General features: G+C 53.9%; 8 protein-coding genes and 1 long non-coding RNA gene across 15 annotated transcripts; 8 read left to right on the forward strand and 1 right to left on the reverse strand.

Moving 5' to 3' along the window:
* Positions 1 to 1336: 1336 nt before the first annotated feature.
* KRT18 (keratin 18) lies at positions 1337 to 6238 on the reverse strand. The gene is made up of 7 exons (XM_087771611.1): positions 5729 to 6238; positions 5108 to 5190; positions 3833 to 3989; positions 3590 to 3754; positions 2679 to 2804; positions 2350 to 2573; positions 1337 to 1537 (listed from the first exon to the last, which is right to left on the reverse strand). The coding sequence occupies exons 1-7, from the start codon at positions 6170 to 6172 to the stop codon at positions 1423 to 1425; spliced, it is 1314 nt and encodes a 437-aa protein (XP_087627737.1). The 5' UTR covers positions 6173 to 6238; the 3' UTR covers positions 1337 to 1422.
* A 7591-nt stretch (positions 6239 to 13829) lies between these two features.
* KRT8 (keratin 8) lies at positions 13830 to 22210 on the forward strand. Of its 2 annotated transcripts, none has more exons than XM_087771596.1 (9): positions 13830 to 14668; positions 17652 to 17860; positions 18593 to 18653; positions 18758 to 18853; positions 18944 to 19108; positions 19461 to 19586; positions 20745 to 20965; positions 21717 to 21772; positions 21867 to 22210. In XM_087771596.1, exons 1-9 carry the CDS (start codon positions 14336 to 14338, stop codon positions 22070 to 22072), a joined length of 1473 nt encoding a protein of 490 aa, XP_087627722.1. In that variant the 5' UTR covers positions 13830 to 14335; the 3' UTR covers positions 22073 to 22210. The 2 variants fall into 2 exon arrangements, with proteins under 2 accessions (XP_087627722.1, XP_087627721.1); XM_087771595.1 differs by having other exon boundaries at positions 13835 to 14668; positions 21864 to 22209.
* Positions 22211 to 32594: 10384 nt separating this feature from the next.
* On the forward strand, positions 32595 to 37112 carry LOC104019220 (keratin, type II cytoskeletal 4). Its single transcript, XM_009472447.2, has 9 exons — positions 32595 to 33134; positions 33791 to 34008; positions 35003 to 35063; positions 35265 to 35360; positions 35468 to 35632; positions 35860 to 35985; positions 36198 to 36418; positions 36652 to 36686; positions 36795 to 37112. Exons 1-9 carry the CDS (start codon positions 32595 to 32597, stop codon positions 37076 to 37078), a joined length of 1746 nt encoding a protein of 581 aa, XP_009470722.1. The 3' UTR covers positions 37079 to 37112.
* A 5198-nt stretch (positions 37113 to 42310) lies between these two features.
* LOC104019199 (keratin, type II cytoskeletal 75) lies at positions 42311 to 47207 on the forward strand. 3 transcript variants are annotated; one of them, XM_087771577.1, is made up of 11 exons: positions 42311 to 42724; positions 42845 to 43014; positions 43670 to 43884; positions 44091 to 44151; positions 44383 to 44478; positions 44613 to 44777; positions 45359 to 45484; positions 45692 to 45912; positions 46328 to 46362; positions 46469 to 46537; positions 46610 to 47207. In XM_087771577.1, the coding sequence occupies exons 1-11, from the start codon at positions 42394 to 42396 to the stop codon at positions 46828 to 46830; spliced, it is 1710 nt and encodes a 569-aa protein (XP_087627703.1). In that variant the 5' UTR covers positions 42311 to 42393; the 3' UTR covers positions 46831 to 47207. The 3 variants fall into 3 exon arrangements, with proteins under 3 accessions (XP_087627703.1, XP_087627704.1, XP_087627702.1); XM_087771578.1 differs by having other exon boundaries at positions 46469 to 46507; positions 46589 to 47207; XM_087771576.1 differs by having other exon boundaries at positions 42311 to 43014; positions 46469 to 47207.
* A 4503-nt stretch (positions 47208 to 51710) lies between these two features.
* Positions 51711 to 55685, forward strand: LOC104019219 (keratin, type II cytoskeletal 6A-like). 4 transcript variants are annotated; one of them, XM_087771582.1, is made up of 11 exons: positions 51711 to 52038; positions 52141 to 52331; positions 53114 to 53328; positions 53514 to 53574; positions 53742 to 53837; positions 53972 to 54136; positions 54271 to 54396; positions 54621 to 54841; positions 55141 to 55175; positions 55264 to 55332; positions 55465 to 55685. In XM_087771582.1, the coding sequence occupies exons 1-11, from the start codon at positions 51711 to 51713 to the stop codon at positions 55683 to 55685; spliced, it is 1728 nt and encodes a 575-aa protein (XP_087627708.1). The 4 variants fall into 4 exon arrangements, with proteins under 4 accessions (XP_087627708.1, XP_087627706.1, XP_087627707.1 ...); XM_087771580.1 differs by having other exon boundaries at positions 51711 to 52331; positions 55264 to 55374; positions 55435 to 55685; XM_087771581.1 differs by having other exon boundaries at positions 51711 to 52331; positions 55264 to 55323; positions 55387 to 55685.
* Positions 55686 to 60879: 5194 nt separating this feature from the next.
* Positions 60880 to 64732, forward strand: LOC104019198 (keratin, type II cytoskeletal 6A). Its single transcript, XM_087771585.1, has 9 exons — positions 60880 to 61389; positions 62268 to 62482; positions 62669 to 62729; positions 62897 to 62992; positions 63159 to 63323; positions 63458 to 63583; positions 63808 to 64028; positions 64319 to 64353; positions 64461 to 64732. The coding sequence occupies exons 1-9, from the start codon at positions 60880 to 60882 to the stop codon at positions 64730 to 64732; spliced, it is 1701 nt and encodes a 566-aa protein (XP_087627711.1).
* A 5665-nt stretch (positions 64733 to 70397) lies between these two features.
* On the forward strand, positions 70398 to 74259 carry LOC148053987 (uncharacterized). Its single transcript, XR_015707784.1, has 3 exons — positions 70398 to 70659; positions 70761 to 70839; positions 74076 to 74259. It is a non-coding gene; the product is annotated as an uncharacterized LOC148053987 (long non-coding RNA).
* Positions 74260 to 81228: 6969 nt separating this feature from the next.
* Positions 81229 to 86678, forward strand: LOC104019218 (keratin, type II cytoskeletal 79). Its single transcript, XM_087771853.1, has 7 exons — positions 81229 to 81477; positions 82863 to 83080; positions 83747 to 83807; positions 84444 to 84539; positions 84896 to 85060; positions 85584 to 85804; positions 86669 to 86678. Exons 1-7 carry the CDS (start codon positions 81229 to 81231, stop codon positions 86676 to 86678), a joined length of 1020 nt encoding a protein of 339 aa, XP_087627979.1.
* Positions 86679 to 102334: 15656 nt separating this feature from the next.
* LOC148053988 (keratin, type II cytoskeletal 75-like) lies at positions 102335 to 106609 on the forward strand. The gene is made up of 8 exons (XM_087771854.1): positions 102335 to 102889; positions 103534 to 103730; positions 103944 to 104004; positions 104425 to 104520; positions 104824 to 104988; positions 105390 to 105515; positions 106222 to 106442; positions 106573 to 106609. Exons 1-8 carry the CDS (start codon positions 102335 to 102337, stop codon positions 106607 to 106609), a joined length of 1458 nt encoding a protein of 485 aa, XP_087627980.1.
* Positions 106610 to 108854: the final 2245 nt, after the last annotated feature.

The raw sequence follows: 108854 nt of genomic DNA on the forward strand, positions 1-108854 counted from the left end.
CATGGGGGGTCCACCCCCACCTACCGACTCCTCATCCGTCCATCCACCCGTCCGTCTGTCTGTCCTTCACCCGTCTGTCCATCTGCGTGTCTGTCTGCCCACCCACCCACCCATTCATCCGTCTGTCCGTCCATCCCTCCCTCCCTCCATCCATCTGTCCATCCATCCACCCATCTGTCCATCCGTCTGTCCATCCACCCGCCCACCCATCTGTCCGTCCCTCCCTCCCTCCATCTGTCCATCCAGGCATCCAATCATCTGTCCATCTACCCATGAAACCACCCAGCCACCCATCTGTCCATCTGTCTGTCCACCCACCCATCCATCCACCCATCCATCCCCCCCTTAATCCATCCCCCCAGCCCTGTCCATCTGTCCATCCACCCACCCACCCACCCATTCATCCATCTGTCCATCCATCCATCCGCCCGGCTGTCCATCCACTCACCCACCCACCCACCAGCGTCAAACCACCCATCTGTCCGTCTGTCTGTCCCTCCCTCTCTCCCTCCCTTCCTTCATCCATCCATCCATCCATCCATCCATCCATCCATCCATCCCCTAATCATCCACCCACCTCTGTCCATCTGTCCATCCACCTACCCACAGATGGGTGAATACCCATCTGTCCAACAGTCTGTCCATCCATCCCTCCCTTAATCCCTCCATCCACCCATTCGTCCATCCACCCATTCATCCGTCCATCCATCCATCCATCCATCCATCCATCCATCCATCCATCCACCCATTCGTCCATCAGTCCATCCATCCATCCATCCATCCATCCATCCATCCATCCATCCATCCGTCCATCCATCCATCCATCCATCCATCCATCCATCCACCCATTCGTCCGTCCATCCATCCATCCATCCATCCATCCATCCATCCATCCATCCACCCACCCACCCACCCACCCGACTGTCCACCCGTCTGTTCATCCATCCATCCCTTCATCCCTCCATCCCCCCATTCGTCCATCTGTCCATCCATCCATCCATCCATCCATCCATCCATCCATCCCTTAATCCATCCATCCATCCATCCATCCATCCATCCATCCACCCATCCATCCACCCATTCGTCCGTCCATCCATCCATCCATCCATCCACCCACCCACCTGTCTGTCCATCCATCCATCCACGCATTCGTCCATCTGTCCACCCACCCACCAGCATCAAACCACCCATCTGTCCATCTGTCCTCCCTCCCTCCCTCTGTCCACCCTGACATTCACCCCCAGCTCTCCAGCCTCTCCCCACCCCCGTGCCTCAGTTTCCCCCCCAACACCCCCACCCCTCCCCCCAGCAGAAGGAGCCACCAGGACGGACCATCTCCCGGGGGGAATCGCCATTTTATTGGGGTGGGGGGCTCGGGGGGCCCCCCCGGGGGCTGGGGGGCGGGGGGCCCCCTCGGCCGGCTCAGTACGTCCGCACCTTCACCTCCTTCGTCTCGGTCACCACCTTCCCGTCCACCATCCTCTGGGTGGTCCTCTGGGTGGTGGAGGTGGTCTCCTTCTCCAGGGCGTCCTGCAGGCTGTGGGGCAGGGAGGGGGCGCTGAGGGTGCTGGGGGGCACCCCGGGGTGTCCCCTCCCCTGCCTGGCTCCTGTGTCCCCCCCGTCCCTTCCCAGTGTCACCCCAAGAAACCGAGAGGTGACAGAGCTGGAGCATCCTGGAGGATGGGCTGGGATGTCCCGGCACCTGGGGCACATGGCCGCTATGTGCCACCGCTGTCCCCTTGCTGTCCCCAAAGCATTGTGGCTGATGGGACCTGGGACATCCCAGCACCCTGGGCTCATCCCTGCTGGATGCCACTGCTGTCCCCTCACTGTCCCCAGAGCATCCATCCTCAAGGATAGAGTCGGGACATCCCAGCACCCAGGACTCATCCTGGCTGGATGCCACCGCTGTCCCCTGGAGCATCCTGGAGGATGGGCTGGGATGTCCCAGCACCTGGGGCACATGGCTGCTATGTGCCACTGCTGTCCCCTTGCTGTCCCCAGAGCATCCTCAAGGACAGAGCCGGGACATCCCAGCACCCAGGACTCATCCTGGCTGGATGCCACCGCTGTCCCCTCATTGTGCCCAGAGCATCCTCAAGGACAGAGCTGGGACACCCCATCACCCTGGGCTCATCTCTACTGGGTGCCACCACTGTCCCCTTGCTGTCCCCAGAGCACCCTCAAGGACAGAGCTGGGACATCCCAGCACCCGGGACTCATCCTGGCTGGATGCCACCGCTGTCCCCTCGCCATCCCAAGCCCACCCTTCAGGATGGATCCAGGCCACCCCACCCCTGCTGTCACCCCCCCGCCTGCCCCCACCGCCCCCCACCCCGTCCCCCCTACCTGAACTCCTCTCCTCCCTCCAGCAGCTGCCGGTAGGTCATGATCTCGGCTTCCAGCTTGCCCTTGACATTGAGCAGCGCCTGGTACTCCTCGGCCTGCCGCTGCAGCTCGTTGCGCACCTGCAGCAGCTCCGCCTCGACCCGCAGGATCAGGCTGTTGAAATGCTCCATCTGCATGGCGTAGCGGTTCTCCACCTCCAGCAGGTTGGCCTCCAAGCCAGCTTTCTGCAGAGCAGAAACCCCTTGGGGTTCAGCTCCACCACCGAGGGCGGCCGGGTGGCCCCCGTGGGGCTGGAGGTTGGGGGGCGGGATCTGTGGGATGGGGGGTACCTGGTTGCGGATGGACTCCAGGTCGATCTCCAGGGTCTGGACGGAGCGACGGAGTTCCACCACGGTGCTGCGGGCCGTGTCGACGTCCTTGCTGCTCTGCGTGATCTCGATGGTGCTCTCGGTGATCTGGTGGGGGACACACATGTGGTTTGGGGGGGGGGTCAGCGCCTTGGCCCCGCCCACCATGGCCATCCCAACCCGTGGAGGGGGCGTGGGGGGTGAAACCACCCCAGGAAGAGCCAACCCCAAGGACCGGGGTCCCACATGGGCTAGAGGTCCTCCAGGAATGTCCCCAATGTTGGAGCAGGAACATCTTGGAGAAGGTCCCCACTCCAGGCGTGGGTCCCCGATGGGACAGGGGTCTCCTAGGAGTGTCCCCAGTGTTGGACCAGGACCCCCTAGCAAAATGTCCCCACTGTGGGGTTGGGGTCACGCTGGGATAGGTTTCCCCCGGGGAAGATCCCCGATGTTGGACCAGGACCTCCTTGGAGAAGGTCCCCACTATGGGATCAGGGTCCCCTACGGGATAGAGGCCCCCCCAGGAAGGTCCCTGATGTTGGACCAGGACCCCCTTGGAGAAGGTCCCCATCAGGGCTTGGGGTCCCCTATGGGATAGGGCTCACCCCAAGAACGTCCCCAACGTTGGGCCAGGACCCCATCGGGTCAAGCCCCCCTCATGGGGTGCCTTTGGGGACCACCCCTATGCCAGACTGGGGACCCCCAGGGGAACACCCCCACCAGGTCGGGGTTCCCCCTTGTGTCAGGACCCCCAGTGAGCTGGGGGCTGCCCCCCCTTGGCTCGATGTCCCCCAGGGAAGACACCACCCCCATGGAGCATCACCCCAGTTGCCTGGGGACCACCGGGACCCCTCAGGGTGGAGGTTTGGGGGGGGGGAGGGCTGTGGACCCACCTGCTGCCCCCATTGCTTCTCCAGGTCCTCCAGGTTCTTCTGGGCCAGGGCGTCGTACTGTGCCCGGATCTCCGCCATGATCTTGCCCAGGTCCTGCGACTTGGGCGCGTCCACCTCCACCGTCAACACCGACTTGGAGATCTGGGACTGGAGGCTCTTCACCTCCTGGGGGACAGCAAGGGGCCGGTGTCAGCGTGGGGTCCCCACCGGCCCCGGGTCCCCTCCCCTCGGCTTCATCCCCACCTCCTCGTGGTTCTTCTTCATGAAGACGAGCTCCTCCTTGAGGGACTCGATCTCCCCCTCCAGCTGCAGCCGGGCCATGTTGGTGTCATCGATGACCTTGCGCAGCCCCACGATGTCGCTCTCCACTGAGAGGCGGATGGCCAGCTCTGCCTCGTACCTGGGGACACAGCGTTGAGCGGCTCCAACCCCGGCTACGTCCCCGTCCCTGTCCCCATCCCCGTCCCCATCCCCTTCCCATCCCTGTCCTCATCCTTGGCCCCATCCCCGGCCCCATCCCCATTCCCAACCCCACCCAATCCCATCCCAACCCCATCCCATCCCTGTCCTCGTCCCCATCCTCTCCCCCTCTATGTTCTTATCCCTGTCCTGTGCCTATCACCATCCCCATCCCTGTCCCCGTCCCCATCCCCATCCTCTGTCCCCATTCCCACTCCTGTTTCCATCCTTGTCCTTCTCCCCATCCCCATTTCCATCCCCAATCCATCCCCATCTCCATCCCCAATCCATCCCCATCCTTATCCCTGTCTCCATTCCTGTCCTTTCTCCATCCACAACTTCATCCTTGTCCCCACTCCTATTCCCATTCCCAAACCTATTCCCATTCCCATCCCCATTCCCAACTCTATTCCTATTGCCATCCTCATCTCCATCCCCATCCCCATTTCCAACCCTATTCCCATCCCCATTCCCATCCCCATTCCCATTCTCATCCCCATTCCCACCCACGCCCCTCTTCCCATCCCCATTCCCATCCCTATCTCCACCCCCATTCCCAGCTCTATTCCTATTCCCATCCGCATTCCCATTCCCATTCCCATCCCCATCCCCATTCCCAACCCTTTTCCCATCCCCATTCTCATCCCCATTCCCACCCATGCCCCCCTTCCCATCCCCATCCCCATTCCCAACTCTATTCCTGTTCCCATCCCCATTCCCATTTCCATCCCCATTCCCACCCCCTCCTTCCCATCCCCGTCCCCATCCCCATCCCCATCCCATTCCCACCTCTATTCCCATCCCCATCTCCCTTCCCTTCCCTTCCCTTCCCTTCCCTTCCCTTCCCTTCCCTTCCCTTCCCTTCCCTTCCCTTCCCTTCCCTTCCCTTCCCTTCCCTTCCCTTCCCTTCCCTTCCCTTCCCTTCCCTTCCCTTCCCATCCCCATCCCATTCCCACCCCTATTCCCACCCCTATTCCCATCCCCATCCTGTCCCCATTCCCATTCCCAACCCCATTCCCACCCCATTCCCGCCCCATTCCCGTCCCCTCCGTCCCTCACTTGACCCTGAAGTCGTCGGCCGCCAGCCGGGCGTTGTCGATCTGCAGCACGGTGCGGGCGTTCTCCACCGTCACCGCGAAGATCTTGGCGGGTGGGGGACACGGACGGACACAGGGACAGACGGACACGGCATCGTCACCGCGGCGCGGGGCCCCCCCCGCTGCCACCCGCCCGCGCCGCCCACGTCACCCAGGCGGGTGCCACCCTGGCAGGTGCCCGCGCTCCCGCGGGGGGGAGGACGAGGGGGACCTCGCCCCGGAAAACCGGCAATAAACCAGGGTGGGGGCGAGGGTGGGACCCCCTGGGGGGACCCAGGCCTGCGGGAGGGGCTTGGCTGCGTCCTGGGTGACCTTGAACCTGGCCGAGAACGTGGGTGCTGGGAGCGGGGGCTCGTTTGCCTAACGATGGCTGCGTCGGACCCCCTCCGACACCGCCGTGCCCCGTGCCCTTGGTCACGTCCCTTCGTCCCCCCCCAGCGAAGCCCCCATAGGTGACATCCTTGACCGCGGGGTGCAAAGTTCACCCAGCCCCACCACCCGCCGGGTTAATGCTTAACCCCACGGCGCTGCCGCCTTTGGGGACAGCTCCGCCAGCTCGGCCGCTCCGCCGCGGGGACCCCACCTTCTCCCGCAGCTCCTCGATGACGTCCCAGTGGTGGCCCCAGTCCTGGGCGCTGGGACCTTTCTTGGCCATGAATTCCCGGATCTGGACCTCCAACCGCCGGTTCTCCTGCTCCAAACTCCGGACCTTCTCCAAGTAGGTGGCCAAGCGATCGTTGAGCTCCTGCATCGTCTCCTTCTCGTTGACCACCACGCCAGAACCCGAAAACAACATGCTGCCCCCCAACCCAGCCCCATAGCCGGCCCCATAGCCGGCCCCATAACCACCCCCAGAGCTGCTAAAGCTGTTGGTGCGGGTGATGGAGATGCGGGAACCCGAGCCCCCCGCCCCGGCGTAGACGCTGGCCGCGCTGCTCAGCGGGGCCAAGCGACGGCCGGAGCCGATGCCGGGGGTGACACCGGAGCGGTGGGAGCTGGAGTAGACGCTGCTGCGGGAGTAGCTCATGGTGACGGTGGTGGCACGGGAGCGACGATGGAGCTGGACGGATGGGTGGACAGACGGGTGGACGGACGAGTGTGATTTATAGCTGGGAGCGGCGGGGAGGGCGGCCCCACGGCCCCTCCCCACGGCCCCTGAAGGTGGGGCCGGATCCAGCCCAAGGCTTTTGTTCCTGGGAAGGGATCGGCCCCATAACCCGTGGGGTGCGGGGCGGAGGGAGGGGGCTCAGCCCCATAACCCGTGGGGTGCGGGGCGGAGGGACGGGGCTCAGCCCCATAACCCGTGGGGTGCAGGATGGAGGGAAGGGGCTCAGCCCCATAACCCATGGGGTGCAGACCAGAGGGAAGGGGCTCAGCCCCATAACCCGTGGGGTGCAGGACGGAGGGACGGGGCTCAGCCCCACACATTTTGGGGGACCCCACGGCTCCAGGTCTCCCCACCCATGCACACATCACCCCACATCACCCCCACCCCACAGCCACCCCCACCCCTGGGGACCCCCCCATGCTCCTGGGGTTCGCCAGCGGGGCCGGTGGGGCCGGAGGCCCCGGGGCAGGGGGGGGTCGCCGCGGGTCCCCCGTGGGCAGAGCCCTGCGTGGCTCGGAGGGGCTCGCCCTGCCCAACCGGCTCCAGGAATCCTGCCTGGCTTCTTCCCCCCCCCCCCCCAAATGGGGGTGGGGACCCAGGCATCCCCCCGTCCCCCCCAGCTGCAACCCTCTGGGGCAGCCACCCCCCTCCCCAGCACCCCAAAACAAGGGACACCCCAGGGGCACCCCAAAGACACCCCAGGGGCACCCCACCAGTGGGTGTGTCCCCCCCGGGCTCAGCCCCTCTCCCTGGTGTCCCCCCCGCGGGACCCCCAGCCCCCCCGGCCGGGTCCTTCTCCCCCCCACCCCCCACCCCGGCTGATTTAGGGCGGCTCCGGGGCCGGAGCAGGGCGGGGGGGGGGGGGGGGGTGGGAGTGGGCGCATTCCAGCGTTATCTGCTGGGGGGGGAGGGGTCTGGAGCCCCCAGGGGTGCGGGGCGTGGGGTCGGGCACGTCTCCACTCAACGGGGTCAAAAGGGGCAGCGAGGAACTTTGGGGGGTGGGGGGGTCCTGGGGGGGGGGAGGGGGCCACCCCGCTGCGGGCGGGAGGTCAGGCAGCTTTGCACGAGTGCACGCTTTGCAGGAGCACACGCTTTTGCAGGAGTGCACACACCTTTGCACGAGCATGCACCTTTGCATGAACACGCACCTTGCACGAGCACGCATCTTTGCATGAGAATGCAACCTTTGCACGAGTGCACGCTTTGCCGGAACATGCACTTTTGCACGAGTATGCTCTTTGCAGGAGCATGCACCTTTGCAGAAGCACACACCTTTGCACGAACATGCACCTTTGCATGAGAACGCACCTTGCACGAACGCGCGCTTTGCCAGAACGTGCACCTTTGCACGGCACGCACCCTGGCAGGAACACACGCCATTGCCCGGGCACACACCTTTGCACCAATGCGCACCTTGCACCAGCGCCCACCTTTCCACAACCAAATCCTTTTGCAGAACCCCTCGCCGTGCACCACCGCGCGCCTTCGCACGCGCATTCGCACAGCACCGCGCCTTTGCACGCGCGTTCGCACGGCCGCTGCGGCGGCGGGGGGCACGCGTGCGTGGCGTGGGCTCCCCGCAGCCTCCTGGCCCCTTCCCACCCAGAATTCCTGGCCCTGCCTGTGTTTGCTCTGGCCGGGCCATAAAGGGGTGAGTCAGGGCGGGGGGGGGCTGTTGGGGGGCCCCATCCTGCCATCGCCCCGCTGCTGCCACCCAGCCCAGCGCCTTCAGCCCAAGAAATGTGGGTCGAGAGCGTCCCAGCGCCGGCACCGGCCCCTTCTCCTGTCCCTCCGTCCCCTTGGGCACCCTGCTCTGCCCCAGCCCCAGCCCTGCCCCATTTTGCCCCATTTCGGCCCCATTCTGCCCCATTTCGGCCCCATTCTGCCCCATTCTTGCCCTGTTTTGCCCCATTCCAGCCCCATTCTGCCCCATTCCTGCCCCATTCCAGCCCCATTTTGCCCCATTCCAGCCCCATTTCACCCCATTTTTGCCCCATTCCTGCCCCATTCTGGCCCATTCCTGCCCCATTGCAGGCCCATTCCTGCTCCATTCCAGTCCCATTTCACCCCATTCCTGCCCTGTTCCTGCCCCATTTCAGTCCATTTTGCCCCGTTCCTGCCCCATGTCACCCCATTCTGCCCCATTCCTGCCCCGTTCCTGCCCCATTTCACCCCATTCTGCCCCATTCCTGCCCCTTTCCCACTCCATTTCGCCCCATTTTGCCCCGTTCCCACTCCATTTCGCCCCATTCTGCCCCATTCCTGCCCCGTTCCCACTCCATTTCGCCCCATTTTGCCCCGTTCTTGCCCCATTTCACCCCATTCTGCCCCATTCCTGCCCCGTTCCCACTCCATTTCGCCCCATTTTGCCCTGTTCCTGCCCCATTTCACCCCATTCTGCCCCATTCCTGCCCCATTCCCACCCCATGGCCGGCTCGGCCCCACGCAGCCGCCTGCCGAGGAGTTTGTTCCTCTGCCAAACCCGCGCCATTTCGGCGTCCTTTGAGGGTGCCGGCGGTGGCACCGCGCCGGGAGGAGGAGGAGAGGGGACGAGGAAATGGAGGCCCTGGAGCAGCCATGGCACGGGCTGAGCCAGGGGTCCCCGAGGTGTCTGACCCACCCTGGGGTCACAGGGGGGTCCCACCCTGGGGTCCCCACCCTGGGGTCCCTGTGGGGTCTGGTCACGGGGGGGGGGTGTCTCACCTTGGGGTCCCTGTGGTATCTGACCCTGGGGTTGCAGGGGGGTCCCGCCCTGGGGTCCCCATGGGGTCTGGTCACAAGGGGGGGTCCCACCCTGGGGTCCCCACCCTGGCATCCCCATGGGATCTGGTCACAGGGGGCTCCCCCCCTGGGGTCCCCATGGGGTCTGGTCACAAGGGGGGGTCCCACCCTGGGGTCCCCACCCTGGCATCCCCATGGGATCTGGTCACAAGGGGGGTCCCACCTTGGGGTCCCCATGGTATCTGGATGTGGCCCGGGGTGGGGGGGTGCTCGAGGGGCTCCCCAAGACCCCCCCACCGCTCCACTCCTCTTTGGGGGGCCCCCATGGAGCCAGTGGGACCCCTGACCCCGCTGCTGCCCCTTCCCCACCCCAGCCCCTTATCAGGCGCATTCCTCCCGTGCCGGTGGGTGATGGAGGAGCTGGGAGCAAACACGTCCCGTCCCCCCCAGCGTCTCCCTCCGCGGCCCCCCCGGCCCCCAAGGCCGCCAGAGCTCCCGGCGGGGCCATAAATCCAAGATGAAAGCCCTGTGGCTGATAAGGCTCTGCCCCGGCCCCCCTGCCCCACTCCTCAGGCCCCAGCGCTTTGGGGGACGGAGCCGGGACCCCCCCAAGCCGTGCTCAGCACCCTGAGGGATGCTGGATGCGACCCCAGCCAAGCCCCGAGCCACCTTCCTCCATGGAGGCATCTCCAAGGGGATGAGCTGGACCCTTGGTGGTCCAGGGCCAGCGTTCGCCCCGATGTCCCCAACCAGTGGGGAGACCACGGGGATGCCCCCTTTACCCCCCCCAGTGCTGGGGGGAGCGGGGCTGCCCGACTCCCCAAGGGTTAAGCACCACGGACCGAGGTACTGCTGCATTCCTGAGCGATGAAGCTGCAGCTGGGCCCCACCATCCTCCTCCTCCCTCCCAAACCCAGCTCAGGGGTTGCTGCAAACAGGATCAGGCCCTGGGGGGGCGGCACCCAGCGGGGTCCCGTGTCCCCCCCCCAGCCAAGGGCACCCTTGAGGTCCTGCCTGCATGGGGACAGGGATGTGGCATTTGTCCCCAGCCCCTCGGGGACATCCCCCTGAGCCACCATGTCCCTCCTGTCCCCACGGGGGTCCCGGGCACCCAGGGGGACCCCCGCCCCGCCATGGTGCACCCAGGAGGGGGTCCTGCACCCATGGGTGCACACCCGGGCCAAACGGAGCCCCATGTCCCCTCAAAGGGTCCTGCCTTTGCACGACCCCCGGCGATGGGGAAGGGGGTGCATCCCCCCAGGACCCCCCCCCTCTGGGGACACGCTGCGGGGGGTGGCAGCTGGCAGGGGACACTGGGTGCCACCCATCAGGGCCCCTGTGGCTGTCACCCAGGCCACGGCAAACAAAAGCCCGGGGAGAAGCTTGGCTTCCACCCAAAATGGGGTGCGGGGCCCCCCAGGCTCCTCAGGAGGAGACGCCGAGGGGTGACGCTGGTCCCGGGGGGCTTTAGGGTGGGCTGCAGCACCCTGGGGGGGGGGTCTGTCCCCCCTGGGGTGACGAGGGTGGAGGCGGGTGGGGGATTTATGGCTGAGCATCTCCTGGCGTGGGGCCACCCACCCGTGGGGCTGAGTGGATTCGGGGCTCGCCTGGGGTCGCTACCTGGGGGTCCTGGGGATGTGGCTTTGCCCCCCTCCCCGGCCCGTTTGCCCTCTGTGCCTCAGTTTCCCCAGTAAATGAGGACAAAGCAGAGCGGGGCTTGGCTGGGAGCCACCGAGGGCGGCTGGGAAGTCCCCGCTGCTCCTCTGGTGTCAGGTTGAGCCTCTCCTGCCCGCCCAGAGCAGCGGTGGGGGGGACCTGGGGGGCTTCGCGGGGGCCGGCGGGGGGGATCCCGCACCCTGCCGGGACCTGGCACCCACCCAGGCCCCTGCTCCCACCCCGCCGGCCCTATCTCGGTGGGGAGGGAAGTATTTGCCTGGGTTGCAAATTCCTTCGTGATAAGAGAAGCTGGGCGGGATGGAGAGCTTCTCCAGGGGGGATGGAGAGCTTCTGGCGGGGGGATCGAGAGCTTCTCTGGGGGATGGAGATCTTCCCTGGGGGATGGAGATCTTCTCCAGGGGGATGGAGAGCTTCTCTGGGGGGATGGAGAGCTTCTCTGAGGGACGGAGAGCTTCTCTGGGGGGTAGGAGAGGTTCTCCAGGGGGTGGGAGAGCTTCTTGGGGGGATTGAGAGCTTCTCCAGGGGGTGGGAGAGCTTCTCTGGGGGATGGAGATCTTCTCCAGGGGGATGGAGAGCTTCTCGGGGGGATGGAGAGCTTCTCTGAGGGACAGAGAGCTTCTCTGGGGGATGGGAGAGCTTCTTTGGGGGATGGAGAGCTTCTCTGGGGGGTAGGAGAGGTTCTCCAGGGGGTGGGAGAGCTTCTCTGGGGGGGACGGAGAGCTTCTCTGGGGGATGCGAGAGCTTCGCAGCTCCCCTCCATGGGCCACGGCTGCTTTCAGCCCCTGGGGAGGAAGGGGGAGGCAAATCGTGTCCCCTCTCCCGGTGTCACAGCTTTGGGGGACTTTGAGACCCCCTTGCAAGGGCAGGGGAGCTCAGCCATGCCCCCCCAGTGCAATTCGATAAGGCGGTGGCAATCCAAGGGTTGGACCCAGGAGGTTTCTGGCTCATGGGCTCCGTGCGGGGATTCGGGGGGTGGGTGGGTGGGTGGTTGTGGCTGTGCAGGGACAATTGGATGGACCTATCCAGGGAAGGATGGTTGGGTGGGTCCACAGAGGTGGGACTGTCCAGGGATCAGCAGGTGGGTGAAGGGATGGGTGGAGGGACAGGTATCTAGAAGGATGGGTGGCTGGGTCTGTCCTGGGATGGATGGATGGAGGGATGGATGGATTGAGGAATATCTAGAAGGATGGGTGAGTATCTAGAAGCATGGGTAGATGGCTGGGTCTGGCTGGTGATGGATGGATGGATGGAGGGAGGGAGGGATGGAGGGATGGATGGATATCTAGAAGGAAGGGTGTTTGGGCCTGGCCAAGGAGGGAAGGAGAGGTAGATGGGTATCTAGGAGGGTGCATGGATGGGTGGGTCTGGCTGGAGATGGATGGATAGATGAAGAGATGGATGGATAGGTGTCTAGAAGGATGGGTGGATGGCCAGGTCTGGCCAAGGGTGGAGATAAGTGGATGAATGGACATGGAACAGGATGGGTGGATGGTTGGGTCTGGCCAGGGATGGATGGGTATGTAGGCATCTGCATGGATGGGGTGGCCAGAGCTGGCTGGACGAAGGACAGATGGATCTACCCCCTTGGTGAGGCGTGGATGAGGAAGTGGCTCCATGGGTTCATCCTGCATCGGCCGGATCCCCAGTCGCGCTCCCCAGCTCTGCCCTTTTCCTGCCCGCTCCCCGGCGCTGCCCCAGAGCCGTCCTTCCTGCCGCGCCGAAGACAAAGAAACAAAGACCAAATAAACCCAGCAAACCTCCAAATCCCTGCCTGCAGGTGCCGGGTGCCGCGTGCCGTCTCGGCCCAGTGCCTGCCACTCCCGTGTGGGGCAAGCCCAGTCCTGACCAGTGCCAGGTGGATCCAGAGCGGCAGGTGGAGATGCGGCACGGCAAGGCACAGACTCTGGATGGGTGGCCTGATCCTGATCTGGGGGGGGATCAGGTCCTCGGTCCAGCTGCTCAGGGCGCAGCCTGGGTTTTAGACAGAAACACGCTAAATGTTTCTTTTTTGGTGGGTTTTTCCCCGTTTTGAGGGCAGGGTTTTGTACAGAAGGCAGGAGGTCACAGAGAGCAGGGGCTTGGGGACGTGGGCTTAGGGATGCAGGCTGGTGACATGGGGCTGGGGACACGGGCTTGGGGATGCCGACTTGGGGATGTAGCTTGGGGACATGGGTTGGGGACAAAGGGTGGGTGCACGGGCTTGGGGATGCAGGTTTGGGTTGTAGGTTGGGGTAATGGGGCTGGGGATGCAGGCTTGGGGACACAGGCGTGGGGACACAGGCGTGGGGACACAGGCTTGGGGACACGGGCGTGGGGACACGGGCGTGGGGATGTAGATTGGGGATGTCAGGCTGGGGACATGAGCTGAGGAAGGGTTTGGGGTCGTGGGACAGGACATGAGTGGGGATGTGGGTTTGGGGACATGGGGCTGGGGACAGGGCTTGGGGACGCAGGCTTGGGAACATGGGCGTGGGGACACAGGCTTGGGGATGTAGATTGGGGATGTTGGGCTGGGGACATGAGCTGAGGAAGGGTTTGGGGTCCTAGGACTGGGGACAGGGGCTGGGGACACAGGGTGGGGATGTGGGCTTGGGGACATAGGCTAGGGACATGGGGCTGGGGACAGGGCTTGGGGACGCAGGCTTGGGGACGTAGGCTTGGGGACACAGACTTGGGGACGCAGGCTTGGGGACCCAGGTTGGGGACATGGGGCTGGGGACAGGGGTTGGGGACCCAGGTTGGGGATGCAGGTTGGGGACATAGGGCAGGGGACATAGACTGGGGGACATGGGTTGGGGACATGGGGCTGGGGACATGCCCTGGGGACACGGGTTGGGGACACAAGCTTGGGGATGCAGGTTGGGAACATGGGGCTGGTGACAGGGGTTTGGGGACACAGGTTGGGGACGTGGGGCTGGGGACAGGGATTTGGGGACACGATTTGGGGACACAGGTTGGGGACGTGGGGCTGGGGACAGGGGTTGGGGACGTGGGGCTGGGGACCTGCCCTGGGGACACGCCATGGGGACTCACCCTCTGCCCCATGCCGGAGCGCGAGCCAGGGGGGTTTCACCCCCGGGCCGGGAGCGGGGCTCAGGGTGCTGATGGGGAGGGGGGGCACCGGCCCCAGCCCCCCTTGCACCCCTCGCACCCCTCGCAATCCCTCCAGTGGGCAGGATCTGGCCCCTGGCCCTGCAGCGAGGCCCGCTGGATCCCAGCGGATCCCAGTGGATCCCGGCTGCTCCGAAGGGGTTAAGGAGAAGCAGGTGCTGCTTTCCTGGGGCTGGAGGCCCTCCCATCCCGCTCTCCTCCCCCAGCTCCTGGATATAAACCCGGAGCTGCTCACCCCGCCCTGGATCCGTCCTCCCTCAACCCGTCCTGCCCGTCCTGCCTGTCCTGCAACCAGCCTCCTGCCTGTCTTGCAACCCTGCCCATCTTCCGACCCTCTTGCAACCCTCTTGCAACCCTCTTGCAACCTTCTTGCCCAGCTTGCCACCTTCTTCCAACCCTCTTGCCCACCTTCCAACCTTCTTGCCCACCTTCCAACCTTCTTGCCCACCTTCTGACCCTCTTGCCCACCTTCCAACCTTCTTGCCCACCTTCTGACCCTCTTGCCCACCTTCTGACCCTCTTGCGCACCTTCCAACCCTCTTGCCCACCTTCCGACCCTCCTGCCCGCTCAGCATGTCCACCACCATCACCAGGAAGACTGTGAGAAGCAGCTCGGCCGTACCCGGCCGTTCCTTCAGCTCCCACTCCTACACCGCTGGGCCCGGTGTGAGGATGAGTACGGCTTCAGCCTTCGGTGGCTATGGTGGGAGCCGCTACGGAGCTGGGTTGTACAGGGGTCCGGCCGTCGTGCCTGGGACAGGGGGTGGCATCACGGCCGTGAGTGTCAACCAGAGCCTCCTGACGCCCCTCAACCTGGAGATCGACCCCAGCATCCAGCGGGTGCGGAAGGAGGAGAAGGAGCAGATCAAGACGCTCAACAACAAGTTTGCCTCCTTCATCGACAAGGTGGGCTCGGGCTGGGGGGAGACCCCGCGGGGAGAGGGCTGGGACCCCCCTGGGGACCTCCTGAGACCCTTGGGGATCTCCCGGACCCTTCAGGCACACCCTGAGCTCCTTGGGGACATTGAGACCCCCTCAGGGACCTCCTGAGCCCCTCAGGGACCTCTTGGCCCCTTTGGGTACATCCTGAGCCCCTCAGGGATGTTGAGACCCCCTCAGGGACCTCCTGAGCTCCTCGGGGACCTCCTGGCCCCTTTGGGTACATCCTGAGCCCCTTGGAGATGTTGAGATCCCCTCTGGGACCTCCTGGGCCCCTCGGGAATGTTCTGACCCCTTCAGGCACATCTTGACCCCCTTGGGGACATTGAGACCCCTTTGGGGACCTCCTGAGACCCTCGGGGACCTCCTGGCCCCTTTGGGTACATCCTGAGCCCCTTGGGGACATTGAGACCCCTTTGGGGACCTCCTGACCCCCTCGGGGACCTCCTAAGCCCTGTGGGGACATTGACACCACTTTGGGGACCTCCTGGCCCTTTGGGGACCTCCTGACCCCCTCAGTGACATCCTGGCCCCCATGGGGACACCCAGACCTCCTTGGGGACCTCCTGATCCCTTTGGGCACATTTGCCCCCCCCTTGGGGACATCCAGACACCCCTGGGGACACCCTGACTCCTTTGGTTACATTTTGGACCCCTTGGGGACCTCCTGGCCCCCTTGGGGACATCCATCCCCCCTCAGGGACACCCAGACCCCCTTGGGGACACCCTGAGCCCCCTGGGGACATCCAGACCCTCTTGGGGACACCCGGACCCCTTGAAGCACATTTTGGCCCCCTTGGGGACATCCAGACCCCCTTGGGGACACCTGGACCCCTTGGGACACATTTTGGCCCCCTTGGGGACATCCAGACCCCCTTGGGGACACCCGGACCCCTTGGGGCACATTTTGGCCCCCTTGGGGACATCCAGACCCCCTCGGGGACCCCCTGGGGATGCGCAGCCGGCTGTGGGGACACCCTGGTCCCCTCCCACTGCTGGGGGCCAGGACATGGCGGCCGAGCCGGCGGGCAGGGAGTGTCACCGGGGCAGGAGCTGGGCCGGGCCGGGGTGGGGGCGAGCGTTGTCCCCCTGGGGTGCGATGGGGGAACCCCCCCATGGAGGAAGCAGCCAGTGCTGGGGTGGGTGCCCCACGCCCCAGCGGCACCCAGCACCCTTCCTCCCCAGCACCCGCTTCCGGGTGCTCCGCTGGGGTCGGGCTCCTCGCCCCGTCGTGGGCTGGGGGGCCCAGATGGGAGGGGGGGGGAACGGGGATGGTCCCAGACGGGTGTGGGGGCACCCCAGATTGCAGCCGGCACCCCAGGTTTGCACCCCCGATTCAGCAACCCCAGACTTGCACCCCAGAACCCCAGATTGCACCTGGGACCCCAGATTTGCACCCAGACTTGCACCCCAGCACCTCAGATTTCACTCAGGACCCCAGATTTGCACCCAGACTTACACCCCAGCACCCCAGATTGCACCTGGGACCCCAGATTTGCACCCAGACTTGCACCCCAGCACCCCAGATTGTACCCGGGACCCCAGATTTGCACCCCAGATTGCACCCAGGACCCCAGACTTGCACTCCAGAGCCAGTGACCTCAGGCTTGCACCCCAGACTTGCACCCTGGGACCCCAGGTTGCACCTGAGAACCCAGGCTTGCACCCCAGAACCCCAGGAGTGCCCCAGGACCCCCAGGCTTGCGCCCAGGACCCCAGACTTACTCCCCAGCACCCCAGAAGCACCCCAGATACAGTTTGCACCCCAGGAACCCAGAAGTGCACCCAGGACCCCCAGGCTCGCACCTGGGACCCCAGACTTACACCCCATAACCCCAGGAGCACCCCTGACCCAGTTTGCGCCCCATGATCCCAGAATTGCACCCAAGACCCCATGACTTGCACCTGGGACCCCCAGATTTGCACCCAGGACCCCAGCCTTGCCCCCTGCCACCCTTCTCACCCACCTCACCCTCTGCCCCTTGCAAACCAGCACCCAAGACCCCCCAGGCTTGCACCCAAGACCCCCCAGGCTTGTACACAGGACCCCAGCCTTGCACCCCTGATCTGGCTTGCACCCAGGACCCCAGATTTGCACCCAGGAGCCCAGATCTTCCCCCCCCTCACCACCCCACTCACCCACATCCCTCTCTGCTCCTTGCAAAGCAGCACCCAGCACCCCAGCCTTGCACCCAGGACCCCCCAGCCTTGCACCCCAGATCCGGCTTGCTCCCAGGACCCCAAATTTGCACCCAGGACCCTAGATCTGCCCCCTGCCACCCCACTCACCCTCTGCCCCTTGCAAAGCAGCACCCAGGACCCCAGATTTGCACTCAGGACCCCCAAATTTGCAGTCAGGACCCCAGCCTTGCCCCTACCACCCCTCTCACCCATCTCACCCTCTGCCTCTTGCAAACCAGCACCGAGCCCCTAGGCTTGTACCTAGGACCCCAGCCTTGCACCCCTGATCCAGCTTGCACCCAGGACCCTAGATCTGCCCCCTGCACCCCACTCACCCTCAGCCCCTTGCAAAGCAGCACCCAGGACCCCAGTCTTGCTCCCCAGATTTGCACCCAGGACCCCAGCCTTGCCCCCTGCCACCCCACTCACCCACCTCACCCTCTGCCTCTTGCAAACCAGCACCCAGGACCCCCCAGCCTTGCACCCCAGATCCGGCTTGCTCCCAGGACCCCAAATTTGCACCCAGGACCCTAGATCTGCCCCCTGCCACCCCACTCACCCTCTGCCCCTTGCAAAGCAGCACCCAGGACCCCAGATTTGCACCCAGGACCCCAGCCTTGCCCCCTACCACCCCACTCACCCACCTCACCCTCTCCCCCTTGCAAACCAGCACCGAGCACCCATCCCCACGACCCGCGCGGGGTGCCAGGGTGGGATTCCCGGGGTGGGGGTGATGCTGTGCCCCCCCAACCTCTGTCCCCCGCCCCAGGTGCGTTTCCTGGAGCAGCAGAACAAGATGCTGGAGACCAAGTGGAGCCTCCTGCAGAGCCAGAAGACCACCCGCAGCAACATGAGCGGGCTCTTCGAGGCGTACATCGCCAGCCTGCGCCGCCAGCTCGAGGGCCTGGGCCAGGAGCGCCTGCGCCTGGAAGCCGAGTTGGGCAACATGCAGGGGCTAGTGGAGGAGTTCAAGAACAAGTCAGTCCCGTCCCCGCGTCCAGGATGAGGCCGGGGCTGGCAGGGTTGCACCCCCGCTGCTTGTGTCCCTCCTAGGGTGGTTGGGGATGTGTGGCGGTCCCCCTCGGTGGCGGCTCCGTCTTGGGGCGCAGCGTCCCACCGTGGCCCCGAGGGTGGCTGAGGGTGCCGGGCTGGGGCTGGAGCGGCCCCTCTGGCCGTCACGGGGGTGGCTTTGCCCAGGGAGGGTGGCTCTTCTGCTGCAAGGGGTATCCTGGTGGGTGGGACCCTGTGTCCCTGCATCCCTGTGTCCCCGCATCCCTGTGTCCCCATGTCCCTGTGTCCCCATGTCCCCATGTCCCTGCATCCCTGTGTCCCTGCATCTGTGTCCCCATGTCCCCCATGTCCCTGCATCCCTGTGTCCCCATATCCCTATGTCCCCCATGTCCCTGCATCCCTGTTTCTCCATCTCCCCATGACCCCATGTCCCTGCATCCCTGTGTCCCCGTTATCCCTATATCCCCCATGTCCCTGCATCCCCATGTCCCCAGGATCCTGCATCCCTGTCTCCCCTCTCCCCAAATCCCCATATCCCCATGTCCCCGCATCCCCATGTCCCTGCATCCCTGCAGCCCTGTCCCCCTCTCCCCAAATCCCCATATCCCCATGTCCCTGCATCCCTGCAGCCCTGTCCCCAAATCCCCATATCCCCACGTCCCCCCACCCCCAGCTCCAAGCCCTCCCCTCTTCCCCAAGGTACGAAGAGGAGATCAACCACCGCACCGACAAGGAAAATGAGTTTGTTCTGCTCAAAAAGGTGAGGGGGGGCTCTGGGTCTGGCAGGGGTTGGGCAGGGGGGGCCGACGGGCAGGGGACAGACTGACGGGCAGGGGACTGACGGGCTGCCGGCTCTGCCCGCAGGACGTGGATGAAGCCTACATGAACAAGGTGGAGCTGGAATCGCGCCTGGAGAGCTTGACCGATGAAATCAATTTCTTGCGGCAGCTTTATGACGAGGTAGGGGGTCTCCTCCCTTGGGGGGGCCCACACGTGCACTGAGTTGCCTGTGCTCAGCCCCAGACCCACCCCCCCCCCCATCGTCTCCAGGAGCTCCGGGAGCTGCAGTCTCAGATCTCTGACACCTCCGTCGTCCTCTCCATGGACAACAACCGCAGCCTGGACCTGGACGGGATCATCGCTGAGGTGAAGGCGCAGTACGAGGAAATCGCCAACCGCAGCCGCGCCGAGGCCGAGAGCATGTACCAGATCAAGGTGAGCCGGAGCTCCAGCCCCGGGATGCGGGATGCTCCGGCCTCCCCTCCGGTGGTCCCCGCTGCTCCCCGATCTGGGATGAAGGAAGGACGGGCTCCCTCCTCCTCCTCTCCCCGGCTTTACCCTTCAACCCAGCCGGGCAAACGCCCGCCCTGCCCCGGAGCAGGCGGCTGCTGCGTGGGAGAGATCCCGGCTCCAAATCCAACTGGAGGCGCGACAGCCCAGCCCGCGGCATCGCTCCCGGCACGGGCCCAGCCCGGCTCTTTTCTCCCCAATTTTGGGGTGCTGAGGGAAAGGAGGAGGAGGGGGAAGGGCATCCCCATCTCCATCCTGCCCGCTCCGGTCCCCGCAGTACGAGGAGTTGAAGACGACGGCGGGGAAGCACGGGGACGACCTGCGCAACACCCGCAGCGAGATCAACGAGCTCAACAGGCTGATCCAGAGGATCCAGGCGGAGATCGAAGCGCTCAAGAACCAGGTCTGGGAATCGCGCCCGGGGCGGGAAAGCGGGGAGACGCTGCCCGCTCCTCCCGCTGCCGCCCTCCCACACCAGTGGGGGGGTCATAGCCTGGGGGGCCAGGGATGGTGGGATGTGGGGGCTGCTGGGGGGCAGGGATGCTGGGGGGCACGGGGGGTGCTGGGGGTGAGGGATGGTGGGGCACGGGGGGTGCTGGGGGGCAAGGGATGCTGGGGGCCAGGGATGGTGGGGTGTGGGGGCTGCTGGGGGGCCAGGGATGCTGGGGGGCACGGGGCATGGTGGGGGCGAGGGATGGTGGGACACGGGGGCTGCTGGGGGGGCAGGGATGCTGGGGGGCACAGGGGATGCTGGGGGTGAGGGATGGTGGGATGTGGGGGCTGCTGGGGGGCACGGGGGATGGTGGGGGCGAGGGATATTGGGGGGCACCGGGGGGGCGAGGGATATTGGGACATGGGCGATGCTGGGTGTTGTGGGGGCTGCTGGGATGCAGGGGATGCTGGAGCCCAGAGGATACTGGGGGGCCAGGGATGATGGGACATGGGGGATGCTGGGGGGTGAGGGATGCTGGGGGGCACGGCGGATGGTGGGGGCAAGGGATGGTGGGACACGGGGGCTGCTGGGGGGTGAGGGATTGTGGGACACGAGGGCTGCTGGGACATGGGGGATGCTAGGGGGCATTGGGGGTGCTGGGGGAAGGGATACTGGGACATGGGGGATGCTGGGGGGCACTGGGAATGCTGAGGGGGTGAGGGGTGCTATGGGGTGAGGGCTGCTGGGACATGGGGGATGCTGGGGGGCGTGGGGGCTCCTGGGATGCAGGGGATGCTGGAGTATGGGGGATACTGGGGGGTGAGGGATACTGGCACATGGGATTCTTGGAGGTGAGGGGTGCTGGGAGGCAGGGGATGGTGGGACATGGGGGATTCGGGGGGTGAGGGGTGCTGGGGGGCAAGGGGTGCTGTGGGGTGGGGGATGCTGGGGGGGTGAAGGGTGCTGGGGGCAAGGGATGTGGTGCATGGGAGGTGCTGAGGCATGGGGGGTGCTGAGGCATGGGGGATGCTGAGGCATGGGGGATGCTGGAGCATGGGGGCTGTTGGGGCGTGAGGGACCCCCCAGCCCCTGCTCCAGCTCAGCTGCCCCTCCGCGGGCGCGTTGCAGCGAGCCAGCCTGGAGACGGCCATCGCGGAGGCGGAGGAGCGCGGGGAGCTGGCCCTGAAGGACGCCAAGGGGAAGCTGGCCGAGCTGGAGGCCGCCCTGCAGAAGGCGAAGCAGGACATGGCCCGGCAGCTCCGTGAGTACCAGGAGCTGATGAACGTCAAGCTGGCCCTGGACATCGAGATCGCGACCTACAGGAAGCTGCTGGAGGGCGAGGAGAGCAGGTGGGGCACCCCCACCTTGCTGGCACCCGGGGGGGCGACATGATGGGACCTGCGTCCCGCATCCCACATCCTGTGGGCATCCCACTTTCCGTATCCCATGGGCATCCCATATCCCACGGGCATCCCACATCCTGTATCCCACGGGCATCCCATATCCCACATTCCACGGGCATCCCATATCCTTCATCCCATGGGCATCCTGCATCCCGTGAGCATCCTGTATCCTGTGGGCATCTTGTGGGCATCCTGCATCCCGCAGGCATCCTGCATCCCATGGACATCCCAATTCCCATATCCCATGGGCATCCTGTATCCCACATCCTGTGAGCATCCTGTATCCTGTGGGCATCTTGTGGGCATCCTGCATCCCGTGGGCATCCTGCATCCCATGGACATCCCAATTCCCATATCCCATGGGCATCCTGTACCCCACATCCCACGTCCCACATCCCGCGGGCATCCTGCATCCCATAGACATCCCAATTCCCATATCCCATGAGCATCCCGTATCCCGCATCCCATGGGCATCCCATGGATGTCCCACATCCCATATCCCATGGGCATCCCGTGTCCCGCATCCCATGGGCATCCACATCCTGTATCCCGCCGGCATCCCGCCGCCCCGCCCCGGCTCTCCGTGGCCACGACCGGGAGGGCCCCATGTCCCTCTGCGGCCACCTCCCCGCCTGCCCTCGCCCATGGCCCTTAGCCCCCACCCGCCACTCAGCGTCCCCCCGATGTCCCCTGCCAGGCTGGAGTCGGGCGTGCAAAACCTGAGCATCCACACCAAGACGACGGGGTACTCGGGTAAGGCGGGGGGGCGGTGGCCGGGGACCCCCCCTCCCTTGGGTGCCACCACTGGGTGCCACCGCGCTCATGGCTGCTCCCTCTCCCGCAGCAGCCGGCTTCGGCGGGGGCTTCGGTGGGGGCTTCGGCGGGGGCTTCAGCGGGGGCTTCGGCGGGGGCTTCGCCAGCTCTGGCTACGCTGTGCCCCCCCCCGCCCTGGAGAGCTCGGCCCTCACCAAGTCCCGCGCCATCGTCATCAAGAAGATCGAGACCCGCGATGGCAAGCTGGTGTCCGAGTCCTCCGACGTCCTGGCCAGCTGAGCCCCCCCTCCCTGGGGTGGGGGTCCCTCCATGGGGGCCTTTGGTGGCCGGATCTGGCCCACGGACGAATGGGACCCCCGCCACCCCCTTTGTCCCCCCCCCCCGCCCAGGGCGACCTGAGCCAGCGCCCCCACCCTGCTCCCCACCGAGGGCTCCGACCCCCCCATTGTCCCCGCCACGCCCCGCTCCGTCCGTCCTGGCCCCCCCCGTGTCCCCATGGGAGCTGTGGGGTGGGAAATGGGGGGGCCTGGCTCCCCCCCACCCCAGGGGGGCTCCCACCAGCTCCGCTGCCGGAATAAAGCCTTGGAAATACAGAGTGGTTTTGGTACACGTCGGTGCCAGGAGCTGCTGCCGGCGGGGACGTGGGGGGGCCTGGAGAAGTGTCCACCCCAGGCCAGGGGTGCCAGGATCTGTTCCAGGGTGCTGGGATCCATCCCGGGGTGCCAGGGTCCATCCCAGGGTGCCAGGATCCATCCCAGGGTGCCAGGATCCAGCTGGGCTGCCAGAATCTGGCTTGGGGTATCAGGCCCATCCAGGGTGCCAGGATCCATCCCATGGTGCCAGAGTCAATCCCAGGGTGTCAGGACTGATCCTGCGGTGCCAGGACCCATCCTGCACTGCCAGGATCCATTCCAGCGTGCCAGGATCCGCCCTGGCTTGCTGGGGTCTGTCTCAGGGTGCTGGGATCCATCCTGGGATGCCAGGGTCCATGCAGGGTGCCAGGATCTGTCCCAGGGTGCCAGGATCCATCTTGGGGTACCAGGGTCCATCCCATGGTGACTGGATCTGTCCTGTGGTGCCAGGATGCGTCCCAGTCTGCTGGGGTCTGTCCCTGGGTGCCAGGATCCGTCCGGAGATGCCAGGGTCTGTCTGGGGTGCCAGGATCCATCCCAACCTGCCAGGCTCCCTCCTGGGGTCCCACATGCCAGGATTCACACCCGGGTGCCAGGGCCTATCCTTGGGTGCCAGGATCCATCCCAGGGTACCAGGGCCCATCATCCCTGGGTGCCAGAATCTGTCCTGGGGTGCCAGGATCTGTCCCTGGGTGCCAGGATTTGTCTTGGGGAGCCAGGATCTGTTCCTGGGTGCCAGGATCCATCCCAGGGTGCCAGAATCTGTCCCGGGGTGTCAGGGTCCCTCCTGGGGTGCCTGTGTCCATCCTGGGGTGCCAGGATCCATCCCTGGGTGCCTGTGTCCATCCTTGGGTGCCAGGATCTGTCCCTGGAGTGCCAAGATCCATCCCGGGGTGCCAGGATCCATCCTTGTGGTGCCAGGATCTGTCCCGGGGTGCCAGGATCCATCCCTGGGTGTCAGGATCAGTCCCGGGGTGCCAGGATCCATCCCTGGGTGCCAGGATCTGTCCCAGCCTGCAGATCCCCACTTTGCGGGGTCTTTTAGGCTCCCCGGCACCAGCGCACGCGGGCGTTAATTACGGCCCTCGTTAGCACTGGCCCCGACGAGGCCGCGGGCCGGTGGCGGCCAAAATCCAAGTGGCCAAATCCGGCAGTATTTTCCCCCAAACCAAGATTCCCTCCGGGATCCAAGTGCCAGCTCCCATCACGTCTGGCCTACATCACCCGGATCCGGGAGCTGCCCCAGGCCCAGACCAGCCACCCCGAGGCTCAGCCCCCCGGGATTCTCCGGTGTCTCGTATCAGGGTTGAGCCCCAGGCTGCTGCTCAGAGGAAAATTGTGGGAGTCTTTTATTTTCGGCTGCCTCTGCACCCCGAAAAGTTGTGGGATCGTCCCGCCCGTGGGGTTTGTGGTGCCAAAAGTGGGGCCGGAGGGGCCCCAAGTCACCCAGGGAGGAGGGGGCACCCCGCTGGGTGCCCACCCATATGTCCCCTTTCCCCCCTGACCTGGGGTCGCAGGGAGGGAGCAAAGCAGCCCAGTTTGGGGGTCCCAGCCCCCCATTGAGTCCAGCCCTAGGAGCAGTGGCTGTGTGGAGGTGTTTAATGGGGTTTTCCACCCCGACCCCCTCGGAGGTGACGGGGGACGTGGCCGTGGCCATCGGAGGTGCTGGTGGGAGAGACAGGGGGGGCAGGCAGGACGGGGACCCAGGCTCGGAGCCGTCCCCGGGGTGTCCCCGCGGGGGGGACAGCGGGACGGGGGACCCCAGCTCGGAGCTGGGACGCGGCAGACGGGGACTTTGCCCCTTCGTTAATAATTAACAGCACCGGCTCGTCTGGGCTGGGGACGGATCCTGCTCACACTGGGCCGTGGAGGGGGGATTTGGGGGTTCGGGGGGGCTTTGGGGGGGCCATACAATGTGGTGGGGGGCTTAGCACCTCCCCGGCACCCCCGCTGACCCCTTAGCGGTGGGGGGGCTGCGCTGGGGGGCTGGGGGGGGGAGCAGGGTATTGGGGTGCTGCAAGAGTTGGGGTGCAACCTCGCGCCTCCCATTGCCGGTCCGGAGGTGACACCTGCCGTCTGCACCCTCGCAATCACCGCCGGCAGCTAATTAACACTCCGGGGGGGCCGGGGGGGTCCCCTGCCCCCCCCGACCCCCCCATGCCATGCACCGTGCCCCCAGCCCTGCCGCTTTGCACCCCAGGGGTTTGGGGGAGCCCCCCCCCCCTAATTTTTGCAAAGGGGGGGGAGCATTGGCGGCCACCAGAGGCTCCCCGAGAGCCGCCCCGAGCCCCCCATTCCCGGGGGGGTCCCTGAGCGTTTGGGGGGGCCCTTGGGCCAAAGCGGGGCTGGTGCTGGCTTAGGGTGGGGGGGTGACAGAGCTGAGCCCCCCAAAAAAGGGGGTGGAAGCAGCCGCGGTGCTTCCCCCTTTGCCCGGGGTGGGGGAGATTAAAGTGGGGCCACCGCCCTGCGCCCCCTTTTCTTCTGCGCCCCCCCCAAATTTCAGCACCACGCTGACCCTCAGGGCTTGGCTTTGGGGGGGTCCCGCCCCCCCCCCCCCCCCGGGCGGCACCCAGGTCCCTCAGGGCTCGCCCTGCTTTTTGGGGGGCTTTGGGAAGGGGGGGCTCATCGGGGTGCTTGGGCGGGGGGAGCTGGGGACCCCCCCGATGCTTCGCCCCCAGCCCCAGTGCCCCCCCCGCCCCCCCCGCCCCCCCCGATGGTTTTGGGGTTCCAGGGACGCTGGAGGGCGGCAGAGGAGCGGGGATGGGTTACGGCAGCTGCCCGATCGCGGGGTGCAGGCAGCTGCCTGGCGCCCAGCTGGGGGGGGGGGGGCAGGATGCTGGGGGTCCCCCTTCGGTCCCCAGGGACGGGGTGGGGGGGTGAGGGGAGCCTAGGGGGTCCCCCGGCTCCAACCCCCCCCGAGCATTTGGGGGCTGGGGAGGGGGCTCGATCCGGCCGGGGGCTGGGGGAGGAGCAGCCGGTGGGGCTGAGCCCCTTCCTCAGCCCGGAGGGGGCCCCGAGCCCCCGGACCCCCCCATTGGGGCTCCTGGAGACGTGCCCTTGCGGGGGAAACTGAGGCACGGGGCTGGGGGTGCTTGAGCCCCCCAAGGGTGGCAGCTCGGTGGGACCCCCCCCCCCGGTGCCACCTGCAAGTGTGGGGGGGGCTGGAAGAGACCCCCACCCCCCCCAAATCATCACCCGGGGGGGGGGCACGCAAAAAGCCGGGGTGCCGGGCACCCATGGGTGCTGGCCCAGCCGGATCCCGGCGGGCAGGGCCGGGCAGGGCCGGGCAGGCCCCGGCAGCGCTGGGACAGGCGGGGTGGGGGGGGGTGGTTTTTTTGGCCGACGCTTTTATTGCAGGCAGGGTGCGGTGCCACCCCGGGTTTCAGTGTCACCCCACCCTGCGGGGAGCGGGGACGCGGCGGGGGGACCTCGAGGGTCCCTGGCATCACCCTGCGGCTTTGCGGGACCCAGGGGCACCCAGAGGGTCCCGGGGGGGTGGGGGTTAAACCCACCCATCACCTCCGAAAAAGTTCCCAGGGCTGGAGCTGGGGAGGTGATGCCCTGGGTGGGGAAACTGAGGCACGGATCCAGCTTAGGGCCCCCCCCCCAGGCAGGACCTGGTCCCCGCTGGCAGGATTTGACACTAAAAACCACCCTGGGGGGTCCATCCCTGGGGAGTTGGGGTCCCCCCAGGGCTGGGGGTGGGGGGTGCCAGGGCAGGCTGATGCCTGACTCAGCTCATCTCACAGGTGGAGCCGTGACTCACCGGGACGGACGTGCCGGGGCCCCATGTGCTGCCCATGTGTTTTTCGGGTGTCCCCGGGCTGTGTGGGGTTGGGGGGGTGGTGTCCCTGCTCCTTTTGGGGTGTCCCAGGGTCAGGGGGGAGCTGGGAGGGGGGACCCGAACCTCTTGGGCTGGGGGGGAGCGGGGTGATGGGGTTTGGGGGTCCTGGACCAATGTGGGGGGCGTTAGGGGCTCGTGGTGGCCGCTGGAGGGGACAAGGGGACCCTGCCCGGTGGGGGTCCCCCGGGGTGAGGACCCAGGCATCCGGGGATGGAGCTGAGCCACCAGCTCAGGTGCTTTGTGCCCCCCCAAATTTCCTACCAGCGATGGGACCTGACCCCCCATTTCTGCCCCTGCGTGACCCTCCGAACCCACCCCCCCCCCCAAATCCACCACGGGGATGGGCTCCTTCACCCCAAACCCCACCTTCCCCCTCGCGTGGGGCACCCACGAGTGTTTTGGGGTCCCCTTTGCCGGCGAATGGATGTGAGGGGGAGACGGAAAGGAGCAGCACCCACGGAGGGGGCACCCAAAACGCAGGCGTGCGCCCGTCCTCGCACCCGCGTGGGCACGGGGCGTCGCGCGGGGTCCCTGCCCCGTGGCTGGGGGCTTGTCCCCCCTCCGCCGCCGGCGCCCAGGCGTGGTTCGGGGCAGGGGTGCAGCAGCAAGACCGGGCTTGCCGGCGCGTTTAAGGCCTGTAATTAGCGTCGGGAGCAGGATCCACCCAAAGCTTACCTCTTCATATTTTCACACGCACACCCCTGCGCCCTTCCCGGGTGCTGCCTTCCCCCCTGGGAGCCCCCAAAACCCTCCTGGCCCCCAGCCCCGCCAAGGCCCCTGCCTCCCCCCGCGACTCCTCGGGGGGTGAAGCATCCCCAGACCCAGCACATTTTGGGGAGGCTGTTGCCTGTTTTTTTTTTTTTTTTTTTGGGAAAACACCCCGGGATGAGGCGCTGGGTGTCCCCTGGGCGCCGGCGAATCCCCAGGCGGGGGAAACCGAGGCGAGATGGGATGGTGGGGAGGGATGGACTCATTTTTCGGGAGCTGGGGTGGCTGGTTCGGCTTCCCGGCACGTCTTTGCCCTTTAGAGGGTGCTCTGCATTTACTGTCCCCGCCCGGCGCACCCCAAGGGTTGCGGGATGGTCGGCATGGGATGGATGGATGGACGGACGGACGGATGGACGGATGCAGGGACATCCCACGGGATGCAGCACCCTCCACCTCCATCGCCCTGCATCTGCCTTTCCCCCTGGCTTATCCTGGGAGTGACCCCAGCAATTTGGGGAGGGGGCGATGCTGCAGCAAAGCCCCTTTCCCTCTGCACCGGGACGCTGTCGGGTCCCAAATCCCCCCGATCCCGATTGCTTTAACCCCCCTGGTCCGGCAGCGGCTCCCAAATCCATGCTCAATCCTCCGCCAAGCCTGGGCTCTAATTTTGCTGAAGGGAGAGATGGTCTCCCATCCATTTTGCCTGTTTTCTTCCCCAAAATGCTCCTTTTCTGACTGCTTCATGTAAGAGCCGGAGAGTTTAACAGCCTCCTTTCCACCCCTGCAGCTTAGGAGATACGAGGGGACCTTTGCATGGAGGAAAATCCTCTCCATCCTCCTGCCAAATCCGCAGGCGTTTGGAGAAACCTTTCCCTTTCCGTGAGGCACTGAGGCTTCAAACCCATTTTTCCTCATCCTTTTTCTCACTAGGAATGAATATTCCGGCCCCAAGCGATGCTGTCGGGGTGGGGGAATGGGCTGGGGGAGATGCTCTGCCCTGCAAACGCTCCTCAACCGCCCGAAGCCACTTCAAGGGGGGGTTCCCCATCCTCGGCCCCATCGCAGGTGTATTCAACACGACCCTTTCCCCTCTAAATTCACCCCATTTTGGTGTCCTTCTTTGCTCCCAGCACGGGCAAAGGATGCTCGGTGCTGGGTTTCCTCCACCGTGGGAAGAAACAGGGGGAAAGAGGTGTCCAGTGGGTCTTTATTCCCATGGGATGGGGCTGTCCGGCTCCGTGCTGGCCTCGCTTGGGCTGCTGAGATGCCAAGGGACCTCCCTCACCCCTGGGGGCCAACCCTGCCCCTGCTTGGGGTAAATCCCACACCCCCCCCCCGTATCCCTTGGAGCAGCTCCTCATCCCCCCGGGGGGGCTGCGCTGCTTCCCGCCTGCCGTCCAAGCGGATGCTCCTCCCGGCTACCTCCAAAATTATCCCTAATATTCATTTCATGGGAGACCTGGCTCTGAGGCAGGGCTGGGAAGAGCTTTCCCCTGCGGTGGGGAAAGACGCTCGCTTGACTTCCCAGCAGCATCCCGTGCCGAGCGGGATGGCAGGGGACGGCGGGAGAGGTGACACCCAACGGAGGTGCCAGTGCTGCATCAGGCAAAACCATTTAATGGCATCACCATAATAAGAAGAATTATTGCTGTTATTAATATCACTTACGGAGGGCCGCAGATTCCCAGGAGAAGGGGCTGCCTGTGAGCTATGTGTTAGCAGCATCATTTATTGCAAGCGAGTGCCCGGGGCTCTTTGCTCTCTGCAATTGCAGCTCTGACAGAAGCGGGGGTGCCGCCCGTCTTCTGCAACGCGCCGCTTTGATCTCTCTCGGGACCCACCTTGTTATTTCTGCTTTTATGATTCCCAGCTCATGTCCCAGCCCTGCAATTTGCCTGGTTAGTAATTGCCAGCTGAGCAGCCGGGAGTCTCCTGCTCCTTTACTGTTTGACAAAGCGGGGTTTTCTCGGTTGAACGCAGTCCCAGTGCAGTTTTGGGGTGAAACCGGGTACATTTGGGCTCTCTGGTTTTGCTCTGTTTTCCGCTGGTTGAGGTTACGGGTGCTGCAGCTCAGATGCTGCCCGTGCTTTGAGCCCGTATTAGCGGTCCCCTCTCCCATGGGGGCACAGGGGTACCTGCGGGTACGGATATCCTGGGTATCCAGCTCCGGGCTTGATGCACGGGGTTGTCCAGAGCCTTTTTTAACCCCTCAAGGAGGACACATCCCCTCTTCCCACCCCTCTTTGCTGGGAGAGGAGCCGGCCCGTGGGTGCAGCCGCTGATGCACCATCAAAGAGCTCTGCGGGACTCACCTGCCCGCCCCGGTTTCACTTCTCTCTTTCTTTCCTCTGCTTTGCATGCGAGACCTGGCCTGTGGCGAGCACAAGCAGGGAGACCGGAGAGCCCAGCGTCAGCCTCCGGCGAGGGGCTGCGCTCGCTGCCGCGGGCTTCGATGCCCATCAATGGCTTTGAGAAGCTTCCCTGGCTCTGAAATGCTCCCAGTATTTGCAGCCAAGGGACTGTGCTGCTTCCCGCGTCGTCATCCCTATGATCCTAAGAAGAGGTGCTGAGCACCACCAGCTCCTGGTAGGATAAATCCCAGTTTCTGCCCAGGCACGGTGTCTGGTGTAGGAAAGGGTCGCATCCTGCCATGGTTCATCTCCTGCTAAGGTGGACGGAGCGTGCCTGCTCCTCCGTTGAGCCCGGAGACCCCCGCGTCCCCATGCAGGTATCTGCCAGCAGATGAGGGATGACCCACGGCAGAGGAACCAGCTGCCCCGGTGCCAGCGGGGACTGAGCCCGTGGGTCCCTGCCCCACAGCTGCCACCCTACGGTGGCCACAGATGCTCGGGTTGTGCCTATGCGGATGTGCCTGTGCCCAACTCTCCTGCCGTGGCCTTGCGGAGCCCCGAGCAAGTCTCGGAAGCTCATTAAAGAAATGCAGCGGTACGCATTAGTGAAGCTGCAAAACCTCTTGGGATCAGGTTTCACCTCTGGGCTAGGGTTAGGATGCAAAGAAGTCGGTTATTTATATCTTTCCATGGGAAGAGCCTATTTTCTCTTTCCAGCATCTCATTCAAGCCTGGCCTAGCAAAGCTCTTAGGTGTGTGTGGAAGTCTGGGGGTTTGTCTGCTTCCTTAGGGAGAGGAGAAACCCCTTTGAAGGTGGATGTGTGTGTGGGCATTGCTGGAGAGCAATGGGGATCAATGACTGAGGAGCTCTTGGACACGTTCGGTGGGGCGTCCGGGTCCTTAGTGATGGAGCCGTGTGGATTTAAACCCAGCAGAAACCTGATGCTGAGATTTTATCTGGGTTTCTGGTGTAGGAAAGGAGCCTACGAGCTGGTCTTTAAAAGGAGGACTCATGTCGCCTGCCTTTGGAAATGTCTCATTGCCACTGCACGCTACGTCAGCTTTCCTACCATCACAGCTCTTGCGAGGAGAGAGGAGTTTCTGGAATTTGACCTCTCCTCCCAGCCCGCCATGAGGGAGGCAAGAGAGGAGGTGCCGGCAATTAAAGCGGGGCCGGGTTGTCCCGTGGGCTCTGTCTCCGCTCCCCACCCCATGGCTTTGGGAGGCAGGTCACCTCCATGGTGCGCTTCCCACCCCGGGATGCTCATCCCAAGACTTTGCCGTTGCCACCGGGTGACTCCATCCCAGCACTGGCTGGGTGATGGTGGCCAACGTTGGGTCCCCAGGAGCTTTGCTCCTGGTGCGTTAACCAGCCTGGCAAGCACTGGAGCATCTGAGATGCTCGGCCTTGGGATGTAGGGTGGATTTGGGAGGGAGCCTCGGTGTCCCAGCGAGGTTTTCCCACCCCGCCGTGGTGGGGCAGGACATCATGGGCGTTAGCAGGGTGCTTTGCTGGCCCAACAGCTGGCTTCTTGAGCAAGCGCCTCAGCCGGCGGTGAGCCAGGAGCCGTGCCAGGAGCCGGTGGCGGAGCCACCCTGGGAACTCCCGGCAGCTACGCTCTCCGCCTGGGCTCAAACAGGTTCATTCAGTTTCTCGGCAGATCTGCCGGTTGCGTAAGGTCAGGGAGACGCAGCCGCCGCCTCCTTTCCCCCGTTGAGAGCCGGGTTCAAGCCGCTTCTCTCCTCGCTGCGACCATGTCCCCACCGTGAGCTGGAAAATCGGGGATCCCAAAACCCCGGTGTGGGAGAGGGTTTCCAGGTGGGACTGGGGCGTGCAGGATGCTTGTTGCCAAAGGGGAGCACGAGTTCCCCCGTTCCCTGCAATGCAGATCCCCTTGGGCTGAAAATCCTGCAGTTCAGCGAATGCCCGGTGAGGTTCAGGAGGAGAAGTCCTCCCTTCCTGCAGAGATGCACCCAGACCCAGATTTGCATGACTGCAGAAAAAAAAGCCAGGGGTGAATAGGCTCGGAGCTGAAACTGGTTCCGCAAACCTCTCCCACGAGCGTCTCCAATAAAAGGGATAATTAAAGAGTTGGCTTTTATTGTCACGGCTTCAGCTGCAGCTTGTGGTTTGGGGGGAAGTTTTATGGCTTTTTTTTTTTTTTTTTTCACAGCGGGATAAATGGGGATTCTCAGTTGGAAGGCATCTTCAGACACCTCTGCTCATTACAATATAAATTAAAAGCGGTTAAGCAATTAAGTCGTATTTTTTTTTAAACAATGCGAGCTCGCTAATGGGTTAACGCGGGAGTGGCTTTGCCAAGTGCCACGTGCTGTGGCGGGGGCTCGTGGCCGGAGACCCTGCGAGGATGATCGGGAAATATCCCGGCAACGCCTGGCAGGCTTCCAGGCTAGGAGGGATCGCGCCCTGCCACCAGGGATGTGGGGCACAGCTCCTCAGGCTGCTAATGGCATCTCGACCCCGTTGAGGTATGGCGAAGGGTGTGCAACAGGGAAGTAGCAAGATATTTTGGTCTTTGCAAACCCCTCCGTGTCCCTCCAGGCTCCATACACCAATCAGAGTGATCTAAAATGACTTTAAAACCTTCTTAAAAGTGTTTCTCGGTCTTCTTCATTGACATCAAACTAATTTTATAATCCTGCCAAGGGCTAACGCTCTCTGGTTGTGAAAGAGTTTTGGACAACCCAAGTCAAACCTCCTCTGAGCAGGAGGTTGAACCAGAGGGCATCTGAAGGTGTGATTGGGAAACCACATTTTTGTTGGAATTCAATGAACCAAGCACCCGCTGTCAGGCTCAAAATGAGTGATTTAGCTAAAACAAGGGTCTCCCTCGAAGGTGTCACGTGTCAGTGAATTTGTAGTGCTTTGTCATTGCCATAGGAGGCTCAGAGAGGCCTGCGATGATTTGGCAGTTGCAGCTAAGGGAATTTGGAGTTGTCCTTCCAACACCAACAATAGCTTTGTTTTTCTTAGCTCTCGAGGGAGTGTTTTGAGGCAGGTCATGGTGGTGGCAAAGAAAGGAGGGCATCCTTCCAAGCCCTAAACCAATGAATAGAATAGAAAAAAAAAAAAGACATTTTCACTCCTCTGACACCTGGCCAACTCCCTGAGCACATAAAAAGGGGCACTCAGCCACTGCACCCACAGGACTCACCTCCGCCTGCCTCCGAACCTCCTCCTCTGCACCGCACCACTCCGCTCCGCTCTTCTCTCTTCACGGGTTGACTGTAGGGGACCCATCACCATGTCTCGCCAGTCCTATGGTCTCGGCAAGGGATTCAGCTCCAGCTCTGTTTCCTTCGGAGGGAGGAACAAGGTCACGTTCAGCTCTGTGTCCCAAGGAGGATGGAGGGGACCTGGCAAGGCTGGTGGCTTCAGCAGCAGGAGCCTCTATTGCTTGGGAGGGAGTAAAAGTACCTCTCTGGGAGGATTCGGTGGAGGTGGTGGCGTCTGCAGAGGTTTTGGGGCTGGTGGCCAGGGAGGCTTTGGCTACAGCTGTGGTGCTGGGGCAGGATTTGGTGGTAGCTATGGTGGTGGGGCTGGAGGCGGCTTCGGTGGAGGCCTCGGTGGTGGTTATGGTGGCTTTGGTGGAGGATTTGATGGTGGGATGGGAGGTCAAGGCTTTCCCCCTTGTCCACCGGGCGGCATCAGGGAAGTGACCATCAACCAGAGCCTGCTGGTCCCACTCAACCTTGAAATCGATCCTGAGATCCAGAAGGTGCGAACACAAGAACGGGAGGAGATGAAGAAGCTCAACGACAAATTCGCTACCTTCATTGACAAGGTGAGAGTGGCTTCAACCCGAGGCTGGGAGGTGGAGGTCTGAGCTCACCACGGCTCGTGCTGGTTGCAATTACTGGGAGGTACCCATCCAATAATACCCAGAGAGCCAGGCATTGCCCAGACCACCCCAAAGAACCCCTGCAGACGCAGAGAGGGTGGCTGGAGAAGTGACTTTCCCAAGGTTATGGAGAAACCCAGGAATAGGATCCTTGGTTCTTAAGGCCACAATGCTGGTGCTAAGCTGTGGGACCAGGTACCTACATGCAGATCATCCTCAGACGAGTCTCTGCTGGTGGACTCTGCCCATCCATGGGCTGAAGGACTTTGGGTCCTATTTTTAGGCCAAATTTAGGTCCTATTTTTGGCCTATTTTTAAGGAGAAGATGCCAAAGCTATGAAGTTCACCGTGTTTCTCCTGTTTAAGGACTGTGAGATTGGAGAGGGAAGGTGACCCACCTTTGCCCACTCATCCTAGAGCTGTGGTCCCACCTGTCCAGTGGCACCCTGGAGTCATTGCTTACTGGAGATGAGAATAGACAGGAAGGTTAAACTCATTAAATGGGAAAAAGTTATGGAAAATGTGGGAAAAAAATTAATAAAAAGATGCTTTGGGGAATAGTCTGACTCTTTTTCTACCCACCCCTGCAATCGTATTAGGTTCGGTTCCTAGAGCAGCAGAACCGAGTCCTGGAGACCAAGTGGCAACTCCTGCAGGAGCAGGGTGGCATAGGGACGGGGGGCAGGAGCCTGGACCCCTTTTTTGAAACCTACATCAGCGGGCTGAGGAAGAAGCTGGACTGCCTCTCAAGCGAGAAGCATCAGCTGGAGTCAGAGCTGAAGAACTTCCAAGATATGGTGGAAGACTTCAAGACCAAGTATGTTGTTCTCGGTGTAGTCACGGTTGGGCTGTCTGGTGGTGAAAAAGTAGAGATAAAAACTTACTTTGAACAGTCAGAAAATGGAAAGAATCATAAGAATTGGCAATATGTCACTTGTTTCAATGATTAGAAAATGTAAAAGGATTTGGGGAAGTTTTCATCAACTGAGTTTTGATGATAGGCAGTGATTTTTCAAGGTATTTCTCAATATGTATTGTTGTCTGAGTTATGCTTCTCACTAAAGCGAGATCCTCTACTGTTTGTTTTCCTCACTTAAGAATCCATGCCATTATGATTTAATGAACTAATTATATCAGTTGCTAAATCCGACTATAATTTCCTCATGGATTTCCTCATGGATTCCTTCCCATAATAGCCCTCATGATTTGAAGCTTAGAGCTTTCTTTGGAAGGATGAGGTGGGGTAAAAAAAAAAAAAAAGATTCTTCTTCCGTTATTTATTAGATTAATTTGTCTAGTCAGAAAATCAAGACCAAAGCCTGGAGAAATGCTTTCACTGATGGAGTTAAAAAAAATGGTGGGAAAGCAAGTCTGGGACTCATCAGGATCAACCAGATCCCTTGCTTTACTGAGGCTGCAGGTTGAAAGCTGGCTTTGTTTTGGAGATCATCTCCAGCACTCAATGCTCTGCAGCAGTTACCTGCCCCAACGAGCAGCTGGAAATGGCCCATGTTGAGGACCTGAAGGTCCTTGGGTCTTGTAGAAGGAGTTGGAGTGGCCACAGCCACCAGGACTTGGTTTAGGCAGAGACAGGATTCCGCTTCGCAGGCTTTCTTCAGCAAGGTGTTGGAGACGGCAGGAGCCAGGACTCATCTAGAGAGGCGAAGTGCCATTGCTTGTCCATAAATCTCGCTCATGGCAGGTCTATTTTTGCTGCATTCGTTAGTCTGAGGCCAACCACGTCTAGTTGCCAGAAGCAGCCAGAGCCAAAATAAGCAGACAGATTCAATCTACCTCACTGTAATCAACAGGTATGAAGAGGAAATAAACAAAAGGACAACTGCGGAGAACAATTTTGTGCTCCTAAAAAAGGTAAAGTCCTTTTTTTCTTTTACTACAAAGACACATCTTGGTTCAGAGGATGTCAGCACTGACTTGTTAGCATCAGACATAAACCAGGACCCCCAGATGTATGTGCCATAGGGAAACGGAGCACCAAAGGGCTCGCAGTTAAATGTCAGATACAACGATGTGCGTTGGGCAGAAGGTTTTCACTTCCCATTTCTCCTACAGGACGTGGATGCAGCCTATATGACCAAGGTGGAACTTCAGGCAAAATTAGACTCTCTGGCAGATGAGATTAACTTCTTGAAGTGTCTTTACGAAGCGGTAAGTGGTCCAGCTGCTCCCTGGAGAGGGATGCTGGGATGGAGAAGGGTTGTGACACTGTGAGGAAATTATGGCAGGGCTAAAGCCAGATCTGGTGTGAATTACAGGAGCTATCTCAGATGCAGAAGACTGTTTCCGACACCTCTGTAGTTCTCTCCATGGACAATAACCGAAACCTGGACCTGGACAGCATCATTGCAGAGGTCAAAGCCCAATATGAGGAGATTGCCAAGAAGAGCCAACTGGAGGCTGAGTCTTGGTACCAAGGCAAGGTGAGTGCTTCACACCTTGCTTGTGATCACCGACGGCTGAGGAGGTGGAAGAGTTACTGGTGGTAGCTCAGACCATGCTGAGACCTGGGATGTTGCTGGTACTGAGCTGGCCAGACTGGGGCAAGCATGTGCATGCTCGCCTTGGCTTGCATGGGGTGGTATGGAGAGCCGTTGGGAGGAGCCACTCATGGTGGACCTAACATGCTCCTCTCACCTCTGCTTACCAGTACGAGGAGCTGCAGGTTATCGCAGGCAAACACGGAGACAGCCTTAAGGACACAAAGACCGAAATCTCTGAGCTTAATCGCATGATCCAGAGGATACGGGCTGAGATTGAGAGCGTGAAGAAACAGGTAAGGGTTGCATTTTTTTGAGAAATGGGTGTGAGCTCTTGGTAATACCCTTCAGAGCTTCCCTAAAAGCAAATAGTCTGGTAATAGTCATTGTAAGTGGGAGGGAACCTGCCGTATTTGTGAATAGCTGAGCTCAAGTGATCTGGGACCATGGCTTCATCTCCGACCGGCTGCCCCTCCCCCGCTCATCATGTCCACGTCTTGCCCTCCAGTGTCAAACTCTGCAGAGCTCCATTGCGGATGCCGAGGAACGCGGGGAGCTGGCCCTCAAGGACGCCAGGGCCAAACTGACTGAGCTGGAGTCAGCCCTGCAGAAAGCCAAGGCCGACCTGGCCCGGCAGCTCCGTGAGTACCAGGAGCTGATGAACGTCAAGCTGGCCCTGGACATTGAGATCGCGACCTACAGGAAGCTCCTGGAAGGAGAGGAGTGCAGGTGGGTGAGGATACAGCAAGAGCTTGGTTGCATCCTGCTAAATCAAAGGGAAGAACGTGGCACATCACATCTCCTCTGTTAAAATATCAGTGGTGTTGCCATTAGCTATGGACTACGCTCCTATAGCTGCCGTTATTTATGCCCGTGGTCTGATGGACTGAACCTGGCTTCATGGATCTGGACCAGTCCAGATGCTCTGGCTGGAACTGACGCTCGGTCTCTTTTCCTTGCAGGATGTCGGGAGAGTGTCAGAGCGCCGTGAGCATCTGTAAGTAGCATTCCCTGCCCCCAGGGGAGCACAGTGGGCTGGGACTGATGCTCCAAAACTTCATGGTGGCATCAGAGGTAACCTCGTGCTTTCTGTTCTTCTCTGTAGCTGTGGTGGAAAGCGGCAGCAGCTCTGTGGGAGGTGGATACGGCAGCGGACTGTACCTTGGAGGAGGAGGAGGAGGAGGAATCGGATTCGGCGCTGGAAGTGGGAGAGGCAGCGGTGCTGGCTTCTGCTACAGCCTAGGAGGGGGCGGATTTGGCTCCAGGGGAGGATTTGGCTCCGGAGGGGCAGGATTCTGCTCTCTGGGCGGAGGGTGTAACTCAGTGGTGGTGGGGTCTGGCACCACCCTGAAGAAGAACACCAGCTCTGTGTCTGTCCGGAGGGCCTAGGAAAGCGAGCTATCTCACCCCTCCCCGGCACCCAAAGGAGAAAGGAAGGAAATTTCATGATGACCACCACCACCCCTTCATTGCCAAGGTGATGGCCGTCGATTTCATTTTAAAGCACCACTGCTGGAAAGGCCCAAACACGGCTGGGATAAGGCTACAAAGCAGCGTGGTCCAAGTGCCAGGCATCCTACCCGCGATGGGTAGAGGGGACTGGTCCATGTGGGGCTCAGAGAACTCGTGTCCTCTGAAGCCTGCGGAAAGGCTGGATTTCTTTCAAGATCTTGTGCTGGATCCAGATGTGGTGCAATTTTAATCGGTGCTCCTCATCGGCCAGGACTCGAACTCCAAATCAAGAATTTCCTAATGGTGACTAGTCCCAGCTGGAGAAATTTCTTACCCCACTGCAGTTTGTTTTTTTTTTTTCTAAGCAAGATACCAGCAGTTTCACCCATGTTCTTTAGAAGCTGCTGTAAAATGTTCAGTTTTGCTCAGGGTTTACCTTTTCATTGTGATCATGGGAACACTTGTGCTTGTTTGCTTAAGCCTTTCTCCTTTGGCATGTGGCATACCCTAATAAACACTAGAGGCAGTAAGCTTGTGTGGTTTTCTCTCTGACCAAGGAGTTTCGTGTTGCAACAAGACTCCTCTTTTGCTGAGATCTGAAAGTGTTACCTGACTTTCTCTTGCCCTTTGAAGTCTGCATTTAAAGGAACCAAAGTGAACGTGTAGCCCGGTCTCCCGTCCTTCTTACCTCTCTCCCAGACTCTCAAAAAATTTGGATAGTTTGTAAGTTCAGCAGGAGGGTGGAGGAGGTCTTGCAGGGGTGAGAGGGTTGGGGTGGCGAAATTGCTGGGTCAGGCTCAGTGTGATGGTCTGATCCGGCTGAGTCTGTGAAACACATGGGGTTTTCTTGGATTACATCCATGGGAACGAGCCCGTTCCTGGCGGTATGGCAGGAGAGAAAGAGGCAGCTGGGTTGAACCTGGATGCTCTTCTCCTCTGTCCTTCTGCTGGGTCTCCTGGGGTGACGGAGGTAGTTGGTCCCGTTAGAGCAGAGCAGACTTTCGGACTCAGTTGATGTTAGGAGACCGTTCCCTTCCCCCTCCCCTTCCTAAGCCCTTTCCTTGCTCGTGTTGGCCAGCTTGGGATATTCCCTAGCTCATCCACCTCTGACTGACCACTGCCTCCAAGCGCACCGCTGGCCTCCACCCGTGGTCCCAATGCTGTGGTGCCCACAGCGGGTGCTGTCATGGCAAAGACATTGCGCAGCCCAAAGTGCTTTTGGAGCATCCTATAAGGGACGGTGTGGAAGAGGGAAGGGTGATCATCACCACTCCAGCTAATTCAGAGCTAATTCCTCAGTACCCATGATGCTGGAGCCAGCCCTGCAGCTTTTACTGTTGTCTGGACTGGCCAGGGATCCACGGGTTGCTTTTAAGGTGTCTCCAAAAGGTAACTGAGACCATGGGAAGAGCAAGATCTCACCCCCCTGTCAAGCCCTACCTCTCCACAAAAGTAGAATATTTTTGATGACCTGTAAATTTAGAGCCAAAAACTCCTGGTGTGGTTTGACCTCTTGCTCAGGAGACATTGAATCACATCCCTGGTCAACCGCAGACTCGCTCTGAGATCTGGGTGAGTCATTTCATTTATCCCATGCTCTGTTCCCTGTTTGTAAATGCTTGAGACATCAACATACCAGCCACTGTGGAATGTCCCAACGCTGCCAGCGAAGGCATGTCACTACTTGGATGGGGATATGGTTTGGGCAATGGTCAAATATTCTAGTGAGTTGTGAAGGGACCTGAGATGGCGTTGAATGAAAAGGCATCTACATCCCTCAGAGTCACCCCAATATAGCTGCCTCTGTGTAAACTTGCCTCCAGCAAATGACTCCTGACATCAGGGCAGCGTGATGAAGAGACAAAAGGCTTCTAGATGTGTACGACTGCTGTAGTTAAAACAAACAGAGACCAAAAAGCCCTCGCCTTTTGTTTCTATGATCGCACCCGCAATTAGGGGAAAATTCTCCTGGGCTGGACCGAGATGTGCCATCATTTCTGCCTTTTGTTGGAGGAGCGAAAACATGTGACGTGAAATAAGTTTCATTTAATTTTGTCATGATTTCCCCCCCGTTTTAAAAATCTCTTCTAAAGCATGATGAAAACACTTAGATGTCAAGTGTTTTATGGGAAGTGTGGGAATAAAATGCTTTGCTTTGTTTTTTTCCCAGAAATTCTCCCTTTCTGTGGTTGAAGACTTTTCCTAAGGTCAGTGCACGTCAACTGACGGTGTTGCTGCTGAAATGAGCCTTTTCCTCCAAGTATTCCAGGCTTGAGCAGCTTTTCCCGTACTCCTCCCTGTTTATTTTCACAGAATCAGATTAGTTTGGGTTGGAAGGGACCTTTAAAGGCCATTTTCCTTCATTAGGGCTTTGGGTACAGCGATGTTGTTTGAGATCCTCGCAGCCTAAAGCCGCCTGTTGCATTTGAACCGGGTGATGATGTTGATATCCAAATCCCGGTTTGATTTCCTCAACTTGGCTGGAGACGCAGCCGTGACTCAACGAGCGCGTTATCTAAACACGGGCGCTCGGGACTCGAGCGTTGTGCTGACTTAACGCATCTCCTCCCAGCGCAGCTGGGAATGTGAAAACTTTCTGATCACGTTGCCCTGCCCACAGGAAAAAAAAAAACAAAACAACAAAACCCCCCCAGAAAAACATAACCACCTATTTGGTAATGCAGAGGGAGGCAAGGGAAGGCATTGTTAAATGCGTGTGCGTCTGTGCATGTGCGTATACCTGATTATATCTGGAGCAGCTATAAACCCACGGCACCCTCCTGAACCTTGCGGTGCGGCAGGCGGTGGCAGAATGTATTTGACTGATAAATCAGAAGCAGAGCGTGTTCACAGCTTGGGTCCGCGGAGGCGGCGCTGCCAGGTCTTGCCTGCGATTTGCCTCTCCTCTAGACGGGAAGGGCTGCTGAGAGATGGCTCTTGCCTTCTGGCCTCGAGAGGGGATCAGATGTTTGCCGAGACTTTTGGCTCATGGTTGCGGTGATGTTTGAGCTTGTGCTTCAAAACGTCCCAGGATGGGCAGGCGTTCATCCCAGCTGTGGCATTTAGGAAGCAACGTCTTGCTGAAGACGAACAAGCCATACGGGACCTCCTCAGCCCACATATTTATTGTCTATAAACCATGCTCTACAACCACCAAAACCCCCATCTTCCCCACCCCTTTGGTCTCACAGTGACTTGTTGATATTATATATTTTTTTTAGCCGTACCTATCCCCTGATCTGCTTCCCCGTGTGCTCACGAATCCATGCTGGTGCTGGGGAGGGAGGTAGGACGGGCAGGCTGTGCAGGGATAGTTGTGTTTTTCACTGGAAATGCCAGCTTAGCTGTGCATTGCACCACAGTCCGGGTCCCTAGGCACTTTGGAAAATAGGTGTCTGGGTGATATTTTTAGAGGTATTTAAACATCTGAAGATATTGAGAGTTGCTAGTGTGGATTTTCAAGAAGCACTTAATTGCCTGTGTCCTGTGGGAACTTCTGGGAACCTTGTTAGACAGCTACCAGCACAGTTAGATGCCTTAATAGCCATAAAGATTTTTGGACTTCAGACTTTCACAGAATCATAGAATCAGAATGGTTTGGGTTGGAAGGGACCTTTAAAGCTCGTCTGGTCCAACCCCCCTGCCATGGGCAGGGACATCTTCAACCAGATCAGGTTGCTCAGAGCCCTGTCCAACCTGACCTTGAATGTGTCCAGGGATGGGGCATCTGCCACCAACCCGTGCCAGTGTCTCACCACCCTCATCTTCTTAAGTAGCTTTAAAAATGCTACTGTCTGATTCTTCTGCTGTTGGGGATAGTTGAAAACTAACTAAAAAAAATGAATTCCTCAGTAAAATTTTTAAAAATAGACAGTAAATGTTATTTGATAAGCAGGCTTCTGCAAGACAAAAGGATGAATGCATGATGGGTCATAGTCTTATTCTTGTAAGTTTAACTCATAAGCCAATCCTTTCTCAGTATGGCGTAAAAACCGGAGTATTCTGATAAGCTTCTACCTTTCTAAAATCTGTCGACTGCTTTCAAATAAGCTTAGAAAGGATACCTGCCCGTGTTCTTGAAGGAGGGCTCAACCCAGCTCAGGAGTGTGCCTGTCTGCCAAAAATATATTTGCATGTAAATACTGAAGTAAGGCAGGCAGCTGAAAAACATGCATTTCCTCAAGTGAAAGTTATTGTGCCCTCTGTTCTCCTCATTTCTACGTGTCTCTACAAACGAGTTGAGCTCTCTAGCATCCTCTGCCTAGCTAATTGCATTTAAATAGTTACAGGATTTATTATGTGGGCAGCATGATTTTGCATGCCTCCTTCTCTCTGTCTGTCCTCAGAGCCATCTGTCCATCTCTCCACAATTCCCACTGTAGCAGCTGAGCTCCTGATGTCTTCTCGGGCTCTTCTCATGGTCTTGAAGCCTTCAGAAAATCCTAAAGGGATTTCCCATCTGTGATATTCGTGGCATTTCTCCACTGGTCCTGAGACTACCTTGGCACGAAGACTCCAGAGCTCACTTTCAGTAAGAGTTTGGTCCAACAATAAACGAATTTCCAGTGCCAACCATTGCTCCAGTATCTCGTTTCTGGTAAGGTTTTATTTATCAAAAAGACACAGAGCCTCATCAAAATGCAATTTGCTGAGCCCTGGCTCTAGATTGAGAAACTACTTCTCAAAGCCAAAGGCAATTTTCCATGTAAAAAGACGACTAAGGGTGTAACATAGGTGTGTTTTGGGAATTGTGAAAGCCGTGCTACAACTTGGCATGAACTACGCCTGCCACGGGGCTTTGGAGTGAAAGATCAAAATAAAGATAAACATAAGCAGGGAAACAACCACAATGGATGAAAGGCAAAAAAAAAAAGAGGAGTATATCCTAGGGAGACTGTTACTATACCACAAAAGCGTAAGACTTCTTAGTCATTGAGTGCTGCCATTTGGTAGACACAGTTGTATCTTTTTTAATTTTCTCCTGCATTATAGGGTGTGTTTCTGGGTAGGGTCACTGTTTGGCAAATTGAAGATGAAAATCTGTAAACCACGCCATGCTGATGAAGACAGTAACTGTCTCCTCCTTCACGCCCATGCAAACCCAGCCCACCTCCAGAAACAGATAAAAGAGAGCATCTGCTGCCCTCGAGTCAGAGGGACTTACTTCCCTTCTCTTTGCACTCATCTCCTTGCAGCACAACTCCATCGATCTTTCTTTTCTCAATTTTTGACTCTGCTTAGAAGAAACAGCCATGTCTCGGCAGTCTGTCTGCAGAAGCTTTGGAGGCGGGAGCAGAAGGGGCTACAGCTCTTGCTCTGCCATCGGTGGTGGCTTTGGAGGAGGTGGCGGCAGAAGCAGGAGCAGCTACAGCTCGTTCTCTATGTCCAGGGGATTTGGAGGTGGCGGACGTTGTGGAGGTTTTAGCAGCAGGAGTCTCCATAACATAGGTGGCAGTGGAAGGATTTCCATGGGTGGATGTTATGGTGGTGGAGGATACGGAGGCAGAATGGGTGGCTTTGGTGGAGGCTACGGAGGAGGAATGGGTGGCTTTGGCGGAGGAATGGGTGGAGGAGGAATGGGTGGCTTTGGAGGAATGGGTGGTTATGGTGGAGGAATGGGTGGTTATGGTGGAGGAATGGGTGGTGGTGGAATGGGTGGTGGAGGAATGGGCGGCTTTGGTGGGCCAGGCTTTGGCATGTCAGGCTTTGGTGGCCCTGGTAGAGGTGGCCCTGGAATCCAGCCAGTGCAGGTTGACCAGACCCTCCTACAGCCAGTCCATGTCGAGATTGATCCCCAGATCCAGCAAGTCAAAAACCAGGAGAAGGAACAGATCAAGACTCTTAACAATCAATTTGCCTCTTTCATTGATAAGGTGAGAGATGGGATTGCGTCTGATTAAGGGTCAGAAACGGGAGGAACTCTCAAGTTCTGCAGAAATGTTATCCTTTTTGAGCTAAATATCAGCAGGCTGAGGAGCCTGAGCAGAGCCTTTTCATTAAGTACTGCTAGGGAAGAGATGAGAATCTCTCTTCCATATGAGATCAAAGCTATGTCTTCAGGGCTTTAATCCAGCCTGTTGCACCAGGCTCGACTAATAGGTTATTCTTGCAAGCAGGCTCAACGCCTCCAAACATCTTCAGGTTTCAGGCACAAATTTTCCCTTCTGAACCATTTTCTTTCCAAATACCCTCCCATTTAAGTATTCACTAATATAATTGTTTTCTCTTTGCTTTCAAATACCCAGGCTTTTAAATCTAGACTAGAAATCTCAGCTTTCTATACTACCTGCAACGGGAATGTACTTGGAGCTGGTGCTACATTTAAAAGCTCCTTTGACTTGAGCATGACTTAGAAATTTCCTCCTTTTCCTGATCTTGCAGTTTAGGCAACAAAAGAAATTAAAAAAAATTGTTAACTGGTTCTCTCATCATCAAGCAAAGGAGAATCTTTTTACGTGATGAAAGGGTGCCTTGGCTACTGCTGTTGTTTCACGTGTGATGGTGGATACTCCATGTGTTGGCTTTCAGGTCCGCTTCCTGGAGCAACAGAACAAGGTCCTCTCCACCAAGTGGGAGCTCCTCCAACAGCAAGGGCCTTCAGGGCCGAGGAAGAACCTCGATGTCATCTTTGAAAATTACATCCAGAACCTGAGGAGGCAGCTGGAGTCAATCTTGGCACAGAGGGGGCAGCTGGAGTCAGAGCTGCAGAACATGCAGCAATACGTGGAGGATTACAAAACCAAGTAAGTGCAGCAACAGCCTAACCCAGAAAGCAACTCAAGCAACTTGGTCGTCATTTTTCTTCACACACATGCTTTTTACGGCAAGCACGGACATAGTTTTTTCAGTCTAAGTGTTTTATTCTGTTTTTTTTTCTCTTTTAGTTTGTTTACTGTGGCCTTAGGCAGGAAAATTCAGGAAACTCAGCTTGTATTTTTACTCTCTGTAGGTATGAGGAAGAGATCAACAGGCGCACGACTGCTGAGAACGAGTTTGTGGTGCTCAAGAAGGTGAGTCACATGCCCTACAAAATGATCGCTTGAATGTCAGGCTTCGAGGGGACTCCCACTTGAATGGGAATTTGGAGAGACTGTAGGATCTGTGGGCTGTTATTTAAAGTCCCTTGGTTTTAATTTGCATAACTGAATAACACCATCACAGCTGTTACCCTCAGTACAGACTGTAATTTCCATGGTCCTGAAGGATTTCCAAGAGGAAGTGATCTGTGATTTTTCCCGTAGGATGTGGACTGTGCCTACATGACTAAAGTAGAGTTGGAAGCCAAGGTGGGAGCTCTGACCGATGAAATCAACTTCCTGAGGTGCATGTACGAGGAGGTAAGAGCTCTCCCTTCCCCTGGGCTGGCTGGAGATGCAATGAGGAGTGTGGTGGCCAAAGACACGGAGGTTGGACTGGGTGCCCATGTGGAATTAGGCTTGAGAGTCACTTGGGCTGCCTGTCTTGGTTGCAGGAGCTGTCTCAGATGCAGACAATCAGCCGGGACCTGTCCGTGGTGGTGTCCATGGACAACAACCGTCACCTGGATCTGGACAGCATCATCGAGGAGGTCAGGCGTCAGTACGAGCAGATTGCGCAGAGCAGCAGAGCTGAAGCTGAGGCTTGGTACCAGAGCCAGGTGAGCTGGGAAGCAGTTAAGGGACATGGTTTAGAGGTAGACCAGGCAGTTAGGTTAACAGGTTGAACTCAATGATCTCAGAGGTCCTTTCCAACCTTAATGATTCTATGATTCTATGATTCTAAGGAACCCTGGGTGACAGCTAGTTTGTAGGTAATTTATGACAAAGCGAGACATTTCTTTAAGCTAACGGTGCTGGAGTCCATGCAAGGAAATCTCAAGAGGATCTGTGTTGCTTTTGAGCAGTCTGACTCACTGTGTTCAAGGTCTCCAGAACCTCACTTTGGTGCATGGTACAAGCGTCTCAATAAAGATGGCCAAAAATGTACCATAACTAGAAAATGCTTGCCCAAAGTAGCTTTTAAGAAATCAAGGGATGCTTATTACTGTGACTAAGATCTACTTCAAAGTTCAAAACCATTAATATTTGAGTCTCAGAACCATCTTTTGCATTGAGCTGGGCATCCATGACCAACGTGATAGGAGTTTGTAGCAGCACATGAGCTACGAAACTGTTGACAAATCTTGCCTAGGCATCAGGGAAGTTTCACTAAACGTTTGTTTTGTCTTGGTGCCCTCAGTACGAACAGCTGCAGAACACTGCTGGAAGGCACGGGGACAGCCTGCGCAACACCAAGATAGAGATCCAAGAGTTGACCAGGAACGTCCAGAGGCTGCGAGCTGAGATTGAGAATGTGAAGAAGCAGGTAGGGGTTGGCTGGTGTCTCACGGGATGCTGACATCAGGTTGGATCACAAAGGACCATGTGTGAGGCAGAAATGGTTTCTTCAACCGCCCCTTGTTTACTTCACGTAGATGTTTCCTTTTTTTTTCCTTGACTTCTCCACTTGGGTTTTGAGAGCTGATCCTAGGAGACAAAATGCCCTGAGCAAGTGCCCTTTTTTCTTCCTCAGAACCAGCAGCTGCAGGCAGCTATTGCTGAGGCCGAGGAGCGGGGTGAGATGGCCCTCAAGGATGCCAGGATAAAACTGGAAGAGCTGGAATCTGCTCTGCAGAAAGACAAGGAGGAGCTGGCTCGCTTGTTGAAGGAGTACCAGGAGCTGCTGAACATCAAGATTGCGCTGGACGTTGAGATCGCCATGTACAGGAAGCTGCTGGAGGGAGAGGAGAACAGGTAAACACTTGACCTGTGATTTGAGAGGGATGTTGAGACCTGGGCTGGACACCCTGAGTTTTGATGTTAACAGTTTAATCTCAAACCAGCTCCTTTGGTTAAAATGGGTAGATATGGCTATTGGCACTCTGGGTGACATTTTGGGTGGTCAGGACTGAGCATACTCTGCTCACTACAGGTGGTATAACTACCATTTCATTTCTGTTACGTGCAAATTTTTTAATGAACCTGAAGTCTGGAAGAACGTCATCATAAAGAGGAATTCTCAAGGCCTTCCCTCCTTAAATACTTTAGTGATGCCAAAGTTGCTCTTAAGGATGAAACAGGAAAATGATTCGATAATGAAAATGCAGTTCTCAGTTTTCAAGATGTCTTTTTTGTTGGGTAATTAAAATTTACCAATTTCCCTTTGCAGGCTGTGCAACGATGGCATGTCCAACGTCAATGTCTGTAAGTATCTGCATTTGTTGCTCCGTGAAGTAGTAGCAGACCCTGTCTTTTTGGAGATAGAGCTTGCCCATGGACAATGTGTATGTAACCTGTGCTTCTCTTCCAGCTGTGGTAGGCAGGACCACCATCACTGGAGGCAGAGGAGGCATGGGAGGAGGCTTCGGAGGTGGCAGCGGCATGGGAGGAGGCTTCGGAGGAGGCAGCGGCATGGGAGGAGGCTTCGGAGGAGGCAGTGGCATGGGCGGAGGAATGGGTGGAGGCGTCTGTGGAGTAGGAGGAAGCTTTGGAGGTGGAAGCATGGGCGGCAGCTGTGGAATGGGAGGAGGAATGTACAGCGGCGGCTTCTCCTCTGGAAGTGGAAGGATGTGCGGCTCTGGAGGTGGCAACTTCAGCTCTGGTGGGGGATCGTCCTCTGTACGGAGATGTGTCACGACCACCTCCGTCAAATCCTCAGGAGTGAGATTCTGAGCCCCAAAGCCAGATTGAAAAAGGAAAGAAGCATCTCCTACCTTCTCCCAGCAGCAGCCCAGCCTTCTTAAATCCAGCTCCAGTGTCCCGCAATGAAATGAACTGTGTCCCTCACGGCCCACCACAAATCGGCTCGTCTCCATGGCTCTGTCCCATCAAGGGAGTCTCGTGGCAATGCCATGTCCCGTTAGCAGCCCTGGCAAGCTGCTCGTTAGCCCCAAGCCCAGCGATGAAATAATCTCCTGGGCAAAGAAAAATCTCACCTGTGGATACCCAGCACGGCGAGCTGATTTACAGGAGGGAGATGCTCTGCCTTTCTTGCTGGGTTGTACATTTCTGGCTGCCTCGTGGCAAATGTGTATAAAACTCCTCTTTCTTCTTCTGTCCTCATGTCCCTTCCTCGATGGCCGTATCCCTGGGGCACTTCTGCATGCAGTACATCCTGCTGCTTCCATTCACTAGCCTTTGGGGTCAGGGTAGATGTGGGGCAAGCGGGACTCGTCCCATGGCAGAGCTGGGAGGGAGCACCTTCTTGGCTGGTGGCCAGCGGGATTACTTGCCCCAGCGCGGAGCACCTGAGCGCCTTTGCTCACCTGGGAGCCCCAGGTGTGCTGTAAGCTGGAGCTCTCTCTGGAGCTGTGGCTTCCAGTTCCACTTGTCCTTGCTCTCTGTGACACCTGGTAACACCTCAGGCACACGCGGACTTTTTCTAAGGAGAGCAAAGCTTGCTCTGCAGTGCCAGGCCCCCTGTGACATGGAACAAGATGTACTGTCCCCACCTCCCTTCCTCTTCTGTTTGTGGGATGTCCTACTTCCTCGGGATGTTGCCATTCTCAATAAATTGCAGAGAACATTCACTATGTCTTTGTGTCATTGGTTTGGGAGCCACTTCTAGGCCAGGTGGTTTTAGTTGTTGGGGAAGGAACTTGGTGGGAAGGTGTGGGTTGTTCTTCTGTTCACCGTGTCGTGACTGTGCTTTGAGGGAACCGAATGGGTGTGCGGATGGAGCTAGGGACGTGTCCAAGCATGGGTGATGCCTCTTGACTCTTATCAGTCATCACAGTGCCTGAAAGCACAAGCCCATACCTGGAATGGTGGGGTTATGAATGCTCCAGTCAAGCAATGTGCAGCAATTCAGCTGTGGCAGGAGCACCGTCCTAGAATTCAGGGCTCAGCCATTTGATCAGCCAATGCATTTGAGCTCCCTCTCATGACATTCCCTTCTGATCATCTCCCAGTGGAGCACGTATGTGTCATGGGATATGTGTTAAGGGGCAGTGGCATTGTGGGAGGTGGTGGGAGGGCAGGGTTACAGCTGCCTGTAAGCATGGATATGGACGTTGGCCAAGCGCCTACCCTCTGGGGTACAAGCAGGCTGTGGCCAGGCAGGCTGCACAGCTCGGCACCCTACGAGCACCAGGACTGCTTGAGAACCACTAACTCATTCTCCCCTTCACTGAACAGTTCCAGTGGGAACACGGAGGGCCGGGAAGGCACGATTCATCCCCAAACCGTGGGCACAGGGACCCATCAGCTCCTTTGAAAAGTCAGCTGAGACCCCCCAGTGTCTCCTCGTTACATTGAGAGCAAGTGGGAGAGCTTTGGTGTAGCTCGAGGAGGGGCTATGGGGGAAGAATGCTGGTGTGTTTGATGCGTGCTGCAGTTCCTCCACCACAAGAAGAGATCAAAGAGACAGAAACCGCTTTCAGGAGTGGTTCTGGAGTCCCACAACAACCTGTTGTGAGCTGCCAGTGTCCCCGTAGCAGGTCAGGAAGCTGCAGAGCAAGGAAGAGGTCCAGGCAAGGCAGTGGGGAATGGTTACAGGGCTCTCCGAAGAGGACCTTCAATGTGCTTTGAAGCCCAGCAGAGGTGTGCTAGGGCTGGGGAAGGTGGTTGGGTTTGGCCCAAACAGAAGACGATGAGAAGGCAGTGCCTCTGAGAAGCTGGGGCTGTGCCAGGAGCACTTTGGGGTTTGGCTTGGGGCAAGAATCACCTGTTTTTGTTCTTAATTTTAAGACTTTGTTTCTTCTCAGCTTTAAAATCTGAAACACAGCGTCATAGGCATTGTTGTGAGGAACCATTGCGACATCCTCCTCTATGCTGCCAGAATCTCCTTGCTGTGTGAGATCGGAAGCTGCAGCCTGGCTTGGTCTCCATCTATGTTTTCTGCAGAGTTTACATTTTGCCCGGTCTTGATAATTTCACTGCATACAACTCCTTGTGTAAGAGATCTGAAGGAACGGCTGGAGCCTAGGTTTGGTATTAATTCTTAACTGTAGGAGGCTGAAGTGACTCCAGGTTTGGTATAATCTTCGCATCTTGTCTGAAGACGTCAGGGTGACTCAATCTGGGCGTCTTATCTGTACCTGCTGAATGTGGTCAGCATCCAGGCATTTGGCTGACTTGACAGATCTTCCCCCTCGTCGTGGAGCCGCCATGTGGGACGTTACAACCAAGTCACACCGCCTTCCGAGAAAGGCAGCTACCGCGCGTTTGGCAATCTGGAGGGAGGCCATGAGAAGAGGCGACCTCTTTTCTCTAACTAAGAACCCAGTTACCCTACACCTCCCTGGGACTGCTCATCATGAGCAAGTGCACTCGACTCCAGAATCGCCTGGAGCCCTTAAGTCTCCGTTTTGGAGATAACAACCGAGAAATAGGACCCCCTTCAGTCAAGCTGCTTATGAGCGCGAAGGTATCCCCTCCCTGCTGTAGGGATGGCTGCCCGTTCGCCACCTGCAGCCTGTTGCAGAGGGCAGGCCACACACATCTGGATAACCCTTGTCCAACCGTGACTTGTGTCCCTCAAGGGTAGGATAAACCCTTGTCCAACAGTGACTTGAGTCCCTCAAGGGTAGGATGAACCCTTGTCCAACCGTGACTTGAGTCCCTCAAGGGTAGGATGAACCCTTGTCCAACCATGACTTGAGTCCCTCAAGGGCAGAATAATCCTTGGGCAACCATGACTTGAGTCCCTGAAGGGCAAAATAACCCTTGTCCAGCCGTGACTTGAGTCCCTCAAGGGCAGAACAACCCTTGGCCAACCGTGACTTGAGTCCCTCAAGGGTAACGTCCTCCACTCCCCTGTGCCCCGTTCTGTGAAGAGACTGTGGTGTCAGGCAGCCTCCCTCTCAGGGACACTCAATGGCATTTCCATTTCTGATTCCTCTACTGGCCTTTGAAAGTGACTCTGTGGGGTGGTTTTTCGAAGGGTTTGAAGTGTCTGTGGGTGAAGGCTGGTACCTAGTGATACTTTCAAACAACATTTAGTTGCCCAAGTCTTATAGGAGACAGTGAAAATTCCTTATGAATGTAGAAGTTCATACTTAGATCTTTTGAATAACCTTAAATTTATGTTCATCATTGTTTTAAATCTTTTGAAGGGTTCTTTCTGAATCTGTAATGTATATTTTCTCTGTCACTTTTTGATTACTTGTGCTGGCTATTATCTACAGAAAGTGTGAACAGTCATTTTATATTTCACTCACTAACTTAAATATTAATATATAGTATTTAATTGATAACATCCAGACAGATAATACCTTCAGAATGACTTCTAAACAGTATTTACAGACCCCAGTTTCCTTTTAACCAGCATCTATAATCTAGCTTCTTCAGAACACTGCACATCAGTATCATTGTATATTTTCTAGCATAATCTGGAACCTTATGATTCATTATTTAAAATTTCATTTACATGCAATCCAAAAATGGGCTTCTTTATTTCAGAGACATCCTACAGAATACATTTCTAAAATATGTTCCTTTCCCAGCAGAATATTTGAAATCAAGAGGATATACTATGCCTTAGAAGTTGTAATAGCTCCGTTTCTCAACATGTTTTTCCATTTCAGTTGTCTCATCTTTGGAAAGAACCAGGGAAACAAGAGGTCGGCAACATTCACCTGAGCAGGAGGAACCCCTCACCACCTTGAATTGTTCATCTGTCATTCCGCTTCTGTAGTGCTTGTCTGTCTGTCCCCAGCCATCGTCACCGAAGCAGCTGCCTGACGCGTCCCTTCGTTCCTCCACAGGTCGTCATTCCCCGTCACCTTCAGAAGAGAAGAGAAGGAGTGCGATGATTCAGGTTGCCTTGTTCACTCTGCTCCAGCATCATCCAAGGTCCCAGTTAGTTGTCACAGATTTGGGGAGATACAATTGGAGGGAATTTAATCCACAGGGAGAAGACACTCCCATTCAAAGTGACACCGTGTGCACTCCAGGGAGATGTAATTCCTTTCTAGCAGGAGAATATGCTGAGTCTCTTCAAACTTTGGTGTCATGAGTTCTTGTTCAAGATTGGGAAACTTCTTCTAAAATGCCAAAGGCAGTTCTACATATAAAAAGGGGATTTAGGGTGTGTTTAAGGAATTGTGAAAGCTATATTATAGTTGGGATTTCATCAAAACTTCTCCTACAGTGGAGCTTTGATTGGAAAGATCTATATCTGGAATTATTGGGAACCATTAATGAAGGCTGGAAATCCAATGAGGGGCTGCAGAAAAGCACATTATCTTGAAAGTTAATTTCTAAGATGTCATAAAGATACAAGAGTCCACTTAGTCACTGAGACCTGTTTCAATGTTCTCGTTCTTTTATTCACTTCTATATTGCAGGGTGTGTTTATAGGCAGGCCCAAATATGGTAAAGCTCAACTGAGAATCTGTCAACAACACCACGCTGATGAAAATAATAAATTGGTTTCCACCTTCACGCCCAGCCCGTCCCAGCCCACCTCCAGAAGCGGATAAAAGGGAGCGCCTGAAGCTGTGGAGCCAGAGAAGACTGTGCAGACTTCTCTCTGCATTCATCCCTCAGCAGCACAGCTCCGTTGGTCTTTCTGCTCTTCTTGATTTTGACTCTGCTTGGAAGGAACAGCCATGTCTCGGCAGTCTGTCTGCAGAAGCTTTGGAGGCGGGAGTAGAAAGGGCTACAGCTCTTGCTCTGCCATCGGTGGTGGCTTTGGAGGAGGTGGCGGCAGAAGCAGGATCAGTTACAGTTCGTACTCCTCATCCAGGGGAGGTGGAGGAGGTGGACATTGTGGAGGGTTTAGCAGCAGGAGCCTCCATAACATGGGGAGCAGCAGAAGAATTACCATGGGTGGATGCTATGGTGGTGGAGGATACGGAGGCAGAATGGGTGGCTTTGGTGGAGGCTACGGAGGAGGAATGGGTGGCTTTGGCGGAGGAATGAGCTGTGGAGGAATGGGTGGTTATGGTGGAGGAATGGGAGGCTTTGGTGGAGGAATGGGTGGTGGTGGAATGGGTGGCGGAGGAATGGGTGGCTTTGGTGGAGGAATGGGCGGTGGAGGAATGGGTGGTGGTGGAATGGGTGGTTTTGGTGGCCCTGGCTTCTCTGGAGGCATCCATCCGGTGCAAGTTGACCAGACCCTCCTGCGGCCAGTCCATGTTGAGATTGACCCCCAAATCCAGCAAGTGAAAAACCAGGAGAAGGAGCAGATTAAGACTCTTAACAATCAGTTTGCCTCCTTCATTGATAAGGTGAGAATTTAGGACCGTGTTTGTTTGGAGGTGAGCATTTTCAATGACTTTCTATAGCGTGGAATGGGAGCTTTTTTTCATGCCAACAAGTACTTGTTAAAGTTTGCAAGACTGATGCCTTAGTAGCAAGCTATTATTAAGGTCTTATTAAGCAATACCGAACAATAGACAAGGTTTTCATGCTAATGGAAGATTAAAGCGAACATCTGCAGTACATTCTGTAGATTCTCTTGCCTAGTCATCTCTTCAGCCTAATTTCTAGTGATTCAGGGTAAAGTCATCAACGTATATTAGCTGTCCTAAGAGTTCCCACTGCTGTGCTTTTCTTTTTGATGAAACGTTCTTTTCAAGGAACTGATTCTATAAACTTAAGAGTGTTAAATACCTTTCCAACACTCTTTCTTTATTTTCATTTCAAATAAAACCCAAAGAAATACAGAATCGCTTGTAAGAGAATTTATGTGCAGCTAGATTTAAAAAATAATTGTTTTCTTGACTTCACTACTGCAAAGATGATAGAAATGTTCAAAACTGATGTTGTGGAAGATGGGGATGCTGTTTTCTATTGGCAACATCTTTTTGCCCCACTTTTCTCATTTGAAGTTCAGAATGACTCAAAATTTAATAATGCTTGCCATGCAGTTTAGGAGCTTGGATGTTGGAATGAGCCATAGTTGGGGCTTTGGGGAATGATTCCCTTGGCCTCCCAAATACGCAGGAGGTTGGAGTAGCATGATGTCTCCCTGGGTGAATATCTCACACACCCCTTTGTGGGCTTTCAGGTCCGCTTCCTGGAGCAACAGAACAAGGTCCTCTCCACCAAGTGGGAGCTCCTCCAACAGCAAGGGCCTTCGGGGCCGAGGAAGAACCTCGATGTCATCTTTGAAAATTACATCCAGAACCTGAAGAGGAGGCTGGAGTCTCTCCTGGGCCAGAGGGGGCAGCTGGAGTCAGAGCTGCAGAACATGCAGCAATACGTGGAGGAGTACAAAACCAAGTAAGTGCAGTGACAGGCTAAGGAAGAAGGGAGCACCCGGACAGGGGAGCTAAGCCAGCTTGGAGATTTCCGCATTGGCTTCCCTCTGCAGAAATGGGACGGAGGTTGCCATGGAGGGGAGCGGGGTTGCAGCGGTTGACTGATGAGCATCCAAGAGACTCACCTTGTCTTGTCCCCTTCAACAGGTACGAAGACGAAATCAACAGGCGGACCGCTGCTGAGAACGAGTTTGTGGTGCTGAAGAAGGTGAGTCACAGAGGCACCAGGAGAGGGGGGGTGTGGGGGGCCAGGCTGCAAAGACCTTGGAAGGAGGCAGCACCAAGGTGGGCAGCTTCCAACAGGAGGCCTCGGCTGCCGAGAGCTCTTCTGGGACGGGAGGAAGCCGTTGTCTGTCTGTGTGATCTTTCCTGTAGGATGTGGACTGTGCCTACATGACTAAAGTAGAGTTGGAAGCCAAGGTGGGAGCTCTGACCGATGAAATCAACTTCCTGAGGTGCATGTACGAGGAGGTAAGAGCTCTCCCTTCCCCTGGGCTGGCTGGAGATGCAATGAGGAGTGTGGTGGCCAAAGACACGGAGGTTGGACTGGGTGCCCATGTGGAATTAGGCTTGAGAGTCACTTGGGCTGCCTGTCTTGGTTGCAGGAGCTGTCTCAGATGCAGACAATCAGCCGGGACCTGTCCGTGGTGGTGTCCATGGACAACAACCGTCACCTGGATCTGGACAGCATCATCGAGGAGGTCAGGCGTCAGTACGAGCAGATTGCGCAGAGCAGCAGAGCTGAAGCTGAGGCTTGGTACCAGAGCCGGGTGAGTTGGGAAGCAGTCAAGGCACCTGCGGCAGTCTCTGCTGCTGGCTGCCTCCCTTGCCACAGGGCAAGGCAATGGCCTGAGTTCCTGGTAGGTTGTGTCGCTGATGAGTTGCTTTGTCTCCATGCTGTCAGTATGAAGAGCTACAGAACACTGCTGGAAGGCACGGGGACAGCCTGCGCAACACCAAGATAGAGATCCAAGAGTTGACCAGGAACGTCCAGAGGCTGCGGGCTGAGATTGAGAACGTGAAGAAGCAGGTAGGGGTTCCTCAGCATCTCGTTGGGTGATGGCATCAGGCTGGGTCATGACTGAGCTGGGTGGTGAGCTGAGGAGAGTGTGAGGGAAACGTAGTCATTGAAATTCAGGTCCTGTGGAGGAGATTGATGGTTTCTGCTTATTTTCCATCCAGTTTGTGCCTTGAGGACTGCTCCAGTGGAGGGTGTGCAGAAGGGAACTGAGAATCTGCTTTGCTTTTTTTCAGAACCAGCAGCTGCAGGCAGCTATTGCTGAGGCCGAGGAGCGGGGTGAGATGGCCCTCAAGGATGCCAGGAGGAAACTGGAAGAGCTGGAATGTGCCTTGAGCAAAGACAAGGAGGAGCTGGCTCGCTTGTTGAAGGAGTACCAGGAGCTGCTGAACATCAAGATTGCGCTGGACGTTGAGATTGCCATGTACAGGAAGCTGCTGGAGGGAGAGGAGAACAGGTACGTCTCTTTCTTTGACTCTTTGACTAAATTCTGGACAGATTATACCATGTGTGGGTAAAATCTTTGCCTGCACTCTAAAGATAAATTTCGTATCACTCATGCTGTAATTCTTAGCCTTAAGTATGTTTTCAATATTTCATGTAAGAATGTTAAATTCAAGTTTGCTCATTTGTTTTGAACAATAATTGGGAAATTCAGAAAGAACAGGGAATATATACTTTGTTAAAAAAGGGAAATTCTCGGCTGAAGAAACGTGCACTTCCCATAGGATTAACTGGTCCTGTTTTCCCTCACAGGCTGTGCAACGATGGCATGTCCAACGTCAATGTCTGTAAGTATCTGCATTTGTTGCCTCGTGTCTTTTTGGAGATAGAGCTTGCCCGTGGACAACATGTATGTAACCTGTGCTTCTCTTCCAGCTGTGGTAGGCAGGACCACCATCACTGGAGGCAGAGGAGGCATGGGAGGAGGCTTCGGAGGTGGCAGCGGCATGGGAGGAGGCTTCGGAGGAGGCAGCGGCATGGGAGGAGGCTTTGGAGGAGGCAGCAGCATGGGAGGAGGCTTCGGAGGAGGCAGCAGCATGGGAGGAGGCTTCGGAGGAGGCAGCGGCATGGGCGGAGGAATGGGCGGAGGCGTCTGTGGAGCAGGAGGAAGCTTTGGAGGTGGAAGCACGGGCGGCAGCTGTGGAATGGGAGGAGGAATGTACAGCGGCGGCTTCTCCTCTGGAAGTGGAAGGATGTGCGGCTCTGGAGGTGGCAACTTCAGCTCTGGTGGGGGATCGTCCTCTGTACGGAGATGTGTCACGACCACCTCCGTCAAATCCTCAGGAGTGAGATTCTGAGCCCCAAAGCCAGATTGAAAAAGGAAAGAAGCATCTCCTACCTTCTCCCAGCAGCAGCCCAGCCTTCTTAAATCCAGCTCCAGTGTCCCGCAATGAAATGAACTGTGTCCCTCACGGCCCACCACAAATCGGCTCGTCTCCATGGCTCTGTCCCATCAAGGGAGTCTCGTGGCAATGCCATGTCCCGTTAGCAGCCCTGGCAAGCTGCTCGTTAGCCCCAAGCCCAGCGATGAAATAATCTCCTGGGCAAAGAAAAATCTCACCTGTGGATACCCAGCACGGCGAGCTGATTTACAGGAGGGAGATGCTCTGCCTTTCTTGCTGGGTTGTACATTTCTGGCTGCCTCGTGGCAAATGTGTATAAAACTCCTCTTTCTTCTTCTGTCCTCATGTCCCTTCCTCGATGGCCGTATCCCTGGGGCGCTTCTGCATGCAGTACATCCTGCTGCTTCCATTCACTAGCCTTTGGGGTCAGGGTAGATGTAGGGCAAGCGGGACTCGTCCCATGGCAGAGCTGGGAGGGAGCACCTTCTTGGCTGGTGGCCAGCGGGATTACTTGCCCCAGCGCGGAGCACCTGAGCGCCTTTGCTCACCTGGGAGCCCCAGGTGTGCTGTAAGCTGGAGCTCTCTCTGGAGCTGTGGCTTCCAGTTCCACTTGTCCTTGCTCTCTGTGACACCTGGTAACACCTCAGGCACACGCGGACTTTTTCTAAGGAGAGCAAAGCTTGCTCTGCAGTGCCAGGCCCCCTGTGACATGGAACAAGATGTACTGTCCCCACCTCCCTTCCTCTTCTGTTTGTGGGATGTCCTACTTCCTCGGGATGTTGCCATTCTCAATAAATTGCAGAGAACATTCACTATGTCTTTGTGTCATTGGTTTGGGAGCCACTTCTAGGCCAGGTGGTTTTAGTTGTTGGGGAAGGAACTTGGTGGGAAGGTGTGGGTTGTTCTTCTGTTCACCGTGTCGTGACTGTGCTTTGAGGGAACCGAATGGGTGTGCGGATGGAGCTAGGGACGTGTCCAAGCATGGGTGATGCCTCTTGACTCTTATCAGTCATTGCAGTGCCCAACACCTAGCCCATTCCTTGAATGGTGGGGTTATGATGCTCAGTTCACACAATGTGCAGTAAATGTGAGCAGGTAGGAGCACTGGGAATCCATACTGGAGGAATTCAGGATGGTTTTAAATTTTTTGGGCAGGTCCTGATGTAACCCCATCCTTGGAATCATGTATAGTCGTTTTCATTTGCAGTGTCTTGAAACCTCCAGCACAGAGGGGTCCAGCACCTTCTGAATCAATGAGGAGGCTACAGGCTACCCCGTGACAATATTTAGGACTCAGCCATTCTGCAAACTAAGGCACTCAGTACCCTATTGCTCATGTCACATCTTACCAGAGTGATCTGGTAACACACAAATTGCAGCTGCTCTAGGAAAGAGGTTTTATTAATCTCTCTCTCAGATTTCAGGTTTTTAGAGCAGGAAGAGGCTGTGCACAGGGTATGCTGAAATCACAAACAGAAAGTTATGGGGTTCGTGCAGGAATGCTGCTGGTGCATAGTGGCGAAACCAGTAGAGACCCAAACACATTGATTGATGATGGAAATCGGCAGCGACAGGGAGGGAGCAGACATCAGATCAATCTGCCGTTGTCAGTTCATCTGAGTTTCCTGCCTTGGAGTGGAATTTGCTGTGTGGCAGGGGAAGGTGGCAATGGTAGGAGTCTTGTGAGCAGCAGTGGGAGGGCAGGGTTACAGCTGCCTGTAAGCATGGATATGGACGTTGGCCAAGCGCCTACCCTCTGGGGTACAAGCAGGCTGTGGCCAGGCAGGCTGCACAGCTCGGCACCCTACGAGCACCAGGACTGCTTGAGAACCACTAACTCATCCTCCCCTTCACTGAACAGTTCCAGTGGGAACACGGAGGGCCGGGAAGGCACGATTCATCCCCAAACCGTGGGCACAGGGACCCATCAGCTCCTTTGAAAAGTCAGCTGAGACCCCCCAGTGTCTCCTTGTTACATTGAGAGCAAGTGGGAGAGCTTTGGTGTAGCTCGAGGAGGGGCTATGGGGGAAGAATGCTGGTGTGTTTGATGCGTGCTGCAGTTCCTCCACCACAAGAAGAGATCAAAGAGACAGAAACCGCTTTCAGGAGTGGTTCTGGAGTCCCACAACAACCTGTTGTGAGCTGCCAGTGTCCCCGTAGCAGGTCAGGAAGCTGCAGAGCAAGGAAGAGGTCCAGGCAAGGCAGTGGGGAATGGTTACAGGGCTCTCCGAAGAGGACCTTCAATGTGCTTTGAAGCCCAGCAGAGGTGTGCTAGGGCTGGGGAAGGTGGTTGGGTTTGGCCCAAACAGAAGACGATGAGAAGGCAGTGCCTCTGAGAAGCTGGGGCTGTGCCAGGAGCACTTTGGGGTTTGGCTTGGGGCAAGAATCACCTGTTTTCGTTCTTAATTTTAAGACTTTGTTTCTTCTCAGCTTTAAAATCTGAAACACAGCGTCATAGGCATTGTTGTGAGGAACCATTGCGACATCCTCCTCTATGCTGCCAGAATCTCCTTGCTGTGTGAGATCTGAAGCTGCAGCCTGGCTTGGTCTCCATCTATGTTTTCTGCAGAGTTTACATTTTGCCTGTGTTGATGATTTTGCTGTGCACAGCTCTTTGCGTAAGAGATCTGAAGGAACGGCTGGAGCCTAGGCTGTCTATCGAGTTTTACCTGGAGGAGGCTGAAGTGACTCCAGGTTTGGTATAATCTTCGCATCTTGTCTGAAGACGTCAGGGTGACTCAATCTGGGCGTCTTATCTGTACCTGCTGAATGTGGTCAGCATCCAGGCATTTGGCTGACTTGACAGATCTTCCCCCTCGTCGTGGAGCCGCCATGTGGGATGTTACAACCAAGTCACACCGCCTTCCGAGAAAGGCAGCTACCGCGCGTTTGGCAATCTGGAGGGAGGCCATGAGAAGAGGCGACCTCTTTTCTCTAACTAAGAACCCAGTTACCCTACACCTCCCTGGGACTGCTCATCATGAGCAAGTGCACTCGACTCCAGAATCGCCTGGAGCCCTTAAGTCTCCGTTTTGGAGATAACAACCGAGAAATAGGACCCCCTTCAGTCAAGCTGCTTATGAGCGCGAAGGTGTCCCCTCCCTGCTGTAGGGATGGCTGCCCGTTCTCCACCTGCAGCCTGTTGCAGAGGGAAGGCCACACACATCTGGATAACCCTTGTCCAACCGTGACTTGTGTCCCTCAAGGGTAGGATGAACCCTTGTCCAACCGTGACTTGAGTCCCTCAAGGGTAGGATGAACCCTTGTCCAACCATGACTTGAGTCCCTCAAGGGCAGAATAATCCTTGGGCAACCATGACTTGAGTCCCTGAAGGGCAAAATAACCCTTGTCCAGCCGTGACTTGAGTCCCTCAAGGGCAGAACAACCCTTGGCCAACCGTGACTTGAGTCCCTCAAGGGTAACGTCCTCCACTCCCCTGTGCCCCGTTCTGTGAAGAGACTGTGGTGTCAGGCAGCCTCCCTCTCAGGGACACTCAATGGCATTTCCATTTCTGATTCCTCTACTGGCCTTTGAAAGTGACTCTGTGGGGTGGTTTTTCGAAGGGTTTGAAGTGTCTGTGGGTGAAGGCTGGTACCTAGTGATACTTTCAAACAACATTTAGTTGCCCAAGTCTTATGGGTGATTGTGAAAATTGAAACACATGTATATCACATTCTGGAAACTTAAATATAGTATTATATTGGACTGCTGAAACGCTTAGAAGGCTTTAAAATATATTTCCCTTGACAGTCATTGATGATTTTCAGGGACTAAGGACTGGGAAAAGATTGGGGTTTTTTCTTAAATTTCATACATTCAACTAAAATGTGTATTTGATTAATGAGACCCAGAAGATACCTGCAAGATGCCTTTTAGGTGAACTACCGACTTCATAGCCAGAGAGCTTGTGCATGAAATGAAATATTATTGTTTTCAAGTTTGAAGCAGCAGCTGTTGTCTCAAAAATACATTTTTCTAAAGTGAATTTGGTCAGCACCCGTTCCCTCCCCCACCCCAAATTTACTGTGGTCAAAGATGTGGGCAAAGATGCTCTTAAAGCACACTTCATATACAGCAATACTTTAATGTTATTACTTAAGAAAGCACCAGAGCTTCTTCTACCTTTTAGTTGCCCCTTATTTCAAAATGATCAAGTATAATGAACGCAGCCTGATCATTTGCCTACCAACTTAAGTAAAAAAAAATTATTTCAACAAGTCCCTGTTATCCCTGCCTGCATTTCTCTGCTGTTTGTCTGCCTTCAGTCATCATTACCACATCTCGTGCCCGAGGTGTCCTTTCAGTCCTCTGCAGGTTCGGCAATCCCTGCGGCCATCTGAAAAGCACAAGGAAGGAGCCTGGACATCCTTGTTCTCTTGCTCATTCCACTCTGGTGCTGAGAGCCTTGGCACCTGGTTATCCCAGACTCTGGGAGACAAATTTTGCAGAAATGTGTCCTTGAAGGAGGCACTCTCATCCTAACTGATGCTCTTAGGAAAGGAACTAAGCACCTCCTTTCCGGAGAAAAAAGAAATGCTGACTGCTCTTAAATGTTAATGTGTGGTTTTTTTGCTCTTCATTGGGAAACTGCCGCTTGGAAAGCCATCAGCATTTTTCCACTTAAGAAAGAGATTTGGGGTGTGCTTGGGGGAATTGTGAAAGTCTCATTCTAGTTGGTTTTCACCAAAATGCTTGCCTGACGTTGAGCGTCAGTGCGAAAGACCCAGACTCAGACAAACTGCGAAATCATTAAGAACAGATAGAAAGGTGGGAGGAAGGAGGAACATGACTACATCACTGTAAAACATATTTTCCCAGATGCCATAAAGATATGAGAGTCCACTTACTCATTGAGATCTGTTTCAATGCTCTTGCTCTTTTATTCCCTTCTGCATTGCAAAGCGTATTTCTGGGTGGAGTCAACAATTTGGCAAAAATCTGTTAACCGCACCAAGCTGATGAAGACAGTAAATTTGTTTCCTCTTCACGCCCTTGTAGACTCAGCCCACCTCCAGAAACAGATAAAAGGGAATGCCTGAAGCTGTGGAGCCAGAGAAGACTGTGCAGACTTCTCTCTGCATTCATCCCTCAGCAGCACAGCTCCGTTGGTCTTTCTGCTCTCCTCAACTCTGCTTGGAAGAAACAGCCATGTCTCGGCAGTCGATATGTAGAAGCTTTGGAGGCGGAAGCAAAAGGGGATACAGCTCTTGTTCTGCCATCGGTGGTGGCTTTGGAGGAAGTGGGGGCAGAAGCAGGATCAGCTATAGCTCGTTCTCCACATCCAGGGGAATTGGAGGCAGCGGACCTTGTGGAGGTTTTAGCAGCAGGAGCCTCCATAACCTGGGTGGCAGCGGAAGAATTTCCATGGGTGGCTCTTATGGCGGTGGATACGGATGTAGAATTGGTGGCTTTGGTGGAGGCTATGGAGGAGGATTTGGCAGCATTGGAGGAGGTGTCATTGGTGGAGGAATAGGCAGCTTTGGTGGTCCTGTGAGAGGTGGTCCTGGGTTCCCTGGAGGCATCCAACCGGTGCAGGTTGACCCAACTCTCCTGCGGCCGGTCCATGTTGATATTGATCCTCAGATCCAACAAGTGAAGTGCCAGGAGAAGGAACAGATCAAGACTCTTAACAATCAGTTTGCCTCTTTCATTGACAAGGTGAGAGGCTGGAACTGTATTTGCTTGGGCATGGGGACTCTGAGGAACTTTCTCGTGCTGTGGAGAGGGAGATATTGTCCGCAGCTCAGTGTTGGCAGGCCTGGAGGGCTGGTAGTGTTTTCATTGAGTCCTCCTAGAGGAAATGTAAAAATTTTACATCCGCAGAGAAACCAAATGACTTTCTCTAGGTTTGGTGATACAAATTCTTCCTTAGCTTTTCTCTCTAGTGTTCTCCGTGCAGTCAGGCGAAGTGATCATGACATACTCAGTTATCCTAAGTGGTTCTTTAAGTCTGTCCTTTTTCAAGGATGGTTTCTTCTTGAGGAACTTAAAATGTAGGAATGAGCTTTCAGTTAATTCCTGGCTGTTCCTTATTTCAGCTCAAGTACAGATGAGTATTCTTCAGACTGTCCGCACTGGGAGAACATTGGTTATAAACGTGCTTCATGTTTTTTTAAATATATGACGTGCGTATTGAATATTTTTTGTATCTGAGAAGAGGAATGTTCTCTGATATTGAGACATACAGGATTTATTCACTGGAAGGTAGAAGATGGTCTGATGCTTTTGCAAATTAATGTGGGTCAAAATTTACAACTGGAAATGACAATAATCTGTAAATCTGGAGGGTAATCATTCCAATAGATAATAAAAAAGGAGCAGAAATGTAGGAGTAGAAAAGAAGAAATTCAAGAATAATAGAAAAAAGAGGAGAAAGAAGGCAGGAATCTTCCTCTTGGAAAACGGGCTTTCAACTCGCCATGGTCCTGTTGGGGCTTTGGGGAATGATTCCCTTGGCCTCCCAAATACACAGGAGGTTGGAGTAGCATGATGTCTCCCTGGGTGAATATCTCACACACCCCTTTGTGGGCTTTCAGGTCCGCTTCCTGGAGCAACAGAACAAGGTCCTCTCCACCAAGTGGGAGCTCCTCCAACAGCAAGGGCCTTCGGGGCCGAGGAAGAACCTCGATGTCATCTTTGAAAATTACATCCAGAACCTGAAGAGGAGGCTGGAGTCTCTCCTGGGCCAGAGGGGGCAGCTGGAGTCAGAGCTGCAGAACATGCGGCAATACGTGGAGGAGTACAAAACCAAGTAAGTGCAGTGACAGGCTAAGGAAGAAGGGAGCACCCGGACAGGGGAGCTAAGCCAGCTTGGAGATTTCCGCATTGGCTTCCCTCTGCAGAAATGGGACGGAGGTTGCCATGGAGGGGAGCGGGGTTGCAGCGGTTGACTGATGAGCAGTCCAAGAGACTCACCTTGTCTTGTCCCCTTCAACAGGTACGAAGACGAAATCAACAGGCGGACCGCTGCTGAGAACGAGTTTGTGGTGCTGAAGAAGGTGAGTCACAGAGGCACCAGGAGAGAGGGGGTGTGGGGGGCCAGGCTGCAAAGACCTTGGAAGGAGGCAGCACCAAGGTGGGCAGCTTCCAACAGGAGGCCTCGGCTGCCAAGAGCTCTTCTGGGACGGGAGGAAGCCGTTGTCTGTCTGTGTGATCTTTCCTGTAGGATGTGGACTGTGCCTACATGACTAAAGTAGAGTTGGAAGCCAAGGTGGGAGCTCTGACCGATGAAATCAACTTCCTGAGGTGCATGTACGAGGAGGTAAGAGCTCTCCCTTCCCCTGGGCTGGCTGGAGATGCAATGAGGAGTGTGGTGGCCAAAGACACGGAGGTTGGCCCATGCGGATTTAGGCTTGAGAGGCTGCCTGGGGATGCTGCTCTTTTCTCCCCTCCTCGGATGGTCAGGCTAACTCATGTCTTGGTTGTAGGAACTGGCTCAGATGCAGACAATCAGCCGGGACCTGTCCGTGGTGGTGTCCATGGACAACAACCGTCACCTGGATCTGGACAGCATCATCGAGGAGGTCAGGCGTCAGTACGAGCAGATTGCGCAGAACAGCCGGGCTGAAGCTGAGGCTTGGTACCAGAGCCGGGTGAGTTGGGAAGCAGTCAAGGCACCTGCGGCAGTCTCTGCTGCTGGCTGCCTCCCTTGCCACAGGGCAAGGCAATGGCCTGAGTTCCTGGTAGGTTGTGTCGCTGATGAGTTGCTTTGTCTCCATGCTGTCAGTATGAAGAGCTACAGAACACTGCTGGAAGGCACGGGGACAGCCTGCGCAACACCAAGATAGAGATCCAAGAGTTGACCAGGAACGTCCAGAGGCTGCGGGCTGAGATTGAGAACGTGAAGAAGCAGGTAGGGGTTCCTCAGCATCTCGTTGGGTGATGGCATCAGGCTGGGTCATGACTGAGCTGGGTGGTGAGCTGAGGAGAGTGTGAGGGAAACGTAGTCATTGAAATTCAGGTCCTGTGGAGGAGATTGATGGTTTCTGCTTATTTTCCATCCAGTTTGTGCCTTGAGGACTGCTCCAGTGGAGGGTGTGCAGAAGGGAACTGAGAATCTGCTTTGCTTTTTTTCAGAACCAGCAGCTGCAGGCAGCTATTGCTGAGGCTGAGGAGCGGGGTGAGATGGCCCTCAAGGATGCCAGGAGGAAACTGGAAGAGCTGGAATGTGCCTTGAGCAAAGACAAGGAGGAGCTGGCTCGCTTGTTGAAGGAGTACCAGGAGCTGCTGAACATCAAGATTGCGCTGGACGTTGAGATTGCCATGTACAGGAAGCTGCTGGAGGGAGAGGAGAACAGGTGAGTCCCACTGTCAGGTTGGCCTGACCAAGGTACTGGCTCTTCTTGGGACAGACTGAGGTTTAATCAAGTCTCACAACCCATCTCATGTTGGAATCTGATTTACTTTCCTTTTTTTCCCAAGTTTTTAAGCCCAAAATAGAAACGAGGTGCCCACATGGAATCTTTCTCAGTGATTTCGATTGACGTTAAATGAAACAGGAAATAAAAGGAGTACTTGAGAAATTTCATGGAGATTAATTGCTTTCTATTAAATTAGGTTTACAACTTGTGTTCCTTTCCCTACACAGGCTCTGTGGTGATAACCCGTCCAACGTAAATGTCTGTAAGTATCTGTACATTGTCTTCTCTGTGGAATGTCTTTTACCTTGGGTTTCGTGAGGATTCCCAGGCTGTCACTTGACGTACAGTGAGCCTGTCCTTCTCTTGCAGCTGTGGTAGGCAGAACCACCATTGCTGGAGGCAGAGCTGGTGGCTTTGGAGCCGGCAGTGGCATGGGAGGAGGCGTGTGTGCGGTTGGAGGAGGAAGCGTCATTGGAGGCAGTTGTGGCGTAGGAGGAGGAATACTCAGTGGTGGCTTCTCTTCTGGAAGTGGAAGAATGTGCAGCTCTGGAGGTGGCAACTTCATGGCAGGGGGTGGATCCTCCTCTGTGCGGAGATGTGTCACAACCACAACGGTCAAATCTTCAGGTGTAAAATACTGAGCCCTGACCTCAGTCCCTCCAAGGAAAGAAGCATCTTTTCCTTTCTCCAGCCAGCAGCACAGCCCCTTCCATCCTGAACCAGTATCCAGCAAAGAAATGAACTGTTTCCCTTATAGCTCACCACCTCCTTCAATCATCCTGCCCAAGGGGAGATTTGCAGCAAAACACCATCCTGTTGCAGAGCCTGGCTCCTGTCTGAGCTCCACCAGTCTCCAGGAATGAAAGATCTCCCTTGTGGGTACCAGGGACTGCAGAGCTCATCCGAGCATCTCTCGCTGCGCTTCTCACTACTACCCCTGGCTGCTGCGCTGGCTGAGGAGGAGCGTGTATAAAACTGCTCTTTCACTTTTTAAGGTCTCTTTTTCAATGGCCATGTTTCCCTTGCGATTTCCGTGTGTCCTGCATGTTACCCACATGCTTGTTTCAGCTATATTAGGAATTCATGTAAGCAGAAGAAACGTGATAATGTCTCATAGTCAGACTTAGGAGTGAGAAACATGTCTCTGGAGATGTCCACCTTCCCTCGGTGGAGTAATTTGGCAGCTTTAATATTTTATAGATTTCTTTCCCTCTTCTTCACACCTGACATATGTACGGCATTATTGCAAACCTTCTGTTGCGTGAACCCTACTGCATGGTTGCTTTCTACCAGCACCCCTTTCCTCCAAGTTCTTTCATGACCAATAAACTGCAGAGAGATGAAAAAATATCTTTGTGTCGTCTTATCACTTAACGGTCCCCAGGGGATGGAAAACACGCTTTGTTGTTTGCCGTAAGGAACGGCAATGTCTACAGTGTTCTGTCCTATGGTGCAAGTCACTGAGCGCCATGAACTGCCCAGCTGAGGTGAGGAGGAGGAAGATGGCCCTTCTCTCTGCTCTTAGGAGGTGCCATCTTGCTCCTCCACAGTAGACTCCCCATCTCTCTGTGGGGTGGGAGAGCCATGGCTGTGAGGAGCGTGGCACAGGAAGGGAACATGCAATGTCAATCCAGAGACCATGAGGTGGGGGGATTGTGCTCGTCCCAAGCGTAGCAGGATGAAATGTCCAGCCCTTGGTTGATGGGCACCTCAAGAGCGAAGCAAGCAGGGCCACCAGCAGGGATGTTGTGGTTAGGACATGGCAACGAATGGTGGCAGTTGGTCATCTGGAGGCGATGGTTTGAACATGGTGGTCTGAACAGGGCAGTTGTGGCATTTGGACTGGGTGGTTTGAACGTGGTCATTGGGATGTGGCAATTAGTGCCAGTCCTCGGCACAGCTGTCATCCCAAGAGGACATGCAGCCAATCTGTCACCACCACGCAGTGGCTCAGTCCTGGTGCTCCCACCCAGGCGCCCTGGAGGCCTCGATGGGGGAGGACACCAGCTACAGGTCTGCAGTGGGCGGTTAACGCACTGATGAAGAGTCGTTGTCCTCCACCCTTGGGTGGCACAAGGGCAAGCAGCACCATCTATCTGACGAGCAGGGCTTTTGCATGGGCACCGGCACCTCATACGTGAGCAGTGGGAAGACCTTAAGACGTTATGTGGACACAAATTACTCATGAAAAAAAAGCTGCGTGAAAGTATGAGACACAGCCTCGAACCTGCTATTATAATTCCAGATTGCCCAGCCAGGTTAGTCACTAGCCCTCTCCAAATAACATCCCATTGCAACCAAATTAATTTGATTAATTCTTCTCTGGATTTTTCTCCAGCATTGGGAGGAGTGAGAGCAGGACCAGTAGGTGAATCAGCCCTGACTCTACTGTAGCGTGCGCATTATCCTGGTGCAGTCTCAGTGTTTGTCACATAAAAGTATGGAAATGGAGAAGATCTGTATCGCAGAATCCTCGCCATCTAAATGAACAAAACAAATCAGGAAGAGATGATAGTTCTTATTTGAACTAGTAACTAGTAACTAGTGTTACTTTCATGCTGCTTTTCTTATTTCCCCCCAAATATTCTTTCAGTTGACACACCTGACTTCTTAATCTGATGTTTATAGCAGGCTATAAGATGCCTTATTCTCTTTTTTGAATAAACAATGACATTTCTGATTCTAAAATTTATAGGTTGGGATGAGAGAGACCAAGAAGTCATCTCCTACTTCCTCATCCCAGTGAAGAGTCCAAGGACAAGTACGGACCAAGATGGTACAAAGCCCTAGAGCATTCCTGGGGACTTCCTTGGGAGGATGGGGGAGAGGGCGAAGATCTCCAGTGTGTTGAAACCCAGGAAGCCAAAGATGCAGGCTTCATCCTGCAGAAAACCGCAGGTTTTTTATAGGTTCCCTGAGTTTTTCCTGGAGAGGGGCCAGGCTATAACACGGAGGTGCTGGAGTTTATCTTTCCTATCTGCTGTGCTCATGAAAAAGGGAGTAATGCTAATTGCTCAAGTACATCATGCTTGAATGAAAGATCGTAACAGCTCAGTGACTGGGCTCCCCTTCATTTGCGCCATGGGGCACTGTGCTAGCTGCTAGCTCTAGCGTAAAAGTAGATCCATATTTGCAGCAACGGGGCCTGTTTTGCTTAAAACAAGTGATTTTACTTGTGAAACAGCTTCAGTGTGATCAAGCAATGATAACTCTTCAATACTTTTTGGTAGAGCTGTTGCCATTTTGGACATAGAGGATAAAAAATACAGAATAAATATATTTTTTGTTGGTTTGTAAGTTCTGGCTTTCTACAGAGAAGGACATGTGCTGTCTGTGCTAATACAAAATCTGCCCCCAGGAGTCTCCTGTGGGCTCTGTTTAGCTGCTCACGAGAACCTGCCTGCATTTTCCAGGTAATTTTTGGCTTTGGAGTTCAAAGCAAGATGGCAAATGCCTTACTCCTAGCGTTTACCACTGGGTCTCCATCATTCAGTCCAAGTAATGTGGGGTTGTGAGATACAGTCTGGGATTGCCGGCCTCTCCAGTCACCAACTGGTTTAGTGCAAGACCACTGGTGGCTAGATGCCCTGTGGCTCAGAGGACAGTTAGGTCTGAGCTGGTGGGATCCAGAGCATTCTTCCTTCCACCAAGCATTGTTGAGGTGGAACAGAAAGGAGATCTCACCCTCAACAAAGCCAAAAGCAAACTGGATGAACTCTGCAGAGCCCTTAGTGGAGCCAAAGAGGAGCTTGGCCATGAGCTGAAGGAATATCAGGACTTGTTGAGTGTGAAGATAGCCCTGACATTGAGGTTGCCGTGTGCAGGAAGCTGCTGGAAGGAGAGGAGAGCAGGTAGATGTCTATACGATAGACAGGTAGATGTTATACAATACATAACCTGGTTCAGGGTGTGAGTGGCGCAATATTCTTTGCATTAGAACATGCAAAGAAATATAATAGGTGCAAGATTTTATGAGCCTATTGGGGAATTAATCCAGGTGGCATTATATTGGCTGTAATTAGAGCTGTAATGAGTTTTTAATTGTTACTCATCATCTATATTATGGGAGGGCGTCAGAGGCTACCAAGATTGCTTCTCTTGGGTTGGTCGCTGTGCAAATATGGAGGAGACTCACCCACTTTGTAGTCATATTGGATAGGACAGCGAACAGCTGGTAAGCAGGAAACATTTGCTTTTATGAGTGGTGATGCTTCGTTGAAAGGATGGGAGCATTATTTCCTGAGAGGTAATCTGCCTCCGCATCCTTGCTGCCGTATTTGTGTGGCACGTATCTCCTGAGCAGCTGGAGTCCTTCGTGATCCTGAAGGATGAGATGTTCAGGGCAATGGAGCTGAGGTGCAGAGCTTAGAGGAGGTTCAATGCGGAAATCAGCATCCTTTGGTCCCTTATCTACACTTCAAACAGCAACACCCCCAGCTCACTCACCTCCAACTCACTTGTCTAAGTGCAAAACTAGCTCAAATACTCACTAGAAAACCTGCTGACTTTCTCAAGAGAGACTTAAATCAGCGTATCATGAAAGCAGCAACAACCACCAAATATCTGGGCTTGGAAGCAGTTTTAAACCCCAACGGTCAAAGACCTAAAAGCTTCTGTAAGCAAACACATGGACAAACGTACCTAAAGCTATGAGGCTACCAAAGAAATGTAGCTAAGGAGCAAAGTGGAACTCTTCTGTTTGCTTTTTCAAGCTGCGCTCCTGTTCTTTTCTTCTAGATGCTAAAACTGCTCTTTCCTTGCCCCTTCGGATCCTGTTTGCTCTTGCCTTGGATTCATCCTGAGTGAAACTGGTTCTGTTGTCAGTCTCCAGGGATGCCTTGTGCCAGCAGGGTGAATCTTGCTGACTGGCTTACTGGGATCCAAAGAAGTGCGTGTCCTAGAGCATCATCTAGGGCTTTGCAGGTGAATTTGGGCCCTTCATCTAAGTTAGTATTTGATTAGATTTATTTGACCTCAACTTTGATTGTAGAGATTGTGCCAACAATCAAGGGCCTTTCATCCCAGCCTTTTCTTCCTGCTTGATGTCAGCCCCGTTCCTCTGTGAGAGTGCTCAATGAACTGCGAGCAAATCACACGCTGCTCCTGTGTTATGTGTCTCTGAGCAAAATATCTGCTCCCACGTAGCCAGGTGACCTGGATGAGTGCTGCCAGTGGATGTGGTGTACCTCCAGCTCCCTCCTGGCCCCATTTCATCCAGTGCTCTCTCAGCTAAAGCTGGGGTGGGTAGAGCAGGATTTGCAGAACTTGTGGTAACCATGTCGTCTGTGTCTGGTGCTGACAGCAAACCTTCCTCCTCTTCTTTCTCACACCCACTCTGGCTTGGATGCTGGTGCTTCTCTGCCCTTCGTCTTGCTTCCACACTCACTAGCTCTGCCCTAAGTGTGGGCTGATATTCCTTTAGGTTTACACTCATGACCCCACAACCCACGTTTTCTGACCAGCTCCACTGCTGGTGCCCATCAGGCCTAGCTGAAAGTCTATATGACATGACATGGCATGGCATGGCATGGCATGGCATGACAATATCCACTCTTAACTAGAAGTATGGGTTGAAGCAAGGGTACATCTCCTGCCTGGGGACCAGGGCTTGCTGGGCAGACCTGATGAAGACAGGGTAGACACGGCCACAAAATGCCACTAGAGGGCTTGCAGCCTGTGCAAGGGACACTGCCCCGTTCTCACACACACCTGAACCTGCTCTTGTCCGCCAGGTAGATGACAAATTGACTTTCCCATAAATTATCCGTCAGGTTGAGATGGGAATTTCAGGTTGTGTAGAAAACCACTACCTAAAGGAAGGACTGGCTCCATTCTTAGTGCAGTCATCGCTCGTAAGTGATGGCCTGATGAAAGATGAAAGGACAAGTGGTGTGTTACATTTGCCAGTAACTGTGTTTGTGGCAGATCCATCTGAGCTGCAGGTCCTCTGCCTTGCCTGACCTTCAGAGGGTTTGATATGGGGTCAGAATCATCTGAAACAGGAACCGGTTCTTGTCTCAGACTTGGACAGCCACTTCATGCTCATCCTGGAGGCCCTCAGACCAGCCTCCCTTCCTCCTCCCCCACAAAACCACTTTCTGAAGTCCTTAGAATAAGTTCTCTAATTTTTTTTTGTGCCTCCACAGGTGTTTGAAATCTGCTGGAGTCAAGGCTGGGCTGGCAGCCAAGGAACCAAGCCCTTCAGCTGGCTTGCATTGCTTTGTTTTCACCTCTCCGACAAAGCCCAGTTCCTTGCAGACATATAAAGAGGAAATACGCTGATCCTCTGTTAGAAGGTCTGTTTTTGTGCTACAGCCTTATCCCTTTGAAGTAAATCAGCTGAACAAGAGCAAGGGTAGCTCTGGTGTTGTCATACCTGCCAGCAGTGTAGCCTGCTTGAAACCTTTTGGGCTGAGAAAGAAGTGTCTTCTGTGGCTCTGCAGCAGAAGCCTCTCCAGAAATGGTGGGAATAGAAGTGTTTCCTACAGGCTGGAAGCTCTCAGCTGGGAGGGTGCTTTGGTGCTGAGTGCTCCTAAGGTGGTGTGCCAAATCTCTTTGGTGAAAACAGGTTGGTTGTTGGAAAAAAGATATGCTAGTTCCCCTCCGTCATGTCTGCTGGCATCCAAGAAGTCACCCTGAACCAAGACTTCCTTGCACCTCTCGGTCTAGATGTTGACCCTGGTGCAAATGCTGGAGAAGGAGCAAATCAAGATCCTCAATGAAAACATTTGCCTCCTTTGTGGACAAGGTAGGAGTGGTAATTCTTTTCACTGTTACACTTGTAAAGACTTCTGGTGGGATATGGCATTCGGGGTAGGTAGACAGGTCCCTTTTCTGGAATATTAGGTAGGCAAATTGGGCCTTGGACAGGGGAGCCTATCTCATGCTTGGATCTGACAGGCTGTGATGGCTGAGGTTACTCCCACCAGGCTACCAAAGCACTGGTAAATGCAATGGGGTACTTCAGGCTTTGGGCATCCTTTGGCCATGCTGAGGGCTCAGCGGTGATTTTTACACCAAGGTGCGCAGCAAACTGCTGCTCTGGTGGCTTTGAAAGCACAGACTGCCAAGCACCACTAGAGGGCTCAGAAAAGATTTCAAATGCATAAAAGATAGATCTAAATTACTCGTTACTGCAAAGTGTTAGCAGTCTATCTCCATGCAAGGCACAGCGCCAGCATGCCTGTGGCTCCAAAGGGGTTTTGGTGACAATGTGTGAATGGTTTTGCTTGTAGAGCACCTAGCACAGACGATTGATGGCCCTGACTGAGGTTCCCAGTGACAATAAATAACTGTATTTAAAACTTTTGTATGTTGTTGACTGCTTCTGACATGGGAAGAATTGAAAGCAGCGTGATTTGGGAAAGACTGTGACCTTTTGAGTCATAGGGTTACTTCTAGCAGTCTGCAACTCGCTTGGCTCTTCCAGCGGTGGCATGCCTTTGCCAGTTGTTCCGGTGTGCAAATCCGCCTCTGTTCCTGCAGACTGGCATTCTTCTGCCTTGGTGAGCAAAGTGCAGCTGCAGGCCAGGGTGGAAATGGATGATGGATGAGATAATTCCTGAGATGCTAATACTTCAGTTCCAGCCCTCTTGGGCCATGTAGCAATGCTGATAATTTCCTGCTAACACGGACAAGAGTTGAAGCACCTCCCCTAACAGAGCTGAGTGCTCAGCAGATTTTTATTCTTCTCCAACCGGGAGGTTGAATGTGGCCCTGGGAGACTTTCCTTTGCTAAAGGACAGCTCTGAGTGGCAGCTCATCATGGGTTCCTCTTGAAGTGCTGGGAGTGCCCATGGCCACCACTTGAAATGCCCTGTCCCTGTACCACAATATCAGCTGCAGTATCTGGAGGTTTTGAGTGATCAAACCAGCCTTCATAGGTTTTATGATACTCTCCCACCTAAGAAAAGCCATACCCAATGTTGCCCCATGAAGCTTGCCCTTGAAGCTGCTACACACTTATGTTGAGTGCAGTAATAGCAGCCCCATGTCGTGCGCTCACATGATAAATATTGCTGCAGTGCAGCCTGGGCCTCTCAGCAAACTATTTCCATCCCCAGACAGATTTATAGCCAGCGTGTTAACAGATCCCCTGGGCCATGAGACAGGCGGCCACATACCATATCCTACCCAGACAGCTTTTTCCAGATCAGAGGGACGTGGTAGCCTGAACCACCAACCCCTGGCTAGTGCTGCGCACAAGCAGGCGCAAAATGTGCGTGGTCCTGAGGAGTGCTGGTGGGCGGCGAAGGCATGCTGCCCTCCCTGGGCCCGTTGCACCACCAGCTTGACGGTGCACGTCAGCAAGCTGTGCCCATCCTACCGTGCAAAACCTGCTGGCCCAGACCCAAACAGTGCTCTGTGACAGTGGCTGTGCTCCAACGGCGATCAGACGCTGTTCTGGCATGCAGCGAGTGTGAGGTGGCTGCTGGTCTCAACTTCTTTGGAAAAAGCTGAATTAAGGGCTTGGCCAGCAAATTACGTTGTGCAGTTGCTGCTGTGAACTGGAGCTTTTAACTGGGAGATGCCATGAGATAGGAACTTGTTGATTTGCTGGGTGGAGCACCAGGTCCTGAGTTTTGAACACTATGGCCTTGGTGTCCAGCTAAAGAAGTGTGGGACCAGGATGAAGTTAGCATGATGGGATGGATCTTCCAGGGATAGTACCATTTATGATGGTCTGAAGTGCTCTTGAAAGTAAGGTATCTCATGGTGCCACAGGTCTCCTGAGAGGATGAATGCTGGGGAATCTTGTACCTTTGTGCCAAACTCAGTTGCTGGCCCTCGTCACATCCACCACCAGTCAGACCACTGCAAAGCCAAGAGAGACTGGTGGAATGTGGCTTGTCTGAAACTGTGGACATGCACAATATACCTGGCAGAACCCCTCTGACGGAAGAGTCCTCTTGGCTAAGAAATGCCATTCTTTAAAACACTGCTGGCATTATCTGTAAGGTTGTGTTCAGAGAAACTTTGATTGACTTTGCTATTATGTGGAGAAAGAAAGATACCTTTGAGGATGGATTCTTTGGAGAGGGAATCGCCTTCTGGAGGTGGCGGTCTCTCTTCATCAGCTTTGCAAAGAACCTACGTGGCTAGACTAGCCAAAATACTTATCTTCAGAGCTGGGCATCACATGATGCCTATGCTAGGTGTCTTCAGACCTTTCCCTTGCTGGGCAGGAGGTCTAGTCTGAGAATAATCGAAGTTCTGGTGCTTTTTGTGTTGCTTTACCTTTTCTCCACCTGTCTTGTTGTCCTGTGGATGCTGTTATTGATGCTGCAGAGCTAATGACAGCAATTGAGGTTCCAATAACTCAAAAGCGTGATTTACTCAATTGATCACAAAGTCTGACCTTGATTGGACTAATTATCAGCTCTAAGCCCATTGGGAGGCCAGCCCAGGTGATATGTAAGTGTGACTGGGTGTGGTGAACTTCCCAGATGCAATGACACTCTGCCCAGAGAAGGCAGCACTGGGACCCACTTCTTTTGTAGGCTGTTAATCACATTGTTTACTGGATTCTGAACATCTGCCAGAATTATTCCCAGTTGTTTCAGCTTCCTGTGGGAAGGGATGTTATTAAGATTGTTCTCAGTCATAAACAGCGTCTTTTGACGCTTGCCATACCCCTCTTAGCATGTTCTCTGATTCTGCTCTCTGACCAAGTGAAGCGGTCCCCAAAGGTCCCAAACCCTTCGAGAGGCCATTCCTGTGAGCACTGATTGCTGCTGTCAATTACTGAAGTTTCAGCAACTCCCTTTACTTATTCCCAGTGTAGATCTTGATCAAGAAGCTTCCCTAATATTTTTGCTCTGTCTATATCACAGATGCCATGTACATTGACTATTTTTCTGCTGGGAAGCAGCTGCACCTAGAAAAAAGTAATGTTTTCTCATGAGACCTGGTGTACATAACCTAGAGTTCAAGCCAGTTTCCTCTTCGTCCTCATTTTTCTTTTTTCTCTCTCTCTCTCTGCAGGCCGTATCTCTCCTCCTCCTGAAACCCTTTGGACATTTCATCTCTGCCTTGCTCCAGCACTGCACACCCCAGCTTGAGGGCATCAGCTGCAGGTTTGCTGTGCATGAAGGAACCAGGACTTGCTCAGCCTTTAAGAGATCTCGGGGATCAGAGGGCATGATATTTTGCATTAGATTAGCTAATAAAGTAAAAAAAAAGTAATATGCTTCTACTTCATCCACTCACTGCAGTTGTTAATAATAACAGCAATAGAAAAATTACTTCACTATTTTCACACATTATATTAAATTGATACTTTCACATTCTTGTAGGGGGAAATAAGGGATTAACAGATATCATAATTATGATTAGCAATTAATTTCTGAATAGATAATTTAATCTTATAGGTGTTTACAAGTTATTGACTTGTTTACCTTCCTGTTAACCCAGAATTATTAGCCATTTCTTAAAATAGTCATTAGTCATTTGTTAATGGGATTGCAAGGTAAAGCAATATTTTGTTTTGTAGTAGAAGAATACTTGCTGGTCCAGACCTGAGACTAAAATCAAGCCTTAATGCAGCCCACCTCTCCCCATTCAAAGTGTCTCAAGCAGGCAAGATAAAGATGGGAAGTCCCCTACCCCTAGAAGTAGGGGACCTAGCCCACACCAGGGACCTAGCCCATGTCCTGCCTACTCTGCCGTTCTCAAAGTCAAAGGTCTAATCTAAAGCCATCATGCAGGATCCCTGCACAGTCAAAGAGAGAGGTTCGTAGCTCCAGGGGCAGCTCTCCTTGCTCCCTGTAGGCTTTCCACACCGTGTCTTCTTAGCTTGCCGTGCTGCCATTGTACTTATGAACGTACAATGGTTCCAACCTGGTTCCAGCCTCTTGCGGGTTGGTCTGTGCTGCCCCTGACCTCTTGGTCTCCACCTTCTTCTACTTGCTGTCCATCCTCCGCTCAAAAAGAAATCACTTGCATGCAAGCAGAGATGCACTGTTGCTTCTTACCATCTGAAATGCTGTAGTCCACCAGTTGCTTCCTTATGTCCGTATTATGGAGCAGCTCCTGACGGAGAAGCCGATGACAGGTACTATGCCAAGTTCCTCCTTAGCCATCCATTGAGCTCACGTTGTTTAGAGTGGTCAGCTCTTCTCCCTCACCTTCGATCCTACCTCCACCCTGGTTCTGTGCAATTTGCCCAAAGCATTTCCCCAAAATGCTTCTGTTTACCAAAGACAAAAGAACATTTTCCCCCCCCAAAACATTCCCAACCAGCTGAACTCAGTACCCACTTATATCAGTCTATGCAGGACAAAGCCCTCTCATTTTAGGGTCTTCCTAGACCTCCTCTAATTATAGCTTCCTTGTCAGGAAGCTTCATTGTTTTACTATGAAGGGTTGACAACTCCTGTAATTCTGAACATGCCCTGATATAGGGCGCTTTTTTCTGTGGTCTAATAGCAACTTTCAGTCTCACCCAGATGTAAGTCTGGGTGAGGGAAACTCCGTCTGATCTCTGTGTACCATAGACCACGTATGGGGGATCATATTCCTGCTCCCACCCTGAAGTGTCTGTATAATTAGTACATAGGGCCTTGCAGGCATGGTGCTTTCCAAGCTGGGGAACCTCAGAATTAAAGTAGCATAAACCTTTGGTAGAATACCAACATTTCACTTTTTTTCTGCTATTACAAGGTTTTTGACACTTCTCTTCCTTTTGTTCTCTCCTCAGAATCTCTCGCTGCCTTCACTGGCCACAGAAAAAAGGTTATTGCTAGTCCCTGTGGTAGAAGGTGGGAGAAAATGAAAGTCTGTGGGACGAAAGGCATTTTTATTAGTGCATTTATGTGATCTCAGTCCCATTTTCGAAGCGACTTAGGGCCCTACTTATGCAGGTATTTAGGCAACTAGTGATCAAGATCTACTGTTTCAATCCTGTGTGTGTGTCTATCAAGCAGATAGATATCTGGCCAGCTATTAAATCCAAGTACTGTATTTATTAACGTACTACTGTACTACACTGCTGTGTGTCCACTGTGCTGGCGTGCAGTAGTTAGGTAATAGTGATAAGAACATTACTGTACTTATTCATCTACACTCTGCTCTGCTGACGAGGCTTGTAAAGATCACAAGTTTATGTCCAGCAGTGCTGAAAAGTAGCTAGATCTTTGTTCTGAGACATCTGCAGGATTTTAGTCATTTAGGCTTTCTGTTTTGAGCTGATTAAAATGGTCCTGCAAGAATGTAGAAGCATTTCCTTGAGCATGAATTTAGGTACTAGAATTTATTATTCCCATTTATTATTTGGGTTGACTGGAGGTGGGCAGAGATGGATGTGGGTTGTGGAGGCTGGCAGGTTGCTGCATCAGTTGTGCTCAAAGAGTTAAGCTTGGGTCTGTTTGTGAATTGTCTTTATGGTTTGAAAATGTTCATCCTTGGCGCAGTCTCCGTGACATGGGTCTGATGGAGGACGGCTCAACTCGCATTACTTTCACCACCTGAAAGTCAGGAGTTGAGTGAGCTCTCCAGGTCCCTTAGGGTCCATAGAGGGAAATGAGACCATCCAGAAAGGCACGCTCATGTCACCTGTCTCAGAGGCTCCTCCAGATGGGAGGAACATCATCACCCACTTCACGGACTGTTCTGGATGGGAGGAATAACACGTGGACTTTCTGTGCTTGCTCCAGCAGCTATACAAGAAGCCCAGGCAGTCAATTTTACATGAGTAACTTCTGGGATGCAATTTAAATTTGTCTTAAAAATCCCCAACAAGAAAAAGCCAGGTTGACCATGTGGCTATTTGAATAGCCCCTGAAGACTTGAACTCCTTCCTAGATTCTGTGATATTCCATCTCCGTGGTAAGGATGTTCGTTGAACCTGTGGTCCTTTTGGTCCATGCATGTTGGGAACTGTTTTGCTGTTTCTTTTAAAGGGTCATTGCAGAAGCTCCCCAGGTACATCCAAGAGCAATGCCAACTCATTGCAGGGAAGAGGAAGCTCCCCCTTCATCCACCGGATGCATGAACATCTCTCTGGATGCATCGCTGTCTCTGGAGCAAGCTCAACAGGTTCGGGTGTGGCTTGGTCTGTTGTGCCAAGGCTAAGCTGGTGCCAGCAACAATCACAACAGCAGCCTACACGCTGTGCTCTGGATTATGTGGCACGTGGGGTAGGATGGCTGCTCTTCTCATGCAGGGTTTGTAGGAGGCCTTCTCAAGCAGGACACAGCTGCCTCAGATCAATGCAGCAGTTCTGTATGAATTGCCACCTGGTTAGCTTCACACAGTGAGTTGATGTATGTATTTAGGGCAATGATTTTGGATAGACATCTATCTAACTGTTGTTCCACCTGGAGCTGGCTTGTTTGGTCTGTGGGTGTTCATAGAATCATAGAATCGTTTAGGTTGGAAAAGACCTTTAAGATTGTCAAGTCCAACCGTTAACCCAGCACTGCCAAGCCCACCATTAAGCCGTGTCCCTAAGCACCACATCTCCCTGGCTTTTAAATACCTCCAGGGATGGGGACTCAACCCCTGCCCTGGGCAGCCTGGGCCAGGGCCTGACAGCCCTTTCAGTGAATAAATTTTTCCTCATATCCAACCGAAACCTGCCCTGGCGCAGCTTGAGGCCATTTCATCTCATCCTATCACTTGTTACTGGGGAGAAGAGACTGACCCCCACCTGGCTCCAGCCTCCTTTCAGGCAGTTGCAGAGAGCGATGAGGGCTCCCCTCAGCCTCCTCTTCTCCAGGCTGAGCACCCCCAGCTCTCCCAGCTGCCCCTCCCCAGCCTTGTGCTCCAGCCCCTGCCCCAGCCTCGCTGCCCTGCTCCGGCCATGCTCCAGCCCCTCCGTGTCCTTCTTGTGGCCAGGGGCCCAGAATTGAGCATGGGATTCGAGGTGTGGCCTCACCAGTGCCCAGCACAGGGGAACGATCGCTGCCGCCGTCCTGCTGGCCACACTGTTCTTGATACAAGCCAGGATGCTGTTGGCCTTCTTGGCCACCTGGGCACACTGCCTTCTCGTATTCAGCTGGCTGTTGACCAACCCCCCCAGGTCCTTTTCTGCCGGGCTGGAGCACAAGGCCACTCTTCCCCAACCCTGTAACATTGCCTGGGGTTGTTGTGACCCAAATGCAGGACCCGGCACTGAGCCTTGTTAAGCCTCGGCCTATCAATCCGGCCTGGCCAGATCCCTCTGTAGAGCCTTCCTACCCTCCAGCAGATCAATGCTCCTGTCCAACTTGGTGTCATCTGCAAACTTACTGAGGGTGCACTCGATCCCCTTGTCCAGATCATTGATGAAGTTCCCTCCCCTAGGTCATAACATTTCCTTCCACGATCCATGTGGATGATCTAAAGTATTGCCTGATGCAGCGTGCATTGGAACGAGCCACTCTGAAAATGGAAAGAGGAGGGATGAAGATGAATTGCACCCAAAGCAGTCATTCACAAACTCAACAGATGGGTGAGCAACAGCAACCCTTTAGAAACTCTTGTGCACGTTGCTGAGGAATTGTTAGTTAAGGCAGGCAAAAGGGACTTTTTAGGTCAGACCTCTCAAGGAAAATCATGGGTCATGTCCACTGAGTCTCACCTCCTCCTGACATGAAGTCATATTGTCCTCCTAATCTTTACCTGAGCCTAATAATGGCTCCAAGGTCACACAGGAGTTTCAGTCTCAGCATTGTTCAGACACAGTTTGTCCTACACAGAATTTTGCAGGGAGTAGATACAGTTCTGAAAGCATCTTTCAGCTTGACTGAAATATGGGAGTGAAGGAGGACAATTTACGTTGGTTTCTCTTGAGATGCACCAGCATCTAGAAACTACTGAGCCTAGCTAAAACAGAATAGGAAAGATTTTTGTGTAATATCCTAATGCTTTGGGGAAACCTTACCCAGATGTGTTGAAATGGGTCTGTTTCCAGATTTCTCTGCACTCACTTTTAAAATCGTGGTCATTACACATTTTTTCTGTTCACCATAATTATTCTTCCCAGCAGGACACAGAATTCTCAATCCAAGTCAGACTTTTATATAGGTATATAAAAAGGGGGAATTCAGTGGGAAATTTGGTTGAAATTCTCAGTAAAATATAAGTAACTAGTGAGTTTAATTACAAAAAAGTAGTACAAGTGGAAGGTCTGGGCTACCAGTTGGCTGTTCCTGGTGTAAGGCGAGAAGAGACCAAGTTTGATAGGGAAAAGCAGTACTTCTCATCTGGTTGTCTGGAAAACGCTGTGTCTACTTCTGGGAAAAGTCCTTTCTCTGGTCACTGAGCATCTGAAATCTTGTCCACCTCAAGATATTTCAGCTGGTCTAATAATAGCTGGTTTAATAACCTCTCCCTACAAACCTTTCATTTAGGGGATTTACGAGGCACTTTCCAAATGCAGCCGGAGCAAGGATTGCAGAGCCCTGACCACGTAACCTCTATATAACTGAAGGGTTCACAGCGTGGCTTTAGCCAGCACCTTTGGAAGGAAGAGCATCCCATCAGGTGAAGCCCAGCTCTTCCTAATGTTGTGTAGGGGACAAAAGGGAGGTGCTTGCCACGTGGAAATTGTTCCACCAGTGCTTTTGGAGACACTGTACCAGATCTCAGTTGTCTTCTTGAGATATTAGTCAAGGCTGAAGACTCTCAGTGGCACGTCAGCAGTAGGATTTGGCTCCCAAATGCTTTTTAACGAGTCCATGGCCATGGAGTCTTGCACCGGAGTGTGCTCAGACTGGAAAGGTGGAGTCTTGCACAGGGATGAGGAGAAGAAAGTGGGATGGATCAAGCAGATGGCAGATCAGTGGGAGAATCTGGGTAGAAAAGCTTGGAGCCCAGCTCTGTATTTGACATCTCAGCTATCCAGTGGTGGGGCCTTTAAAACACCCCACAAACAGGCAGTTTTAGTTCATGGTCTAACTATTCCCACGTGGAAGAGCAGGAGCAGCCAAGAGTCCTAGTCTATGGAAGTGATATGGGTCATCTGTTCCCTACGGTGACCTCATATTAATCTTTAATAGTTAAAAGATTGGTTTAATTGATTAAAGTTTATCTCAGAGCTTTCTCTTTTCCATTTACAGCTCTGTATCCGTTTATTTAAAGCCAAAATTGATACAGAGAGATTCCATTTTTTCTGTTTTCTAGACACTATTTCAGCTTTATGAACCAAAGGCAGATTTTTTTTTTTAATGCCATTAGCAAGAAGACCAGATCACAACACCTCCCTCTCCCTGTAGAAGCAATACTTACTCAGAGGTGGATATACTGGGAATGAGAGAAAAGAGAGGACGGGAAGCTAAGGGAGCTGTAGTCTTTGCTTTCCGTAGTAGGCACTCCCGGTGATGTGGTGAAGCAAGGTGAGCCACCCCCAAGTCAATATGAGGACAATATCAAGGCCTTCTGTCTCATGAAATGAAATGCCAAAAGAGGTGGGGAAATTTGAGAGAGAACAAGCGATGGTAATGTGCATGGATAACTGTGCGAACTGTAATTAATGATGGAGGACAGGCTGATGAGATAAAGAAATCTCATCTGAGCAAAGCTCATGAGTCAAGCAGGATTTGGGGAATTTCACAATTCCTCCACTGGTGTGTGGTGTTTACTCTGACCTCTCTTCAGGCAGCCACTAATTGCTGCCTGATGAACCAAACCCAATAACAACATTAACAGACCTGCTAATTACCACGGAATGGAGACTAACTCCTCCAGAACATATAAAGGAGAACTTCTGTCACCCCCACCAGAGGAGCTGAGGATCCTTCACTCTCATTTCTCCTCCTGTTTTACAGCCTTCTCCATCTGCTCTCTTGTCTTCTCTTGACGCTCTGAAAGCGACGCTATGAGCCACCATTTCTCCAGATTTGGGGATGGGAACTTCAGTTCTTTTTCTGCTCACTGTGGCATACTGGGTGGTGGGAGAAGCTTATCTACTATAAGCGGCTGGGAAGACAACAGAGGAGAAGAAAGATACGGTGGTTATGGGTATGGTTATGGCAGCAGGAGTCTCTACAACCTTGGTGGGTTTAGGAATGTTTCTACTGGTGGAGGCTATGGAGGAGGAGGAGGAGGATATGGGAGGTGCCTGGGATTTGGTGGTAGGAGACATCTTGATAGGGGCTTTGGTAGAAGAGAATACTTTGTGGGAGCTTTTCAAGGTGGTGAAGCAGGGCTTGGTAGCATGTATGGAAGAAGTTCAGGCAGGGAGGTGCTTGGAGGAGGCCTTGGTAGAAGTGCCTTTGGTGAACAAGGGGCTGGACAGGGTTTTGGGCAGGCTGGTGTTAGCAGAGGCATCGAGGAGGTCCGTGTCAATACCAGCCTGCTGAGGCCAATACAAGTACAAGTTGACCCCGAGTTCCAGAGAGTGCGGTCAGATGAGAAAGAGCAGATTAAGGCTCTCAACAACAAATTTGCATCGTTCATTGATAAGGTGAGTCCCTGTTCTCTTTTTTTACTTGTTATCTGGGAAGGGGGAAATATAAGGGGTGCTGCTCTGCTTGTGTGAGTCATGGGGACACCTTCACATTGCATCTTCTCCCCCCAAAAATCACAGCGCTGCCTAGATTCCCTTCTGCTGGTGTGAAATTCTTAATAGCCTGCTATAAACGCTGCTGCATGAATCACTTACATTTAGCCCTGGGATAAGTATCTCTGAGTCGTCTTTTGTGGCAGGACAATAACAAACTACTAGGATCTCACTGCCACATTAACTCACTTGTCTTTTGAGGAAAAGGGTTTCTGCATGGCTAGTAATATTCTGTTGCCTGGGAATTGTTGATGCTAGCAGGAAAAACGGGTGATGGACTTGGACATCCTTGATGTGTTTTGTTTTTTTTTTTTCTCAAGCAAAGCAAAATGTTGCATTTCTCCAAATTACAAATCAAATTAATTCTTTGCTTGGAGGTCCTAGCCTCTTTCAGGTGGCCAGTGGCCCCCACATCTTTTTTTTTTCTTTACCTCTTTCTTGATTTACACTACAATATTTTCACCTCTGTCTGCAGTCTTGTCTTCTTTCATTTCTACTCACAGACACAGGAACAAAACAGCCACAAAAACACGTCCACCCACACAGACCCGACATGTGCCTTTGTTTGGGTGGTGCCCTGTGTCTCTGCACAGGGTGGAAGCTTGTATTATTTGTTACACGTGAAGACTTAAGGGCTTCTTGTATTACCCTACAGAAAAGGTGTTGGTTACACCCAGAAGTTTTAAGCATGCTTAGTCCTGAAAAATAGGATTTTTTTTTTTTTTTTTTAAAACTTCTGGATGTCAGCTTCCAGGTTATAACCTGTTCAGTGGCCCAGCTGAAGACATGCTATCCCTCCGGTTTCCAAAAATACTAGCTCTGCATGTTATAGGTCTTTCTGACCTTCTTCTCTAAGGCAAGGTATATCTAGGAAGAGAGTGGTCCTGTGTGGTCTTCCGAGAGGGAGCAAACTCTTCTCGTGTATTTGAGTGTCTAAGGTACTTCAGAAAGAGCTGAAGTCTCCCCCGGCCCCAATCATCCCCCTAAGTATTGTTCATTTAAGAGACGCACAGCAAAGATTTCTGTATCAGCTTTGAGAAGCAGCAGTAAAATCATACCCTTCTTACGCAACAGATTGGGAAAAAAAGAGGTGTCCCCCGCTTTAGTCTAAGCTGTCTCGTGCGTTGGTACCAGCGTTACCACAGTTGGTGCCACCTGACGAAACCTCTAGATGTTACTGCTTTGGAAATATTAATTAGGATTTGTTTTGCTATGGGGACTAATGCTGATGTCGGTGCTTCCCCCAGTGCTTTCCAGTGGCTGAGACTCTCTTCTGCTTTGCCTTTCAGGTTCAATGTCTTGAGCGGCAGAACCAGGTTCTGCTGGCCAAATGGGAACTTCTGCAGCAGCAAAGTGCCCGACCAGAAGAGAGCAGAAATATCGCCTCTTTCTTCCAATCTTACATCAGCAACCTGCAGAGGCAGCTAGAAACGCTCCAGAACCAGAAGGAGCAGCTGGATCCAGAAGCGTACAATATGCTTCAGCTTGTTGAAGATTATAAAAAGAGGTGAATAATCACAAGTCTGGGAAAAAGCATACTGGAATTTTCCAAGGCAATGCTAATCATGCCCGGGGATGGCACAGCTCAGCTTCGCACCTTCAAGAGTTTTGTAGCCATTGTAGCACTACTCTGCAGTAGGTTCATTATGGGACTTGACTTGGACGCTGGAAGACTAAAGCGGATTTGGTGAGGGTAGAATCCAGAACAGTAAGAGGAAAATGAAAGGCCCTGTAGATCTATCCCACTCTTCTCTCGTCCTGTCCTCCTTCATGCCCTTCCTCCCCCAAGCAACGAGTAACCCGGGACTCCTTACTCCTGCTGGTAGTTGTGGAATTGTGGTCAAGCTGGACAGTGGGGAGGGACAGAGCTGAGCAGTGGGGTCAAGTTGAGAAGAGTCGTCACCTCTTCTGGCTTAGCTGCACCCAAAAGATGGGTGTAAAATGGGAAGTTTAGTTCCGAATTACAGGGATGTTAGAACAGATCTACATCTATCCCATTTTGTTGGCTTATTTAGCATATAGTTTTGCAGAGGGTTTGCAGTTGCCAGAAACTGCAGTTAAATGAAAACTTGACACATTCCCTTTTTGGATGATTCCCTTTGGTTTCTGATCCACCTGACTGAAAAAGTGAGATGGGCAATGAGCTACCTTTTTCTTTTCTCTGCTGCAACAGATTTGAGGACGAGATCAACAAGCGTGCGTCTAAAGAAGAGGAGTTTGTGGAGCTTAAAAAGGTGAAGTAATCCAAGACACTGAGCTAAATCAAAGCCTCAGAAATAAAGCAATAACTGGATGGTTGCTGAGGTTTTCAAAAGCAAGGTCTTTGCTTAACTTCGTCTAATTTTCCTCTAACTGAAGTAATTGAAAACCTGAGCTTTTTACTGCAAGACTGGAGAGAAATAATTTCCTCTAGAGACTGAATCGGTCCTTAGTAAGATGAATATCTAAAAAGTGCTGGTCTTTCTCTATTCACTCAGTCACAACCTAGGTGAGACGTCATTATTAGGGGTTAAGTGATGTCTACAGATGGCTTAGACAGGAGAAGAGAAAATTCAGACAACTTTTAAAGTTGTCTAGAAAGAAATCTACGTTTCTACATTTTGCATTTTCTCCAGGAACACATTTATTGCCACAGCTATTTTGCTTATTTCCAAGCCATTCTTTTCTTCTAAGAGTGAAAAACTTTCCCTTTGTTCCAAAAACTTTCCCTTTGTTCCAATAGCTTTTAAAATGAAATCTGAGATTCGTGAGCCATTATTTGACTTCAGGAATGAAGGCTTTAAAGAAATGTATGAAGTCTTGCAAGAATTGCACTTCAGTGGAGAATTTGGATCAAAGAAATACAAATATGCCTATGGCTTTTTTTACAGGAACTGGACAGTGCCTACATGGGAAAAATGGAGTTTGATGTTCGGGTGGAAATACTGAAGCAGGAGCTTGAGTTCCTCAGATGCTTACATGAAGCTGTGAGTATGCTTCTCAGATTAAAAACTTACCCTCGGGTCTTGAAGGACATGTATCTTTTGGAGGTTCCCAGAAATTTTGCCTGAACAGGACTTTTTGGTGTGGAGAGTGGCTCATCCTTGGCCTCTGATCTTATAAAGTCCTTTTTAATCTGTGAGTGAAAAGGGGGTCTGATGTGTCACGAAGGCTGGAAGAGACACTTGAAAATTAAAACTGGTGGTGGAACGATAGGACCTGAGGGGTGCAGGTAGGGAAGTTCCAGTGGGTAACTGGCCAGAGGGTCCCATTTCTTTCCTCATAACATGACCTGGACTGCTCACATGGACTGTTAAAATCTAAAATCTTGTTTTCCTTGCAGGAGCTGTCCCAGCTGCAAACAGTAGTTGGCAACACCAATGTCATTCTGTCCATGGACAACAACAGAGAACTGAACATGGATGGCATCATTGAAGAAGTCAGGCAGGAGTATGAGACAATTGCTCAGAGAAGCAAAGCTGAAGTAGATGACATGTATCGGGGCAGGGTGAGTAGACATCAACAAGACAGGGAGGCAAGTCTGTCTGCTCAATGGAAAAGAAACCAAAAATGTCTCTTCTCTTCTCTGCACATCAGTACCAGGACCTTCAGAACATGTGGGTAAATCAACGTGAGCAACTGAGGAACAGTTATCAGGAAATCCAGGAACTTGCCAGGCAGATCCAAAGACTACAACCAGAAGTTGAAATTGCAAGGAAAAAGGTAAAGCTGATACTTTCCAACATGATTAAGCTATTTAAGTAACTTTTGCATGGGGACTCAGTGCGGTATAACATAGCCTGTCCTTTGGAGGCAAACCTAGAGATGATGTTTTCTCTTCAAAATGAAGTAGATTTAGATCTTGCCTGTCTACATTGGGATTTAATTTCGGTTAATTTACGCAGTCTAATTGTATCTTCTGAGTTCTGTCATTGAGGCAGGTCTTTTAATTTCCAAGGATGGCCAGAAGGGTTTGAAAATCCCAGTGCTGTAGAAGGGAAATGGACACGTTCTGTTTGTGCCCTCTGCAGAATGCCGGCCTCCAGGAAACCATTAAAGATGCTGAGCAGCATGGGAGCTCTGCCGTCAAAGATGGCCAGCAAAAGCTTCAGGAGTTGGAAAATGCCCTGCAGCAGGCCAAAGATGATCTCACTCGCCTTCTTCATGATTATCAGGAGCTCCTGAACGTGAAATTGGCCCTGGATATTGAAATTGCCATGTATAGATCACTCCTTGAGGAGGAGGAGACCAGGTAGGTACAAACTATTCACCCTGGATAGAAGCACCTGCACAAAGCAGCGTGTCCCATTCTTCGATCTGTCACTTAGATCTCCAGGATGAATTGCTGCCTGGAAGGAGTGACTGCTTTCATTGGTTTACTGATAGAGTCTAGCTCGACTTTTACTTTTATTGGATGCATTATCTCAATGTCACTTTTCCTTCACAGGATACAGGAAGGCTCACCAGCCACAATCTGTAAGTATCGCAAGGCTTTGCTTTGCTTTTTTAAGAGCATCGTTTCCGTTTTGTTGTCTGTGGTACTTAACACCTACCATCAGAAGAACCTTTTTTAGTTCCTATCTTAGTTTCCTAGGGAAATGAAGCAAATAGTAGTCTCTTGTGAGCGTGCGTGTGAATACATGCGTATGTGCATTAATATGTCAACGTTGAGCTACTGACTTTGGAAGTCATTGGCTACTTTCAACCAAATTTGTAGGAAGTGGGAAACACCGCACTTATTCTATAGGTCTGTACGGTGCATGTCAGAACTGAAGAAAAAAAAAAAACTAGTCCTAAAATTTGTGGAAATAGGAGGCCAGCTAAAGGAGAGAGAAACCCGTACTCTTGGCCTTGGTACAGGAAGGGCTGCACTGAGTGTTCATGTATGGAGTAAGACATAAGTCATGTTAAAGATAAGGTAATAAAGACAGAACCACAGGAGAAAACGTTCCACAGTTACAGCTACTAATGAAGATCCTTGTTGCCTTTTTTCAAAGAGATGACGATGAACACTAGATTAGGTACAATGATGGACACAGATAAGTCCTTATATGAGTTGTGCTTATAATTTTTGGGGGTAAAAGAATAAGGTGGACATCATTTCCATTTCTTGCAGGTGTCATTGACCACAATACGAGTGCCACTGGAGTCTTTGGAGTAGGATCTGGAGGCTTGAAAAGTGGGAAGGGGGGGCTGAGCCCTGGCGGTGCCAGCAAGAACAGAAGCAAAGGGGCGATCTCTAGAGGAGGAAAAGGTGGAAGCTCTGGAGGATGGGAATCAAGTTCCAGCAGTGGAGGGTCCATCTGTGGAGGAGGAGGAGGCCAAGGGTATGGAGGTGGGGGAAGCTCAGGCAGTGGAGGCTCCATGTCTGGAGGTGGCCACAGCTCTGGAGGATGGGGATCCAGCTCTGGCAGTGGTGGGTCCATTTGTGGAGGAAAAGGAGGCTCAGGGTATGGAAGTGGGGGAAGCCAAGGTGATAGAGGGTCCATCTCTGGGGGTGGTGACAGCTCTGGCAGATGGGAATCCAGCTCTGGTAGTGGGAAGTCTGTTTGTGGAGGAGGAGGCTCAGGGTATGGAGGAGGAAGCACAGGCAGTGGAGGCTCCATGTCTGGAGGTGGAGGAGGAAGCTCAGGTCATGGAGGATGGTGTTCTGGCAGTGGTGGGTCCAAGTCTGGAGGAGGAAGCTCAGGTCATGGAGGAATGAGCTCTGGCAGTGGTGGGTCCATCTGTGGTGGAGGAGGAGGAGGAAGCTCAGGCAGTGGAGGATCTATGTCTGGAGGTGGCCACAGCTCTGGAGGATGGGGATCCAGCTCTGGCAGTGGCAGATGCAGTCCTCACGGTGGAGGGATGAGCACTGGTGGTGGCAGCAGCTCTGGCAGGAGAGGCTCCATGTCTGGAGGTGGAGGAGGAGGAGGAAGCTCAGGTCACGGAGGAATGAGCTCTGGCAGTGGCGGGTCCATGTCTGGAGGAGGAGGAGGAGGAAGCTCAGGCAGTGGAGGCTCCATGTCTGGAGGTGGCCACAGCTCTGGAGGATGGGGATCCAGCTCTGGCAGTGGCAGATGCAGTCCCCACGGAGGAGGGATGAGCTCCGGTGGTGGCAGCAGCTCTGGCAGGAGAGGCTCCATGTCTGGAGGTGGAGGAGGAAGCTCAGGTCATGGAGGAATGAGCTCTGGCAGTGGTGGGTCCATCTGTGGAGAAGGAGGAGGAAGCTCAGGAAGTGGAGGGATGAGCTCTGGTGGTGGCAGCAGCTCTGGCAGGAGAGGCTCCATGTCTGGAGGTGGAGGAGGAAGCTCAGGTCATGGAAGAATGAGCTCTGGCAGTGTTGGGTCCATTTGTGGTGGTGGAGGAGGAGGAGGAAGCTCAGGCAGTGGAGACTCCATGTCTGGAGGTGGCCACAGCTCTGGAGGATGGGGATCCAGCTCTGGCAGTGGCAGATGCAGTCCCCATGGTGGAGGGATGAGCTCTGGTGGTGGCAGCAGTTCTGGCAGGAGAGGCTCCATGTCTGGAGGTGGAGGTGGTGGAGAAGGAGGAAGCTCAGGTCATGGAGGATGGAGCTCTGGCAGTGGCGGGTCCATGTCTGGAGGAGGAAGCTCAGGCAGTGGAGGGATGAGCTCTGGCGGTGGCAGCAGCTCTGGCAGGAGAGGCTCCATGTCTGGAGGAGGAGGAGGAAGCTCAGGGAGTGGAGGCTCCATGTCTGGAGGTGGCCACAGCTCTGGAGGATGGGGATCCAGCTCTGGCAGTGGCAGATGCAGTCCTCACGGTGGAGGGATGAGCTCTGGTGGTGGCAGCAGCTCTGGCAGGAGAGGCTCCATGTCTGGAAGTGGTGGAGGAGGAGGAAGCTCAGGTCATGGAGGATGGAGCTCTGGCAGTGGCGGGTCCATGTCTGGAGGAGGAGGAGGAGGAAGCTCAGGGAGTGGAGGCTCCATGTCTGGAGGTGGCCACAGCTCTGGAGGATGGGGATCCAGCTCTGGCAGTGGCAGATGCAGTCCTCACGGTGGAGGGATGAGCTCCAGTGGTGGCAGCAGCTGTGGTAGGAGAGGCTCCATGTCTGGAGGTGGTGGAGAAGGAGGAAGCTCAGGTCATGGAGGATGGAGCTCTGGCAGTGGTGGGTCCATCTGTGGTGGAGGAGGAGGAGGAAGCTCAGGCAGTGGAGGCTCCATGTCTGGAGGTGGCCACAGCTCTGGAGGATGGGGATCCAGCTCTGGCAGTGGCAGATGCAGTCCCCATGGTGGAGGGATGAGCTCTGGCCGTGGCAGCAGCTCTGGCAGGAGAGGCTCCATGTCTGGAGGTGGAGGTGGTGGAGAAGGAGGAAGCTCAGGTCATGGAGGATGGAGCTCTGGCAGTGGCGGGTCCATGTCTGGAGGAGGAGGAGAAAGCTCAGGCAGTGGAGGGATGAGCTCTGGCGGTGGCAGCAGCTCTGGCAGGAGAGGCTCCATGTCTGGAGGAGGAGGAGGAAGCTCAGGGAGTGGAGGCTCCATGTCTGGAGGTGGCCACAGCTCTGGAGGATGGGGATCCAGCTCTGGCAGTGGCAGATGCAGTCCCCATGGTGGAGGGATGAGCTCCGGTGGTGGCAGCAGCTCTGGCAGGAGAGGCTCCATGTCTGGAGGTGGAGGAGGAGGAGGAGGAAGCTCAGGTCATGGAGGAATGAGCTCTGGCAGTGGTGGGTCCATGTCTGGAGGAGGAGGAGGAGGAAGCTCAGGCAGTGGAGGGATGAGCTCTGGCAGTGGTGGGTCCATTTGTGGAGGAGGAGGAGGAAGCTCAGGCAGTGGAGAGATGAGCTCTGGTGGTGGCAGCAGCTCTGGCAGGAGAGGCTCCATGTCTGGAGGAGGAGGAGGAAGCTCAGTTCATGGAGGAATGAGCTCTGGCAGTGGTGGGTCCATGTCTGGAGGAGGAGGAAGCTCAGGCAGTGGAGGCTCCATGTCTGGAGGTGGCCACAGCTCTGGAGGATGGGGATCCAGCTCTGGCAGTGGCAGATGCAGTCCTCACGGTGGAGGGATGAGCTCCAGTGGTGGCAGCAGCTCTGGCAGGAGAGGCTCCGTGTCTGGAGGTGGAGGAGGAGGAGGAAGCTCAGGTCATGGAGAAATGAGCTCTGGCAGTGGCGGGTCCATCTGTGGTGGAGGAGGAGGAGGAAGCTCAGGCAGTGGAGGCTCCATGTCTGGAGGTGGCCACAGCTCTGGAGGATGGGGATCCAGCTCTGGCAGTGGCAGATGCAGTCCTCACGGTGCAGGGATGAGCTCTGGTGGTGGCAGCAGCTGTGGTAGGAGAGGCTCCATGTCTGGAGGTGGAGGTGGTGGAGAAGGAGGAAGCTCAGGTCATGGAGGATGGAGCTCTGGCAGTGCCGGGTCCATGTCTGGAGGAGGAGGAGGAAGCTCAGGCAGTGGAGGGATGAGCTCTGGTGGTGGCAGCAGCTCTGGCAGGAGAGGCTCCATGTCTGGAGGAGGAGGAAGCTCAGGGAGTGGAGGCTCAATGTCTGGAGGTGGCCACAGCTCTGGAGGATGGGGATCCAGCTCTGGCAGTGGCAGATGCAGTCCTCACGGTGCAGGGATGAGCTCTGGTGGTGGCAGCAGCTGTGGTAGGAGAGGCTCCATGTCTGGAGGTGGTGGAGAAGGAGGAAGCTCAGGTCATGGAGGATGGAGCTCTGGCAGTGGCGGGTCCATGTCTGGAGGAGGAGGAAGCTCAGGCAGTGGAGACTCCATGTCTGGAGGTGGCCACAGCTCTGGAGGATGGGGATCCAGCTCTGGCAGTGGCAGATGCAGTCCCCATGGTGGAGGGATGAGCTCTGGTGGTGGCAGCAGTTCTGGCAGGAGAGGCTCCATGTCTGGAGGAGGAGGAGGAAGCTCAGGTCATGGAGGATGGAGCTCTGGCAGTGGTGGGTCCATGTCTGGAGGAGGAAGCTCAGGCAGTGGAGGGATGAGCTCTGGCGGTGGCAGCAGCTCTGGCAGGAGAGGCTCCATGTCTGGAGGAGGAGGAGGAAGCTCAGGGAGTGGAGGCTCCATGTCTGGAGGTGGCCACAGCTCTGGAGGATGGGGATCCAGCTCTGGCAGTGGCAGATGCAGTCCCCATGGTGGAGGGATGAGCTCCGGTGGTGGCAGCAGCTCTGGCAGGAGAGGCTCCATGTCTGGAGGTGGAGGTGGTGGAGAAGGAGGAAGCTCATGTCATGGAGGATGGAGCTCTGGCAGTGGCGGGTCCATGTCTGGAGGAGGAGGAGAAAGCTCAGGCAGTGGAGGGATGAGCTCTGGCGGTGGCAGCAGCTCTGGCAGGAGAGGCTCCATGTCTGGAGGAGGAGGAAGCTCAGGGAGTGGAGGCTCCATGTCTGGAGGTGGCCACAGCTCTGGAGGATGGGGATCCAGCTCTGGCAGTGGCAGATGCAGTCCTCACGGTGGAGGGATGAGCTCTGGTGGTGGCAGCAGCTGTGGTAGGAGAGGCTCCATGTCTGGAGGTGGTGGAGAAGGAGGAAGCTCAGGTCATGGAGGATGGAGCTCTGGCAGTGGCGGGTCCATGTCTGGAGGAGGAGGAGGAGGAAGCTCAGGCAGTGGAGGCTCCATGTCTGGAGGTGGCCACAGCTCTGGAGGATGGGGATCCAGCTCTGGCAGTGGCAGATGCAGTCCCCATGGTGGAGGGATGAGCTCTGGTGGTGGCAGCAGCTCTGGCAGGAGAGGCTCCATGTCTGGAGGTGGAGGAGGAGGAGGAAGCTCAGGTCATGGAGAAATGAGCTCTGGCAGTGGTGGGTCCATCTGTGGTGGAGGAGGAGGAGGAAGCTCAGGCAGTGGAGGCTCCATGTCTGGAGGTGGCCACAGCTCTGGAGGATGGGGATCCAGCTCTGGCAGTGGCAGATGCAGTCCCCATGGTGGAGGGATGAGCTCCGGTGGTGGCAGCAGCTCTGGCAGGAGAGGCTCCATGTCTGGAGGTGGAGGTGGTGGAGAAGGAGGAAGCTCATGTCATGGAGGATGGAGCTCTGGCAGTGCCGGGTCCATGTCTGGAGGAGGAGGAGGAAGCTCAGGCAGTGGAGGGATGAGCTCTGGCGGTGGCAGCAGCTCTGGCAGGAGAGGCTCCATGTCTGGAGAAGGAGGAGGAAGCTCAGGTCATGGAGGATGGAGCTCTGGCAGTGGCGGGTCCATGTCTGGAGGAGGAAGCTCAGGCAGTGGAGGGATGAGCTCTGGCGGTGGCAGCAGCTCTGGCAGGAGAGGCTCCATGTCTGGAGGAGGAGGAAGCTCAGGGAGTGGAGGCTCAATGTCTGGAGGTGGCCACAGCTCTGGAGGATGGGGATCCAGCTCTGGCAGTGGCAGATGCAGTCCTCACGGTGCAGGGATGAGCTCTGGTGGTGGCAGCAGCTGTGGTAGGAGAGGCTCCATGTCTGGAGGTGGTGGAGAAGGAGGAAGCTCAGGTCATGGAGGATGGAGCTCTGGCAGTGGCGGGTCCATGTCTGGAGGAGGAGGAGGAGGAAGCTCAGGCAGTGGAGACTCCATGTCTGGAGGTGGCCACAGCTCTGGAGGATGGGGATCCAGCTCTGGCAGTGGCAGATGCAGTCCCCATGGTGGAGGGATGAGCTCTGGTGGTGGCAGCAGCTCTGGCAGGAGAGGCTCCATGTCTGGAGGTGGAGGTGGTGGAGAAGGAGGAAGCTCAGGTCATGGAGGATGGAGCTCTGGCAGTGGTGGGTCCATGTCTGGAGGAGGAGGAGGAAGCTCAGGCAGTGGAGGGATGAGCTCTGGTGGTGGCAGCAGCTCTGGCAGGAGAGGCTCCATGTCTGGAGGTGGAGGAGGAGGAGGAAGCTCAGGTCATGGAGAAATGAGCTCTGGCAGTGGTGGGTCCATCTGTGGTGGAGGAGGAGGAGGAGGAAGCTCAGGCGGTGGAGGCTCCATGTCTGGAGGTGGCCACAGCTCTGGAGGATGGGGATCCAGCTCTGGCAGTGGCACATGCAGTCCCCACGGAGGAGGGATGAGCTCCGGTGGTGGCAGCAGCTCTGGCAGGAGAGGCTCCATGTCTGGAGGAGGAGGAGGAAGCTCAGGTCATGGAGGATGGAGCTCTGGCAGTGGTGGGTCCATGTCTGGAGGAGGAAGCTCAGGCAGTGGAGGGATGAGCTCTGGTGGTGGCAGCAGCTCTGGCAGGAGAGGCTCCATGTCTGGAGGAGGAGGAGGAAGCTCAGGGAGTGGAGGCTCCATGTCTGGAGGTGGCCACAGCTCTGGAGGATGGGGATCCAGCTCTGGCAGTGGCAGATGCAGTCCTCACGGTGGAGGGATGAGCTCTGGCGGTGGCAGCAACTCTGGCAGGAGAGGCTCCATGTCTGGAGGTGGTAGAGGAAGAGGAAGCTCAGGTCATGGAGGAATGAGTTGTGGCAGTGGCGGGTCCATGTCTGGAGGAGGAGGAAGCTCAGGCAGTGGAGGGATGAGCTCTGGTGGTGGCAGCAGCTCTGGCAGGAGAGGCTCCATGTCTGGAAGTGGTGGAGGAGGAGGAAGCTCAGGTCATGGAGGATGGAGCTCTGGCAGTGGCGGGTCCATGTCTGGAGGAGGAGGAGGAGGAAGCTCAGGGAGTGGAGGCTCCATGTCTGGAGGTGGCCACAGCTCTGGAGGATGGGGATCCAGCTCTGGCAGTGGCAGATGCAGTCCCCATGGTGGAGGGATGAGCTCCGGTGGTGGCAGCAGCTCTGGCAGGAGAGGCTCCATGTCTGGAGATGGAGGTGGAGGAGGAAGCTCAGGTCATGGAGGAATGAGCTCTGGCAGTGGTGGGTCCATCTGTGGAGGAGGAGGAGGAGGAAGCTCAGGCAGTGGAGGGATGAGCTCTGGTGGTGGCAGCAGCTCTGGCAGGAGAGGCTCCATGTCTGGAGGAGGAGGAGGAGGAGGAAGCTCAGGTCATGGAGGAATGAGCTCTGGCAGTGGTGGGTCCATTTGTGGAGGAGGAGGAGGAAGCTCAGGCAGTGGAGAGATGAGCTCTGGTGGTGGCAGCAGCTCTGGCAGGAGAGGGTCCATGTCTGGAGGAGGAGGAGGAAGCTCAGTTCATGGAGGAATGAGCTCTGGCGGTGGTGGGTCCATGTCTGGAGGAGGAGGAAGCTCAGGCAGTGGAGGCTCCATGTCTGGAGGTGGCCACAGCTCTGGAGGATGGGGATCCAGCTCTGGCAGTGGCAGATGCAGTCCTCACGGTGGAGGGATGAGCTCCAGTGGTGGCAGCAGCTCTGGCAGGAGAGGCTCCGTGTCTGGAGGTGGAGGAGGAGGAGGAAGCTCAGGTCATGGAGAAATGAGCTCTGGCAGTGGCGGGTCCATCTGTGGTGGAGGAGGAGGAGGAAGCTCAGGCAGTGGAGGCTCCATGTCTGGAGGTGGCCACAGCTCTGGAGGATGGGGATCCAGCTCTGGCAGTGGCAGATGCAGTCCCCATGGTGGAGGGATGAGCTCTGGCCGTGGCGGCAGCTCTGGCAGGAGAGGCTCCATGTCTGGAGGAGGAGGAGGAAGCTCAGGTCATGGAGGATGGAGCTCTGGCAGTGGAGGGTCCATGTCTGGAGGAGGAAGCTCAGGCAGTGGAGGGATGAGCTCTGGCGGTGGCAGCAGCTCTGGCAGGAGAGGCTCCATGTCTGGAGGAGGAGGAGGAAGCTCAGGGAGTGGAGGCTCCATGTCTGGAGGTGGCCACAGCTCTGGAGGATGGGGATCCAGCTCTGGCAGTGGCAGATGCAGTCCCCATGGTGGAGGGATGAGCTCTGGTGGTGGCAGCAGCTCTGGCAGGAGAGGCTCCATGTCTGGAGGAGGAGGAGGAAGCTCAGGTCATGGAGGATGGAGCTCTGGCAGTGGTGGGTCCATGTCTGGAGGAGGAGGAAGCTCAGGCAGTGGAGGCTCCATGTCTGGGGGTGGCCACAGCTCTGGAGGATGGGGATCCAGCTCTGGCAGTGGCAGATGCAGTCCCCACGGAGGAGGGATGAGCTCCGGTGGTGGCAGCAGCTGTGGTAGGAGAGGCTCCATGTCTGGAGGTGGAGGAGGAGGAGGAAGCTCAGGTCATGGAGGATGGAGCTCTGGCAGTGGCGGGTCCATGTCTGGAGGAGGAGGAGGAAGCTCAGGCAGTGGAGGGATGAGCTCTGGCGGTGGCAGCAGCTCTGGCAGGAGAGGCTCCATGTCTGGAGGAGGAGGAGGAAGCTCAGGGAGTGGAGGCTCCATGTCTGGAGGTGGCCACAGCTCTGGAGGATGGGGATCCAGCTCTGGCAGTGGCAGATGCAGTCCCCACGGAGGAGGGATGAGCACCAGTGGTGGCAGCAGCTGTGGTAGGAGAGGCTCCATGTCTGGAGGTGGTGGAGAAGGAGGAAGCTCAGGTCATGGAGGAATGAGCTCTGGCAGTGGTGGGTCCATCTGTGGTGGAGGAGGAGGAGGAAGCTCAGGGAGTGGAGGCTCCATGTCTGGAGGTGGCCACAGCTCTGGAGGATGGGGATCCAGCTCTGGCAGTGGCAGATGCAGTCCCCATGGTGGAGGGATGAGCTCTGGTGGTGGCAGCAGCTCTGGCAGGAGAGGCTCCATGTCTGGAGGAGGAAGAGGAAGCTCAGGTCATGGAGGATGGAGCTCTGGCAGTGGTGGGTCCATGTCTGGAGGAGGAGGAAGCTCAGGCAGTGGAGGCTCCATGTCTGGAGGTGGCCACAGCTCTGGAGGATGGGGATCCAGCTCTGGCAGTGGCACATGCAGTCCCCACGGAGGAGGGATGAGCTCCGGTGGTGGCAGCAGCTCTGGCAGGAGAGGCTCCATGTCTGGAGGTGGAGGAGGAGGAGGAAGCTCAGGTCATGGAGGATGGAGCTCTGGCAGTGGCGGGTCAATGTCTGGAGGAGGAGGAAGCTCAGGCAGTGGAGGGATGAGCTCTGGCGGTGGCTGCAGCTCTGGTAGGAGAGGCTCCATGTCTGGAGGTGGAGGAGGAGGAGAAAGCTCAGGTCATGGAGGAATGGGTTCTGGCAGTGGTGGGTCCATCTGTGGTGGAGGAGGAGGAAGCTCAGGCAGTGGAGGCTCCATGTCTGGAGGTGGCCACAGCTCTGGAGGATGGGGATCCAGCTCTGGTAGTGGCAGATGCAGTCCCCACGGAGGAGGGATGAGCTCCGGTGGTGGCAGCAGCTCTGGCAGGAGAGGCTCCATGTCTGGAGGTGGAGGTGGAGGAGGAAGTTCAGGTCATGGAGGATGGAGCTCTGGCAGTGGCGGGTCCATTTGTGGAGGAGGAGGAGAAAGCTCAGGCAGTGGAGGGATGAGCTCTGGTGGTGGCAGCAGCTCTGGCAGGAGAGGCTCCATGTCTGGAGGTGGAGGAAGCTCAGGTCACGGAGGAATGTGCTCTGGCAGTGGTGGGTCCATTTGTGGAGGAGGAGGAGGAAGCTCAGGCAGTGGAGGCTCCATGTCTGGAGGTGGCCACAGCTCTGGAGGATGGGGGTCCAGCTCTATGTGTGGCAGCAGCTCTGGCAGTGGTGGGTCCATGTCTGGAGGTGGAGGAGGAAGCTCAGGTCATGGAGGTGGGGGATCAAGCAGTTCTGGCAGTGGAGGTTATGGCTCTGGAGGGTGGGTATCCAGCTCTCGGGATGTCTGTAGGTCTGGTAGTGGTGGGTATTGCTCTGGAAGTGGGGCTAGCTCTGGAGGGGAAGGGGGTTATGGAGCAGGGAGCTGTGGAGGTGGTAGGTACAGTCCTGGAGATGGGACTGGAGAATGCAGCTCTGAGGGAGGGTGTTCTTCTCGAAGGCAGGGTTACTGTTCTCTCTATGGAAGTGGCTCAGGTTCTTCTGGAGATCCTTCACACAAGTAAGATTTGCATTTAAAAATCTGCTAGTGGAATGAGAAGGCAGCATTCCCCTCGCTATTGAGGCAAGGGGGCTTTCCTGCCCACCAGTGAATCACCGCTGGTCTGAACGTGTCGCATGTAATCCCAAGCTCTCTTCTCCCTGCACAGCCATCTCCTGAATTCTCCAACCGCACACCTCTCTTTCATGACAATATTGTGATGGTTGCTGTTGTTTACTTAGGCTTTGTCTGAGCACTGCAACTCAGGCTGTTTGGAACTTTTGTCTTTGGCAACTAAAAGCTTGAAACCCTGTCTGTTGTGTGTATTGGTCTATGGGAGCACAGGACTCTGATGTGTATGATAAGATTTTTTGAAAGCACTCTTTAAATATATAAACCAGTTTATAGAGATCTGATCCAACCTCAAGAAAAAAAAACCAGGGAAAAAAGTGGAAGAAGGTGTTTACAAAAGAATGTCTGTTGTGGGGCCAGACGCTGAACATCTGCTGTGAACATGGGTTTTGGACAAGTCCTACTGGCCGAATCTAGCCAGTCAACCAGGACACGTGGCTACATCTCAGTTCCACCAAGCTTCAGTAATGGCAACTAGGTTGTAGCCTTCTAGCAGCACGTTGGCTTCCAGCTCCTCCCGTTTGTTGCCCGTGCTGCGTGCATTGGTGTAGAGGCACTTCAGCTGGGCTGTTGGCCATGTCACCTTCTTAGAGGAACACCCCTTAATTCCTTTGAGGTATTTCACTGATGTTTCCCTCTTGGCTCCTATTACCTCCAGTAAGACTTCCAGTGTGCTCCAGTGCACATCTCGGAGCAACAGGCTGAGGGCCCTCGCTAGCACCCTGTCCCTCTAACCTTGGCGTCGTCCCACAGCTCGTCACGAGCAAGCCTGATCCCCCTCCCCCTTCAAATCTAGTCCCCCTCCCCCTTCAAATCTAGTTTAAAGCTCTAGTTTAAAGCTCATCAGGAATATTTCACGTCTTTTCCCTGGTTGGGGGGAAGGTAGCATCCTCTTAACTGTTTTTCAAAGAAATCCAACTGTGAAGAGTCCTGGGGGTGGCAGCCAGTGGGGAGCGAGATACTAATCTTGGTGGGAAATCCACTGTGGAGATCCATTTGCAAATGGCCCTAGAGCCATGAAAACAACCAGAGAAGGCTGACGGGGAGCCACAAAGGGCTAAATCAAACCTCTATAGCATAGTCTATAAGCAGTTTTAAGTACCCTGCATGTGGGGAGGTCTAGACACTGCATTTCAGTCAAAACTAGGTTATCGCTGCCCTCATCAAATGCAGAAAGCCCTACGCCAGCTGCGAAGCAGTCAGCTGCGGCAGTGAAATCTGGGGATTGTGTTAGCAAACCCTGCCGAGATAAGCCTGTGTTTTCGTCTGCGCTGGCTCGCATCCCACAGGTTCAGCATGTGGGTGGTGCGAGTCTACCTTGGCTTGCAAAATGCCATGTACAGCTACCCTCCAACAGCTGAGAGAGTTTATTCACCCTGTTAATGGCTGCTTCTACGTCACTCACCGAAACAGTTCAGTTCTTCAGCATCCAAGTAATAAATAAGCTGCATCATCACAACCCCATTTTTTATCTAAGAGATTAGGTAAGACTTCTCAATCAAGACAAAGTCTCCCCTCTTACCTTTCACAGCTTCCACTTTTTATTGTAATTCTGCACACTGCCAAGTATTGTGGGGCTTTAGTTTCACTGTTAAATTAATTAGGTAGACAGGGTGCCTACAGCTTTTCATCTCTAATCAGAAGAAATAAAGAATGAATATGAACGCTGTGGTCAGGTCTGTGGGTTTTTTACTGATCTGTTTTGTAGACTGAAAGGTCGGAAGGGAAGAAGGTAGAGCCAATGGAGAGAAACAGGCACTTCTGGAGGCAATTCAAAAGACCTAATTTGTGCATCTACCTTAGTATGGGATGAATCACCCGCTGGAGATCAGACAAACCATCTGTTTCAGTTGACTGTAAGAGGAGCCTGGGAGACCAGCTTAGAAAAGAGATTGCTAACCTCCAACTCGTACGAGGGACTTGATCAGCATTTCCACTAAGTTGTTTTAAATACTGTTTACACACTGGTAGTACATAGCCTTAAGTGCTGGGCTAATTTAGTGAAGGAATGGTTTGGAAGGGTTTGTTCTGCTTGCCAGCTAAGCTATAATCATATCTCCAGTTTCTGGAGGTGAGTGTTCTAGCACCTCCTTCCATACAAAACTATCCCTTTCTAAGTAGCAGTGAAAAACCTGGCCCAGGATTTCAGGTGTCTAAAACCAGAATATTTTTAAAAGGTTTCATTATTGCCATTCCTTTCCTTCAGCAGTTATGTGGTCCAACTCCTGCTAGTATCTGTAAGGAGCTTGTGTATTTGGCTCTGCTAAGACCAAGGCTGAGTTTCAGGTCTTTAGACCGTACAGATTTGAGCTGGGATGATCAAGCAGATGACTTTCCTTCCACCACCACAGCACGTGGAAAGAGGCTAAGAGGTGCAATGTTAATGTGGGGAGCATGGGGACATGTCCACTGCTGATTTCTTGTTGACTCAGCGCTAAGTTGCTTATGTCAATTAGATACTGCCCATGCATTTTTGATGGAAAATGCCACAAGACAGACTGCCTGAGGCTGTGCCCAGAGACATTTTGATTTTTGAGGTTCAGGTGCTGAGCCGAAGTCATAAGAAGAAGAAGAAAATTATAAGCTGGGGCCTTCAGATTAATGTGAGTTAACGTCTTGGGGCACGTATTATCAGTCATCACAACGCTGTAAGCATGCTGAGGATGTAACACTGAAAGAAGGTGTCTACTGACACCCTGTGCCTAGGCACAGCTTGAGCCTCCGAGAGTATTGACGTGATGAGCAGGATTTCAGGTATGAGGGGAGGACGCCAAGGTGGTGAAGAAGACGACAGTAGATCAGTTGTCATTAAAGCTGGTGGTAACCCTCTGTCTCAGTGTTGTTTTTCTGCCAGAGGTGCATTACTGGATGCACACCTATTTTACAAAACATCCCAAGCTCATAGTCAGCCTCAGAGTACAAATCCATATGAAACCTCACCGCCTCGCAAGGACTAAGGACCTTGTTGGTCCCATGCTGTCCTGACTTCTAAATAGTGCCCTCTACAGCTGTGAGCTAGCTCTTGCTAGTGGTATCCTGAGAGGTTGCTGAGTGTTGGACTAGGTGTGAACAGGCTCATGTCACCAGCAAGATCCCAACCAAGAACCCATGTGGACAGGGAGGCTCAAGATGCATTAGATACCACCACCTAGTGGGAGAAAAAAGTGGTACCACAGTGGTGTAGGGCTGGTCTTTGCGCTGGCTCTCCCACTTTCTGACTGATGGAGTTTTGGGCTTGAGCCCTCTTTGCTGTGCAGATGTGGCCAGAACAAGTTCCCTCCTGATTTACTTTGGCAAGAAGTGAAATCAGTCAGGGCTATGTTGTAGCACCATGAAAATCGTGGGCCTCCTATCTTCATTGCTGGGCCTCTTTCCAAAATTCCTGGTGATTAGAAGCAAATTAATGAGCTGTGATTACCCTGGGAGCTACCCCCCGGTGCCCACATCCACTTACAACCCTCTCTCTCCTGAAAGGGAGCTGCAGCAAACACAATCGCTTTGACATGAATACACCAAGTTCCATCAACTGGATGGAAACAAGTGGAGGAGGTCCGGTGTATTTCAAACCTGGAGACTCTCCGCTGTCAAATGACACACAAAAACTTTGTCTCCTGCAGCAAGTTAGGTGGGATGAGATGAAGGTGGGAGAGGAAGGCAGAGCTGACCTTGTGGTCCTCTAAACTACAGCCTGAGCTGGGTGGTTAAGAACAGCCTGAGGGCTGCATCATCTGCCTTTTGGGGACTCAGGGTCATCGGGGGACATCTAGACTCAGAGTCAGAGGTGAGGCTGATCCAGATGGATGAATCTTTTGCTATGTCTGGGGGTGTGAAAACCCAAGTTCAGAAGTTTTGCTTATCAAAGTGTAGCTACGGGAGGAAAACTTTTGAAACCATCCATGACCCTGTAGGCTCTAACCACAGCAAGGAAACAAAATCTCTGAGCTAACTCTTTCTTGCTTGAAAGGAGCCAAACTCTCCTTGCTAGCAGCAGGGCTGGGCAGGGTGCTGTGTGATCACCCACCCCTGCTCAGAGGGTGCAGGAGGACCACCAAGCATCGTGGCACCTCATCACCGGGGCCACGCAGCTGCTGCAGGGGGATTCAGTGGGAGGCCAAGGAGAGACAAACTGGAAGCACAAAATGAAGACCGAGTCAGAGTAGCTCCAGGCCAAGTGCCCTCCTCCTGGGCTCCAATCCTGCTCTTCCAGCTGGGATTGCCATGGACTCTTCCTGTATTTAAGCAGCCAAGTGAGACACCCAGGACTTCAATCATTCCTGCTCTTCTGTGTGTAGGTGTAATTGATAGTGCTGTCAAGAACCTGCAATTAAGCTAGTTGTCTTTCCAGCTACTTCATACCATCAATTATCTCTCTTGCTGGGCTAAGGGCAGGCTGTTCCAGTGCAGAACATTTGCAAATAATGAGGTACAAGAAAACCTTTGGCATCAGCTGCTCTTGGAGACAGAATACCAGCAAGGTTTCTGGTAACCAGTTTTGTTTTTCGTCAGCCTTCTTGCGAAAGGTGGTGAAAAAGCCCTCCAATGAGCCCAGCGGAAAAAAAAAAAGAAAAAAAAAATCCCTGCAAAAGCAAGGAAAGCAATAAGCAAGTGAAACACTATCAAATTTCTTGGGAATCTGAAATGCTTAAATGTTTAATTGCCAAGAGAAAAATGACCAAGGTTTGAACCTATTGAAAAAGTTAAGGATTAGTATGGCATAATAGCAGGGGAAAACCATTTCTTTCAAATCATCTGCAATGAAACCCTTCGCCTTTCTGTTTTGAAAGAGAATTTGGCAAGAAGCCACAAGGACTGAGATGTAATCTTGGCTCCACCTCTGAGGTATTGTGAGGCTCTCAGCAAATATATTAAATTTATCAGCCTTTTCTTCCCCATCTGTCAAGCAACTCTAATAAATCTTTTTTATTTGCCTCGAGGTATCCCAAGGGTTTTAATTACAAGCTCAAATATAAAAGAGAGTAACAGAGAGTAGCCGTACAGTAGCTGTATTAATAAGGTATTTTTGCAGGATACTGGTTGCTGGTGCATTCATAGTCTGCCCACCAAAGCCAAGCCTACCGCTGTTTCCAATTAAATGATTAATAAGCATCCATTGTGGCTGAGCTTCCTATTTTCTAGGCTATTTATTGTCTTCTCCATGCAAGTCTCATTTTTTCATGTGTTCTACACAATCAGAGCCGAAAACTGAATGAGAAGATACAGCTACGCTAATTTATTCTTCTAAAAGCTGGGCATTCAGGTCTGAGCTGGTCACTTTAGACTTTCTTGGACTCAATGAAGAAGAGGAAGGCTCTCTGGAGAGCAATCTCTCAGACGTGCCTGCCTCTCAGCACAGACCTAGCATCAAAAGTTTGAGGAGATGAGTCCTGCCCAGTCAGTTATGGTCTTTAACTGAGGATGGTGTGTGGAGGGCTATTTCTAAAAAAGAAATATTTTGCACTCTTGTACCACAGCGAGGACATTTGCTTGTCCAGTCCACGCTCTGGTTCCCAGCTTCTAAGCACTGGGCTGCCTTTGGCTGTGCCTCATGGACTCTATCCTTTGTGAAGGGAGTGACTATGAAAAGAACAGATACAGCAAAAATCACTTCTAATTTGCTGTTCAACAGAACATTCTTTTACAGATTGTCCTTGACAAAGGAAGATACTCTTAAGGCCATTTGCTAAACTGTAATTAATGTAAGGAAGGAGGACAAACTAAACCAAAAGAAGACTCCTCACAAAACCCAGCCCATAGGATCCTCCAAGCTGAGTATGCACGCAAAGTGATTTAAAAACTGTAAAATTCCATAGGATTTCACAAATGTTCAGTGTTATGCATTGTTTTGCATATTTAAACGTACAAATTGCTGCCAGGCAAGGCAAACCCCAAGAAAACCCCAAATTATTCATCTGCATCAGCCAAGCCCCACTTCTGAGATGTGTATAAAGGAGGAGCTCAGGGTTGTTGAAGCAGAGGGGCACCTATTTGAGTTGCGTGCTCTGCTGTCCTCCAGCATCCTCTCCTCCATCACGTCGGCCAACATGAGCCAGCAGCTGTCAGCTGGAAGGTCTCTTCATGGAAGAAAGTTCTTCTCATCCTCTTCTGCTGCAAGTGGCATGAGCCACTGCCGAAGCAGCACTTTCCCCTCTGCTGCATTATTTGGAAGAAGATACGGAGCCTGGAGCCACAGCAGCCGAAGCCTCCAAAACACAGATGGGTGTAAATGGATTTCTTCTGGCCGAAGCCTTGCACAGGGGGTCTGTGGAGGCTGGAGCTGCAGGGGCATCCGTGCCAACAGTGAAGGTGGGAGTCATGGGTTAGGCTTCCACAGCAGGAGCTGCAAAAGCGAAGGTATTCGCGCAGTGCACGTCAATGAGAGCCTGCTGCAGCCTCTTGATGTGAAGATCGACCCCAAAATCCAGCACATCCGAAAGCAGGAGAGAGAGCAGATGAAGAGCCTCAATAACCAGTTTGCCTCTTTGATTAACAAGGTGAGAGCTGAGGCAAGACTTAAAGGAATGATGAGGTTTAAGTGTGAAGGAAACCTTTTTGTACTCAGGTCTTTGATTCCTCTCTTTCTATCACCCTATTACATGAGCCTTGTGCTGGTTTTAGCATGCATGGCTCTAGTACCACGAGCTGCAAGTGCAGATCTAGCTGATAATGTTATTTTAATCTGGCTATTTATGTACTTTAATAAGCTGCATCTGGTTTTGTTATTAATAGCAGAAGGGAGCTGTTCCCCCAAGGTGTCTTACTGAGCTTCTGCACTATTGACTTCTCTCTGTGCAGCTAGACCTTGTAAAGTTGCATTGTCTCCTATGGAAAAATGATGGTTTCCTCTATCAGCCAATGGATATGCAGATGTATTTAAACATTCCGTGGTTTCTGTAGCTGTGCTGTCTAGGGCTTCCTTGGAAAACAGGAGAGTATCACACCCAGTATACTCTAGGATTCCTGGGTTATGAAGATTGCAGTGTCCCCCTTTTGTCCTCTCGTCCCCTTCAAACCATAATGAGCCCCTGGAGCATTGACTCAGAAGATGCAATGCCTTGTTCCCCCCACATTCGTCTGGTCCCCATACAATGCATCTAAGCATGTGCCTGAAGAAGGTGGCTTTGCTTTCTGAATGCAGGTACAGCATCTGAAGCAGAAGAACAGGGTGTTGGCCACCAAGTGGGACCTTGTCCAAAAGCAGGTCCTGCCATCCCAGAACATCAAGCATGTCTTCAACAACTTCATTTGCAGCCTGCAGAGGCGGCTGGACTCGTTGCTGCATGAGAGGGGGCAGATGGAGCCTGAGCTGAACGACACAGAAGAGTTCAGATGCGAGTGAGCAGAAACCATCCACAGGGCAGTCAATTCAAACAGCTTGTCTAATGGGACCTTTATTTTCGTCTGTATCAATAGACTTCTCTCTGAGGTCCAAAAAGCTGAGCTCCAAAAGGCTGAGATCCAAAAGCACCCTGACCCCTACATACCCAGACAAACAAGTTCTCCAGTCTCCGAATGACCCAGCAACCAGTCTCTTCTCTTCCCTAACAGATACGAGCAGGAAGCGAACAGACGCACAGCTGCTGAGAACGAGTTTATGTTAGTGAAGAAGGTAAGGAACTGGGAGGAATGGAAGGGTTGGGTGCAGAGATCCAAGGACTTTCCTCTGATCTGCTCCTTGCAAGGCAAGGGTCAGGTCTTGAGAATGTTAAAAGTCATTGGATGCAGAAAAGCATGTCACAGAGTTATTGCCGGAAAGCATGAAACCTCTGCCTATTAGTACAGAAAATATATTTTATTCTAAACTGACAGCTTGCTAGTCCTGATGCCCAAATCATGACATTTTTCAAGCAAGAACTCAGTGATATTGTATAAGCTTTTGGGACTCCTCAGCTGTTGCTGTTCTGGGGATATCTGAGCTTCCCAATTACAATTCCTAAACAAAATTTCTTACTCTAAAAATATAATGAAATTGCCTTAGGTCTCTGTGTAGGCACTATTTTGACTTCTAAATATCTGGGAACTCTTTTAGGATGTGGACTGTGTCTATCTGACCAAGGCAGAGCTGGAAGCAAAGCTGGAAACCCTAAAGCAGGAGATAGAGTTCCTGCAATGTGTTTCTGCTCAGGTATGGATGCTCCTGTCCCAACCTTGTTTGATGGCAGCTGTTCCTACCAGCCACTCCTTGTCTACATTGATTTGGGCCTGATTAAACCAATCCATCAAGCTCTCTTTGGGAGGCAATGGGAATCCCAGATAGGGAAGACTTTGAGATCTCAAAAAAACCCCCCTCAAGCTGCATGCATGACCAAATCTAGTCTCAGCTCCTGGGTTGTGGCTCAGGACAAACTCTCAGGGGTGGTGTTACTTCTACTGGAGCGTGAGATAAGAAATCCAGGGACAGCTTGCTGCCACTTCACATGGCTTCTAGGAAATTGCTGAGCTGGAGAGAGGTCCCTGTGACACCTCTGTCGTTGTGAAAATGGACAACAGCCAAGGCCTGGATGTGGAGGGCATCCTCAGGAGCGTTGAGTGCTGGTATGAGGATATGGCTCAGAAAAGCAAGGCAGAGCTGGATGCGTTGCACAGAACTAAGGTAAGTTGTGGCATCCAACGACATATCCTTAATTCTCTCATTGTCAAAGTAATAGCGGAAAGGTGGTGATTTTTTTCTTTCTGTCGTCACTATGTAACTTCTGCACCTAATTTTCCATTCTGCTAAACTGGATGGGGTCTCAAAGTCAGGAGAACATCCCCAAAACAGATACAGTGCAATGGGACAGGAATCAGTCACGCTGGGAATGGAGAGGTTGTAGGTGAGTTGAATGGTGAAAGCTGCAGGAGGAAAGCTCCATTTGCTGCTGAAATTCTCAGGAGCTGCAAAGCTGAGAGGACTTTTCTACAGCTAGTTTAATTCACTTTGGAAACAGAAGCAAGGCTCCTATGTCACATACACTGCCTGTATTAATTGCCACCTCTCTCTTTTCCTACAACCAGTATCAAGAGCTTGAGGAGGCAAAGGGGAGACATTGCAATGAACTGAAGTCCCACCAGCAAGAGATTGAAGAGCTGAGTTTTGTGATCCAGAGAAGGCAGCGTGACCTTGAAAATATGAAGAAGCAGGTATGATGGATCGCGTTCATTCACTGGATCTCCTAGATGTGAGATCCCAAGTCATGTTTTCTACATCTCTGTGGCATTTCTTTCATCTTTGTTGAAGAGCATTGCCTCACATCGGTTCCATTGGCCTAGAGAAGATCTTACCAATGCCGAGCAGGGAAGAAGAATTATCTGCTGGCCTGTTTTCTGCTGGATTATTTTGATTATTGCAAGGAACTAATTGTGCCAAATTAGATCGTTGAATTAGCTACAGCCACTTGGAAAATTGCTAAAATTGCTCCAGCAAGAATTCTGGCAGGAGACAATGCTTCTGACACAGGTTCAAAGCATCCAATAAGTAGGGTAGAATTATGACTCACCAGTAATTCAGCACCCATAGAAACTGGTATAATTTTCAGACCATCTAATTCATTATATAGTTTATAACGGGAAGTAATGGAAAACCTTAATTATTAGTTCCAATTAGAACAAAGTATTGGTATCCTCAAAACAAGGCTTAAACACAGTCTGGCAGTACAGGGACATGTCCAGCCTTTCTGTAGTATTTCAGAATTGATATTTGATTTTGGAAACATTTGGCTTGCCTAAAGACAACCTCAATACTTCCCACTTTGGGACTCTCAAAAGAAGCGGGAATTTCTTTTTCAAGGGTGAGTATGGCAAGACAGAGGACATGGAAAGTAAGGCCTTCTCATGTCTCCCCTGACAGGTGTCCTCTCTGCAAACCTCCATTTGTGATGTTGAGCAGCGTGGGGACTCTGCCCTGAAAGATGCCCGGGAGAAGCACGTTGAGCTGCAGAATGCCCTCCAGAAGGCCAAGGATGAGCTGGCTTGCATGCTGCGGGACTACCAGGAGCTGCTGAATGTCAAACTGGCCCTGGATATTGAGATTGCAACATATAAGACTCTCCTGGAGGGTGAAGAGAGCAGGTGGGTACCACTACAACCGTGTGTGGGCAGTGTTCAGTCCTTGGGACTCTTCAACAGAGACAAGGAGGCTGGAAAAAGCTAGAAATGCTAGTTACGTGATGGATAACCTTGTGACTTTCTTCTCCTTCAGGATACACCTTGGGAGCCCTGTGAGAGTGTGTAAGTAAGCTCAAGGTTGTCTATTTTCCTTACAACATTAAACGATCTACTTCTGGTCTGCAGGGGGAGGAGGAAGGCTGTGTCCTCCCCATGAGTGATTCAGCTTGTGTTTTCCCATGACAGTGATCACTGCCCCTTGCAACACCATCTCTGGCTGCGAAGCCAACCTGGGATGTGGATCTGGTAGACAGTCCAGAAGATGCAGGTCCTCCTGTAGCGCTGGTAGAGCATCCCTACCCGAAGACACTGGTGCCTGCCACAGAGGATTCACCTCCAGAAGTGCTGCCTGCTCTGTAGGCAGGCAGCGTATCCCTGCTGCTCCCAGCTGCATCCATAGGAGTGAAGAATTTAGGGCCGGAGGTGGGGGCCATTCGTGCCAGAGCTCAGCCCCTCTGGGCACTGGTGGATGCTGCAGTAGGACTGCAGGGAGGTGTAGAGAGAGCCGCAGAGCTGCAAAGAGCATGGGAAACACAAGGGATGTGTGGGCAACTGGACCTCCACATGCCCCAGGAACACCTGGATCTAAACTTCAGCTGTAGAGTCAGGACAACCAGGACGTAACACCTAAAGTAGAAAAATGAAAGCCCTGTTCCACTTTCAGTGGTAAAAATATCCTCAACTCCACCTTACACACGAGGAAGAGGCATACTGGGTACAAGCCCATTGCAGCATCATGAAACCACATCAGAGAAACTCCAACTGGGCTCACATCAAAAAAGGGACACTTAAAACATACTCCTTTTGATTTCTGCTGCTTCTTCAAAAGGCTGGTGGTTGTGTTGGGGCACTTACCTTATAATCGCTCAATTCCTGCCTTCTTTTTTTTCTGATTAAGCCTTTGCTATCTATGAAAGAAGTTATGATAGTTAATTCAGAATCCTTTCCCTAGAGTGCTCGGGGAAGTGTTTCTGGAAATGAGTTCTCTAGGACTCACCATTTCATCAAAGTCTATCTGATGTAATTTTAGGCAAGTCAGTGGAGTTGTAGTGGTGAGGCACATGGGGTCATGGAGAGGAGGGGCAGGACTCCAGTGATGTCCTTTGCTGTCTTGGAGCAGTTTGGTCATCCATATGTAGGCAGGCAAGTCATAAAGGAAATCTCAATTCAAAAAAGCACATTTCACCTTCTGTAGTCAGCAAAGAGTAATTACGTCGCTTGTACTCCTGTTAACTTCCTTGCTTAGTGTCCTGACATATGCATAAATTACAGCACCCTCACTTCTATCTCGATGACTCAAGACCTTTAAACTTTTTGCTCTTTTTCCAGTAAAGTGCATGGAGAACGAATGTGTCGCCACTTGGTTTTTAGTATTTCCCAAGAATAGAGAAATGCCCTATTCCTAAATGGGACAAGACATATCTGCTGATCAGAAGTCTTAACAATTAAGCAGAGATGGCAGGGTTGCCCAGAGAGTGTCATATAGATCCAGTCTTTGGTTGGTGTAAATTATGGAAGCCTTTTAAAGGCGGATTATTTATGCTGATTTGTACCAAATTTGGCTCCTACCCAATGCTATTCAATGGGTGTTTTAAGATGCATAGAGAAGTCATCTCAGCCTCTTTGCATTTTTATAGTGTGTCTACCGCAGAGGTGTGATGATAAAACACAGTTTATACCTCTTCAAAATCTGCTGCAATAGGGTCATTATAGGAAAAAACTCAGGAATGTGCTTTGTTGCTTTTTTCAGGATCACTTTAGAAATCCTACAACTACCAGTTTAGAGATTTGAGCAGATTAAAAAAAGAAGCCAATAAATTAGGAACATAAATCAACTACAAAGGACTGAAGTGTTTTGCCATTAAACTGATGAAAGCCAATGAGCAGAACAAAGAAATGAACCGTGTAGAGGCAAGCTGGACAGATATATGTTTTACAAAAGGGGAAATCCAGAGGGAAGGTCTTTCCTATCCGAAGCAATTATCATGATTCAGAATTGGAAGAGCTTTCTCGCCCCCTCATCGTTCTCCTGTGATAGGAAGCTATTTCCCAATCAAATACGAGAAGCACAAAACAGGCACAATCTTTAATGAAGAAAACCACAAGAAAGATTTGACAAGGAAAGAACAATCGAGCAGCCATAAATATTCCTTAAGAGGGGTTTAAGTATCTCACAAATGTTATGGTGTTCCCACTGAAAATAGATGATCCTGTTGCTTTTTATGCAAGAGACAAATAACTCAGGGAAATGACATAGAATTAGTGTTGCTTCCTCACCTCCAGACTCCCCCCCGCCATCATTTCCAGATCTGCTAA

The sequence above is a fragment of the Nipponia nippon genome, unplaced genomic scaffold, assembly GCF_047370975.1.
Source record: "Nipponia nippon isolate SJK-2023a ecotype South Korea unplaced genomic scaffold, ASM4737097v1 scaffold_35, whole genome shotgun sequence".
In the NCBI taxonomy this organism is placed as follows: domain Eukaryota; kingdom Metazoa; phylum Chordata; class Aves; order Pelecaniformes; family Threskiornithidae; genus Nipponia; species Nipponia nippon.

What these genes read in the sequence shown, in the direction of transcription:
- LOC148053988 (XM_087771854.1), top strand. Translation starts at nt 102,335, where the DNA reads ATGTGTATAAAGGAGGAGCTCAGGGTTGTTGAAGCAGAGGGGCACCTA. An exon ending in TTGCCTCTTTGATTAACAAG is followed by an intron (nt 102,890 to 103,533) that starts GTGAGAGCTGAG and finishes TTCTGAATGCAG; the next exon opens with GTACAGCATCTGAAGCAGAA. An exon ending in ACAGAAGAGTTCAGATGCGA is followed by an intron (nt 103,731 to 103,943) that starts GTGAGCAGAAAC and finishes CTTCCCTAACAG; the next exon opens with ATACGAGCAGGAAGCGAACA.
- KRT8 (XM_087771595.1), top strand. Translation starts at nt 14,336, where the DNA reads ATGTCCACCACCATCACCAGGAAGACTGTGAGAAGCAGCTCGGCCGTA. An exon ending in TTGCCTCCTTCATCGACAAG is followed by an intron (nt 14,669 to 17,651) that starts GTGGGCTCGGGC and finishes CCCCCGCCCCAG; the next exon opens with GTGCGTTTCCTGGAGCAGCA. An exon ending in AGAGCATGTACCAGATCAAG is followed by an intron (nt 19,109 to 19,460) that starts GTGAGCCGGAGC and finishes CGGTCCCCGCAG; the next exon opens with TACGAGGAGTTGAAGACGAC.
- LOC104019219 (XM_087771579.1), top strand. Translation starts at nt 51,711, where the DNA reads ATGTCTCGGCAGTCTGTCTGCAGAAGCTTTGGAGGCGGGAGTAGAAAG. An exon ending in GTGGAGGAGTACAAAACCAA is followed by an intron (nt 53,329 to 53,513) that starts GTAAGTGCAGTG and finishes CCCCTTCAACAG; the next exon opens with GTACGAAGACGAAATCAACA. An exon ending in AGTTTGTGGTGCTGAAGAAG is followed by an intron (nt 53,575 to 53,741) that starts GTGAGTCACAGA and finishes TCTTTCCTGTAG; the next exon opens with GATGTGGACTGTGCCTACAT.
- LOC104019199 (XM_087771576.1), top strand. Translation starts at nt 42,394, where the DNA reads ATGTCTCGGCAGTCTGTCTGCAGAAGCTTTGGAGGCGGGAGCAGAAGG. An exon ending in AGTTTGTGGTGCTCAAGAAG is followed by an intron (nt 44,152 to 44,382) that starts GTGAGTCACATG and finishes TTTTTCCCGTAG; the next exon opens with GATGTGGACTGTGCCTACAT. An exon ending in TGAGGTGCATGTACGAGGAG is followed by an intron (nt 44,479 to 44,612) that starts GTAAGAGCTCTC and finishes TCTTGGTTGCAG; the next exon opens with GAGCTGTCTCAGATGCAGAC.
- LOC104019220 (XM_009472447.2), top strand. Translation starts at nt 32,595, where the DNA reads ATGTCTCGCCAGTCCTATGGTCTCGGCAAGGGATTCAGCTCCAGCTCT. An exon ending in ATTTTGTGCTCCTAAAAAAG is followed by an intron (nt 35,064 to 35,264) that starts GTAAAGTCCTTT and finishes TTTCTCCTACAG; the next exon opens with GACGTGGATGCAGCCTATAT. An exon ending in TGAAGTGTCTTTACGAAGCG is followed by an intron (nt 35,361 to 35,467) that starts GTAAGTGGTCCA and finishes TGTGAATTACAG; the next exon opens with GAGCTATCTCAGATGCAGAA.
- LOC104019198 (XM_087771585.1), top strand. Translation starts at nt 60,880, where the DNA reads ATGTCTCGGCAGTCGATATGTAGAAGCTTTGGAGGCGGAAGCAAAAGG. An exon ending in TTGCCTCTTTCATTGACAAG is followed by an intron (nt 61,390 to 62,267) that starts GTGAGAGGCTGG and finishes GTGGGCTTTCAG; the next exon opens with GTCCGCTTCCTGGAGCAACA. An exon ending in TTGAGAACGTGAAGAAGCAG is followed by an intron (nt 63,584 to 63,807) that starts GTAGGGGTTCCT and finishes GCTTTTTTTCAG; the next exon opens with AACCAGCAGCTGCAGGCAGC.
- LOC104019218 (XM_087771853.1), top strand. Translation starts at nt 81,229, where the DNA reads ATGTATGGAAGAAGTTCAGGCAGGGAGGTGCTTGGAGGAGGCCTTGGT. An exon ending in AGTTTGTGGAGCTTAAAAAG is followed by an intron (nt 83,808 to 84,443) that starts GTGAAGTAATCC and finishes CTTTTTTTACAG; the next exon opens with GAACTGGACAGTGCCTACAT. An exon ending in ATGACATGTATCGGGGCAGG is followed by an intron (nt 85,061 to 85,583) that starts GTGAGTAGACAT and finishes TGCCCTCTGCAG; the next exon opens with AATGCCGGCCTCCAGGAAAC.
- KRT18 (XM_087771611.1), bottom strand. Translation starts at nt 6,172, where the DNA reads ATGAGCTACTCCCGCAGCAGCGTCTACTCCAGCTCCCACCGCTCCGGT. An exon ending in TCGAGGAGCTGCGGGAGAAG is followed by an intron (nt 5,191 to 5,728) that starts GTGGGGTCCCCG and finishes CCACCCGCCAAG; the next exon opens with ATCTTCGCGGTGACGGTGGA. An exon ending in GCCGACGACTTCAGGGTCAA is followed by an intron (nt 3,990 to 5,107) that starts GTGAGGGACGGA and finishes CTGTGTCCCCAG; the next exon opens with GTACGAGGCAGAGCTGGCCA.